This window comes from Glycine max, chromosome 7 (assembly GCF_000004515.6).
Source record: "Glycine max cultivar Williams 82 chromosome 7, Glycine_max_v4.0, whole genome shotgun sequence".
Classification (NCBI taxonomy): Eukaryota; Viridiplantae; Streptophyta; class Magnoliopsida; order Fabales; family Fabaceae; genus Glycine; species Glycine max.
Genome location: NC_038243.2, coordinates 8,427,582 through 8,529,573, shown reverse-complemented (window position 1 = coordinate 8,529,573; position 101,992 = coordinate 8,427,582). Strand labels below are relative to the sequence as shown.

At 30.5% G+C, this 101,992-nt stretch overlaps 8 protein-coding genes and 1 pseudogene across 9 annotated transcripts; 5 read left to right on the top strand and 4 right to left on the bottom strand.

Moving 5' to 3' along the window:
* Positions 1-1,764: 1,764 nt before the first annotated feature.
* LOC100804227 (transcription factor MYB62) lies at positions 1,765-3,218 on the bottom strand. The gene is made up of 3 exons (XM_003528903.4): positions 3,036-3,218; positions 2,765-2,894; positions 1,765-2,606 (listed from the first exon to the last, which is right to left on the bottom strand). The coding sequence occupies exons 1-3, from the start codon at positions 3,196-3,198 to the stop codon at positions 1,964-1,966; spliced, it is 936 nt and encodes a 311-aa protein (XP_003528951.2). The 5' UTR covers positions 3,199-3,218; the 3' UTR covers positions 1,765-1,963.
* A 12,005-nt stretch (positions 3,219-15,223) lies between these two features.
* On the top strand, positions 15,224-17,114 carry LOC100803700 (transcription factor BEE 1). Its single transcript, XM_003528902.5, has 6 exons — positions 15,224-15,683; positions 15,791-15,910; positions 16,096-16,161; positions 16,252-16,320; positions 16,447-16,524; positions 16,812-17,114. The coding sequence occupies exons 1-6, from the start codon at positions 15,291-15,293 to the stop codon at positions 16,902-16,904; spliced, it is 819 nt and encodes a 272-aa protein (XP_003528950.1). The 5' UTR covers positions 15,224-15,290; the 3' UTR covers positions 16,905-17,114.
* A 15,945-nt stretch (positions 17,115-33,059) lies between these two features.
* On the top strand, positions 33,060-40,405 carry LOC100803163 (uncharacterized). The gene is made up of 10 exons (XM_003528901.4): positions 33,060-33,368; positions 34,020-34,290; positions 34,481-34,715; positions 35,195-35,364; positions 37,362-37,504; positions 37,649-37,826; positions 37,915-38,494; positions 38,832-38,944; positions 39,479-39,722; positions 40,052-40,405. The coding sequence occupies exons 2-10, from the start codon at positions 34,100-34,102 to the stop codon at positions 40,277-40,279; spliced, it is 2,082 nt and encodes a 693-aa protein (XP_003528949.1). The 5' UTR covers positions 33,060-33,368; positions 34,020-34,099; the 3' UTR covers positions 40,280-40,405.
* A 2,668-nt stretch (positions 40,406-43,073) lies between these two features.
* On the bottom strand, positions 43,074-44,007 carry LOC100789768 (VQ motif-containing protein 20). Its single transcript, XM_006583348.3, has one exon. The coding sequence runs from the start codon at positions 44,005-44,007 to the stop codon at positions 43,264-43,266; it is 744 nt and encodes a 247-aa protein (XP_006583411.1). The 3' UTR covers positions 43,074-43,263.
* Positions 44,008-51,026: 7,019 nt separating this feature from the next.
* LOC100789237 (synaptotagmin-4) lies at positions 51,027-58,769 on the top strand. The gene is made up of 14 exons (XM_003529969.5): positions 51,027-51,599; positions 52,226-52,300; positions 52,381-52,488; positions 52,699-52,731; positions 52,853-52,942; positions 53,509-53,634; positions 53,942-54,085; positions 54,700-55,113; positions 55,285-55,419; positions 56,242-56,463; positions 56,578-56,847; positions 57,042-57,179; positions 57,692-57,994; positions 58,200-58,769. The coding sequence occupies exons 1-14, from the start codon at positions 51,405-51,407 to the stop codon at positions 58,425-58,427; spliced, it is 2,481 nt and encodes an 826-aa protein (XP_003530017.1). The 5' UTR covers positions 51,027-51,404; the 3' UTR covers positions 58,428-58,769.
* A 1,042-nt stretch (positions 58,770-59,811) lies between these two features.
* On the top strand, positions 59,812-66,254 carry LOC100788177 (CRM-domain containing factor CFM3, chloroplastic/mitochondrial). The gene is made up of 10 exons (XM_041016949.1): positions 59,812-60,695; positions 61,476-61,929; positions 62,011-62,141; positions 62,752-63,096; positions 63,565-63,721; positions 63,799-64,091; positions 64,181-64,240; positions 64,956-65,042; positions 65,378-65,546; positions 65,801-66,254. The coding sequence occupies exons 1-9, from the start codon at positions 59,952-59,954 to the stop codon at positions 65,480-65,482; spliced, it is 2,376 nt and encodes a 791-aa protein (XP_040872883.1). The 5' UTR covers positions 59,812-59,951; the 3' UTR covers positions 65,483-65,546; positions 65,801-66,254.
* A 1,318-nt stretch (positions 66,255-67,572) lies between these two features.
* On the bottom strand, positions 67,573-71,526 carry LOC100787647 (caffeoylshikimate esterase-like; annotated as a pseudogene).
* Positions 71,527-76,312: 4,786 nt separating this feature from the next.
* Positions 76,313-79,490, bottom strand: LOC100787111 (NAC domain-containing protein 92). Its single transcript, XM_006583347.4, has 3 exons — positions 78,828-79,490; positions 77,798-78,063; positions 76,313-77,275 (listed from the first exon to the last, which is right to left on the bottom strand). The coding sequence occupies exons 1-3, from the start codon at positions 78,979-78,981 to the stop codon at positions 76,721-76,723; spliced, it is 975 nt and encodes a 324-aa protein (XP_006583410.1). The 5' UTR covers positions 78,982-79,490; the 3' UTR covers positions 76,313-76,720.
* Positions 79,491-85,036: 5,546 nt separating this feature from the next.
* Positions 85,037-88,870, top strand: LOC100786564 (uncharacterized). 2 transcript variants are annotated; one of them, XM_006583346.4, is made up of 6 exons: positions 85,037-85,396; positions 85,490-85,926; positions 86,026-86,376; positions 86,999-87,376; positions 87,835-88,052; positions 88,213-88,870. In XM_006583346.4, exons 1-6 carry the CDS (start codon positions 85,251-85,253, stop codon positions 88,456-88,458), a joined length of 1,776 nt encoding a protein of 591 aa, XP_006583409.1. In that variant the 5' UTR covers positions 85,037-85,250; the 3' UTR covers positions 88,459-88,870. The 2 variants fall into 2 exon arrangements, with proteins under 2 accessions (XP_006583409.1, XP_003530012.1); XM_003529964.5 differs by having other exon boundaries at positions 85,045-85,396; positions 86,023-86,376.
* The last annotated feature ends 13,122 nt before the right edge of the window (positions 88,871-101,992 follow it).

Here is a 101,992-nt window from a genome sequence, read left to right as displayed (position 1 = left end):
TACGGAACAGATTTACTTGGTTTGCTTAAAGCATAGATTTCACGAGACAGACTTTAAACTGATCGGACTGACCCATATACTCATCCTTAATAACGATCTTATCCGACTAGAATTGTCTTCACTAAAAGACACATGTGATTTAAACAAAACAAAAAACAATTGGAAGAAGAGTTTTGCTGCCATAATGTTCTTAACCACCTCAAATAAAATTATCTCCACTGGAAAATATATGTCATCTAAAAAAATTAAGAAAAAGGTTGAATAAGAGAAAATAGAAGAAAAACGTGAGAAAATGTCTCCCGAATATTGCTGTTTTTTTAACACTTATTTAGGAAACAATATTTTAAACTTAAGAGATTTTTAATAAGAAATTGATTGTTTTGTTGTGCAAATTGTTTTAGAAAATAATTTTTAAAATCCAAAAGTGAAAAAAGAGCCCGTGAGTATTTGACTAAGATAAAGAATTGATTTTTTCTTCCAAAATTATGGTGTTACCGTGAAATTTGTGAAGCAATAATTTATTGTTGTGATTTTATTGAGGTAAGACATTTTTTTTTTATCGCATTGTCACCTCAAACATGTACTTAAACAAAAACATGTACTTAAACAATCCTCCGCATTTTTAGGCAAATTTCTCAAACTAGGTTACTTTTAAAAACTAATTTCCAAAAGGGGGTTGTTTTGAAACTTTTTCCAGGGGGGTCTGTTTTTGAAGGGGACTCGCCAGTGGGGTTGGCGAGTTAGACACGTGGCAGCGCCTGGTGGACTCGCCAGTGGAGTTGGCGAGTTGCTGTCCACGTGGCGGGTCCCGCCACTCGTACTGACGAAATGCTTTTTACGAAAAAAAATTTTTAAACTTCAAACGCGTATAACTTTTGATATGAATGTCCGTTTGAGGCCCATAATATGTCCCTTTTCCCTTGGCATATTATGGGCATTTTGACATATTATGGGCCTCAAACGGACATTCCTATCAAAAGTTATACGCGTTTGAAGTTAAAATTATTTTTTTTCGTAAAAAGCATTTCGTCAGTACGAGTGGCGGGACCCGCCACGTGGACAGCAACTCGCCAACTCCACTGGCGAGTCCACCAGGTGCTGCCACGTGTCCAACTCGCCAACCCCACTGGCGAGTCCCCTTCAAAAACAGACCCCCCCTGTAAAAAGTTTCAAAACAGTCCCTTTTTGGGAATTAGTTTCTAAAAGTAACCTAGTTTGAGAAATTTGCCGCATTTTTAATTTTTTTTTTCAAACACACTGTAAGTCTCTTTCTCTCTCATCCTAAACTAATTGATCTGAGAAGAAGAAATGAATCTTTTAATTTTAGAGGATTTAAGCTAAAATTGACAAACAACTTTTATTTTAAAGTTTAACTTTAAAATAATTTTCAAGCCATATAAAATCAAGGCCAAACATAAGACAATTTTTTTTCAATTTTGCTATCATGAACTTTTATTGCCCTCCCAGTTCCAACTGTTGTCCTAGAATCAAATTCAGGTTTTGGCTGTTCAAAATCAGAAAGTCTACATTTTTATGAAATTTATTAAATCTTTGTTAGTGTTATGGTTTTATTTACACGCAATTTTCCAAATTTTATATTATGGGCTTGTGAATATTAACTCCCTCTCAAGTCTCAACTATACAACTCATTATGTAAATGCACTCACGACTCACCGCATATGTACATTTACACGACAAACTATAAATATTTTGGTATATCAATTGGAATTACTTATTTTATCTTTTCAATACTTAAAAAAGTAAAATCCGAGAAAGACACATGTCCAAATGTCCTATAAATTATAAAACAACTACTCTTTAGTCTTTACATTTATATTTATAGCTAAGCTATTGAATAATCGATTATCTAATGACAAGCACTACATATTATAAAAGAGATAGTGAGTGGTTCTAAAAAGATACTCTAGAATCTAAATGATAATCTTTGTATGTTCCTAAATTGTCATAATTCATCCATGCTCCATGTGCTACTTGCAAATTCCTTGTTTAGCCTATTGGTTTCTAATGTTTGGCAATCAAACACTGGGAGTTCCAGATTCCCAGCAACCATTGTGGTTGTCAGGTTCAAGGCATCCCTGTCATAGGAATTGTTATCTATGCTATAGCCATCATATAAACACATGCCAAAGTCACAGTTATCTAAGGCCTGAAATTGACTAGTAGTGTATCCAAAAGGCTGACTCATATTTGGGATATTTGCTGATTCTGAAGAGGAAATGCATGAACTATTGTGGTGTTCAGAGTCTGAGTTCTGCTCATGCTGATTCAAATGATTGAGATCTCCATGGCAAGTGATTTGTATTGTTGGTGTTGTCCCAATCCCAAATGATGAATAATGAGGAACAGTAACACCATCAAAAGGTAAAGGAATTGCTTGGTCTTGGATTGACATGGCCGAAGGAGATGATTCTTGTGATTTATGAAGACATCTTGTCATCTGTAGACCCTTGACAAATTCTACAAATCCTGCTCTTCTGTGATCCTCAAATTTCGCATATATTGCTTGTTTCTGAATCCTTGTTCTCCAATAGTTCTTGATTTCATTGTCTGTTCTGCCTGGCAGCTGTTGCGCAATTTTTGACCACCTACATCAATCACAAAAGAGGAAATAAGAATTCAAAGAAAGGATATTATGCTAGAATTGACTAGCATATTGATAGTGGCCAGTTTTGCTTCTTTCTTAAGAATCAAAAGATGCTGAATAAGCATAGTTTCACAAAACTAGTAATTATGTGATATGCACCTGTTGCCCCACTTTGAGTGTAGTTCAAAAATCAAAAGCTGCTCTTCCGAGGTTAAATTTCCTCTCTTAACATTTGGCTTTAGATAATTGAGCCATCTCAATCTGCAACTCTTACCTGTTCTCCTTAGTCCTTGAGATAATTTAGCCATCACAAAAATTAAAGCAAATAATCAGAATTGGCATAAAAAAATGTTTTGAAAAATATAAAATAACAAATATTGTATCAGCAACAAGAAAATTTTATTTTCTTTTTTAGTTTTTCTTGGATTACCTGAACGTATAGCAAGCAAATTCCATCTCCCTTCACCATGATTGGCAATGTAATGGGTGAGAAGATAATCCTCTTCAACACTCCATGGCCCTCTTCTAAGTTCATAATCATCTTCACTTGAACAGATTATGCTCTTGGAAGGAGTAGACATGGCTAGTCTCATTGATCAAAACTCAAAACACCATGAAGGGACTTGTAATGAGTATGCAAGTTAGCCTACACAAGATATATAAGTACACATGATTTGAATCTCATATACAGTGCAACATATTTTGGGGGGATTTTGTCAATGTGAACAATATGAACTTTGTTGCTTTTTCTAAAGACAGAAAAAGCCTATCACTGCTGTTATAAATTCCATTTTACGGCTTCCATTTACTTTTCATGGTCTCTGCCCCGTGAAACATTAAAAGTTGGATAGGTTCGTTGCACAGAATCACCTTATTCCTAGAAGAATAACAAAAATACAGCTTACTAATATATAGTCATTGGTTACATTATTCGATAACAGGAGACAGGTTATATAAGTTGATAGCTGGAACCTGACTGTTATTTATTTCAAAGAACAAATTCACTTGAGTTGTACTCCATATTCGTCTCTCAATATTTTATTCAGTTAATATCACATTCTTGCGAATAAAAATTATTGAAATTTTTTAGAATTTTGTATGCTGTGAACGACCTTGCATTACCAAGAACCTGAATTGTAGGTTGTTATATGTGATTTGTTAATTAATATCCCGTTATTCATTTAAAAGACTTTTTTTCCCTTACAAATATCTTTTTGTATTTTTAGAGAAAATCCTTTGGGATAGGTCAAGTACTTTAAGTGGTCCACGCCACCCAACCACCATTAATTCATGTGAAAGACTTTCCTCAAGTGTGTTAACGGTTTTAGCAAAAAAGATGAACAAAGTAGAAAATAAGTTAAAACATCAAATTAAAAAATATATAAAGATTAAACTGAAACTTGAAATAAATATAAAAGACAAAAGATCTAATTTGATCACTGTAAATTGTAAGTTTAGTAAACAGCATTAAAACATCGAAGACGTAACTAATTAAAAACAGTCGTACTTATAAAGGGTAAATTGAAATTGATGGTGCATGTTGACATGGGTTCGATTTTATGATAGTGGGTATGAAAAAACTTTGTTAGAAGATGTAAAATTTATGTCGGTGATGGAGGGTTAGTTTTATAATTTTCGATAATGAACATATCATATTTCTAAAAAAATAAATAAAATATCATTTAAAAAAAGGTTAATTAAAATATTAATATTATTTATACAGTTTAAAAGTATATTTAAGCTAATATTTTATTACTAAAAAGTCTTATTTCTCATAAAAAATAATTTTGTAAAATGCACACTAATTTTTATATCTTCAAAGTCTATTTCCTGAAAATACATGTTTGAATTTCTGAAGATTTTGTTACAGCACGAAATACAAGGCAAAAACAACGAAACTGATATTTCTTAGAAACGAAGATTGGACACTAACAAAATAACTACAATCCAAACACACTCAAAATAATTCTCTTTAATATGGATATTTTACTAATTTATCAACGATGCATAAAATCAATGAATTTATTTAGACAAAAAAAAAATCAACGAATTTATGTCATAATATTCTTTTCACGGTTACCCCGTGCCTTGGATAGAAACATAACATAGCATAGATACTCCCAAATCAAAACGTGCAGTTATTGTTGTTGCTGCTGTATTGTGGGCCGGCATTGAAACACTGCTACGAATCTTACAAGTTACAACTCAGCCACATTGTTTTTTCTTGGTTGTCAATTGTCCCATGATGTCTGCTTTGGTATAAGAATAGATTCAATGTGGTTCTCCTTTGTCCAAATTTAAATTTTCCATTATTGGGTTCTGGATGAAAACTCAGTAACAAGAATAAACACTAGGAACAGTAAGCTATATAATATTTTTCTCTGCTATGTCTGACTTCTAATGAAGATGTTTAATTTTCTTCCAAATCTAGGGATGATATTAAACTTGAACAACCTAGAAGGTGAAATAAATGGTGGCTGCTTAATCTCGTTTTCTCAATCAACTTGGTTGAAGAATCAATAGAAGAAAATGTGAAATAACTTAATATTAAATTAGATTTTGTTCTGGAGTTCAATGTGGTAGGTGTACCTTTTTCAATAATTAAAATGAAAATTTCTTATGTATGTTGGGTAAAAAATAAGAAAAAACAAATCTTCTCTATAAATAATTAATTGCCAAGTCTTCTATAATAACTTGATTCCATTGTAATCAAAATTTAAAATTTAATCTCAAATTCCCAATACTCAATTGTTCTCTTGAATATGTGATTGAGATGAATCTTGGCGTGGGATAGAACCTTGGAGGATAGAGCACAAAAGACACAGCATGCTAGCAAAGAGCAAACCTACAAAATAACATTTTCGTTTTGTCAATGTATAAATCTCTAGAATGTTAAAAGTTTCAATTAGATAGCTCATAGATATGGATGTTGAAAACGTGACATCAGATTAGACAGGTTGAGTGACAAATTAAGTTGTACAAGTACTTACATAAAATGCACTCCACATAAAGTATGGGAAAAAATAAATTAATTGGACCCTTGATATAAAAAATGGCCTATATATGTTTGATGGTGCCCCAATAGCATTAAGAAGTAACTGTTGTTGTAAGATGTAGTAACTAGTTTGCACCCATTTCCTGTATAAGATGTAAAATTTAAAACCCCAGCCCATTATCCTTTTTGGCTCAAGTTAATTCCTAATTAATTGATAGTAACCGTTTGTTTGTTTTTTCTTCTTTTCAAATTGTCTTGCAATAATGCAATTGTAATGTTGTTGATGGTGACATGAAGCAAACATGTAATTAGCACAGTAGAATTGCCAAGTAAGCAGGCATGATCCATTACATAAGAAGTTTGTTCGCAAAAGTAAGACCAAGAAGCAGAGGCCATATAATATATTGAGAGTGATTCAGATTGAGAACCAGGAATTTGACATTGTGGTCACAAAGATAATAATAAAAATGATGATTATTATGATTATGATGATATGATTAAATCGTGATCATTTTATCAAGTGTGATGATAATTACAGAGACTAATGTGACGTCATTAATGACCAACAAAATGCCTTTGGGGTTAAAATTGATCAGCTGTGGTAACAGATAGGCTTTGAAGAAAAACTGTTCCAGATTGAGCTTTTAATTTTCTAAAGATTTGTTCAAGATTTTAAACTTTTTGTGTGCTTGTAGGCACTGTAACCATTTTGTAAGGGGCCGTGTTGTGAGAAAGCAACAAACTTAGAAAAGGAAATAAAAGTCATCACAACTCATCATTCATACTTTATTGATTTAATGAAAATGGTGCACTAATATTTTAAGTTAACATACATCTAAAGTTTTATAATATTAAATCAAATATGAAAAAAATTATGTAAAATTAATTTTAAATTAATTCTCTAACGTGAAATTAAATACTATTTAAAGTCTGACTTTCCTACTTTTTCAGTTATACATTTTCTACGTCAAAAATCTTATACATGCTTAATATTTTTTCTTCTTCTCTCATTTGGATGTGCATTTCTCATGAAAAAAATATTTTTCAATCATTTCTATGTATTATTATTATTATTTTGTATATTTGATCTTAAATTTTTTTTTCCTTTCAATCTATCTCCTTTTATTTCTATTTTTGAATTTAATATCAATAATTTTTAAAAATAAATTATCAATAATTAAAAATAATTTGATATCACAATGTAATTTTTTTCCCAATAACACAATGTAAATTATTCATTATAAATATAAAATATAACTTATATTTTCAAACATATTTATTTATTATGAATTTTAAGTTTTTTACTGGATGAATTTTTAGGGTTTAGATACGATTATATATTAAAAAATATTTATTTATTATAAATATTAATTATTTAAAATTTAGCATTTACCTTATATGCATGCATTCATAGTTTGTAACTTACGATAACAACATTTAAAAAAGTTAAGAATAACTTATAGATTTCTGCAACCTCTTAATCTTTGAATTTTCGCTCTACCTAATCTTCTTTGTATTGGTTAACTTATGGACTATATCTCTTTTTTTTTCAATATTTTATTTAATTTTAATAATAGAAGACCCTGATTTGTTGACTCTGAAAATATCAGCATGTATTATGGGCCAAAACTATTTTTTTTGTTACTATTTTTTCAATTCGGATTGTATTTGGGTTTAAAATTTCGTATTATAATTGAGTATAATTTTTTATATATTATTAGTAAAAAAATTAAATTATCATTTAATTATAAATTATTATCAACGTAATTCTTAAGATAATTTTATAAAAATCAAAAAATTTATTATACGTGTCAATTTATATATCATTCAATCATAGTGTAAAAATCAGGTATACTATTTACTCTTCATGATTCCCCTTTTATATATTATTCTAGTGTATACTTCTTGTTAATTCAAGGAAAATAATTATGATCATGTGGAAATTAGCACATCTAATCTAAAAATTGTTAACAGTGTCATTGCTAATTTCATTATCTTTAAAATTCTAAACTAGTTCATTTTCTTTATATGTCCCTGCAATTTTTACTCCAAAAATAATATGTGTTTGTGCCGAATAAAAGTGAATGCTAATAATAATACATGGCTGTTTTTAATTTGGTTCTAAAGTCAAATAATTTGTTTATTGAATCAAACTAATTTGAAGCTATACCATTTATAGTACCAAGCATAACTAGGATTGGATGAATTTTTTTTATAGTTAAAACAAGTTGTATTCCTAACTCTTTAAGTCTTATCCATGTATTTTTTTTTTACTTTGTTTTACGAATTTAATTATATTTTTATGAATAATATTTTTGAAAATATTATCATTGAGAATATTTCTCATCAAAGATGTCTGATAAATATTTGTCATTCCTCAAAATATTTTAAAAAATAAATTTTAAAAAATATTAAATAACTAAATAAATAAGATAAAATAAGAGGAAAGTGAAAAGTTATATTTTAAAAAATAACATCTATTTCCATTAGGATACAAGATCCTCATCTTTTTACCCGAGAATAACTAAAAAGGTGCAGAAAAATGTGTAATATATATTCCTAAAAATGAGTTATGTCTTGAAATAAATTTTCAAAACTTTGAAACAAATTAAACATGAAATGTTACATTCTCATGTTAATCATGAACTAAACTAAAACTGGTATTGCAAAAATTTAAAGGCTGACCGGCCGTGATGGATATAAGACCCAATTGGTAAGGTATAATTTCTTTATTAATCTGATATACGAAGCAAAAGCGTGTTGTGTACTATACATTGCTTGCACTCTAGATGGCCTAAGGATGACTGACTTCGCACACATAATATATACATGATGTGTAGAGAACTTGAACGCAGGAATTATGCCACATATACTTCAAATTAAAAGTTTAAATAATAATTAGATGCTTCAAAAATGAATAATTAACTTGGTGTGTAAACAGTAGTATTATAAAGGATATTGTATCAATCAATCACCTCATATAAGCCACTCCAAGGATTCAATGAACCCTCTCTCCAATATACTAATACTATATATTAAAATCAATGATATCGTTCAACCACAATCAAATTAATGTAGTAATGGACTGTTGAGAGATTGAGCTTTCTTTCTTTTCCATGTATAGTTGATTTCATACGCACCCACTTATACAATTTTTCTCCTTGAAAATGTTTCCTTCCAGGGCCATTAGATGTGAAGGATGCATTTAGACATAATTTAAGTAAGTGGGCATCATATCAATTATCAAATCATCTTTTGGGCCAAAAAAAGTAGACCATATTTTGTCACTTAATCTATCATCTTTCCGAGGTTGTTCAATATATGATTGCATAAATATTTTAAGGAAAATTTAACAATATGGAATTAATGTTGAATCCTGTGGACATGTTAGGTTGAAGATATCATATTTGGACTACATTGAGCTGATTGCAACTGAGCCACGTAATATAGCCTATGTGTAGTGATATGTGGTGGCACTGTTTATGGCTTCATATGATGTGAGTGGGGTTACAAATTTTAAAAAACTGTAATTTGTTCTTTTCTTTTAAAAGAAAACAGTCCACTTCCTCATTGTACGGGAGAAGACACCTTTATGGTACATTATTTTGGGATCCAAATTTATATTCATCTTCATTAATATCATCTGTTTGTCATATAAACATGTAATAAAACCTAATTACAGATGTGGACTCTTACTGGAAAAGTGTGATAAAAGATATGTTAGCAATCTGGAACTTGATGTATGCCTTATATATACTTATGATCTATTTTGGTCTAATTCAGGTGCCAAACTTCGGAAGTTTTGTTCTAGGAAATTAATTAAGTCTATATGCCTAAGTTTGTGGTTTTTTTGTGTGTGTGTGCGTGTGTGAGTTTGTGTGAAATAATTAATCCAACGCCATTGGAATCTAACTAATTAAAACATTATTTGGCGTTCTTTAAAGAAAAATAAAATGGAATGAAAAAGAAAAAAAAAATATTTACTTTTGGTTTATAACTTTAAACTTGAGTTAATTTTATTTACGTGATTTGGAAAATTGTATATTCAGAAATTATATTTACATGTACTAAAGGTATTTTGCTTAGGCTCAAAAACTAATCTCTTTTAATTGTTTTAAGTAATTTTAGAAGACCAGTAAAATAAAATAGTAATTATAGAAGATAACTTCCAATGAAAATTGAAAAAGATAACTTTCACGTTTAGTGCCCAAAACAAAATTCAGATGGTGTTTGATTTTGTCAGATTAGAACCAAAGTCATGTTATTGTCAAGTTTAACTTTGTCCTTTCTTTATTTTATTTGTATTAATTAATTTAGTTTTTATTTTCAGTATAATCAGTTAACTCTAAGTAAAATTTTCAGAAAATTAATTTCTCAAAATTATCTGACATATGGATGTCCCTCTCTTTGTCTCACTTTTTCTTTTTTTACTGTATTTAACTCTTTATCACGATTAAGCCACGTTGAAGTTAGTTATTAGAATTTAGGTAAATAATTACTTAATTATGTTACTAAAAGTTATTGAAATTAGTTACTAAGAGTTACTAAAAGTTAGTTATTCTCTATATTTATATAAATAAATCACCTTTGTAATACTTTGATAAATGAATTTAAAAACTATCATTCATTTCTTTCATTTTTGATATGATATTAGAAGTTTTTGCTTCCGTACTTCTTTCTTCTTATTAAATTTATTTCTTTTTTTATCTCATGATGATGGCGGTCATTGATGATTCTAATCCCTTCATTCTCAAAGAGTATTTTTTTTAAGCCGGACTCGGTGCTGCTGCTATCGACATTCCTTCACCATGATGTCCAGAGGGGAGCTCAGATTGTCCGAGATGCTTACATGATAGGCAGCCATGACCCATTAAAGTGTCAGTTTTGAATCAAATTCACGTTTTAAGCGTAGAAGTTTGTATTGATAGCTCTTGATTTTCAAGTGATCAATACACATGTTTTGAGTTTTACTAAACATACTATCTAATATTTTTCTTGTAGTTTTTTTATCATGATAATCACAGATATATATATAAAAAAAGTATTTAATCTGTGATTTTGAAATTAAAACACGGCTAGAATTGTAGAACTTGCTGAAAAGTTTAATCAATCAAGTCCAAGTAGATTTTTCTTAAAATTAACTTCACAAATATTGATAGATAGGCACCCCTCTCTTTCTCTCACATTTTTCCAGTATTTAACTCTGCTAACTTTTAAAAATATATAATATTAGTGGTTATCAGAAATGTTACCTTAAAAAATTGAAGGCAAGATAAAGAAGGATGTTTGAAAACAAGTGCACGAGAGTACATTTTAGCTCCCCAAATGAAAAAAAGTCAAAACAATTACAGTTATGTTAGGTAAATCCGGCCTATAGCTACCTATTGTAGCCATATCCATAGGCTAGGAATTCTTTATATGGCATTCTCTTTCAGCGTAACTAGTTTGGCTGCACACCTTTCATTTATACTAAGGCTTAAATGCAAATGCATGGGCAACCTTCACCATTGCACGTTTATAATATGGAAGATATTTTCCCATTGGGGGAGTGTGACATGACAACCAAAAACCCCTTCTAGTCCATAAGGTCTTACAAACTTAGTTTTTTTTTTTCAAACTAAGTATGTAGTTTTTGCAAAAGGGTAATAATGTGTTTACTACTATAGGAAACGTTGTTGTCCCAAAGTTAACTAACTCTAATTTGTCTTTGTGTGCGAGCCGTCAATGCTACAATTGCAAATGATCAAAGCATGTCCCTTTTTGGCAAGGCTACAATTGGATGTGTATATAGGGGCAACTCCTACTTTTCAGTGCCCATATGCTTTCTTTAGGTTGTGAGACCAAAGAATGTAACCTTAATGAGAATTGAATGAACTGCCGCAAGCCAAACATACACCCCACATGTCAGAAGGCTGTTTCAAAGTTTGGTTCATTCATTTCTCAAATATCAGTTCAAATCAAAGTGGGAGCAAACATAGGACAATGAGTTGTATCGCGTAAAAGTGTAGGAGTTGGAAAGTTAAACAACTTACGGAGAATTATTTGTTTGGATTCATAAATAGGATTTATTTTATTATTTTTTAAAATTTAACTCATTTTAATAAGCTTTTAAGATTAAATTTATGAATAAATTCTCAGATATAAAATTGATCTAGTGATTAAGGATGAAGAAAAGGAAAAAAAATCATGAATTTAATTTTTTTTATTGATAAAAATTAATAATATTATTAATTAATATTTGTTGATAAAAAAAATTATGAATAAGTTCTCATATGATAAATTTTTATAGAAAAATATTTAATTATGTGTCTATGTATTTTAGCATTAAAATGGAGTCCAAGCATCTATATGAAAAAGAGTTATATATGTTCAATGTAATGTGTGTTAACTTCAATGATACAAAAGAACTTACAAATTTTCATTCAAAAGCTACCAAATATTAATCCACACACTCCAAATGATGTTTCGTGAAGAAAATTATTTTATTGCATGATTATGTAAACACAAAAACTTCAAAATAAAAGTATATATAATTTTGATCGGACTTGGATCTTCTCCATCGAGCTTTTCTCTTTATTCTTTCTATCTCTGATCTGTACTTCTTTCCATTTCTCTATCATCTTATTTTATTTCTTTATTCTTTTTTTTTCCTGCACACAAGTGGCACCGGAGCCAAAGATCTATTTTGATTTTTCAGGTTAATTTATTTTTTATTTAACTTTTGTTCAATAAAACAAAAAAATAGCCTTGGTACGTATATCAATTTGTATGATAATTCTTTCGTACTAAATAGCAATTATCTTGGGTGAAAGAAAATTTCTCTTCTTTATTTCAGCATCGAAATTCATGTTAGGGTGGTTGATATATTGACCAACACAGTCTCTTAATGTGACTTGCTCACTAAGAAAGCTATATTTTCGTCCTTTTCTTGCGCATTCAACATGTTCACTAAATGGCTCTATACTCTCAATTACGTAAACACTTTTAATGGGGTGGAGCAATAAGGTTCATGGTACTGAATATAAAGCACCATGCTTATGTGGCCTCAAGTATGGACAAGCCAGAAGAACAACAACTTGCACAAAAGATCGCACTCTAAAATGACAGTTTGTGTACACAGTTTACATCACAACACCATATGGAAAATTCTAGTTCATCAAAGGGTAATGCTTGTAATGGGGCACAAAACAAAGTGACAATCTTTCCAGGGTGAAGAAAATAATTATATAAAAAATTTATTTCTAATCACTATATTTTTGTGAAGAAAATAATAAAAACCAAAAAGTAATCTAGCCTAATGTATTATTAAGTTCAATAAAATATTCAAAAAAATTATAACAACACACTTTTTTATACACTCTTAGTTACTCTTATAAGGTGAAATTTACAAGTCTCACAACTCACCTTACTCCTAAATTAGTAAGAGGCATATAAATCAATAAAACAAGAAGGAATTGAAAAAGAGAGTGAAAAATATATTACAGTAATATATAATAGTCTCAAAGTAATCAATCACACGCACAAATGGCAACAATGATCTCATTCGGATACTACTGTTTTATCCACAATTTTATGGCTGCAATTCTCGTACGCTTACGAATACTGCGGTAGTGAGTAGTAACGTACGTAACAAAATCAATTTGATCGGTACAATTTTTTTGAATGAAACTGTTTTTGTATTGAGAATTAGACGCATTTGCGAGAAAATAACAAAACCTTGACTATATCGATTTATATTACTTTGTAACAAGAAGTACAAGTATTCTTAATAAATAGAATTGTTTCTTTGGTATAATTAAATATTTTAAGATATTTTTGTTAAATAACACACATTATTTTTATTTTTAAATTAATTATGTATTTATTTTTTATAATTTAGTTGTTTCTATCAACATGCTTAGAATTTACTTGAATTTAATCATACAAATATTTTTATAATTTTATATATTTTCCCATATATTTTTTTTTTAATTCTGTATCTTAAATAATTTAAAAACATTAGTGAACAAATAAGCCCTTATTGATCAAATGTTGTATAAACTAGCAAATACAATTAGGCATATGGATTAAATGGTGAGGGATTATATTTCCCAGTTGCTTCGCTTTAGTATATTAAATTTTAAATTTTAAATGTTTTATTTTGATATTTTATGTTTTCAAAATGTATGATTTTATCCTTTTATCAATTTTTCACTAGAAATATTAGTGTTTGTTAGTGTTTTAAATTTTAAAATAGTTAAGTTAACATAGTGACAACTAAAGATCGTTGCTATCTTTTTTATTTAAAAATTAAAAATCACTAAGTGAAGAAAATATAGATTTGAAACCACAAATAACAACCTTCGGTTTCATATTATTATTATTCAATTTAATCATGATAATGATTTCATTCACTAATTATTCTCAATCACAACGGATAAGGGTCTCTTCTCCTTCTGCCCCTTTGTCTCTTGTCGCTGACCCAAAAAGACCGTTGTCGTATCGTCACTTTTGTCCTTGTTGCAACTTCCCTCCGTGATCCTAATTTTTGTCTCACCTAAAGATAACAATTGTCTTATCATCGATGTTGACAACGATGCATTGATGAAGGTGGTTCTAGTGAGATTATGTGTTGACATTGTTCAATCTGTGTGGTGTTGTATTTTTTACCTTTTCAGGTCTCAAAGTAGTTGGAGGAGATGATAATTTTTTTTAGTTGTTTATTTTTTTAAAAATAAAATTAGCTTAGTAACTATTTTTAGTAGTTACTATGTAAATTTAATTATTTTAAAAGGCTTAATGTCACTTTTGGTTTATTATGTTTTTTAGTTGTTTGTTTTGATACATTAAGTTTTAAAAGTTACATTATAGTCTTTTATATTTTCAAAATATATCATTTTGTTCCTTTTAAAATTTAAAAGTTAACAAAACACTAACATTTCTAATGAAAAATTTAAAAAATGACCAAAACAATGCATTTCAAAAACCTAAAGGGTCATAATAATTTTTTTAAAACTTAATGTATCAAAGTGAAATAACTGGAAAACATAATGAACCAAAAATAATATTAAACCAATATTTAAAACTACAACTTTTTGTTGTTTATAATAATTTTATCTAATTTGAGAAGGATTGCTTCTATCTCATGATCCTTGTGGTCTTGGAATAAGAAACTTGTGAATCAATATTCATGCACCATGAGGTAAGGTGTTCATGGAAATGGTTAAAGTTACTTCCCATTATGTTCTAAAGTCTGAATATTAAAAGATAAACAAGAAAAGAAGATGCAAGTATGGTGCTCACATACAATAAGGAATTGGAGAAAGGTCATATATTTTGGAGATTTTCCATCAAGGCCATGCTTCCGCACTAAACAAGTGCACTTTTCCAATTCCCACTAGCTAGAGCTAAAAATTGAATGATACCACAACACAAATTAAAAAAGTCTAAAAGCTCCCAAACTAGGCGTGCTTTTTCTCACAAAACATGGGCCCTTATTGATATTGGACATTTTTCCCTGTGCAAGGGGCCAACTAAGGGAACAAAAACTACAGAAGCTTGAGGTGCCACGTGGCCACCTCAGAATGGTCCTATTCACCAATGTAGCCATAATTCCACAGTATAAATAGAACAAGTGTAACCCACATTATCCAAATACCATAGTTAAAACACCTCATAAACACAACTCAAATTCTCTCATTTTAAAATCACATGGCTGAATTCACAGAAAATATGCAATTGCAAAGCAATATTAGACCCTCCCAGTTTCCATTCTTAGAGATTGATCCAAGCATGGAACTCCTAAACCAGTTCTTAGGGATGAACCAACATGTCCTAGAAAACTCAAACTTGATTCCTATGCACAACTTGGTGCCTTTCTCCTGTGACACCTTTTTGGGCCCTCAAGAGCCTGAGTGTCCAGGAAACTTGGAAGAAAATTTCCCTGCCCATGTCAACCACAATGCACTTCCTATTTCCCTCCCCATTTTCCAAGCAGAAAATGAGATCCATGAAGGTAAAAAGAGGAAATCAATGGATCTTCCTGAGACAAGTTCAGCTAACTCAACTCCTGCAGTTTCTGAAAGTGGAAGCAAGATCAAACATGTAAATTCCTTCTACTATTTTTTTCTCCAATTATTTTTGGCCATGCACCATGTTCTGTATCATGCAAGACACAAATTGATTTTTTATTTTTCTGTGAATAATTTCAGAGTTCTGGAAGAGGGAAGAGAGTAAAAAGCAATGTAACAGAAGAGGAGAAAGCAAAGGAAGTGGTTCATGTCAGAGCCAGAAGAGGTCAAGCTACTGATAGTCACAGTTTAGCAGAAAGGGTGTGTGTATATATTTTTCCTAACTCACCTTTCTTCAAGCCAAGATTGTTAAATATCCTACACAAACATAAAAGATAAAACAATAAGATATGAATATACTCAATCACTTTGGTTATTTTTCTTGTCTCTTTGATTGTGATGAACGTGGACTAATACATATTTGTATGTCGTTTATTGTTGATCAGGTTAGAAGAGGGAAAATCAATGAGAAATTAAGGTGCTTACAGAACATTGTTCCAGGATGTTACAAGGTAGAGACATGTTTCCTTAATCTCCAATTTGTCTAAGTCTAACTTCATGGAACCAAATTCTTATATTTTGATTTTCATTAATGGTTGCAGACCATGGGTATGGCAGTAATGTTGGATGAAATCATAAACTATGTGCAGTCCTTGCAGCATCAAGTAGAGGTAAGGGATCAGAAGTCAAAAAGAAGAGAAGAAGATAGTGCTTATTTTTTGTCAGGAAAAGATACTTTTTTAAGTTTTAGCATAGCCTTGTTAATATTAATACCAATTCACGTCTGGCTTTTGCAGTTCCTTTCTTTGAAGCTTACTGCAGCAAGTACCTTTTATGACTTCAATTCCGAGACAGATGCTTTGGAAACAATGCAGGTACCTACTTCTAAAAAAATTCATGGTCTTATTTAATGTAAAAAAAAAAAAAAAAGAGTTATATGTTGGTTTCTCATTTTGTGTGGTATTTAATTAATAAGGCATGAAAACCTCTCAATTCATATACTACTATATGCTAATTATTGTGATGGATAAGAATAAATATAAGAGGTGGTGAATAACTGAATATGAAATATGCTAGATAGTAGACAAGGGTATGAGTAATTACCATTTGAAGATCAAATTCAAAGAAGCTTATATTAATTTATTTAGTTGATTTGTGGCAGAGAGCAAGGGCATCCGAGGCAAAAGAGCTAGGAAAGTATAAGAAAGAAGGGTATGGAGGAGTTTCTTTCTTCCAACCAGCATGGCCCCTTTGACTTCAGTTTTGGATGTTTTAACTCAGCAGCTATACAAGACATGAGATCACACTTCATCTGCTCTTTTACTTTAATTTTTCAAAGTTTAAAAGATCAATTTGTTTCCACTATGTGCTACCAGCACATGCAAGTGGACATTCTTGCTTGTACAATCCTTCAGACGTGTAGAAATGAAATGGAAGTTAATAAAAAAAAGGCTATATTTCATTTTTATTTTTTTTGGAATGGTTTGGTTGGTTGCAGTACTTGAAGATTTGACAATTTATGGCCAAATACACAGACACCAATACTAAGCATAAAGGAAAAATAAATAAAAAGAAAAAAAACGTATGATGTATTTCTGTCTACGACCGAAGCATGTGCACTCTAGGCTAGATAGTAGTTATTAATTAATCAAACAATAATTGGAATTAATTGCCACTGTGCATGTAAAATCTTGAACCTAAAAACTATTTGTTTGATGTGTTTGGAATATAATATTAGCCACCATGTGTTGTAGCAATAATGTATTATTCAGCAAGAATTATATAGTATGGTTATTCATTCAAGATCAATCGTGCTGGATACATTTATACTTCAAAGTTTAAAAGTTCATGGGAGTACAAAGATTCTTTCATTTTCCACATGGAAAAGGCGCATATCTTTTTATGATTTTGGGAATAAAATTGTTCTCGAATTTTATTAATTCTGATTATTAATTTTCAGTATAGACATTCTAAAAGTTATTGAATTTGATGAAAACATTTACCCCTCTATTCACTTTCTCCATTTCCTTTAACAATGAAACTTGGGTTATTATGGTGGCAAAAACAATGATTTTGCTTACATCGAAGGCAACAACCCATCCCAAGACTTTAATTTCAAATTTCAGCATTTGAATCCAAAGTATTAGTTTCTTTTCAATTGCCATAGATGTCTATCTCTGTAACTTGTCAATCTGAACTTTGAGATATGAATTTGGCTGGTTATTCGTATATGTCTCTCTTTTTGGTGGTTGAGAATAAAAATCTTATTTAAATAAATCCCACATAACTAATTCCAAATCTTGCTAAAATTCTTGGCAAATATTTTACTTGCAAAAACTACTGTGGAAAACTATTCATGTGATTCCGTTTGTTCTACCAAGTTCCACAAATGGACCCAGATTGAATTGTTGCGATCATGAATCAACTAGGAGCTCCATGTCTCGTAGGACCTACGGCAACAACAATATTATTAACAAGTATTTCTTTTTTGTTGCAAAATCAACGGTGTTTTTCTTTTTAATTTGTTTTAAGGAGGTGTCTCTATTCACTTGAGGTATGTCGACTAATCCCTACATTAGGCTTTTGATAAGATGAACCTGGCTACAAGGTCTTGTTAATGAAATTGGAACCATTAAACTAAGGGATGGTGGACCCCTATTAGGGCAAACAACAAAAAGGTCTTATCTAGTTATGTGAAGTTGATTAAATGAATCGCACAAAACCATTTGACTCAGCCAAAGACTATCTTGAAGACAAATGATCTATCATGAGTTTTTTTATTTTATTTTTGGTAAATATGTAAGTTTTTCCTGCAATATAATTGATTAGTTTTTGTGAAATTTTTCCTTTCAATTAATATTTTTCTTTTTTCATCATAAAACTTGAACGCTATATTTTATTTAACAAATGTGAATTTAATTCTACTCGAACTAGCATAATATTGGTATTAATCATGAGATTTGTCTTAACAATTTCCTGCAATATCTTTCTTGGTCTCTCTTTTGGTTGACCCATGTTAATTAAGAGGCAGGAGTATTTCATAGAAGCTTGAATATCATCTGATATCATTTGGATTTTATGCAATTTGTTGATTATGATATAAAAAGGAAGGAAAATAGTAATTTTCACTTGATGTTTTATGCTCACATAAAAGTATTGTCAATTGAGCCAGAGGTCATGGTTTGTCAACAAGTAGTTTAAAAATCTTGTTTGTCGGTAAAACAAAGGAATTGCTTATCGGGCGTGAGTGCAACAGATTGTAGTAACATGACAAAGCACAAGGCAAATCCAAGGGGAGCAGTGTCCATGGAACCCACTTAAACCAATGAATTCATAAAATCTTGTGGATGTTGCCAATTCATTAAGTGAATGATTGAAGAGAGAAAATACTAATGAGATTATAGCACCTTTGTTGTTATTGTTTAATGAAAGGGGAAGGAGGGGTTAGATGCATTGCATCCATGAAATTGGTAGAAGATGAGGACAGCTTGAATGGGCCAGAGCATGCTCAAAAGAGGATGGGCAATGTGGGTTCTCCAATTTCAGGAAAATGATAAGAGCTTGTGAACCTTTTAAAGCCACTTTTGCTTCTTCACTCCAACTCAATCTTCCTTATTTGACCCACTTTTGACCACGGTGTTTCCTTGTCTCTTAGAGCTAGCATGCATGAATAAGGAGGAAGAATATGGACTTGAAGGGTCTTAAAGTTAAGTTGATGCTTGATAGATTGGTATATGTATTCCCAATATGGATTGAGATATGGATTGAGATTTGGGGACACATGTTCGGAGGTAGTAGTTGGGGAGAAGCCTAGTAATCAATTAACTTGGGAATGTTGATTACTTTATATATGTGCATCAACTAGCCTGAGATTATTTTAATTTAATTAGTGATCTCAAATTCGATATTCGAGTATGTAAGTGTGTTTAATATTTGAAGAGGAAATTTTATCACTCTAACAAACTTTACTAGCCTGAAAAAGTATTTCGTGGAAGATATATAAGATTTCTTATCTAATAATAAAAATTTGAACAAGTTCAAGGACTCAAGCACAAGTGTTGTGGATCAACAATTAACGTGAAATTATTTAAATTTAATTAGTGATTTCAAACTCAATATTTAAGTATATTTAAGGATGTAAGTGAGTTTAATATTTAAAGAAAAATTTTTATTGCTCATAATATACTTTACCCAATAGAATTAGTATTTGTGGAAGATATATGAGATCTCTTACCTAATAATAAAAACTTGGAAGTTCAAAGACTCAAGCACACAGGTACCTAGCTCACAAGTCACTGTCAAGTTTCTAAACTGAAAGTGGAAGTTGTTAGCTGGTCAGGTATACCATAACCCCACCAATTTTGCCAAAATGGAAGCAAAACCATCCGTATCTGTTTGTATGGTCTTGCAATTAACATTCAAAACAAACTTCACTCTAAATTGCAACAAACACCCTCACCCCATTTTTTGTTGTTATCTTCTTAAAACCAACATGTTCACCTCCCATCACTGTTGACTTGGCAAGATAGGCTTTAGACCAAAATTAAGACGGCTGTCTCTTCATACTTATCCGGATTCTGCATTTGTAATCTGCCATTCAGTTCCTGTTAGTATTTACTTCACATCAGCCCCCATTTACACAGTCCTTTTGCACACCTAGACTTTTGGTATATACATTATTCCTCGGGTCAAACAATAAGTTAGAACAGAATTAATTAATATCAAGTGGTCATCGAGGAATATAATTAATGAATCTTTACCCACATGATTTGTTTAATTACTTATTACTTGCGGACCTAACAAACATTAACATCACACTTAAATTTATCCTTTGAAGATTTTTCCTGATCTTTTTAATAAAAATGAAGATGAAACCATGACTCCACTTAACATGAAGGATAACGGAAGATAAAAGTTAGCAAGGTGTTGAGTTATAAGTTTAAGGTAAAGTCTCACATCGAATAAAAATAAAAAAGTTGAGAGTTTCGTAAGTAGAAGACCCATAAACTTGAGCCTTAAGATGTTGGGTTAAAATGTAGTGTAAAATTATCTTATGTGATGACTCGTGGTCCACTTATGTTTAATAAGGTTATCGATAAATTAATTTATGCATATCAAATTACATAAAAAAATATATTTAAATTTATTTTTAATAACTTATCATCTTATAAAGTAGGACAATAATTTTATATTATAAAAGAATAACAAAGATAGGGTGATTTTGCTTATATTGCTTAAAATCAAATTTTTATTAAACTAATATTGTTTTAAATCAATTTTTTCTTTCATTTCAAAAGAGTAGAATTAAACTAAATTAAATTATATTGTTTAAAATCATTTTTATAATATTTAATTTTTATTAATAATTTTATTTTTTTTAAAAATAAAAATATTTTTCTTCTTTAATTTTGATTTTTTTATGAACTTTTGTTTAGTAACCACATATTTTTAATTAAAATAAAATATATATTAATTCATTAAATTAAATAGTTTAGCATTAAACAAAGTTAAAAAAAAAATAGAATTACAAGTTTCATAATAACTGAAAATTAGAGTATCTCCAATGTGAATTTCTTAAGTAAGTTTCCTAAGTTATTTTTTGTGGTCCCATCATACTTTTTGTGATCTCGAGAGTCTTTGTTCTCGTAAGAAATTCATATACAATTTTACTCTAATGATCATAAATTTTAGGAAACTTCAAGAAACTCACACTTTTATATTTTTTTCCCACTTAATTATGGTGTTGTTATGTGTTAGGTAAATATTATTTTGTATTGCAAAGAAAAAGTTTCTTCCAAAAGATACAAATCTTATTTTTTAAGAAACTCTCCTTATCACGAAGATATGCTCCAATAGGAAAAAAATGGTAATAAACAATTTTTCACTTAAAGAAACCCTTAAAAAAAACACCTGGGAAATGCTCTAAATATGTCATTTAGTGTTTATAAGAATTTTAAAATAGGTCAATGATTTTTAAATTGAATAAAAGGATAAAAAAAGCAATTCCTAATAAAGGAGTAAGAATAAAATTGAGAAGAAAGAAAAGCTAGTAACTTTCTTATGAAAATAAGCTACTTGATGTAGTTTATGAAAAGTAAACTACTAAAATAAGCTTGAGTTGCTTATAAGATGGTCAAAAGAGTTTAAAACTCTTCAAAAGCCTTAGTAAACAAACATAATATAGTTTATTAAAGTAACTTATAAATTTTTTTTTATAAATTATATATTACATATTTATTAACATTTAAAAAAGATAAAAATATAAAATAATTAACCTAATCCTATAATCATTATAAATATGAGTCTAGTTTTTATAACATATAATCGTAACAATATTGTGAGTCATTTCTCACTTATATGATCAATATGAAGAGGAAAAAGAAAACATGATCAAACATTTTTCCATTTTTTAATTAGTATTTATTCTTTAATTTTAATATCATTATAAGTTGTTTTTATTCATCAATAATGTTTATTATATGTTTTTATGTTTGCACAAAAGATTGTTCTCTTCATATTTGCATCATATTTACGAATAGGCATGACAAGTGTACCTGTCCCCATGGGGACTGATCCCGGACCTGTCCCGACTTTGACGAGAAAAAACTGAGTTGATTAGGATCAATGTCGAGTTCAGATTTTTTTCGATTGAGAAAGTCGAGTTCGGGGATGGGGTCAAATATGTTGGTCTCTGCCCCTAATTTTAATGGATTAATGTTTTTTTTATGTATGAAATTAGTCTTTTTCTTATATTGTGTACAATTCTTACTTAATTTCATGTTGAGCTCAAAATATAAATGAGGGCCAACAATTTTTACTTAATTTGTAGCTAAGCACTTGAAATTTCAATCTTGATAAATAAGGTGTCATGATCACTATTTCTTTAAACTATCCAAAAATAAATAAGATAAAAAAAATTTGTCTTGTTTTCTCCATTTTTCATGAATAAAAAAACAAGATAGTTTGATAATTGTTATGCATACTTAATTTGTACATTTAAATCACATAGAAACTATCTAAGTTATTTTCTTTTAATGCTTCTTTTGATCTAAAATGATAGGAATTTAGGTTTTTTTTATGATTTTTTATCCGAAGAATGCTAAAGTTAGTGAATTCATAGTGTTTTGGTTCTATTTTTTTTGTAAAGTTTGACACAACAAAAGGTCTGGAAGATGTTGAAGAATTAGAGCAGCACGCTCATTGCACCAGTGCACGCTTAGTGCGAGAAGCCAAACTGAACCAGTTGTATCATCCATGTGCACCAAGCACGCATTTGGATGCTTAGTGCATGGTCACTTAAGCCAGTTGAACTTTGCATATGTGCCTAACGCGCACATGCAGACTTAGTGCACAATCATTTTTGAAAATCATGATTGTGCAGCCTTTTGGAGAGTACAAAAGGAGGGCACTGTGTTTTACAGTAAGGCACAAAGAGAAAAAGAATACCACTCATTTGGAGCTCTTCTTCTTTCATTTTCTTCCATTTTCTTTGTTTCATCTTCAACTTTTTAGCCTCTCATGATTATGGTAGACTAAATTACCTCTTGTTGGGTGCTTGACAACCAAACACTCTTAATGTAATGACATTTACTATCCCTTTAATGTTATTTTAATATTATTGCTTCCTTTCTAAGTTTATTGTCTTGTTTATGGTTTGATCACTCATTTGCATGTATGTTACAGAGTTTTAATCATTGGAAAATGTTTGCACCCTAAGAACTTGAAGGAGCTTCTAGGCAATCAATGTCTAGGGATAAAATGGTGTTATTTAGCCTTGTTTATGCATCTTTATTCTTTACGCAAATTATTTGGTGTAGCTTTTAAGGGATTATGAGTGAAATTAGGTAATTTAGACTCTTTCACATGAGAAATCATGGTTAGGGTAGTTTAGCTGACGAATGTAATAGTTGAAATAAAGTTAAATGGTAAAAAAAATATCTAACATCTGCATCAAACGATAATTTACACCTCCAAGCGTTTGTTTTGTTGTCTTTTGCATGTCCTCTGCCTTGTTATCCTTTATTTTGGTTGAACTTTATAATTCCTCATTATCACTTGACAAATATTTAGTTTAATCATTTATTCACTTAAAATTAGATATATACAAACTCCGAGTACAATTAAAGTCTATGTAGACTCAACACTCTATCTTACCATTTTAATACTACATGGATGGATTGATACACTTGTCAAGGAGTTAATATGGGACGAGGCGGAGAAACCCAATCCTCAAGCAGGGGCGGGGATGGTCTAATTTTTGGACCTCTGAGAATCGAGGGCAAGGGCAGGTGCAGAAAGGATTTCGGGAGTTGGAGGGCACAGAGACTAAGCTCGTCCCCACCCCACCCTGTTGCCTTGCCTATTTATGAAGTTAAACATGTTTGCATGACATCATAGGATATGAACTATGTATGTATGTATGTATAATCTTAACTCACAACATTCTTCCGGAGTTTATATAAAAAATACAATCTCTCAATTGAATTGGGAAAAGTTATAACCAACCATATAATGTTAATTTTAATCAATAGCTATAATTAGTATTGAACTTGAAAACAATTTTATTTTTTGTTTTAATGTCATTAAATAATATCTAAAATAGTCTGTAAAAAATAATATTAATATAATTAATTATTTATATCTAATTAAGTCAATCATTGTTCTATAAAAATGTCAATGATTATGTATTTATATTATAATTAATTTTTTTACTGATAAATTTGATTAGATCATATCAACAATCTGTAAAATTTAAGTATCTACCAATGATTTACATTATTTTTAATTATTATTCTTCTTGAAATATATTTTAATAATGAAATTAAAAATAAACTATATATAAGGAGTGTTTGCTTCACATAATTATTTTGGATTTCAAGGAATCATATTTCTAAGAATATTATAGCCATGAATGTTACTCCTTAGCATATATAAAAAGTGTGTTTGGTTAACTTTTAACATTTCTAGAAATACATTTAAAGTTTTTAAATAAAAAATAAAAAAATGAAAATTATGACAAAGTTAAAAAATAACTTCTCACATTTCCATAGGAATGTAATTTTCCCACCTCATTAGCGTACAAGGATGGAATCATGAAAAAAATGTGTTGGTGGGGGAATTTAATTGCTAAATTTCTTTTTTTATCATTAATTGTGATTTATTAATGATACATACTCATTTTTTATGAAAGTAAATGCATTTATTGGATTATTAATAAAATAAGGTATGCTTATTGACTAAAAAATTATTTTAAAAAAACAAAAGTCACTTAAACCATTTAATGTTATGAATAATTTTGAAATAAAATTAATTTTTTATATTATTAATTAAAATTAACTAATTTAACTATTTTTTATTGATTTTGATGAATTAAGTATTTTTTTATTTTTATATATAGTACGAGAGATAGTATATGATAAGCAAAATCAACAATGACCGTTTCTATTATTAATAAATTTTAAATTAGTCAAAGAAATATCATATGTCCTACAAGGCAAATATAACTTTTTTCTTTTATGCGAAGACAATACATAAAACAATGAAGCATTTATTTTGGTATGTAATTCAAATTATATTTTTTTTATAACGTAATTCAATTATATTTATTAGTTTGGGTCATTAATTATATTACGTGAGTGTTGATTATATGGCTTAATTGCCCTCATTTTGTTCTATAATTTTTATTTATTTTAGTTTTTCTATGAATCATGAATGATAAATGACATAGGCGAACGAATGCATTGATCTAGGATTCAACTAGTTCACTAGCCTGCGTTGGCGCAGATAAGCTAAAAAATAAAAATTACAATAAAAGTGTGAACTATATAATTATAATATTATTATTTCTTAAATTTAAAAGTAAATGAATAAGGTAAAAAATAATATAAGCTAAAAAATAAATAATCAGTACATACAAATTAAATTTGATGATGATGCAAAAGAAAAACATATATTATATACCAAAACAAAAACAACAAAGTCATATTATTAAAAACTAAATCCCTGCACTCCGTGTCCAAACATACAATTATCTAGTCATGCTCTATCCGGTTCTAAGGATTCAAAATATTTTCCAATGCTAAAAATCCTAACTTTACACGCAAATGGATGATCAGTCCACAAGCATGCAATAATTAAATGCAAATATAAGCAATGAACACATCAAAGCAACATTAAATAGATAGTAAAGAGTTTTTACATTAAGGCTCAGCAGAAATCCCCAACAAAAGCTTTAGCCTTCCATGGCAAGTTATCACCTTTTAGCCACAATAGGGGTTTTTGGAAGCAAATTTCAGATTACACAGTGGTGGGGATGTCTCCTCTACCTCTAGGAACCTAGAAATCACTCTAAAACCTAGAATCCTCTTGAAAGCTGAGGTTTTTGGTGCTCCCTTGCCCTGTTGTGTCTCTCACGTATATCTCTATTCTTCCAAAAGCTAAAAAGACTCCTCCTTTTTTATGCCAACTTCGGCTTTTAAGGGCTTTCTGTCCTCGAAGGCTCGCTAAGCGCGAGTTAATGATTTTTGGCTGAGCAAGTCAGGCGCGCTAGGCGCCAGAAGAGACAAATGACTCGCTGGACGAGCTAATGACGCGTTGAGCGCGTGCATGCGTGGCAGATTCTCTTCGAGATTCTCCTAACTCGCTATGCAAGTTGATGTCTCGTTTAGAGGTTGTTGCTTGCTAAGCGCATATACTACGCTTAGCGAGACACCAGCTATTGCAACCTTCTTATTCTTCATCTTTTCACCTGAAACTGAAGTTGAAAACACATTAATTCACAATGAAGGGAATATCTACTGCATAAAAATTAAACTAAACATAAAAATATGTACAAACCTACAAAAAGAACTATAAATTGGAGGAAAGACATAAATTTCATAATGTTTTTCAATACAAAAGTTAGTCGTAAATGACGACTAACAATGAGCCTAACTCTCTTCAGACTTTGTTCTTGATCCCTCAACAAACTTGTTCTAAAAAAGTTGCACTAAGCCTACAGTGCAAAATGAACTAGATCACTGCACTCTATTCCTAGACATACAGATTTCTAGCTTGCTCTATCAAGTTCTAAGATTTTAAAGCATTTTCCAATACTAAAAAGCCTAACTACACATACAAATGGGTGATCAAGCTACAAGCATGTAAAATAAGCATAGATAGAAGCAATGAACACAGAGAAATAACATTTAAATAGATAATGAGAATATTACATCAAGATTGTTCAATAGAACTCCCCAACAAAGAGACTGAGCCTTCCATTACAAGCAAAGCTTCAAAACTACGAGAAAGAAACTATTTTTGGTGAAAGAAATTGGAAGAAGATGATGGAGGATGTCTCCTCCAACATCTAAAACCTAACTCTCTCTGTTTTCCTGAACTAAGCTCTCTTTGTTGCTCAAAAACTTGTCTCTCTTTTGAAACTCCGCCAACCTCAGTATTTTAAAGGCTCTTGGACTTTTTAGCTTTCGAAGGCTCACTTAGCGAGCATATCTCACTAAGCGAGAGTTAGTGAATTTTCGCTTAGCGAGAGTGGGTGCGCTGAGCGCAAGAAGAGACAACGTCCTCGCTGGGAGGGTTGGCTGCGCGCTGGGCGTGTATATCTTTGACTTATCCTCTTCTAGGGTTTCCCATCCGCTAAGCAAGCCGGATGCCTCGCTAAGCGGATGCATCTCGCTGAGCAGATCTACCTCGCTGAGCGAGTCATCAGCTGCTTTAACCTTCTCTTCGTTGGCCTGAAACTAAATTGGATTCAGCATTAAGTCACAAAAATGGAGTTTCTACCCTATAAAATCACACAATAAAGTAAAATATGTGCAATTCTACAAAAAGAACCATAAATTGGAGGTAAAGTGCTATTTCCTTGCAATTTTTCAATACCAAACTAATTTATGAATAACAACTAACATACCCATCATAAATCCACTCATTTGGCTACCAATAACTTGCTTATAGTAGCCACAATGACGCACACACACTCCTACAACAAAAATGATTCTTTATAAAAATGAATTACGATATTTCAAACCCAACGAATATATCAAATATTATCTCAAACCTTTTTCAATTGGCTAAGTTCATCAAAGCATTTCACTTGGGTATTATGCAGAAATCGATCTGCAAGAGAATACACTGAAGATCCCAAAATTTGACTGCCTATTTGGGTACACAGAACCGTTGTTAGTTGTGTCGGATCAATTATGAAATAAGTAAACATATGTATTGATAAATAAATTTAAAATATTCAAAACTAAATCACAACATAGATGGAAGTATCATGAATGAAGTGGCGAACCGATCCTTGAATTCCATAATTTCTTTCATGTCAGTATTCACAAAAATTTGAGAACCATACATTAAATTCTGGATTGCTATTGGATAAGTTCCTATAGAAAACGAAAAAAGTTTATATTAGTTCAAAATGAAATGTATATTTAGAATATGCACTTACAATGAAACAACCTCTTGGTTCTTTGATTTTAGCCAGACTGAGCAAAAACACCACAAGACCAAAAACATGTTTATCAAAACAATCCTTAAACTCCAAAGCCAGTGACTCCCACAAAGTAGAACTCATGATACTTCCATTGTGTCACATTAAAAATGAATTATTCATGCAACTAACATTTAAAACTGACTCAGGTTTCTATTTTGGTAAATAATAATGAATACCATCCATCTTTCATTGTAAATACAACTTTCTTTGGCTTTCCATGCAGATTCCACTGTCCAATCTCAACAACCTCACCAATAACATCTTCAAAAAAACCCATCATTAGAGAAAATAATGATACTAACATGTAAAGTTGTTCAATAAGCACATATTCAAAAATTGTACCTATTAAAAAGTTAATGTTGGCTGAGCCACTTAAAATGTCATCAAACATTATGAAGTTGTACATTATTTTAGGTATTTCTGGTATTTCGTGAGGTGTGAGTTTAGTTGCATTTACAAAATTTATTTTAAAGTCATGGTGTGTTGCTTTATAATGATCACTATTCTTTTCTACTTCAAAATTCTGAATAACATAAGTGTAACCAACATCAAAAGTTACATTATCGAGTTGAACATCAACATTCCTCATTTGTGCTAGAATTTGATTATCCTAGACAATCAACATGGGAAGTGATAGTTTTAAAAAGATTTGGTATAAACAACTATCAACAACCAATCCATACAACATATCCAATAAAAATAAGTTAACCTAACCTCCTTGTCAACTAAAATTAGCTCAACAATAGATTTAGGCGATCTTGTTATAGTCCACATGTTTATCACTCGAACAACCATCTTCCAAGTTTTCTTTTGGTCATCTATTTCAACTATGAAGTTCAACCTACGAAACAATGCTACACAAATACACAAATTACAGTTATTCCAAACAGAACCACTACACATGCCAGCTATTATCAATACAATCACCATAACTTAAAGGAACTGCTTGAAATCCATACTAGTTGCCATTAAACATTCAACACCAACTGAAAAAATTCCAAATATCCAAAACATGATTATCAAAAAGACATTAAACATCCATTAGTCTAAGTGAGTCCATATACAAAGCGATACACACTTACGAAGCAGGGTGAGTTTGTTAATCTGACACTTGTAGAAGCTTCCTGTAGCATAAAACAAAAATGCAGAATATAACAAATGTTAATGCATATAGAATCTCGATAATATAGTAAACACGCAGAAACTAAAAAAATAAGGCTCTTTATAGTACATAGAACAACATTATTCTATCTTCAAAACAGAACATGACCCTTACCAATTGACGTTAGGTTGTTGAATAACCACAGTTCAACAACCTTTGTACAACGGATAATCAAACTGCAAGATCCCGTTTAGGTTGCCAAGAATCCAACTGGAATCGAGAAATTAGATCGAAAAAAAACTAATGGGAAGCTAGGCACAAATGTTGAAACGGAAACACAACAACTGATATCTGGTTGGGATTTTTGCTATGAAGTGCATAATGAAGATAGTCGGCTCAGGTCACCTCGTAGCTCTGGAAGCTAGTGAGAATAAAGCTATGAGTTTTGAAATTGGAATTTGAAATAAACTGCAAAATGAAGGAACGAAGCAGATGAGGAAGCTCAGCGCTGGTAGATGCAGTTGAGGCTCAACGATGTGACCTCCCAGGTCTACAACCTAGCATCAATAAGTTATCATTATTGGACCAAAATGTCAATCATTTTCTATTGTATCAAAATATCAATGATTTTTTGTTGAACATAAATATCAATATGTTTCTATTAGACTAATTTATTAGACCCCAAATATTCATTAGTAAACAAATATACTAATATGATTATATAAAATATTCAAAAAATCAACACAAAATTGAAATATGATACAATATTAAACATTAAATAAAATACTTCTTCAAATAAAATTTCAATTAACGTCATCAAACATTTTTCTTTGGGTATTTTGTATTATTGTAAATTTTGAAATAAATTAAATAATATATGCACAAATATTAAAACTAAATATCTAAAAAAACTCACTCTTTTTATAATAAAGTAATATATATATATATATATATATATATATATATATATATATATATATATTCCAAATGAAAGTATAACATATTTAAGATGAAATAAATTTATAAAGTAATTATATATTAAATTTATTTTTAAATTTTGCAATTTTTTAACTATCATTTTAGTTTACACTAAAATAAATGAGTATGTTTACATTCTAAATGATAATAAAGGTAAATTAGTTAAAACTATTTGCTTTTTTTCTATTTTTTGAGGCAATTTTTTTATGTACAGATATATCTTCTTCCTTAAAAAATAACCTTGCATTCCTCATTAAAATATAGTCATAATTAAGGTTATTCATTTCTTCCCAAGTTTGTTGAGTTAGTTCCAGAATTCAAGCTGAGATACACCTTTTGACACTACTACAAATATATGATTTTGAGTTGGTTGTAGATGATATTTTACGACGGTTTTGAACTGTCATAAAAAGCAGTGTCATAATAAAGCATCACATTTATAACGACGGTTTTGAAACTGTCTTAGAAAGTAGAGGTTTCTAAGATAGTTATTGAATGATCGTCTTAGAATGATTCCTTTTTTAAGATAGTTTTAAGCATTCACTCGTTGTAGTCTTATTGACTTTCTAAGACGGTTATTCAGGAACCGTCATAGAATGTTTTACTATCTAACACAATCATCTAAGAACCATTATAGAATGGCATGTAATAACTAATATTATACAATCCAGTAGCACGTACAATATGATTTTACTCTCAATTCTTAACAGACAAATGCAATATATATAAACGATATTATGAAAGAAGCCCTCTGACACTATACCAATAACTTGGCTGCCAAAAATGTAACACGAGGCTCCCTAGTTGCTTCAATAAATTCCTTATGGGTATCAAAAGGCACTATACCAATTACTAATCAACACATTATGAAAGAAGCCCCCTGCCCTCTATTGAAATAAACATTGATGATTAGCAGTTCAACATTACTTCTTTACAACTATATCACTAACTTTGACACCGTCGTAGCTAAAGAAATCAGAAATTGCCCTGGTACCATATTGAATTGCAGCAACAGTCCCTATATAACAGAGAGAAAAATATTATCATAGAGAAAGACATCATCTCAGCATCTCTTTTACAGGTCCATAATAGCAAGTGGGCAAAAATAGAAGAACATATAAAGCTATTGCATCTCCTCTCTCCAAATCTACAAAACAACATTCATAGTGTGATTTTTTCCTTCAACAAATCCATAATTAGGAAACATTTTAAGATTTGAAGTAGATTTTTTTCCTTACAATTTCCATTAATTTTGGTTTTGATCCTTATATAATAATTTTGTTTCAGTTTCCATGTTTTCACTCAATTTTCTAAGAAAGATTGCTTGTTATACATATCAAGGCAATGGTCCTTGAGAGACCAAAATCTTAATAGTACTATGAAACTATAAGGACCAATATCCAAGGAAAAGAATTACAAGGATTTTTTCAAGTCAGGCAATAATAAGGATTAAAACTCAAATGAGTCAAATAGGGACCAAAATTTATTTTGCACCATGTTTAAATACACACACCAAGAAAAAGGTCTTGTACATTAAGATGGCAATGCCCTTAGAACCATGTAAATCAGAGATAGAAAATTAAAACTAGAAGTTAACCAGTGTTGAAGTTAAGAGGCATTAATAGCAACGATAGCCATTTTGGTATTAATATACTCTAAAATCATATGTCGCATAAATTAACTTAGTCACAAACGAATAACTTAGTCACATACTCTAAAATCATATATTGGCATTTGAGAGAGAGAGATGGTGAATTTAGTTAGCGGAGGCGTCAAAATGAAATGAAATGGAAAATGATTTGAAAACTATGTTTTTTATGTTACGGGGTTGCCGTGCTTTGCAAAATTGACCATTTACTTGAGTAAACCAGTTTTTTTCTTTAATTTAATTTTCTCGAAAGCTTTGAATCAAGGCTAAACTCATAAGTTACCGGTAAAAAAGCACTAAATAGCCATTTTGATACCTAAATATATTAGTCGTTGCTGACAAATTCATCCTTCAAAGATTAAAATTGAAAAATTGGGGAAAGTTTACCATAAAATTATATTTTACCCATAAATGAAACAAAATTTGGGATCTAACAAATTATTCTAATAGAAAATACTGATATTTAGGTCTAATAAAAAAATTATTGGCATTTACATGTAATAAAAAATTATTGACATTTTGGTTCAATAATAATAATTTACTAATATTTTTGTCCAAAAAAAAGTTAGTGACATTTTCGTTCAAGAAAAAGTTATTGACATTTATGTTCAATAATGATAACTTATTGACATTTTCGTCTAATCTATTCAACATGTCTACACTAGTCATCAATTTTGTGATAAATTTGTTCTTCTTTTTCATGTAGACTATTTTATTAATAGTCACATACAAAAGTTAATGATTGAATGAATTTGTCATAATTTTTATACTTTTGAGGATTAAATTTTGAATTTTAATTTTTTAGAGACGAATTTATCAAAATTTATACATTCAAAAATAAAAATATTATTTATCCTAAAGTTTAATACAAAATTTTTAAATGAAACAAAAACAAAAGTTGAAAAGGTATGAAAACCAGCAAAAAGTGAAAGTTCCATTTCTATATACACAATTAATATAAAAAATTTGTATTGTTAACTAATTTGTCCACTAACTGAAAATTAAAATAGGTATAAATTTTAATTTAATTAATGAAAAAGTTAACAATATAAAATTATACTGTCAATGCTTAGATTATTTTCTAAAAAATAAAGCATAATTTAAAAATGGAATATCTACAAAATTTTGTTTTTCAAAAACAGATAAAAAAAAAATAAAGAAGAGAAAAAGAGATTTCCCTGCACCTGCCAGCTCCTGATTGTGTCCCAACACAGGGTAATGACTCGAATACTTCCACTTTGAGAAAGCGAAACCTCTCTCTTTCTTCCTTCATGCTTATCCATCATCATCACTGAACATTCTTTTTCTTTCATGAACCTCAATCCAACTATGCTTCCTTACATTATCTTACATCTTTCTAATCCAAGTTATCCATTTGTTCGTCTGTGTCGTGGAAGTGGGTTGGTTCATAATTCCTTCGCTCTCTGAGATCGTTTAGAATCTCGTAATTTGAAGCTACCACCATTTGCCAAAGTTGAGATTTTTACGCACTTAAGAGGTAGGTCACTTGGGTTTTGTTCGGTGCTGTTTGTTGGGGTCATCTGTGATTCAGCGATTGTCTAATTCATTCCTTTTTATGAATTTGGGATCATGGTGATCGTTGATGGGTTTTTGCAAGTGGAATTGTAATTGTGTGTTTTTGTGTGTATGCTTTTAGAGATTGAAATAGTTAAACACTCTTTTTGTTGCGCACCCTCTTGGGTTTATTTGTCCTCAATTTGCATGTTTGCTTTGTGGGTTAATGGCACATTGTCACTGGTGCTTAGATCTTAGAATTTGCAGGATTATGAAAAGTTTCATAATTCAACTTATGTTCTTCAACTTTTATAAAAAAAAAAAAAAAGCTCTCTCGTTCTACTTCTCCAAAAGCTGAGATGTATAAATTAATTTTATCTGATGGAAGAAGTTTAGTTCATTTTTCTTCTTCTTCCATAAGTGCTTATTAACAAGTTTATTTACCATTGTAAGAATTGTTTTTAGCTTATTAGTTATATGTCTGATCACTCGGTTCCAACTGTAATACCTATATGTCATGCAGATGGGAGTGGATAGGTTGAGCCTTTTTGGTTGGTACCTGGTAATTTGATTTTATAGTTTTGAGGATTCAATTTGGTGTGACTGACTTTTTTGGGAACCTTTTATGTTTCAGTAAATGCAAGAACTTTAAGAAAGATTAGGTACTGGGTATCTTGTATTCCAACTCAATAAGATAGTGGGGAGGAAAGAGATATGGCCGTCGCTAGCAAAACCAGAAATATGCTTGAAGGTCTGGTAAAAGAAGGATCATTGAAATGGTTGCTTGGCAAGAAGAGTTACTTTGGTGAAGAATTTGAAGAGATGGAAAATTCTCCTTCTGCTGGGAAGAACTTTATACGAGAGCTCTCTCCTGTTGCAAACCTAGTTGTTCGTAGATGCTCAAAGTAAGTGCATTTCTGTGCATCTTAGCTTGTTTTCTTGGAAATTATTGCTTCATAATCAGTTTTCAATTTTCAGTCTTGTTGGATTTAGTTTGAGTATTTGGTATATTGGACCTTGCACTCCTTTTTGTTTGACACAATGGGTCATACTTTTGATTGGAAATTCAACTGTAATATAAAACAAATAATGCAGAATCCTTAGGACCTCTTCAAGTGATCTTCTGGAGAGCTTCAATCAAGAGGCTTCTGATTCTATGAAGCATCCATCACGATATGCGAGGAACTTTTTGGAATATTGTTGTTTCAAGGCACTTTTCCTGACAACACAAATGACTGGTCATCTCTTTGATAAAACATTCCGGCGTTTGACATATGACATGATGTTAGCTTGGGAGGCCCCGGCTGCTGACAGCCAACCTTTAACTAATGTATGATTTTCAGAGTACAATGAGATTTTCTTGGAGTAATGTGTCGAGATTGGTTTTTATCAGGAAATGGTTTTGAAATCATATATAGAATCTTGCCTTACTGAATACCTTTTTGTTGTTGGGATTGGTGGGCATTATACAATAAAATGTGGAAAATGGTTGATAAATAGCTAGAACTAGAATATCCTTAAATTAATAACATATTTCTGATTTTCTGTGTATGTTAATTATTTCTCTTTATATTTATGGATGAAAACAAATTATACTCAAAATTTATTCTTTCCTACTTTCTGAACTTGATATGTTGTTAGTTTCCATTGTTATGTGCATATCAAATAAATATAAATAACTATCAACTGTATGTCCTCCTAATGATCTATATTCTTGTGTCTTATATAATACTATATTATAGGTTTGTTTGTGGTGTCTTTAGTACTCCAATCTTTCTGAGTATTGATGGGCTTCAATTTTTCTAAAAGGTCGATGAGGACATATCTGTTGGTTTAGAAGCTTTCTGCCGAATAGCTCCTTCAATTCCTATCATTGCCAATGTCATCATTAGTGAAAATCTTTTTGAGGTGCTGAGTTCATCAACTGGTGGTCGCCTTCAGTTCCCCATCTATGACAAGTACCTCACTGGCCTGGAAAGGTATCAACCTTTACCTTGAAATACATTGTAACTTTCCCCTTTGTCTGGTATTGATTTGACTTCCAAGTTTTTTTATGCAAGCCACCTTTCCTTCATTTTGTGTATGTTTATGTATATATGTTTAATTGTTTATTTTTTCCTCCTATCCTTTCTTCATTTTTTGGGGGCAGGGCATAGAACATATTTGTAGGAGTGGCTGAACGTATATCTCTTTCACTGTTGATTTGTACTTTAAAAGGAAACTGACTGGATATACATAATACATCTGCTTAGATTGATTACTCACCCTTCACCTAGTTTTATAGAATTCCTACTTGGGTAGTGTTTCACCTACTGTTTTTTGGGCTTCTTTTCTCCTTCAAAGTAGAAGCTCCTCTAATGAGCTTCTACTGAAGCTCTGTTTTCTGGGCTTTTGTTCATTTTAAAAGCTACTTTTATTTTCCAGAGCTTCACTGTAATGGTGCTTGGTTTGACTTCTCCTTTTAAGGAGGAGAGAAGCACAAAAAAAGTTGGGTCAGATGCTACCCTGGCTGGAAAAAAGATGAAGACATTTAAGTTTTAGAATCCAGACGTAATTGTAACTTTTAGCACATATAGTTTAACATTTTTTTTACTGTAATATTTTTATGATATAATTTAATGGAATCCCTCCCATCTATTTTCTGTAATGGCTATCCTATGAATATAGAAGAGAATGAAACTGTGGGAGGGGCTTACAAGGATATAGATGGTACTGCTCTGCATATACCTGTTGAAAATTTAAGGGCATGGAAAGGGAAAGAGAGCTAGAGAGGGAACAATATGAAATATAATTCAGTACTAGAGCTTTGTATAGTTATGTTCGAACAATGGCATAACACTGCAATTATACCCTCCACTTTGTGTGCACTACAAGTAACTACATGCAATTAACCAAGAAGACTTTTCAAATCAAATAATAATAACATATGTTAATTAGCATATTTTTAGGAGGGCATCTTCTGCTTGTGTATTTTATTTCTTTGTTATTAGTATACATATATTTCTTTAATAGCATGGATAGCATTGAAAAAAATCCATTACGAGCTTTTAGTTCTACTTAAAATTCAGTAGCAATTTTTCAAAAGTAGTTTGAGAAATTTACGGAACCCTTAGAATTAATGTTTGTGCCAAGCCCAAGAGTACTCAGAGATGATAGAGCCAGAGAGTAGTTAGTAGTTAGAATAGTTGTTGGTTAGAGGCAGGGACTGTTTTGCCATCATTTGAGATCTGAACTTTTGTTCTGCTGTAGAAAGGGGAAATCCTTAGAAGGAGAATTTTCTCCATAGGTTCTTTGTTTATATAGAATCTGTGTGTGTCTTGGATGACCACACAGAGCCTTTATTTATAATGAGCAAATAGGATCAGTATTGATTACATAGGATCAATCTAGTGATAAGAGTAATAAGAAACAAATCCCTAATTGCTATCTAATAATAAATAAGAGAATATTATGTAATCTAACAGTTTATAATACAACAGAGTACCAAAACATTCTTTTTCGCTTTCTCTGTTTTTCCCATCTCTCTCTCTCGCTATGAAAACTCAACTCATTTCTGGGTTCCTTTAACAATTGGAAAAGGGGATGGTATTGTTTAGACATAAAACTGTCAAACTTAATTTTTTGAGCAAGCCCTTCTCCCTGTATTAATGAATGAGCGCCCTATTAAGTTTGTACTGAAAAATTTAGGTTAGTGTATGCACATAAATGTGATGGCTATTCTGCCAGACAGGCTTGTGGACTGAAGTCCAGGTTCATTGCTTCTAATCACACACCAAAATGATTGAACATTTTCAGTTTAGATTTTAGTTTGTACTTTATGTTGTTAACTTCCAAGGTGGAATATCTGTATATCTGCTTCAGTGTCTGATTCCAAAGTCTGTAATTTTGTTGTATTATTTAGTATGTGATCAGTGGTATGCACTTTTTTTAAAAAAAATTGCGTAAACTATTTAATATTTTTTTAAAATTTTCACAGGGCTGTAAGAAAAATGAAGAGCAATTCAGAGTCGTCTCTCCTGGTGGCTGTAAGATCCTCTAAAGGTGAGAAGATTCTCGAGGTTGATGGAACAGTGACAACACAGCCAGTCCTTGAGCATGTAGGAATATCCACATGGCCTGGTAAGTGTGCGAAAAAGATACATTTATCTGCCATCTTTCTCAAGCATATGTTCCCGTGAAGTTATTATATATACTTGGTGATTAAGTAGAAGTATGCATTGTTTACCCTTAACTTTTGCAGCACTTCTTTGTGGCATGATGCAGGAAGGCTAATCTTGACAGATCATGCACTTCATTTTGAAGCACTTCGCGTTGTATCATATGACAAACCAAAAAGATATGAGTTATCAGAAGATCTTAAACAAGTTGTTAAACCTGAGTTGACTGGACCATGGGGTACTCGACTTTTTGACAAGGCAGTCTTCTATAGCTCATCATCCTTGTAAGTAATTTCACAATTATTTTTTAGATAATAGATAACTGCTGAAAATTTATCTTGCCATCAACTTTCAAAAGTACTTTTCTTGTAGATCAGAACCAGTTGTACTAGAGTTTCCAGAACTGAAAGGTCATGCTCGTCGTGATTATTGGCTAGCTATCATCCAAGAGATTCTATATGTTCACAAATTCATAAGCAAGTATAAACTTAAAGGGGTTGCACGGGATGAAGCGCTTTGGAAGGCTGTTTTAGGAATTTTGCGTTTACAAGCCATTCAAGATATTAGTTCCACGATTCCTATACAGAATGATGCTCTTCTCATGTTTAATTTATGTGATCAGCTTCCAGGCGGAGACTTGATATTAGAAACCCTTGCAAATATGCCTAACTTAAGAGAGTCAGATCATGAGAATGATTTCAAGGGTGGAAGTGGAATGTATTCTATCTCAGCTTTGGACATGGTTTCTAACTTGGGATTTGTATTTGGAGCAAGTTCAAACAACTCAAATGAGAGTAGGATTGCTGTGGGTGAAATATCTGTTGGAGAAATGACTGAATTGGAAAGAGCAGTTAAAGAATCTAAGAACAATCATAAAAAGGTCATATCTGCACAAGCGACAGTTGATGGTGTTAAAGTTGATGGTATCGACACCAATCTGGCTGTCATGAAGGTACTATTTTAGTATCCTCTTTAACCTTTAGTTAAACTGTTATACTTTTAATGGTGAATATGAAATTAAAGGCTATTGCATTTTAGTTGTAATTTGTGAAGGTACATTGGATTGTGGATCCTACTTACTCTTCACAGGAAAATCGATAAACATGCAAGCCTGAATAGATCATGTAGTGTGAATTTTATGCAGTGTAGAACTTCTCTCTTTTCCTAAAATGATGTAATAATAATGGAATGAAGCCTAATCGTATAATAATCAATTTTAGAATTGTTAACCTGGTTTCCAAGAATTATCCTACTTTGACTCTGATACTTGTCATTTCATCTACTTTCAGGAGTTACTTTTTCCTCTAAATGAACTTGGGAAGTCTCTTCAGTCCTTGGCATATTGGGATGATCCACGGAAGTCTTTAGTGTTTTGTTTGTTTTTCAGTTACATCATCTACAGGTAAAACATTTTGAGATCAATTAGTATTCAGTTTACCTGTTTTTTATTGAGATGCAGGAGAGAAGCGAGGTAATTTTTTATGGAAATTTATGAAATTGTTATAGAAATTAGAGAAGTAATTGAGGGGGGAAATTCTGGATGATTTGATATGGATACTATTTTAATAATAAAAGTTGTTGGTATCTCTTTATTGTCTAGTCAGTGTTTTGTATATGTTTTCATATGATGCAATTTTAGGTTTTTCTTGTTAATATATGAAAATCCAAATATTTTATGCGAGAAAAAAAAAATACTGAAGACTTCAGAATTTGTTGGATTTGAGAAAACGTCTTCCTTTGCTTTGTTTACGTTTACAATTTCAACAATGTTGCTTTGTTTTCTTCTAGTTTCATATTTTTCAAAATATTGTACAAGAAATGATAAAAACAGAAATTGTTTTCTTCAAACAAAATACACCCTTTAGTTCTCATTTTCAACATTCTTTTTGGTGCTTGTTATGATGATAGACTTCCCTTCTTTTGATAACTATTGCAGGGGTTGGCTTGGCTATGCAGTAGCGCTGGTGCTCTTGTTACTTGCAGTTTTTATGATAATTACTCGATGTTTTAGCCAAGGTAGGTCAGTTCCTGAAGTTAAAGTAATTGCCCCACCACCGTTGAATACAATGGAACAGCTTTTGGCTGTTCAGAATGCTGTCTCTCAAGCTGAACAGCTCATCCAGGATGGTAACGTAATTCTGCTCAAGTTCCGTGGCTTGTTGCTGTCCATTTTCCCTCAGGTGCTCTCTCATTCTTTCCCCTTTGCTGATATTTTAGCTTTGAGTAAATAATACATGCACTGTTTACACTGTCACCAAATTATAAATTGTCCTCTGACAAGTTTGTTGATTTTATAATAACTACCTTAAAAGTCATATCTCTAATTGGTTGATAGGGTAAAAACTTTTACATTGATAGTGTATGCCTATTAAATTCTTCACAACTTTTGTCTGGACAGAAGCATGTATGTACTTATTAAAATATTATTTTGAGAATTTTATTCAATATTCATTGCAAACTTGAGTGTCACACTCACATTATTAATTGGTTCCATTTATATGATAATCAGGCCACGGAGAAGTTAGCCTTTGGTCTTCTATCAACAGCCTTGATTTTGGCTTTCTTGCCTACTAAATACATAATTCTGCTACTCTTCTTGGAGATATTTACAAGATATTCACCTCCAAGAAAAGCTAGCACTGAGAGATTGACGAGGAGATTAAAGGAATGGTGGTTCAGCATACCAGCAGCTCCTGTTACACTTGAAAGAGATAAAGAGGAAAAGAAAAGAAAATAGTATTGATGCATGGTGTAATCTGTTGTGCATATGTTTTTGTTTAATGCTGTTTTGGTCTTGTACATAGAGATGTTAAAGGTGTAAAACTCATCCGGGGAAGCAAAATAATAAATATTTATTAGAAAATGAAATTACACTCTTACCAAAATCTCGTATAACAACATACTGGTTTTTCAATATATATGGACGTGAACTGAAAAAGGATCTATATTCAGTTACAATCATGTGTTGGGACAAGTAGGGGTGGATAAGCGGGCCGGTCCGTCCGCATTGGCAGTAGGCCGGGCCAGTCCGTCCCGCTTTTTACACGGATCAAATAAATTGGTTCATTCCCGCGAGTCAAACAGGCCGATCCGCGAGCCTAGTTTTAAAAGAATTTCAATTTTAATAAAAATACAATACAATCAAATTAAATTTAATACAGATGTAAATAAAATCTCAATAATTAGTCAATTACATCAATAAAATAAATAATGTCTTAACAAAAGAAAATTCCAACAATAAATCTAAAATATGAAATTTAAACATCTCTACCAACAAATGATTTCATATTTGAAGTAGCTTGAGCTTTCTCCATCTCCACATTTAAGAGTACAACACTGAATTAGTCCTAACAAAAATAGGATAAAAATAAATTCTAGAGAGGAGAGATGTACTTTGTGTGGTGGCGCTGTGTCGCTATTGGTGTGTGGCATGACTAGTCGCATTTTGTTTTTCTTGTAAGGGAAAGAGTCGTATATGTGAGTTATTTTTTATAATAAAAATATATTGAAATATTTTTAAAAATATTTATTTAACAATTATTTTTAGCTTAAATGATAAAAATTGATATTTTTATTATTTATGGTTTGCAGATATAGAAAGGATAAATTAAAAGAAAAAAAAATCGAAAAAATATCAAAAAAGAAGATTTTTAACATGTTATCACTTATCCTTCTTTATCTTAATCTTTTATTTTTGTTATCTTTTATTTTTCTCATTTTATCCTTTTTTATCTTTATCATCTTTTAATTTAAATCTTATATTTTTATCTTTAAATCTTTATCTTATCTAATATATTTCTTTATTTGTTATTTTAAAAGAAAAGTTTAAAGTGAAAAAGAGAAAATCAAATCTAATATAATTGGATCAGGGTCACACAAATCAAACCTAATGCGGGTTGCGGACAACCCGCGGATCCCGCGGACCAACCGTTTAAAAAAATTGGTTTGTAACTCGTGCGAACCGCGAACCCCACGAGCCAGTACATGAATCTGGGCCCGTTTACCCATCCCTACAACCAAGTATAACATGCTATTGTCTCACATGTTATTATTAATATTAGATAACATCTAAAAACATAAATTAAATGAAAAATGTTTTAAATTGTAAAAATATGCATAATTAATTAATTCGACAAAATTTAAGATATATATTTTAAAATATTAAAAATAACATGTATTATTTTAAAATAAATAATAATGACTTGTTGAAAGTATAATTTAATATAGAGAGCGGCATGATATTCATACATCTCAACTTCTTACTACTCATTTCTATTCTATTTTTTCTCTCTATTTCTTTCTACAATTTTTTTATCATATCACACTATCACTCCTCTATTTCTTTTGCCTTTCCACACCCAAGATGGGGTGGACATTTATAATTTTTTAAACGTACATGACCAAATTTTCACCTTGCCTAAAACAAAGTGATACAGCTCGGGCTAAAGTTCAGATTCACAAACTTTGATCCTCCCAAAATAATGCAATTTATCGTCTAGGGACTAAAAAAAATATTGCCTGTCATCTATCATTCTCCTGAAAATCTGCACTTAAAGATCTAAAAGATAAAGTTTGATCTTTTAGTTTTTATCTTTAATCTTTAATCCCTGAACGAACTATTCAAGTTTGTAATTCGAACTTTAATTATCTTTTAATTCGTTCCTAAAGAAAGATCGCCAAATCTGTTGCTAACTGCACATTAATCTGTTAAAGATATAACAGATTTATGTGTCCAGTATTTTCGGGCCGGATGTCCTGGACATCGTATCCGACATCGTGGATCCTGCAGCTTCAATTCTTCATTTGACATTTTATCTTGCCTTGTGCATTGTGCAGCCCAATCTGATTCCTTGACGTAATGTTGGCCATCATGTGCAGCAACTCCAGCTTTCCTTCATTGTCTAAGTGCTTATGTTTTAACAAAATTTTAGCCAATCTTTTAAAACTCAGTAAAGCTAAGCACTAACAATCTCCCCCTTTGGCAAATTTTGTCTAAAACATCGTATCCGAACTCATCAACTCATCAAGTTTACCTACTTTGTTCATGCTGTCTTGTCATTTGTGTGACTTTTCCAAAAGTAATGTTTGTTTATGTTTTAAAAATTGAACAAAACAAACAAACAAATGTTCAGAAAATAGACTGTTGGGACAAGCCATTTTTTATTGCTGCCATTGTCTTATGCGTTTTGTTTCATTATAATCCTGAGTTGTCAAATATCATGCCATTTTACTTCGAATTCAAGCAAAAAAAATGGAGGAAAAAAATGTGATTCGTTCTTATTATAATTGATCACCACATGGATTATGCTTTTAAAAAAATTATAATATATAGTATCGCTTGAAAACTTTTGCAGCTTCATGATTAACATCATGTTTTTCCTAAACTATACATGTAGGTAGATAAAAACAAAGATGATTCACAAAGCATGCGGAAATTCTGAGAAGCTAACAAAGAAAGAAAGGATCATGTATATATAATGACAAACAAACATATAAGTTAGAAAGCTATATATTTCTTTATTATTCTGAATTACAAATCTATGAAACTATGTATCAAAGTAATAAATGGAATAATTCCTTTTTTCTACAAAAACAAAAACTTTAATTAATTCCTCAAAAAGGAATCCCCATAAAAAAAAATATTGAAGTTCTATCCTGGAAAACTAGAACTTTTATTGGCACTAATAAAATTTCAAACAAGAAAAAAAGCTTCAAAGATAGTCAATGCTCACGGAACTCTTTCATCCCTTCCAATGTCACAGATGATGGAATAGAGTTCCTCATGTTATGAGAGAAAAACAAAGAATCCGTGTAATTCAAGAATGGCTGACTCGAACACGCAAACTCCGCCGAGCTCGGTGCCAACACCGGCAAATTTGTCACGTAAGGGTTCAACCTAGGCTCTAGCATTGATGGCTCCCCCATCATGAAACAAGAGTTAACTTGGTTTTCTCCCACGCTACTACAATAATTTTCTTCGGTTGTTATGACCGATGATGTCTCGTTGTCCTCATTTTTTCGACCACTTTCTTTGTCTCCCACGGCCACCGCAACGTCACCCCCAAATTTCTGGTTTGAGGGTTGTTGCGGCGTTGGGTTGCCACCGTCCTCATCCTCCTTTTCATCTGAGCGAGAGAGGCCGGTGAGCTTTTGCACCAATGACATGAAATCTTTAGGCTGAGTATGAATGACCTTTGGAGAATGTGTGTAGATAATTACCGGGTGGCATTGTTGTTGTTGTGGTGGCGTTTGTTTGTATAATGACATTGGCATTGCCTGTGTCATGGCACTATTAACAAGGGATGATGATGATGTTGATGACGATGATGGTGATGTAGATGATGATTTTTTTATTAAATGTGATTCCTTGTTGATTCTCAAAGATGGTGATAGCAACCCATTAATGTTGTTGTTATTGGTGGTGGAGGTAGTTTGTTTCTTTGCATGGAATTGTGAGGGACTCATGGCTTTGGTTTTGATTTTTGAAGAAAGGTAACAATCACCCACAACACAAAGAAACGAAAGGTGAGGTTATGGAATTAGTTATCATATTAGTTTGCTTTAAATGGATTTGAGGCCAAAAAAAATACTAAAAAAGTTTGGAACAAATGGAAGTAAAATGAAGATTATGGTTTAGATTATTAAGGTTTTGTGTTGAGATGGTTAGGGCAAAGATATATAGGGTTTGGGTTTTGCATGGTGCATGCAGATTTTGTTAAAAGTGAGTGTGATGACCAATAAAATTATGACACGTAGACAATGTAAGAATTGGGAAAGGGCAATTTGGGAATTCCGATAATGTGGAGGCCGTGTTGAGGTGTCGGAAGGAGCGGAATGGCGCGAATCAATTGAGGGGGTATGGGCCCCACGCGTCACTCTGAGCGGTACTTAATGCTGTCGAGGTGTGGCTGCGCATTCGGAGGAAAATGTTAAGCTTGTTCTTCCACAAAACACAAAAATATCGAGAATGGCGTTTATTAGAAAGAAAATAAAACATGTTTATGAAAAAGATGAAACAATAGAGTTTTGCTTCAATTAATCCATTTCATTCAAATACTAATAGTGCTAGTAGGAAAATATTTATGATATATCATATATATATGTATATGTATATTTTGAAACAATCTTACTCATAGTAACTTAGTTCAAGATTTATTCAGCAAACAAAAAAGCTTTGTTCAAGATTAAATTTATGATTATATAATTTATTCTTTCGCATCACATTATCGTTTACTTACCGTGTTAAGCCAACTCTTTTAAAGTATACACCTTGAAATGTTTTATTAAACCGTTTTTCAATGTTAAAAAAGAGGAACGAATTAAAGAGAAAGGGTTTTAGCTTTGGCCCATGAGTCTTACGAGATTATATAACACTTCGTTTGGTATAGTTGAAATTTGAAAAGTTGAGGAAGGAATAATGACGGAATATTTATGCATGTTCTTCCATCTATTATTTCATATTGTATGTTTTTAGATGATGATTTTGTTTGTATCATTGACACTTAAGGAAAAAGAAAGTGTTAATATTTTTCTTCAAAAGTATATATTACGGTCATAAAAGACAAATAATGTGAAGCGGAAAGAGTATGTGTCATTTATCCAAACTCCAAGTCCTATAACTTTTTGCATAAAGTTGATTATGATATTGTGCAACTTTTAGTATGACACAAATATGGAATGAAAGAGAGATTCATTTATGAAAGATGCTTGTTTTGCTTTTCTGGCCAGTTTGGTTTAGATAATTTAATTTTTAGATAAATAATTATTTAATTTATTAAAAAAATGTAGTTTGGTTTGAATCATAATGTCAAATCCAATCTTCTTGTAGGTGGTTTAAATTTTGGATTAACTATATTTGATTTTTCACATGTTTTTTTTTTAAAGAATGCAAATGTTATATTGGAAAAATATCCAAGTCCCACATCGGCTGCCTCAATACTTGGAGTGCAGCTTATATACCTGTTGGACAACTTCACTTAATACCAATTGGTTTTAAGATGAAATTTAACATGGTATCAGAACAGGCTCTGGACCTCGCATTAGCTTCCGCTGCGACAAGCACCCATCATTTGTGGTTCACGCACCAAGCTAAATAAGTGTTGGTTCACGCACCAAGCTAAATAAGTGCTGGGCGTGAAGGGGGTGTATTGAGAAAATACCCAAGTCTCAATCCTTGGAGTGCAGCTTATATACCACAAATCTAATGGATAGCCTATTTTGCGACCTCCATTTATTTCACCTACCTAGGTCAATATAATGTTGATATAATGATGTGTTTTCACATAACATGGAGATATACTTCACAAATTGAAAAACAAATGTGAAGTGAGAGAAGTGGCTCGTGTTGAAAAATAAATCACAATTAATTGTCCATCAACCTCTCTTTGAGCTTGACCATAAAATTGATACCACAATTACATGTACTACGAGTCTACAACCGTGGAATTACGCTCCATAAAAAAGTTAACGAAATGTTCAAACGAAATTTTGGCATTCTAGAAGCATGTTCTAGATAAACAAGAAGCATATTCTAGTTGCCTAAAAAAAGCATATTCTAGTTGCCTAAAAAAAGCATATTCTAGATAAACATTAAAAACAATTATTAGTTTTATTTTTGCTTTAAAGTAATTTACTTTCTCTAATTTTAATTGAAGAAAATGCCGTAGTTTAAGTTGTTTTTATTTATTAAATCTATAATCTCAATTCGGCATCTTGTTATTTGATTAGAGCAATTAATGACAATAGTTATCCGTTTGTAAGAATGAATCCTGTTAATTAAAATAATGATTAATATTTTTTTCTTAATCTTCAGTTCATCAGAAAAAATTATAACTTCTATGGGTTCTACCAAAAATTATAACTTCTTTATTCAATTAATGACAATATTTTTTTCTTAAACCTGACCAATAATAACCTCCATTAAAGATTGAAGTTGTGTATTTAAACCTGAATAATTTAACTTTAATTTCATTATATTAATTACTTGTATTTAATAATTTAATTAATAATAATAGTTTTTTAAGGAATAATATTAGTTAATGATACAAAATTTTATCAAGGATAATATTTGGTTAAAAAAATCAAGGATAATATTATATCAACTACTCTATTTTCTCTTTTGGCTACCAAATTAAATAGATTTGAATCGAATTTGTGTTTAAAGAAAATCATTGCTATGATAGACAAATAAGAACATATATTTGAATAAATTATCTTTTTAGTTTCTAAAATTTTTAATTTTTTTTATTTTTTGTCTCTAAATATTTTATTTTTATTTTTAATTCCTTAATTTTATTTTTATTTTTACTTTTAGTCCTTAACCCTTTTTTTCATTCATACTTTTAGTCACTTTTAAGTACTAAAAATAAGAACGAAAAAAAGTTAAAGGAATAAAAATAAATTTAAAAAAAATCAAGAATTAAGGCATAAATTCTAAAAAATTAAGGATTAAAAAAATAATAAACTTTATATATTACTATTTTAACAACCAAAAGAGGTATCGAAGTAATATAAGAAAATAATATTTTTTAAATAAATATATTAAAATTGAAGATTTTGATTGAAAATTGTTTTTTATTCAGCAAGACTAAGAGTGTGGAAATGAAATAAAAAGAAAAAAGAAAAAGAAAGCTAGTAAAAAAAGTTGGTCTAGACTCTGGTGGGTAATTCAACAACATTTTTTATGTTGTATACAGTAGTACTTACAAGTACTGAATCATTAGGATGTGCCTATCAATGAAGAAACGCCGCGTTGAAGAGGGGAAAATAACAAAGGAGTTTAATTTGAATATGTTTGAATTGGATTATTCCGTATTGAAATAATTTATAATTAAAAATTTATTAAATAAATATTTTTTTCTTTTAAAAAAGAAAAATCAACGCACATTCTAACCGATACTGTGCTGTGGTAGTCGTTTATGGATTGCCTGCAGCTATGCTGCCTCTGCAGCAGTGATATTGACCATTAGATTTAAATATAATGGTTATTAAAAATAAGAATATAAAAAAATATATTATATATTTAATGATAAAACGCTAATAGGCTGCTGTTGGTGCGTAGGACGATAGTACTCCTTGGACTTGGTATCCGATCCTTTTAAATAAATCTAGATAAATTCTGATACTAACAACAAATTTAAACTTAACTCGATCTTAAAAGTTAGTTCTGGTTATTCTTGTCTTATAAATTCTATTTTAAAACTATTTCTAGTTAATGTCAAACTTAAATTTTTTCTAATTCATTCAATATAAACCATCAATTAATTCATGGGTAATTTTGGAGTACTCTTCAATATAAATCATTTTAAAACGTTATTTTAGTTTGACGAGTACTCTTGAGAAAATTTGTTACTATGCATAACATGTGGGTGTTTTTTTAATGTATTATTATTAATGATTAATATTTTTTATTTATTATCTCAGTTTCTAACCTTAATACACAACAAACCGTAATTAAAAACTAAACTAAAATTGTTTTGAAGTAAAAATATCCATATAATGAGTAAATAACATATATTTTAATTTATAATAGTTTCCATTATATTGTAAAAATAATATTTATATAAAACCACAAATTATAAATATTTTAAAGCATCAAATTTACGATCAATTTAAGTATTTTTTTTTTTGAAGAGGATCAATTTAAGTTATGTTTGTAATCAAACTCAATAAATGGGTTAATTATTTAATATATTAACCATTGTCTTTATTAATTTAAGAATCTAAAAATGATAATTTTATATTATTATTTATTAAATCATAAAGATTAAAGTAACAAATATATTGGTCAAGATAAGTAGGTGAATTTTAAAATAAATTTTTGTTTTCAAATTGAATAGTACTTTCTATGTCTGTGGCTTCGAGCCCATTAGTTTTGACCAACTTGCACGCGTCTACACGACGTGCATGTGGGTCCCATGATACTTCCAGGTTTCGTCTAATTAATCACAGCCGTTGAATGTCCCAACTGAGTTTGAACCGCCGGCTGATCATCAATCTGTCTTCCATAATTGTGCCCGGGTCCCATCCACCTATTATATGTATTTTTATTTATTCATTTTACGATCTTAATTAATGAGTTAAAAATAAAAAGAAATCAATAACAGAAAGTGTTATAGAGTGTTTGGTTCGGGGTCGTGTCCCACAAGATTCATATCCAATTCTCACGTTAAAGAAGAAATTACTCTCTGTAATTTCAGATGATTAGGTATTTGATCCATATTCTTAAAGGTTGAACACTAATCCAAACACACTATTAGAAGTAAAGTATAAAAAAGTATTACTAACATTTCTAATATTATATAATTAAGTATTAAATAATAATAAAATTAGGTGTAATAAATTAAAACTGATTATCATAATACAATGTTTACATTTAATAATGGTAATTTAAATTTATACTCCATGTATCTACACTAATATTATAAATTAAAATGTACAAATAAGATTACTCATTTGGTTGACCTAGGTTTGATTCATCATTTTACACAAAAAAAAAATGTATACAAATAAGACTCTCATTTTTTTCACTCTCTCAAATTAATGGTGAGATTGAGATAAATGAGCAAGACTTAGGTTAGATCAATTGTTGTAAAAAAAAAAAAATACAAATAAGATTCTCACGTTTCTCACACTCTCAAATCTTAATTAGACATTCTCAATATTCTCTCTTTATCTTTAAATATATTAAAAAAATTCTTTAAATAATCTCAAATTACTTTCCTTATATATTTTTAATGTGAATTTAATCTTTTTAAACACATTCATTTTCCTCTCTTTTTTTTATTATAAAAAAACCCACATATTTCTTTCAACCATTTAACACGTGGATAACTTAGTGTGAAGTTATTTTAACTTAATCTATGATGGTTGAGCTAGTATGTAGTAGTTACATATTAAATATTACACACTCTGAAATAAATTTTTTATTATCCATCATAATCTTATTTCATTCAAACAATATTATTTTTTATAGAGGTTCAATTTTTTTTGCAACACATCTCATAGAATTTACCTTTGCTGTGAAACATACATTTTAAATCTATTTTCTTTCGTCTTTATTTTTAAATTAAAATAGTTCAAAATAATCTTATATCACAAATTAAATTATTCATTATTTTTCGGTCTAGACCATATGCATTTTTTATTGGAGGTAATCATATTCAAACATTCAAACCATCTAGGATCATTATGGGAAAAAAGTTTTTCTCTAAGAATTTAACACAACTACATGCTTAGGACTAAAATTCAAGATCTTTGGATAAACCGAAACAATCGCATGTTAGTTGATTCACGTCGTTTGGTAGTATTTAAATTTTTTATTATAAATTCAAAATATAATTTATATAATAAAAAATTATTTATTATAATTTTTAACTATAGTGTAGTGAACCATTAAAAAATAATAGTAAAAATTATTATAATGTCAAAGTAAAATTACCACTTTATAACTGATAGTAAGAAATCTTCCGTACAGGCGCCACACAGACATAAATGGTATGCCGTATAATAGAGGCTAAGTTGCCATCATCCTGTTCCTGTCTCCCCGTTACTATCGCATCTCATCACTCATCAGATTATCGCAGTTAACTTCGCTGCCACATAGTATCTCATCTCTGATTTTTATGATGTTCACTTGTTCCGTTTCTTTTTGTTTTTTTTCCCACTTATCTGAAAAACAACATCATGAATAACTATTTGTTAAATAAAGTTAAACTTAACATGCACCTGCACCTGCTCTTCGCCAGCATGCGTTACAATGGCGTTAAATTTTATAAATTCTAACGTTCAAATTAACGAAATTTAAGGTTCCATTTAAGGAACTTAGTAGTTGGAGGATTGAATTTGATGCATGAACGGTGATTGGTGCAATGCAAGTGGTAAGTTATGAAGTAGGGCTATTTCATTTTCTTACAATGGCCCCCAATAAAGGATGTAATGGGTACCATACGCGTTAGGTACATTTTATATATTCATCAAAATTATTTCTCTAAAAAACAGCTGGAAATGATTTTTGTATGACTAGTAAAATTAGGTTCAACTTAGATTAAATTTTGTGTTTCTGATAGATTATTTTGTCATTTTCTCCTTTTTCGTGTTTATTTTTTCTATTTAATTAAACCCATTCATTCTTATTAAACATGAAATGAGTTTTTCTTACTTATTTTAATTATAAATGTTTCTATAATAACATATAAATATATTATTACATCCTTTGTTTATAATATCTAGAAATTTTCTTAGCATATATACCTATCTTTAATTTTTGTGAAACAATGAAGTATTTTATTTTGTACACATGTTTATGCCAATCATTGATACCGCACCAGAATTCATGCATAGCTCCAAATTAAACAGCTTATTATCCTTAGATTAGTTAGAGGCAAAATGATGTGACGCTGAAAAATAGTAATTTTAATGAAAAAATGTTGAAAATGGGACCCACGTAGCTTTTGGAACAGGAAGCATTACAAAGGTGGTGGCTGAAGGACAGAACTGTGGCACTATAGATTTGTTTCAGCGTCTACCTTTCCAAATTGTGATTACTTTCAGTTCTATCCAACACAAACGTCTTTTAATGCAACAAAGTGTTTGTTTTTTATTCCCTTCAGCTGACTTTTCCTCTTGTCAGTTTCTTCCAAGTTCTAACAACCCTTCAAGATTTGTTAACTCCCAAACATTTCTTTGGTTTATGTTTCTATCCCATCTCACGAGGTTTGAGTTTGACCTTGGTCTTGTAACAGCCATGGATAGGAAACGTTGACACTTGTGGAAATTGAGAGAACCGAAGTGCAAGATCACACAAATTTGAATACCAAAAAGTTCCCTTTTTTGTGTTTTTGGTACTGGCAAAGAGCAAAGCAATGAGCTTGAAGAAAAGGGCACTTTCCATTAACATTGAAGAGGCTGCTGTGGACTTCTTCAACCACCTCTTGCAGGAGAAGCCTAGGATTCCAGTCTTTATTCCTTTGATTCTGATTGCTTGGGCAATTGAGAGATGGGTCTTCTCTGCCTCCACTTGGGTTCCTCTTGCACTTGCTGTGTGGACTACTATACAGGTTCTCACTCCTCACTTTCATTCATTCATTACTATATTGTCTTTATTATGCTTTTTGCCCCTACTATGTTTCCACAAAAGTTATTTTGTTATGGATCATCTTGCCTGGTCAATTTGATTTCAAGTTAAAATGCATTTATTATTTTTTGTTCTTGTTGAATTGGGATAATTTCATAATTCATCCTTACTTGGGAGATGTGTGAGTTTTTTTTTTTTTTTTGTTGAATAAAAGTTGTAGAAGGGAGAGACACCCCTAATACTACCGGATAGTCCGCCAATGCCAGCAGAAGCCTACCCATAGGATTATTGCACAGGCAATGCATAAACTCATTTATATTACTTGGGAGATGTTTTCACAACAATCTATAAATATCTTACACTCTTCATTTATATTCATTATGAAATTATAATAATGTTTCCATATCTTCAATTTTTAAAAATTGCTGTATTTTGTACATGTATCTGTCACAGTTATCAGTTACTTTCTAAAAAATATGTTTAGTTAACTTCAAATTCTGTGCAAGGAAATCTCCCTGATTTGTCATCTATGAGTTATGAGTTATTGGCTACTTTTTGGTAGTGTACAATACTAGTAGTTAATGTTAGATGTTGCTCTTTCATTTTCAGTACGGTAGATACCAACGCAAACTGCTTGTGGAGGATTTGGATAAGAAATGGAAGCGAATCATACTGAACGTTTCGGTACCTTTTCCCTTACCTTTCCTCCCTTTGACATTTCCAGTGTGACTTTTGAAGTTAACTTCAAGTTTCTGTTCATTTAGCCCATCACACCATTGGAGCACTGTGAGTGGCTGAATAAGTTGTTGACAGAAGTCTGGTCCAACTATTTTAATCCCAAGTTTTCAATAAGGATATCTGCTATAGTTGAGGTGAAATTTCACTACCTTTTCTCATTTACTACACATTGATTAGTTTTTCATCCTTATTCAAGAGTCAATACTGAAAATGTTGTTAAAGAGCTTCTACTTATTATGGTTTCACTACACACACATATATACAAACTTGTTATTCTCTCTTCGGACATGCATTTTATACTTTGATATATGGACTAATTTAATTTCTTTCTTTTGTGTCTCTAGAAACGTTTAAAGCTCCGGAAACCAAGGCTCCTAGTAAGTAACCCACATTTTATTCTATGAAAGAATTTTAATTAGTTTACCAAAACAGCTTGAACACTTTATAGACTACGAATATTTGGTAGATGTGTACTGAACTAGAGCAATTCTTTTGTAGGAAAGAGTTGAACTGCAGGAGTTTTCGCTAGGATCATGCCCCCCTAGCTTGGCTCTGCAAGGGATGCGGTGGTCAACTATTGGTGATCAGGTTTTAGTTTTCTTTGCTTTCAAATCCTTCAGCTTTTTTATATATTTAATCTTCCAATAATTTTTACACTTTTCAAGTGATATTGGTAGGGAGAGAAAAAAATGTGGGGGAGGGGGAGCAGGGGTAGCATTACTAATCTGTTTTTGTGAGTAATGTGAGAAACATATTCTATTCCAAATCTGTTTTTTTTTCCCCTTCATGTTATTTTACACCACCACTACAATCACTAGGAGCTGGTACTTCTGCTGCTTTTGTTGCCCTCTCCTCTTCTACTACCACTACTTTTGTGATCTATAGGAGCAAGTGGCCACTAAAGCTTTACTTACAAATTAAACATTCAAAAGATCATAATTAATGAATCTATGAACCTTTTGTACAGCCTCACCAAATGCTACCTAAATGATTATATTTGATTTTCCTACTTCTATTACCATTGCTTCTAAGGTAGTTTGCTTCTTCGCCCTTCAATTTTCTTTAGGTCTATTACTCTATGCTGTTTCCTTTAAATATTGATATATTACTAGATATTCATGATTTTGATCAAGCATTCTCTTGGCCTTTTACAGAGATTTCTGCAACTGGGTTTTGATTGGGATACAAATGAAATGAGCATTTTGTTGCTTGCTAAGCTTGCAAAGCCATTGATTGGAACTGCTCGAATTGTGATTAACAGTCTTCATATCAAGGGTGATGTATGTGAAGCAATGTCATTTGCATTTTTGCTTCTCTAATGCAAACAAAAGCTATGCAAACTGAAGTAAAGGACATTATACAATTTTGATTTGATTTTTGAACCATGTAATTAACATTTGTTGCTTTGAGAATTATCTACTTTGATTTCCAGCTTATCGTAACTTTTCTTTGAAGTTTCCATTAGACTTTTTCGTCTTTAATGCTTAGGCTTGGCCACTGATTTTCCTGCATTACTAAGAAACTGGTTTAGTCCTTTTTCTTTTTTCTTTTTTATTAATCTAATCATCATTCATATTCATTTTGCAGCTTCTTGCCTCACCAATTCTAGATGGAAAAGCACTCCTGTATTCTTTTGTATCAACTCCTGAGGTGAGAATAGGAGTTGCCTTTGGAAGCGGTGGAAGCCAATCACTTCCTGCCACTGAATGGCCTGGTGTTTCTTCTTGGCTGGTGTGTTTCCACTAAGTTTAATATTATGCTTGTAGAAAAGTAACAAAGTTGTGTTTGTGTGTTGAATTCGCTAAACTAAGTTATATTTATGGTGCTGTTGTATAAAGTTACTCACACTTTTGGTTCAGCTGCAACTTTAAGAACTCAATTTGCCCTGCAGATATTGAAGCCAATTCTATGTGTCAATGGATTTCAATCTGATGCTTAGTTCATGGAGATTTGTTTCCAGATGTGTATAGGTTTAATATAAGGACTATTTATATAATTCCTCTCTGTTGCTAGCCAATGAAAACTCTATGAAAGAACAGATTTTTGAAGCAGGAAGTTTTTTTTTTAATTTTCAGTGAGAAATGGTAATATAAATCATTCTGCGTCTCTGTCAATTAAAGAGAAATTCAAACCAAGAAACATTTGAAAACTAATAATATTGAAATATCTTCATCTGTCAAGAACAGTTTTTTTTTATTTTTTTATATTAAAGTATCAGTTAGATGTTTGTTATCATATGCTCATTGTCTTGATAAATTCTGTGACATTTTCTTCTTCTAACTATCTATGTTTTGCACAGCAGCTTATTATGTATTATGCTGATCTAAAGTTTACATTTTATGCAGGAAAAACTTTTTACTGACACCTTGGCTAAAACCATGGTAGAACCTCGGCGTCGTTGTTTCACTTTGCCAGCTGTTGATTTAAGGAAAAAAGCAGTTGGAGGCATTATATATATTAGAGTGATTTCAGCAAATAAACTTTCTAGGAGTTGCTTTAAGACATCTAGGAGGCAACCAAATGGTACATCCAATGGTTGTTCAGAGGATAATTTTGATGATAAGGATCTACAAACATTTGTAGAGGTAGAAATTGAGGAATTAACAAGGAGAACAGATGTCAGACTGGGTTCAACCCCCAGATGGGATGCACCATTTAATATGGTTTTACACGATAATGCAGGAACTCTACGTTTCAATCTTCACGAGAGTAGTCCCAACAACGTGAGATGTGACTACCTAGCAAGTTGTGAAATCAAGGTACTGTCTTTGATCAATGTTCTCCTTTTTGATCTAGCAACTGGAGAATATCAGTTACCTATAAGTGTTATATTTGTTCAGACAGGAATTCTTTCTCCAGCTTTTATTTCTTTGCAACAGTTACTTCTTTGTCTTTTATACTGATAAATTAATGTTTATGTCTTTGTGCAGTTGAGGCATGTTGAAGATGATTCAACAATTATGTGGGCAATAGGACCTGATTCTGGAGTCATAGCAAAGCAAGCACAGTTTTGCGGAGAAGAAATTGAAATGGTTGTCCCATTTGAGGGGTCCAACTCAGGAGAGGTACAATGTTTTTTTTATAGTGTAATAATCAGTTCCTCCTCCTACCCCTATTGGAGTCGAGTTAGACCCAAACCCAAATCTAAATCTAAAATAGTATCAAAGTCTATATAGCCTATCTCTGTGCATCACCTATCCTGGTAGGTATTACCTATTCTAGCAGGCATCTGCAGAGGGGGGCGTCAAAAAGTCCCACATCCCCTTCCTCAATTCCTGGGGTGCAACTTATAGAGTTGTTGGACAATTTTACTTAATGCCAATTGGTTTTCAGATGAAATCTAACAGCTTATGAAAATATAATACAAACACTTGGTTATCTTACGACATCATAATTTGCTTTTCAACAAAGCTAACGGGGTTATTCTTTCCTATTCTTAACATATATCCTGATTAAATAAAGAAGCAGGAATCTGAATATAATTGTTTATTCAATACCTTTTCTTTATGTATGTCAAAGGAACTTGATTGTACTATCAATCATGTTGGTTGATTTGTGAAGCTGAAACATTGTATGGTATTAATAATTTAAAATGGAGAGTTTCATATTGGTAGTCTTTCTGGTGTAATGCTTGTAACTGGCACCAGCATTCTACTATCATCTACGGCTTGAGTTTATTGTATCAAATTGTTCTTTGATCTTTCTAAATTAAATGGCCTTTTTAATGCACCATATTCTTACAAAAGCATAGTCTTGTATTCTTCTCTCCTGTCTCGTTTTTAATCTTAGAGAGCTCAGATCTGAATGCCCTTTGGTCACACTCTGTATGAAAATAAAATTGGGATTGAATCAGAGATTTTACTTATTTAACCTCAACATTTTTTCAGTTGAAGGTGAGCATTGTAGTAAAAGAGTGGCAATATTCTGATGGTTCACATAGTTTGAATAGTCTCCGGAGTAGCAGCTCTCAGCAGTCAATTAATGGATCACCAAATTTTCAGTTAAGAACTGGAAGGAAAATTAATGTAACTGTTGTGGAAGGAAAGGATCTTGCTGCAAAAGACAAATCTGGAAAATTTGACCCTTACATCAAATTGCAGTATGGAAAGGTGAGTGGCACTGCATGTCTGTGAGACACTGACAATTCTTTCATTACTTGAATAACTGAGGTTGTAGGTTAATGGTTAGGCTTTAGCTAATTTTGTTATTAACAATTTTTTCAGGTTGTCCAGAAAACAAGGACTGTTCATACTCCAAATCCTGCCTGGAATCAGACGTTTGAATTCGATGAGATTGGTGGTGGGGAATACTTAAAAATAAAAGGTTTTTCTGAAGAAATTTTCGGAGATGAAAACATTGGTAGTGCACATGTGAATTTGGAAGGACTGGTTGAGGGCTCAGTCAGGGACGTATGGATCCCTCTTGAAAGAGTGCGTTCAGGAGAATTAAGACTTCAAATATCAATTAGAGCGGATGATCAAGAAGGATCGAGGGTGTGTTTTTTCACTTGGAAATTAGTGATTCTTTCAACCATTTAGTTACAAGATGAATAAAGGATGCAAAAGGCTAAACATATTAAATTGCATATTACCACTTCAATTAGTAATTCTTTCAGCCATTTACTCGGTTTTTTTTTTCACTGCCTGGATATTCATTCTAACATGCTTTACTCCTTTGAAATGAGCAGGGTTCAGGTTTGGGCTTAGGAAATGGTTGGATTGAACTTGTTCTGATAGAGGGAAGGGGTCTAGTTGCTGCCGATGTCAGAGGCACAAGTGATCCATTTGTGAGGGTACACTACGGAAATTTTAAGAAAAAGACAAAGGTTGGAATACTTCATTCTTGCTTTCTTTTTCATGAAATTGAATGCCAAGATTTAAAATGTTATATTTACTACATTATACATATAAAAGGGGTGGAGAGAAATCAAGAAGACATTGGAGGAAATTATTAAGAGGAATCTTGTGGTGAATAATATTCATGAGAATTTGGTTTTTATCCGAGTCAAATGATGTGTGTAATTTATGTAACCCATCTCAACTAGTGTTGTCATTGTACTACATACATAATGTAGTGAATGATTACAAAGTGCTGATATAACTAATTACGATTTGGCTTTTCTCATTCCTCTCTTTATCCTTTGGGATTTGTCAATGTTCTTAAACTTATATATTTTACTACATTTTCTAAAGGGAAATCTCTAAACTTTCATTCATATGTTATACTCTTGATTTTTCTCACAATTACACATTTCCCCAGCATTTCCTTACCTTTTTTTACTTCATCCTTACAAGTTACAGAACTCAAAATACATACTAGCTGTGACATTGTCTGTAGGTCATATACAAAACTCTTAACCCTCAGTGGAACCAGACCTTAGAGTTCCCTGATGATGGAAGTCAACTAATGCTTTATGTCAAGGACCACAATGCATTACTACCCACATCAAGTATAGGTGAATGTGTTGTAGAATATCAAAGGTTGCCTCCCAACCAGACCGCTGACAAGTGGATACCTCTCCAAGGGGTGAAAAGGGGTGAAATTCACATCCAAATTACTAGAAAAGTTCCAGAGATGCAGAAGAGGCAAAGTCTAGACTCTGAACCTTCCTTGAGTAAACTACACCAAATTCCTAACCAGGTGAGATCTTCTTCATACATCATGACTGAAAAATGAAACAAAAAAAATAAAGAAGCTTTTGTTACATATACTAATTCAGCTCAAAGGATGAATTCTTAATTGTCTTAAAAGCAATGCACATACCTTTCTTTTGTGAAGTTATCATTATTATGGTTTTCAATTTATGCTATTATTCTAACACATTGTGCAAATTGGACCTTATCAGATAAAACAGATGATGATCAAGTTCAGGTCCTTCATAGAGGATGGAAATCTTGAAGGACTCTCTGCAACATTGAGTGAGCTAGAAACTCTAGAGGATACACAAGAAGGGTATATAGTTCAGCTGGAGACTGAGCAAATGCTTCTTCTCAGCAAAATAAAGGAACTTGGCCAAGAGATCATTAATTCTTCTCCTTCCCTGAGCAGGAGATCTTATTCAATTGGAAACTGATCTGGCATCAGCTTAGTATTTACAATTTAATGTTTTCCCATGCTAAATATTGCTTATGGGAATCATCAAGGACAGATTTTGTACATGTTTCACAAACTAGATAGTCTTCTTATACCACCACATATATTTGTACATGGTTCTTTGATCATTTTTTTTTGTTCTAGTAAGTTCATTGCTGGGTAGGGGATGCATAATAAATGGAAGTGGCTACTGTATTCACACTTGCCCAGGAATGAGGAAACTAGGTTATATGATTGGATTTTTTTTATAATTTCAATAGGAAAAAGAATTAATTCCTATTATATTGTGGTTGAAAGGAATGATATCTTTTGCAAAGATGAATTTACTCTTGTCTCTGCTTTCCATTTATTTTACATACTTTTCTCTTGTAAATTAGGTTTGTTTTGTTTTTCATTCTTAAAATGCTTTAAATAATGAAAAAGATTAAAATAACTTAAAACATAAAATTTGTAATCCTAAATTAATTCTTATTTTAACATAATTAAGAGAGAAATGAAAATTTCAAGGATTGATTTGTGTTCAATAATAAATAACATTTAAATTACAACTTTAATAATTTTCTTTTGTTATCGTGATATTAGTGTGAAAATCAGACATTTTTTCATGAATAAGATTTGAACTTTAAATTCAATTATACTCAAGTTAATCATTTTAATAATTTTGTCATCTAGATATATTATATTTTTTAATATAGCTAATGAATGATAATATATTTATACGAAAAAGTCACAGACAATTTTTTTTTTTGTTATTTAAGTCACAAATAAGGTTTTGATCAATCACTTCATTAAAAAGGATTATAGATTTTTATAATATTTATTTTAAAAACTATATAAAATGAGTTTTAGTTAGTTAATAAAACAAAATCTTTATATTACTACATGAAAATTAATATATTTTTTAAAATTTATAATTGTTCTAGACTGGTATTCTTACCAGAAAATACTTATACACCATAAAAAAGGGAATGTCTTCACTCTTTTCCTTTAATCATTCTTTTTACAGGAAGGATGTTCACTTATTTCAGAACCTTAATTTGCTAATTCACAGCATTACTTAAGTCCTATTTGCTTTATCATTGAAAAATGATTCTGACACCTTTTAACAAGAAATACACATTTTAATATAAATTCATTCATCATTAAAAAATAATTGGAACACAATTTTCAATTAGGTTTAGTAATTTAAAATTAATTTCATCTAATTTTAAAATGAAGGATTTCTAACAAATTTGAATAGATTCAAAATTCTCAGTGGAACAACAACAACAAAAAAAATAAAAGATCATGAAAGCCTAAAAATGCAGAAAAATCTACGAGAAAGAAAGAAAATACCATAATTTCCATTTTTTTGGAAAAAAAACCAAAATATCTTATCATCTTTCTCCTTTGCACTCTAGCTGCCTCACTTGGCCTCACTCTGCAACTGGTTCTTATCTCTCATCATCCTGTAAAGAAAATGCATCATCATCACTAGCACAGTAACACTACCCTCAAACCAACAATGGCGTTCCCCAACACTTGCAAGCTCTCAGAATTGTCTTTCAAATCATCATTCTCATCACTGAACCATCCTCATCCTCCTCGCTCTTTCCGCAAATTCCCACTTCGCACTCTCACCTTCGCTTCTCTCCCAACCCCTAAACCCAATCCCTCCGCCCCCTGGCTCACCAAATCCCCCTCCCCCAAAAGGGCCACCGAACCCCTCACCGCCGGCGACCCAATTCCCGACAAAAAACCGCATAACCCCGTCGAGAGAATCGTCCTCCGGTTACGCAACCTCGGTCTGCCCTCCGAAGAAGAAGAACAAGAAGAAGAGGAAGAAATTCCGGCGAATAATCCGGCTCCGGTGACCGGAGAGGAGAGGCTGGGGGAGCTTCTCCGGCGGGAGTGGGTGCGCCCGGACGCCGTGTTGGTGGGCGAGGACGATGGGGAGGAAGAGATGATCCTGCCGTGGGAGAGGGAGGAGGAGAAGGAGGTGGTGGTGGTGGTGAGTGAAGAGGGGTTGTTGAAGAAGAGGAGGGTTAGGGCTCCTAGTTTGGCTGATTTGACCCTTGAGGATGAACTGTTGCGGAGGTTGAGGAGAGAGGGGATGCGTGTGAGGGAGAGGGTGAGTGTCCCCAAGGCCGGACTCACTCAGGAGGTGATGGAGAAGATTCATAAGAGGTGGAGGAAGGAGGAGTTGGTGAGGCTCAAGTTTCATGAGGAACTTGCCAAGGACATGAGGAAGGCTCATGAGATTGTTGAGGTTCAGTTCTTGCCCCTTTTTCATAATAAACACTTAGCATTATCATAAGCACATAACATAGGACCACATACGACAATTACTAGTTTGAAAATGATCCATGGACACTCAAGTGTCAATCTACACCCATAGAGAGAACAAGAGAGAAATGTAGACATGGTAAGTGATATATAGCGTGTTTGGTTTTACATCCCAATGTAGTTTTTCATGTTTACTAAGAAACTAGTAGTTATGGCTTACACATCTTAGAGGCGATTTCTTGCTTCTCAATGGGTTTCCAAACGAACATATAATGTGACAAGAAAAGAGAGATAGAGAAAAATGCTGGATGTTAATTGAGTGTTTGCATTGTTGGGGTGTCAACAAATATTACTCTTACTAGTTAGTTCACTTCATTGTGGTTCTTGTCTTAGGCCCTTTTTGGAGAAACTTCTCAATAAAAAGCAAAATGTAAATGGAACTTTTTCCTTAAGTTAAAATCAACTTATGCATATCTGCTTTTGCATAAGTGAGAGCTTTTTACAAAGTTGAAATGCATAAGTTGATTTTAACTTATGAGAGAAGTTTGATCCATTTTCTTCACTTGTAAGTGCTTGTGGGGAAGTTTCTCCAATTAGGGTCTTGGTAGTTGTGAGTTGCATTTGAAATGTGCATTTGTTTGTCATCCTTGACAGTCAAGTTAGTATGCTGTTACTTGCTGTGTGATTCTGTGTATGTTGAATGGTGATGTTGACTTTGTGTTGTGTTTGAGGAACATGTTGACTGATTGGCTGTAGTGTGCAGCGTCGAACTGGAGGATTGGTTACGTGGAGGTCAGGCAGTGTTATGATGGTGTATCGCGGTATTGATTACCAAGGGCCTGACTCGCAGAAGGAAGTTAATGAGAAGAAAGGTGATGGCTTTTTCGTGCCAGATGTCTCAAAAAGGGAAGACAGTAGTACTGCAACCTCAACCTCTGAGAAGAGTGAGGTGGTTGTGAGGGAGCGAGAACATCCAGAGAATATGTCAGAGGCAGAAGCAGAGTACAATGCCCTCCTTGATGGTTTAGGTCCTCGGTTTGTTGGATGGTGGGGTACAGGGATTCTTCCTGTTGATGCTGATTTGCTTCCCCGGACAGTTCCAGGTTACAAAACACCTTTTAGGCTTCTTCCTACTGGGATGCGTTCTCGGCTAACAAATGCAGAGATGACCAATTTAAGGAAGCTTGCAAAATCACTTCCTTGTCATTTTGCCTTAGGTAAGATTCATCCACTTCCATATTCTATTAAATTTGTTTTCCTTTGTACTTATATGTAAATCTTTTCTGAATTTTATGAAGGGAGAAATAGAAATCACCAAGGTCTGGCATGTGCTATTCTTAAGCTTTGGGAGAAAAGTTTAGTTGCAAAGATTGCTGTCAAACGTGGGATCCAGAACACAAACAATGAACTGATGGCTGAGGAGCTGAAGGTTTGGTTATTTGTAATTTGGCAATTATTTGTTTGTGCATTCATGCTTGTATCGAATCTAATGCATTGCATTCCATAGAAGTCCTGACTGTTCAAGTAAAAATACACGATTGGATGTAAATCTTATATTAAGTTTTTTGGATCTAATCTATTTGTCCTTTGAAGCAGCTGGCTATGCTTTTATTCAGTAAGAGTCACCAACCAGAATTATAATTTGTTTTTGCATTTATCTTTGTGCAAACCAGTTGGTTTTCTTTTTCCTTTAATTTTATCAGCTAGCAAATAAGTGTAGCTACTAGCTAGGAATAATTAAAAGGATACTATATACTCACAATTAAAATGCCTTCTACATTTTTGCTCAAAACATCATTCACCACTAGAGTTTTATTTTATCTTTTAGTGTTATCACAAAACGAATCTGTTATATTGAAGATATTAACACATTCTCTGGGATGAATGTACATAATGTGGCTAAATCTTTATTTTCTTTTTTTCTTTTTTCTCCAAGGTCATTTTATTGCTAAGAGATGATAAGCTAAGAATAGAGCACAAGCTACTAGTTCTGTCAATTTGAATTTCAGAAAATTAATTTTTTTCCTGTTATGGTACAGATGTTAACTGGAGGGACCTTGCTGCTAAGGAATAAATATTTCATTGTTATATACCGTGGGAAAGACTTTGTTCCAACAAGTGTGGCTGCAGTTTTAGCTGAAAGAGAGGAATTGACAAAACAGGTACAGGATGTTGAAGACAAGGTGCGGTGCAGAGCAGTTGATGCAATTCCATTGGGGCAAGGTGAAGCAACGGCACAGGCTGGGACTTTAGCAGAGTTCTATGAGGCCCAGGCTCGATGGGGAAGGGAAATATCTCCTGAAGAACGTGAGAAGATGGTGGAAGAAGCTGCCAAAACCAAGACTGCTAAGCTTGTCAGACAAATTGAACATAAAATATTTATAGTAAGTATCTATATATTTTTTATAAAGATGTTATATGCATGAGAGTTGAGATAATACTTAGTTTATAATTTATATCACCAGAAAGTCGGACTAGGTTTATAGTGCATTAGTGGATATAATAAAACTTATTAGCATTGTTATATTAGTCCCCAGATTGGAATTATTGATTGATTAGAATATAAATCCTGCCTGTGTTTTTTCTCCTTAATTTTTGCTGATGTATGTTTGTTTGTCTGCTTGCAGCAGGCTGTAATTTATTTCTGCAATATATGCATAATTGCATATGGAATTCACCATAATTAGCTGTAACTTATTTCTACTATGTATGTGGTTTTGCTAAGGGCAATGGTTAGCAAAACTGATATATATATATATATAGTTTTTTATTGTTTTTATTTTTATTTTTATGGTTGTCTTAACAACATTGGACTTTCTTTATTCATATATACCATTCTAATGTCTGAATAGGCCCAGACTAAAAAGCTTAGAGCAGAAAAGCTCTTAGCCAAAATAGAAGCATCTATGGTTCCAGCTGGTCCTGATTATGATCAGGAAACAATCACAGATGAAGAACGTGTTATGTTTCGTAAAGTTGGTTTAAGAATGAAGCCATACTTACCACTTGGTGAGAAATTTTCAACTGTACAAAAGTTGCTCTATTCTAGCAATGCAAAGCTGACGCCTTTCTATGATAATCTCCAGGTATACGTGGTGTTTTTGATGGTGTTGTCGAGAATATGCATTTGCATTGGAAACACCGAGAACTAGTAAAATTGATGACAAAACAAAAGACTGTTGCTTTTGTTGAAGACACAGCAAGGTTACTTGAATATGAGAGTGGGGGAATACTGGTGGCAATAGAGAAAGTTTCCAAAGAATTTGCTCTTATTTACTATCGTGGAAAGAATTATAAACGTCCAATTACTCTTAGGCCTAGGAACCTGCTAACAAAGGGAAAGGCATTAAAGCGTCATGTAGCCATGCAACGTCATGAGGTTCTTTTTTTTTTATGTGACAATTACTGATATTTATTCCTGACTTTTATATCTATGATGTTACATTTGGTCTTGTGTGAATTGTGCAGGCTCTGAGTCAGCATATTACTGAATTGGAAAAAACTATAGAACAAATGAAAAAAGAACTTGTAAGTATGGACTTATCATAATTTTAGATATATTTTGATGTAGAGGAGAGGTCACTCCTAAGCAGTTAAATGACTTGATTGGTCACAGTCTGAATAAATTGTTACTTCATTTGAAGACACAGCACCCCCCCCCCCCCCCCCCCCCCCCCCAAACCCTCCCAAGATTATCCTGATTTTGCATATTTTATTTTTTTGGGTTATAGAATCTTCAATCAATATTTAACCCATCTGCCTTCTGTGCCTAGACTGACATTATGTTATGGGGTTTGCTTTAGTTATTTAACTTAAACATGTAAGATTGATCATTTTATGAAGTCATCCAGTGGCTCCCAAATGGGGCTTGGCCCCTCCCACTCACCAAAAAGAAAATGACTCGAATTCATTTAGAATGGTCTACATCTGAAAATCTTATATCCTTAGTCCTGCTTTGTCCCAATGCATTTATATGTTTCTAGAATTTCAATTTGCTCATTTATATGTGAAGTTGCCTGCCTATTAACAGGTCAGAATTGTGATTTATGTGCACGTTTGGTTTAAAGCTAGGTAGAATTGATTTTGATAGAATTAATTTAGAACAGATGAATGCGATTGAGATGTGTACCAAAATTAATCTGAACCACATATTTATGTTAGAACGTATTTTTCAATGGAAAATGTGAGAATTGATTTTCTAACTTTATCAGCTAGTCTGACATAGTTTTTTAAATATAACCAGGGTATGACTCAAGATTCGGATGTTGAAGATGGGGGGAGCATAGAGGAAGATGACCATAACCAAATAGACATCTCAGAATTGGCCCTAGTAAGATACTCCTAGTCTCTGTTAATTGACTTTATTCTCTTCTGCTTTATTTTGGTTAGGCTATCAAAAAGTTTTTGCCAATTTAATACTATTTCTAAATGGTAGCTATGGCATTTATAATTTCCTTGTACTTGTATTTGAGTTTCCCATGTAAAAGTCAAGTGTTAAGTTTTGGAATTTAATAAGAAATGATTAATATGGAATATGATACTGCTTAGAATATTTACTTATAAGCTGAGAGAGAGTGAGGAGGAGAAAGATTGATAGAAATAAATAAGAACAAAAGTAATTTTTAGTTACAACAACAATTAACTTGTCCAGTTGTTAATTTGCAGAGTGAGGATGAAGATTCCGATGGTTTTGATAATGAGGACAACAGTGATTGGGATGATGACGAGGACTCTGAGTTTTCAGAATTCATAAATGATGAGCATCCTTGAAGGCAGGTTGACATATTTGCATTGATGTTTCCTGGATCACATTTTCCATTGACTGCGCTAGAAGGTATTAGTTTTTGCTCTTGATCATGTAGCTCATACTGTTTGCATTTGCAACATATTTCATTTTAGGAAAGCATAATCTAGTCAGTTATGCAATTCTGATGCCATACCTTAGCTCTGTGATTATTGCATTGTCAATGCTAAAAGTAGTTTAATGGGCTGGTTGTAGTACTCAATATTTGTTCAACGGATGAGACATTTTTTTATCCCTTTATATGGATTAATTGTATTAAATGCAGTAATTTTCTCTACATGTAGGACAATCAAGAAGATGCAGGCTAAAATCAACTTGTGTGGTTCTTCCTCTATTTGCACATTCTTTAGAGCTGAAAATATGGAGTTCCATTTATTCAAACTTGTAGAAAGATGTGCCTAGATATCATTTGTGGTCCTGCAGCAGCAAAAATCCATCGTCCATTATCTACTTGCCTCAGGTGTTTTCATCATCTTTTAGGATGCTGGCTGACTTTTGAGCAGCATGGACAATTTCTGCTGTATACTGGATGCCCCCTCCAATTGTATTTGACCCGATTATTGTAAATCCTTCATTACATTGTAATAGGCTGTATGGTAAAGGATAATTCCTTTCTTGTATGATGTCATGCCTTTCTGAGATTTTATTTTATTGATATTCAATGCCATGGAGTAGACAATAAATGTACCATCCTGATGTAATGGTATAAGAGGCACAATTTTGGTTATAGCTTCCAAACTGGCTCTGCTGTCCATATTTGCGTTCCATGTTTACTTGTCTTTTGGTTAACATTGATATCATGTAAAAGGTAATCAAGAGAGAAATTTAATTTAGTGGTAAAACATTGAATGTGAAAAGAAGGTACGGAGGAGTTTGGCAAATAGCATCGTTCCCGCCACGATAGATAATAAACCTACTTCCCAGGCTGTTTAATTGTAATTTGAATGAAGTAATTTCTAAATGTAATTTGATTGCACATGCAAAACAGGCATTTATTATATTGATGTATGTACCAGAAAGAAAAGTATATGTTCCAATTTGCCAAATTATATTTCAATCTAAAGTTGAAAATGTTGCACGTGTCAACAAAGGACAAAATATATAATAGTATCATACGTGTTCCAATTTTGATTTTAAGTACTTGAGTTTCGTCCCTAAACAAAAGCTTACTGCAATGTTACTGTGATAGTTATAGATGAGTACTAACGAAGAATCATCATCACCAGAAATAGAACCAACAAATACATGCAAAGTGGGCAGTTTTGATTTCTCTTCATGTTGAAGACCTTTGATCCCATTTAAAGCGTAAGCTGAGTCAAGCCTTAGGTTATCCTTGCATTCATCTCAATTTTGGAACAAACTGGCATCTTACTATATTTTTGCCAAGGCTAGATTGAGCATGATCAATATTTGATATGCCTAGAGCTAAATACATTCTTAACTATACTATTTTCCCCCAAATTTTTCGCTTTGGTATGTTTGCTTTAACTTGTTTTTATGCAAAGGTTTTTTTTATAGCTTTTTGAAAAAAAAGCAGTTATTTTCTCCATCCCCTCCCCCCCCCCGAAAAAAAAAAAACTTGCAAACATTGAATTAAATTATTATCATACCACTTCATCTTTCATCTCCTTTCTACTTCATTTTTTTTTCTACATCTTCACTTCTCTTCACATTATTTATTACTATCCTCCTCTTTTATGTTTTCTTTCTACTTTATACAGTAGGGCGTAAATTCATCATTTTCCTGATCGAAATAAGTAGAAAGCAGTGTTGAGTGAAAGTGATCAGCCTCAATGAATGGTAGTGTATGTTTGGATCGGATAAGCGTTTGTTACATACATTCACAGAAAAATTCATGTAGGAAACGTAGAAGTAACTCCTTATTACTGTAGAACATACGTGCGTTAGGTGGCAATGGCATTATGACGTGAAATCAAACACTCAGGTAGTCATTGTGAACATAAATTAACTGGACTGAAAGAAGAGAAACCAACTTTTGTGGAAGCTTCTACTTGAAAAAGAAAAAAAATACAAGCAACCAAACACCTGTAAATTAAAATTGCTATTCAAGCATTGAACATTAAAGTAGAAATTTGATTGTTTTATCTAACTCCATTTACCATACGAAATTCCCCTAATAAAGCATGAACACATAAACTGAAGTTAATGTCTACTTTTGTGGCGATCCAATATACCAAGGTGCTTAATATTTGTTTTTTCTGCTGCTATGCTCGTCAAGCCAAGATATGATATCACCAAGCACGTGAAATATAGTTTCATCAGGTTCACCCTCAAGTAGAGTATGGAAAGCATCCTTATAGAGGCAGAGTTTCTTGTCCTTAACTTTAGCTTTCTCATACAAAGCCTTACTAGCTGATGGATCAGTAATTATATCAGCCTCTCCATTCATGATCAACAACGGCAGAGAAACCTAGCAATTAAAATTCTTCAGTGGATTTCATTGACACAGAGAAAGTTCCACCAGAAACATGTGCAATAGTTCAATGAAGTTGTTACCATAAAAGAAACATGTGCAATAGCTCAAGAAAATAACAAGACTTGGTACCATAATTTTTTTTCTTCACAATTATGCATTAACTTTGTTTTATACGTGCAATCACCAGAATATCAAGAGAACTAAGACCAACTTGATATATGCTGATTGCTGTTGTTTTGTTTCTTTGGTTTTAAGGAAGTTGGTTGTTTGTTTTTTAAAGAATTCTTTTCTTTTTTTGGTGCAATTCATTTCTGACTTCTTATTCAGCATTTCATATATATATAATTTATCTTCATATTAAGGAAGCAAGAGAATTAGATAGTACTAGAAACCAAGTCAATGGGAAAATATCATTTACTTCTTCCAGACGCTGTTCTAGCTCCTGTGTGGCTTTCAGCAGTTCCAATGCAGTTCCCAGTCTTGGTTTATCCTTGTAGAGTAACACATTATAGGGTGCCTGGAGCAAATCACTCGGAAAAATCATTAATAGAAGAGAAAACAAACATGGATTACTTCCTCTGTTTAACTTTAATATAATTCAAGCATGATGCGGTACACCCACCAGTTTTCTCTTGTTCACATCTCTAAATATATTATCTTTAACCTCTTCCTTTTGTGGAACTAACTTAGTTTTGGGAAGAACTTTGGCTACTCCAATTAGCATCTGCTTCACCAACCAATGTGGAATCATATCCTCCGCAAGCTATTCAAGAAAACTGGTTTAGTGTACACACATATGGATTAAGCAATAAAAAAATTATAGTTGTAGTTTAAATTCAAGGAGATACACCTTGCACAAAGGTGCAATAAGAGCAGCACCATTCCATGCAGCAGGTTGTTTGAAGTGAATATTCAAAGCAATGGCTCCACCCATTGATTCACCCAACAAGAAGCTTGGTACATCTTGATACTTCTTTTGTTCTATCATTCAAAAAGCGCTAGAGTTATTCACACATAACTCAAACAGTGAAAAATGCAAGGCCAAGCACAATTTAGTTCAGGAACAAAATTTAAATACAATTTCTTAGGTGTTTCTGGTACTATTCTCCGGTTAGAATTAGAGTTTCAGAGGTAAAACTCCAATTCTAAGTGGAGAACACTAAAACATTAAAAGTCAATATACATTACCAAAGTACAATTCTAATTCTGATTGGATGACAACACTAAAAGCATCTATGAAATTGTATCTAATTTTTATCATTTGTTCAAGAAGAAAGCTTCTCGCAAATATGTAAGAAAATCCAAGACACAATGATACTATAAAGAGTGATCTGAAATCAAGGAAAATTAGATCTTACCTTTAATTTTTAAGAAATGCTCAATGGCATCATTCACTAGACTTTCCAGGGTAGTCCAATGCAAATACTGCATATCCAGATGATGCTAATTTCCTTGCAACTCCTAATAGAAAATACAAAGATAAAATGACATCTTAATTGGTATCTGTCTTATTTCTTGCATAAACAAATAAAACGAATTTCTCATTTAACATAGATATTTTCATGCCTTCAAAGTAAAATGTGCAAGTGTCTGCGTAACCATGACAGTAACAAATGATTGCTTTCAAAGGAGAACTTTCTGGAAGCCAACTTTTAGAGAATATTTTTAATCCTCTGGAGTTCACTTCATAAACCTGTACACAAATACTGTTAGCTAGAGAATGCATAAAAAGAATGTAACTAATGAGTAATTACTAATAACACGTGAAATTTTATTTTATTTTTTATAATAATCACATTAAAATTAAAACTTATGACCTCATGCTTATTACTCAAATCTTTACCACTAGGCCGATCCGATCCTAATAGGTCTAATCATGCATGAGCTAAGTGCTTAATATATCTATCACACTTTTTTGTTTAGAAAATTCATTTTCATCTCCCAGTTATTATTATTATTATTATTATTATTATTATTATTATTATTATTATTATTATAACCACTAACTTAAAAGAAAGTCACTATAATTATCACCAAATTTATTCTTTACTCTCTAAGTTTTTATATATATATATATATATATATATATTATATCTTATATCTGATCTCATTCAATTTAAACTTAATTTTGATGACTCTAATTACATCATGTATTGCAGTTACTTTTGGCTTTAAACATTTTCTAGGGATCAAATTATATAATGTGTTTGTGTATATATGTGTAAATTGATTCCTGAAAGACATTTAAAGTCAAAGATGACTACTGTAATTAGAGTCATCAAGATTAAATTTAAATTAAATGAGACCAAATATAAGAATGAGAGGCATTTACTTCTTTCATCTTCACCCCATTTGATGGTAACTGTCGAAGCTTTCAAAACAAAGATGAGCTACAATCTTCTCTATTTTAACATTTTATTATATGAAAAAAAAATGAGCACCAAATAGTTAAAGTAAGGGAATTTGATTTTTACATCTAGGAAGACAGTCAAATCAATACAGAAGATATTAATCTAGGAAGACAGTCAAATCAATACAGAAGATACTAATATAGATATTTGCTTGGGCATACTCTCCTACATAAACTATTCTATATATAAGTATTTATAAATTAAATGAAATAAAATAAAGTGAATTGAGTTTTTTCTATATATAAGCTAAAATTAATTTTAACTAATATTATTGATTGAATCAGATAACATTTTAAAAATAGCTTATGAAAGAAAAAAATAGAAGTAGAAAAAATTAGTTTAATAAATATGCATTTTCAATGTTTACACTAGCAATTAATTAATCACAAATCATTTTTTTGTATATTTTTAAAATAATTATTAAAAAATTAATAAAACTTATCATACGTGGTAATTTTTTATTGATTCACCGTGTAAAAAATCTATACTGTAAGTATATATATTATGTATTTTTAAAAATTAAAATCAAGATTATAATTTTTTAAAAACATGTACTTGATTTATATTCTAAGAAACAAACCAAACAAAGAACCCCTTATAACTAATACTGCCTTGTAGTTCAACCGTAGTTCAATGTCTTTTGGAGCGCAAGATAAAAAAAAATAAAGTGTTCTTATTGTTCACGTCTCGTGTAACTAGACAAGGTCACAAATTCTTTTTTCTTTTTTTTTTTCGTTCCATGAGGATCAAACGGATGAGCAGAATATGTTAGAAATATATTCACTCAATATGTAGGTTTGAAGTAGATTATTAGTGTCACGTACAATGTGATCAAATTAATGCATGTCCAAAAATTTGATCCTTGTGTCCCTCATATATAGTTCTAATTAAACATAAAAGACAGGTTTAAGTATAAGCACACAAGTTTGTGTATTATTTCATATTTCAAGTCCAAAAACCTTTTCCATCATGATTTAACATGTGATTAACAGATCAGAATTAAGATACACTAATTACATACCCGAAACAAGCAATGATCAATGGTAAGTTGAATATCCTTAAAAGCCTCACGAGCACGCCGTCTAGCGGGTGCCTCATCCAAGTTGGACAGAAAAATCGTTTGCAACTCAATTCTATAAATATGACCAACCACAAAATTCATTTGCCTAGTTAGATCTATAATGTTATGCCATCTATTTCTAAAAATCCAAGGAATCAAAAAAGTATTGTTGAAAGCTTGAACAACTAAAAAAAGAATCACATTCAAGCCACAAATTCAATCTAATTAATTTGTTGTCAAATCATTAAACAAATTGTTTTAGCGTTTGAAATCATTACCTTGTGCGTTAACATTAGGCATAAGAATCATTAGGATACTTAACTTATTTGTCAAATGTATGAAAAATACATCATATATAACATAAATGTGTGGAAAGTAATAATAACAGGAAATCTAACTTAAAATTTAATATTGTGTATGAATTGATGTAAATTTTTTTTTATTACTAATTGAGTTTGATTTGTATGAATAAAAAAATGTGTTGGAAGTAAGAAAACACATATTTACTATTGCTAAATAATTATAATATTATAAAATCAAGCAAACGATAGCCTATACTTTTTAATACTAAATATATTAATTATAATTTTCAGTATTAAATAATTTCTTCTTTTATGATTTTTTTATTGTTAGCTTTCAATACTTTAGTAAGTGAAATAAAATATTATTATTTGACACAATAAAAAATTATATTTAAAAATTTCTTATTAGAATAAGGGTCTTGTTAGGACATTGATTAAGAACTTAAAAAAGAAAATATTTTATTATAAATCATAAGAGAATACATTTAAAAATTATAATATAACGTATTTTTACACATTTTAATAAAATATTTTTTCTTTGAATTTCTTAGGTACTATTAATATTTGTCTTAGAATAAAAGAAATGAATTTTAAGCATCATTAAATTGTACTTGAATAATGAAAAAAGTTTACTGACCATGTAAGTGTAAAACTTTTTATGTTATTAATCAATCAAAAATAATTGTTGATTTTAAAATAATTATAATAAAAATTAACAAACTTTTCATATATAACAAACTATGATCGATTGATTTACACTCTCATGATATAGTAACACACTCCTTTAAATTTTTTGCCTAGAAATCACTCCCTTAAACTCCTTAATTAACAATTTTTTATTTATTTTTAATTCTAGGTAAAAGCCCAATTGATCCATTGTTTTAGTAGCTAAGGAGTGTTTGTAATACACTCTTTAATACTTAACACACATTTTCAAATTAGTAGCTAAGGAGTTTAGCTCAAATTAGTTAAATTTATTAAAAAATTATAAAATTACAAAAAAAAATTAAATAAAAAGTAAAAACTCATGATTTTTAATAAATTTTAACTAGTTAATATTATAGAAAGTGTGTTGCTGACAATTTTTTCAAGTTGAGGAGTATATATATATATATATATATATATATATAATTTCAAGTACTTTTATTTTAATTTGTTTTAAAGTTCTATTGGAATTATTTATGTATATACCTTTTAAATGTAACTACATATTAAATTAAATACACTATCTCAAGAGTGATTAAATCTCTAAATATACTTTTTTCTTGAATAATAACACATATTTTTAGTTCTTACAAAAAATTAAAATTAATTATATATTTTCTATAAAAAAATTTAAAGTTTCCAAAAAACAAACATTATTTAAAATATGAATTTTAAAGTAATTATTTAAAAAAAATGACATTTTGCAACTATATCACAATTAATAATACATTACAGTATAAAAACCTTTACATTTTTAGTATATTTTAATTAAATTCATATTTTACACGATATAAAATATTTTTATCTTAATTATTTATTAAATCTATATTTTACTTTAGTTTAAAATTAACAATACACTTGCTATTTCCGTGTAAAATCCAAATCTCTGCAGCTCATTAAATTGCTCCAAAAAACATAGGTCCATATGGCTCTTGACCAAATATCGTACCAGATATGTTTGAAAATTGAAAACATGGACAAGGACTAGCCAACCGTATGTATTGTTTTCACTTGGCCATTTGAAAACTCACCCCTATATTTTTTCGTACCCTAAACTAAGGGACTTAGGGCTTACAAATTATAGAAAAAAATGGAATTTAACTAAGAATAAAAATATAAACAATTAAAATTATGTTAATATAAAGTATAAAATAATTTGAAAAAATCAATCATTGATATAAATTATGATTATAATTCTTTATTCTATCTTTTCAAGATGCACCCATTAATATAGATGACCCAAAATCCAAATCCCCGGTTCCAAAAGTCCTAAAGTGGAAACAAGCTCACTTATTATATATAGTCACTCCTAGACAACATTTTTCTTTCATATGAACAGTTTGAAATCTGCCACTTGCTGATTTTGATCTAACCATGCATGTGCTCCCATCCCATAATCAATTACTATAATTTCCTTGTTCAGTTCTAAGAAACATATCTCCATTTTCCATCCCATTAATTCTCAAATGTGTGGTATTGATATAAAACTACTCTTTCATTGTATTCTGACCACTACCATGTTTTCTTCAATTTGACTGAACCCACCTGCATTGTTAATAAATGTCCATAACTTCCTAGCTAAGAATTATATATTTCTAGTAATGATTCATTTAATATGTTAATCATTTTAACTGGTGAATTTTTTTTATATTTATTTCTTTTTTATGTAAATAAAATAAATTTAGCTACTTATATTTTTAGATTCATTTAGAAAATTAAAATTGGTTAGCCATCTTTAGATTGTCAACAAGATTAACCATTCTTGATCAATTTCATATAACAATGTCTTTGGTTATAAATAAGGTTTTTCTCATTAAATTTGACGTAACTTTTCAAATTTGGTTCTCAATTGTACACAGACTTGGTTTGTAATATAACTTTTTTTAACAAAGTTGTGAAGACTAAATACGGCTTATACATTGTCTTATTTTATTTTTTTATTACAGCTTGTAATATATGAAATTTCATGCATAAGACACAACATATATAATTGTGTTTGGTTCATTTTCTTTTGCTGTTTTTCTACATAAAAGTAAATGTTTTTTAATCAGGTATTATAAAAATGTTTTTTTTTTTCGGAAATTGATTCTTAAAGAAACAATTTTTAATAACTTTTCGAATAACCATAACTTATATTTATGAAAATTTCATAACTATGGACCATGACTTTATCTAATAAGTTGTTGTGGTCTTTAGTCTTCACTTATGATTAGGGATGAAAATGAACCAAGTCATTTGTCAAGAGTCTTTGATTCAATCTATTTAAGGCTGGACTCAGTTTAACTTGTTTATTATAAAGGTCAAACTCAAACTTTATAAAAAAGTTTTTTTAGATAAAAAGACCAAAGTTAAACTATAAAAAAAAACTTGTTAAGCTTGACAAGTCGGCTTGTTTAAGTTTATTATTATTATTATTATTATTATTATTATTTATACTATTTTTATGACATTGTGAATGACAGACTGAAGTGACATAAAGTGCTTAGAAAGTTCACTTGTATGTGAAAAATTTTCAAAAAGAAAAAGATTAAGTTAAAAGGATAATGCAACCAGATTAATACTTACAAAGAAGAGAATGTTTTGTAAAGATATTTTTAAACAATTTGAATATTTTTATTTGACTATATTAGTATAAATCATCTCTAATCCATATATTTTTTAATATTATGCTTTTTTCATTTCCTTTTGATATACTTTGTGTTTTAACTACTTGAATTCAATATGATTTTGTTTATCAGTTATTTTTGGATTTGTACATTACTTATACGAAATTTTATAAGTTTCTTTTTTTAGTTAATATTTCATTAGGTTTTAAAACAATTAATTGGTCAAAAACGTCTTTAAGCAGACTTTTAAATAGGCTCGTAGGCCAAGCCATTTCATGTAAGTAGAGCTGAGCCTTTTAAAAAAATCTATAATAGGTAATAAGCCAAGCTCAAACCTTGCGTATTCAACTCAAGCCGAGCTCAAACCTAATAAAGTTTGGTTTGACTCATTTCCACCCCGACTTCTATCATTTTATATATAAAAAAATATTAAATTGTTATTATCAGAGAACAAGTTCTACATTAATTAGTGGGTTAGAAATAAATTAAGAAATAGATGAGAGAAAAGTGTCAATATATTTTTAATAAATACAGTAGGTTATTTAAACTAAGCCCGCTAATATACTCTCTCACTCTTGGACAAAGATCTACTCACAAATTTTAATGTATCAAAGTTCATATTTAAGGAAAATCCTAAAGCCCAAACAAAAAGGTATGGAAAAATATATATTGACAAAATTAATTGACATGCTAAAAGAGAAAGAGAGAAAAGAAAGAAAAGTACAAGTATAATAGGTGATATAATTTGATAGAAAGAGAAACATAAAGAAAAAAAAAAATTATCATTAGGTGTTTAAAATTTGTAAGTGTAAAAAAACAACACTCAAAACATATCGAGAAAAAATAGAATGGCCCAAAAGAGAAAAAGTTAAGTGCAAAAAGAAAAGAAAGAAAAGTGACCTAGTAAAAAAACCTAAACCTCTAAAACAAGTAAAAAAACCAAAAACTTGAGAAAAAACAAAAAGGATACAAGCCATAATAATGGTTAATGAAAGTAAGGCCTTTGGTCTCTGAGGTCTAAACTTGAAATACAGACTCAAGTTGAAGATTGAAAAATGTTACAACTAAGCTAATTAAGAGCCAAATCAATTGAATTTGAGGGAGAGTGGTATACTATGAATCCAAAGTCACAATATTTTTTTCGACCAATATAGGTCACGCGTACTAAATCTATTAATACACTCTCAGTTTTGGATAGGGTGTCTCAACACATGTACAAATTTTAATATATATAGTTTTTCATACATATGATAATAATGATATGATCGATTTGGATACGGGCATGCATGGATCTAAATATTATATGATCCATGCATATCCTTTGTTTTCATATACTGGGATAGTCATCACTTGTCATCATGATTACATCCATGCATAACTGCATGCTGAATGAGGGGTTGGATACAAAGCAAAGAGATTGGGCAAGATATACAAATTATTCCTTTGAATTTACTTAATACTAGAACATGAAACTTGGAACGAACCTAATGATTGCACATCAAAGGACTTTCAACAGTAATTTAAAAGCTGCCTATTTTAACACCTACTTACAATAATATCTGAAGAGCAATGTTTACAACATCAGCAATTGTGTTAAGTTTGGAAATGGTACCATTTTATTTATGGGAGCTGGAGGGTTGTTGATGTAATTACACAATGCCTAGCTTCATGTTCTAAACAGATTCACCAAATGGAGTCCAAGTTGAATGGTTGCTCCAGCTGTTGCTGCTGTGGCATACATTCTAAAACTTTAGAAGAAGAGGCAGTGAGATTTGAACTTAGGTCAGTTCCAACATGGGACACTCCTTGAGGCACATATGATGCTATTAAATGATCTGTTGCTGCTTCTCTTTGTTGATAACTCCTGAGTTGCAATGCCTTGAGAAGCAAAGAATTTACAGAAATACTTGGATTTAACAACCCAGAAGGCCATGGGAGTGATGGAAGAGTGGGAACCTGAATTACCTCACTTGCAACTGGCCAATTCATGGCCAAGTTCATATTTGTGTTAACACTATTAATAAGATCAGCATTGAAGCAGGTTTGTCCTGAAATGTTGTTAGTGAGTCCACCTGATGAATTTGCAATGTTATTTATTAGATTAGGAAGCTCAACATCACCAAATTCATTGACCATTGAGGCTGTGTCACATGGGGACTCTGGTTGTGAGGAGGGTGTTTGCTGTGGTCTTTTCACTTGCAAGCTCTTCTGGAAAACCCTGCAAACCACCCATTCGTCCTACAGAAGCAAACATTCATCCAAAAATGTTAATTCTCAAACTATACATGAAACATGTGATGTACCCATAAGCATATGCATGCATATACTAGATAAATTCTTGAAAATGAACCCAAGTTAAGTGTATTACATATGCTAATAAATATTGATAAGTTAAGTATTTACATATGGTTAGTTAATAATTATTGAATAAGTATTAGAATTAGAATAAGTATTAGAATTAGAATAAATAATAGTATATGCATTTGTAGTGTAAATATGTTTTATTGTTATTCAATTACAAAAAGTATTATATGTATAATAAGTTTATTAATTTTTATAATTAATAATTATTTTAAAATTCATGTGGAAGATGATTTTCAACTTGTGGACAATATAAAAAATTTATATCAACAGTGCAAGTTCATCAAACTCTTAAAATTATATAAAATATTAATGTTGTTAATTAAGAGAATAATGTGAGTATGTATTTAACTTAAAATATTTGTCAAATGTGATGCATGCATTAATATATATACTAACCTTCGAAGGTCCAAAGTGATGCTTGTTTTCTAGTCTATATTCGTGCATGACCCAATTGCTTTTCTCGCCCCTTGGAGCTCTACCCCTATAAAAGACTAGGGTTTTCTTCATTCCAACCAAAACCCCAGCACGAAAAATTTCCTTGTCTTTCCCTGTGGTTTTCCAGTACCCTGATTCAGTGGCTCGGTTTGTTCGAAGTCCCGTTGGATACTTTCGATCTCTTAAGCTAAAAAAGTACCACTCTTTCTTTCCCATTGATGCCTTACCTGTTAAATCATCACAGAAATTAACGCGCCAATTAATGATCCTTATTTAATTATTTTTTGTCCACCGTATAAAAGATGACATGCCAATGAATTTGTACTCAACTACATACTATTCAAATTAATAGACCGAAAAATAAAGTTGAAATAGCATATATATATTCACTAGGATATTATATATTATCATATGCATGAGTTGTAAACCACACACCACACGCAGAAGTAGAATGGGTCAAACTTCTATATATGTATATTACGAAAAGCGGAATCAAAAGAAAAAAAGTCATTTTTGATTAATATTTGCTTGGTTGATGAAACTGAAAGGGCATGTTAAATGATCCATCGCAGACTCCAGAGACCAGAATGAATATAAAGTTTTATATATGTATGATCAGTTGAGGAACTTAGCTTCTAGGGGGAAAAATGAAAAATTATTATGAAGAGATAGAATTATATAATCTTAACTCTTAATGGATGAACTTAATTTCCTTCCATTGTGTTGTTTTCCTTTTAATTCAGAATCTGTCTACATAAATATTTTTCAAAAATAAGTTACAATCCTTCCGAAAGAATCAATATGCATGCCAAAAGGTTGTGCCTATATAAAGAACATAAGCCCTTGCAAATTAGTAGTCATGCAACCATGACAACAAATTAAGAACCAAAGTTTTGTATATAGCTAGATTTTTTAAGGAGAGCTAGATGAACAGTAATAAAGTATATTTATAAGAGGAGAAATAGTGTTGAAGAAAGTGCTCTCAAACTACCTGGGAGGTCCCAAGGTTCACACTTGTTGAGATCAACAACTGCTATAGCTTTGGATGTGAAGCTAGAATCAGAAACCTTCCTTGTAAGATAACATGTGATGAGCTCTTCATCTGTAGGGTGGAACCTAAATCCGGGAGGCAGATTTTCCTCCATCAGATTGATGAAACCAACCAGCAGATTTTGATACCCCCTTGAATTGAAGAAGTTTAGTTTACCAAAAACTGAAGAGGGAGCACCACAAATATATGAGAAGTACCAATGAGTTGTCCTCAAAGTAAGCTCAATACATCACCAATAAGAGCTTTTAAAGGCCTCTTTACTTTATGGTTTTATAACTCACCCTTCAACAAGAAGCATTTCATAGATAGTCTTCTTCATGTTTTTGTTAAATATACAGCTAACCCTTTGACAAACATGGTATCATATCCTAATTAAACTTTTTTTTTCCTTTTTAAATATTACTATTAAGCTTCAGCTATAAAGGGTATAGATTTCCCAAATTGTTGCTTGGATTTACTTATATTTACTGAACAAACCAAGAATTAAGTTGCGACCTTGACTCTATCAATGTGGTGTGTTATGTGTCATATTCAATATGTAATGTGAAAAGATCGATGTTATAATTTTGCGAAATTTAATTATTAGGAAAATACTTGTTGATATATATGATGTTGTTTGTGCACGAGGGGGTTGATCGAGTCTCTGTTACACCATATTTGAGATATATTAATTTCCATATTTTTCTATGATCCTATCCAACCACCTTCACCCATTTCTACCCACCGGAAAAACCTTTCACGCTAGTGATCCAATATGGGAACATGGACTTATCATAGCCATATTCTCTTTAATTAATTTTTAATTATTGACACTTGTATGTTGTCCACACTCACACCGTCACACCGTTACATATATGATCTTAATTTTAATTTAACTGATCAGATATTTGCCAAGGCTGTTTAGTTTTCGTAATATATATACTTTAGTGAAGCAAAATTACCAATATATAGATTACTTGTAGCAAATTCATATATAATACATGTATGAATTATATGCTTAACCAAATTTTAAATAACAATTTATATAAGATCAAAATCATGCATATCCATATTAGTTAAGGGAAGCATGCATACAGAAATCCCAATTAAAAAGAGAGAATGTAAAATCTAGCAGAAAGACTATGTACAATGTCGGCATTACCTTTTTTTGTGCGTGTGGTGGCTAATATTACCGAGTGGTTAAAATCGTCACCAACCCGCAAGATTATGTATACATCTTAAGATAAGCCTTTTCTGTTTGACCTTAACTTCATGTGTTAATATTTAATTATAGCGTCCCCTAAATGTCAATCCTAATAACAAGAATTTTGTGAATTCTACGTAATGGACACTAGGGTTTCTAGAAGCACACTCTCATGTATCCATACCCTTCTCTCTCTAACAATAATAGCCTTTTTAATTTGGCAATTGGGAACTGAAATATATAGCACAAAGTCAAAAAAAACAAAGATCAAATTATGGGTTGTTCTATTTGGCACGTGTTTCCTTCGGGTAGCTCAAGCTGAAATTACTCAGAAATTCTACATCTGTCCTTTCGTCTCATTGCATTTCCCAAATCCCTTGTTTCTTTCCGACCTAAATGTTGAACAAGAGTTCTAATCTCTGTGTCTGTTCAACTTGAAGATTAAACTATAATAAAATCTTTCTCCCCTCAATAAGTGTACTTTTTATTCACCTGAAAAATCCATCAAACGTGTTAAGAGACTTCATATTCATTGATGAAAAACCTATTAATTCCAAAAGAAATTGTGCCATTAACATCTAAGTTATAGTTATAATTATAATTTTCATTACACTTTTTTGCCACATAATTACATTTTGGTTTGTGTGCGGTTTGTGATTCAATTCCTATCTCTTTGTTACTATATAAACCTTTCGTACTCTCTTTAGCTTCTCAAATTATATGATCGATAGTCGGTAATTACGTACATCAAGAACATCTATTACTCAAAATAATGAAAAACTTTCACATAAATATGTTATGCATTGAGAACACTTTAGTACCACATTAATTAAGATGAACGGCATACACTTTGTGTTCATTCATCTAAAACTATTTCAAAATAATAATATAACTTATCTAGCGTATTTGACAAAAGATAATTTAAAAATTAACAAAAATAAATAAATAAATTAAAGCACGTTTACAGCACTCATCAAGTCTATATCTAATTACATTAATTAATTACAGGTACGTATCTTCAATGTTCTTTATTACTTATTTGTTGTTTCAGATAATTGTCATTTCCTCTTTTAACTTATGTCAGCATACAGATATAATAAATATAAACAACAACAGCAAAATGTTCCCGTTCTAAGAATGATGATGATGGCATACATTGAATATGTTTGATATGATATTTCATTTAATTTTTAGTTTTATTTATTTATTAAAAAATTATTTGAGTGTTTGGTAAATAAATTCTTTTTCATAGTTTCTTTAATTATGTTTGATAAAACTAACTGAAAAATTAGTTGGAAGTTAAAAGTTATGTTCCACAAAATATTTTAGTTAATTTTTAATTTTTTTTTAGTTGAAAAGTTTGTTTGGTTGTTCAGTAAACAAATTATTTTAATAACTTCTAATATTTTTGTAGAAGATTACTTGAAATAACATGTTGTAAAACACTGACTTATAACTTCTAGCTTTATATATTTTCTTCTATTTTCATTCTCAATACATTTATTTAATTTTCTTATTATCTTTTTTAAATAAACCATAATTTTATTATTTTTTGTCATTTTATACTTTTCAGCTACTTCTAATAATTAATTTTACCAAACATAATCAATGTAAGAATATAAAAATTATCTTTCTTAAAAAAAAGAATATAAAAATTATAACAAAATATATATATATATATATATATATATATATATAATAACTATATATGACTTATATAATTGTTAACCATGCATGTATTATTCTTCTTGAAATAAGTTTGATCTTCACATGCAACATAACTCAGTTGTTAACGTTTCATTTAACTAAACCATTATCACATGTGATCTCACAAAGTGTCACTTGGTGTCATACTTAAGCCACAATTTTAATTCAATTGTGACTATAATTAGAAAAACCATTATTTGGCCACTTGAATAATCGTTGTTAAATAGTTCCTTATATTTTTAACAGCGATTTTAAATTTTTGGCAATGGTTTTTCTTTGTTATTATAGGTAAAAAAAAGTTTAATGTTTATAGACTGATAATATAAAATAGTTTTATATTATCATTTAATCATGAATTATCATTTGAATTACTTCAAAATAATTATTTCAAAAGTTAAAAGATTTATCATACACAATGACTTTTGATTGGATGATTGTGTAAAAAAATTTAGACTTAAAGCATAATTCTTTCTCTCTGAAAGAAAATGTTCTAATGGGAGTAAAATGGAACAAATAAACTATGCTGGGCCTGGGTATTGTTTATCACTTTCTTGAGTCTGGTTGGCCATGACCCGCCCGATTTAAGATTTAACTTTTTGGTTGGCCACTTTCTCCTACAAACAATGACAGGCAATGGACTAAAGATAAGGAAACAATGGTAGCTGCGGCCTTGGTTCTTCATGCCAAATATATGTAACATGATTCAATTAATGAACCACCTTAATTATAGGCACTACCAAATGGGATACCAAGTTAAGGATTATGATTAATGAAATGCAATTAAACACTATCTGATAGTTAACACCAAAAAGATGAAAATTAAACAGCTGTATAGTAAACATGGATAGAAAACAAATAAAATTGTCAACTACCATATCGTATGTAGCTGTGAGGCTTTCACTCCTGTGTTGATTAACTTCGTCTGCTTCTCTCACTAATGATCTAAAATGATCAATTGTTTTTCTCTTATGTGCATGATTTTCTTTCCCTCTGTCCCTTTCTACACAGTTTTAATTCCTAATGATTGGAACAGTGTGTTGACGCTAAAGAGGTTTGGACAAATACACGAGTGACCCCTGACTTTTCATTGTAAAAGTAACAAACAAAGTTGTGATGAACAACTAATAATAAGTCTGCAAAACTCCATAAAGATTAAAAAAAATAAAAAAATAATAATAATAATGTGAGGACAACATCTACACTGAAATCTGCAATCTTAGGAGCCAAGTTCAAGACAAGGATCAATTAAGGGGGTTGCTAAAAGCTAAAAGCATTTGCAATTGACACAGACGACATCATCTTTTTAAAAAGGCTTTTCATTATTCCTTCGGTAGGTAAAGAATACACTCAAAGCCTCCATTAAGCAGAGAAAAATCTTTCCCTATATTTGAGGGCAGAGGCAAAACCTTTAATACTACATTTTAATTTGGTAGACAAAAACTTTAATATATTTTAATTTGGGGGAAATAACATTTAATACATTTATACAAGCGTGCTGAATATACAATGATAATTTGATTATAAACTATGTTATGTATTCAACTTTTTTCTTCTTCTGAAAAATATCATATCATTCTTTCTATAAAGTGAAGTTCATACCTGTCAACCTTAGTGTATGGTTTGGTTTTGGTCTCTTCTTTTTTGCATTTGTTTCTGTACGTGATTTCACATATGTTCATATAGGGAAAAATAAAAGGACCAGGTTACAAACTTGGTTCTGTGTGTTATATACACACTAAAAAACAAGAGTTACAAGCTTTTGATGAAAAGCATACTAGAAATGATTCTCTTGTTTTTTTTTTTTCTTTTCCTGGCAATAAAAAAACTATGCAACTAACCAATTCTTAGACAAGGTTTAAAAAAACAATGAAAAAGCTTGCACAAGTAAATCAACGAACTAAAATCTCATTTAGGTTATTTAATTATGAAGGAACATGCGTGAGACATGAAATGATAATACACTTAAATTTGAATGATCATATTTGAAAAATAGAATTTTACAAACTATTCATGTGAAATTAGTGGTTAAAGAATTTGTTTTGGACTGAAATATTAGGCCTGCTCTAAACTTACTTGTTAGGCCCAAATTTACAAAGCAAACATGGGATTTTGCTAGGTGCATCACGAATATTACTTGTGCATCCAGTATTAAAATAAAATTTTAAAAATATTTTTAAGTGTTTTTTATTTTTTACAAATTATATAATTCATATAATTCATACGAATTATGTGATTCGTATGAATCATATAAATTACGTAATTTGTATGAATCATACGGATTACGTAATCTGTATAAGTTAATCCGTATAAGTAATACGGATTATGTGATCTGTAAGTATTTTTTAAAAAAAATTTAATAAATTAACTTTTTTAATAGTAAATATTTTTTATTTATAAAAAATATATAAATTAAATAATTCGTATGAGTTATATCAAAATTAATTATCACAAAATTTATTATTTAAATTTATATGCGCACTAAATATATATTAAAAATTTTAGTATTATATATAACAACATTATTTATTTTATAAGTTAATTGGTCTATATAGCAACTCCTGCTTGGGCCATAAAAAAAACTTACGGATTAGACTCATACGAATCAAAATCACCTTTCGTCTAGCATTGCATTTTTTTTTTTATTCCTAGAAATTGATTTACAACAAAATTCAACTAATACACTTACACAACTAATACTAACCTAACAACAAAGAAGTTACAATACAGAATACAAGATAGACTTTCACTCTAGTCGTTATTCCCTTCACCTCTTATAATCACTGGCTTAAGCGTTGTTGACTTGTTGTAGATGACCACATCAGAACTTGTCTTGAAGGATGCCTCTAGGGCTCCACCAAAAAGTTCAACCTATTCCAACAAATATTCAACTCTCCTTGACCAGTGTAGAACAAAAAAAAAAAATGTTATAAAATATAACATATAGTGTTATCAATATACTCTTACATTTATAAATAATTTTTTTGCCATTCATTGATTCTTAAATCATTGTCTTGCGATCATGAAAAGCAAAACCATTTTAAAAAAATAAAGAAATCATCAAACATTTCTCTGGCAATTGAAATTTCATTACTAAATGCTCAAATTTATTTATACATAGGAATGTCCTTCAATATCCTGAGTATATATAAAAAGCAAAATCCCAAGTCCCAATATATCTACATCTAGAAGGCCTACAGATCTTATTGTAAGAGAGAAGCCACAATTGTCCAATCTTATAAACTGAGTTCTACAAGTACGTGACAGATTTGCCCTTGTGATTGCATCTTACAATAGGAACATGATGAGGGTAAAACTAAAAACCATTGGGGAATATACTAGAGACTGTCAGTAATTTTGGGGTATGTTGACAGAGAGGGATAGATGTTAATATGTTACGAAAGCAACCAAGTCCACTTTTTTTTTAGGAGTTGCTTTGCTTTGTGGAGTAGTGCTTTGGCGCAACCACAAAGAAAATGCCATGTTCCAAAGAAGAAGCTCTTGTTAGACTCTTTTACAATGCCTCTAGCTCCTTCCACCTTCTCTTCCTCTTCCTCTTCTCCTCTTCGGTTCTCCTTATCAAGTTCATAAACTTCATTGGCAGCTTCAACATATTCCAAAGGTCTTATGCTACTCTTCTTCCATCTTTTATCTCCCTCACACTCACTTGCCTCCAGCATCTATCTAACTCAACTTTTCTTTTTGCATGTTGCAGAGATCACTATGAATATGTGTCTTCTGAGTATGATGAAGAAGAAGAAGAAGCAGAAGAAGAAATTCAAGAAAGCTTCTCTTATGTCCATGATTCTATTGAGTCAGATCATCTAGTAGCAGACATCATTTGTGGTGGAGAGACCCTTTTGTTTGTGCACAACAACAAGCCTCAGAGGATTCTTTCTTCTTCTGAAGAATTCTCAAGCCCCCGGGATAGCCTTATAGAAGACTCAGAAGAAAACTGTTCAACGGAATCTTTGTCTTTTCACAAGTCACCTTTGGTTTCAGACTTTGAAAATGAACAAGATGCAGAAGAATTTCCAGCAGAAGATGCTGATTCTGTTCCAAATTCTGTCCCAGCTGAAAGCAGGCCCACATCGTCCATCACCCTGAACCTCTACAAAAGTGACTTAGTAGGCAGTGACAACAACTATGACGGTATATATTTCACATCACATCATACCAAAGTTTGTTACATTATTCACATGCAACATTTACATATACTCCAATTCTTGCTGATTCTATTTTGTGCAGAAGATCATGTTGAAATTGGAGTTATTGAAAATAAGAAGGTGCAAGAGGAAAGCCTCGCACGAGATGAGAGATTCTTTGCCTATGCTCCTACCCAATTGGAGGCTAAGAAGCTCATTGTTGAGGAAAAAGATTATGAAGAAATATATGGTGACTCATGCACTGTTGGGTCCACATCTAAGAGCTCCTCTGAGTGGAGGAGTTCCATTAATTGCAGGGATTCTGGAACTGAAGACCCTTTTTCTTCTTCGTCAAGAAGAAGTTGTCCCAAGTGGGAATCATATACAGTTTTCCAAAAATATGATGAAGAGATGTCATTCCTAGACAGGATTAGCGCACAGAAACTTCACGAAACTGGTAACACAACACAATCAAGTTTCCCATTTTTTTTGTCCATTATTCACTCTTAAAATAACTTCATTACTAATAAAAATATACCTTATATTAACAAATAATTCTTTTAGTATAAGAATTATGATACTTAGACAGAGATGCTGCAAACACCCAATTGACATATCTGATTTCTTTCTTTTTATGACGTTATTCGTCACTGATCAGAGAGTAATGATACTTCATTGACATTCTTTATTTTTCTCAATTCCTTTTTTTTATCAAGTCATATCACCCATGCACTCATCTTTCTTTTATATTTATCTTTCTCTAGATGTCTTATTGATGTCCATAAATTATATTTTTTAATCATATCAATTATTTATCTTTTTTCTGTCTCTTTTTCCAAGTGTTTACCAAAAGGGTGTCTACCGAACTTTTTTTTCTCCTAATATAATGCATGTACTGCTAGATGCACAATATTTATATTAATAATTTGATCTACATTAATTAAATAAAGGTTAAATTGGTGGAATGTCATCTTAATGCCTAACTTTTTTCATTGCGATCTTTTTTTAGTGATTACAAGTGTAAATTATAGCTGAGGATTGATTTTACTAATTTCATGTGATTAACAACTCAACTTCAGAGTCTTTAAGGTCTATCAAGGTATCTCCGAGGTCAATTTCAGATCGTATTGTGTTCAAGTTTTCAAGTATGAATAAAAAACCAGGTGACATGCGTCACAACCCATATCATGATCTAGAGGCTGCATACGTTGCACAAACATGCTTAACATGGGAAGCCCTCAATTGGAACTACAAGAATTTTCAATCAAAAAGAGATTCACGAGGCCATGATGTTGATGTGGGTTGTCCAGCCACCATTGCACAGAGATTCCAACAATTTCAAGTGTTGTTGCAAAGATACGTTGAGAATGAACCTTATGAGCATGGTAGAAGACCTGAGATCTATGCTAGAGTGAGGCATTTGGCTCCAAAATTACTCCTCGTACCAGAATATCGAGGTAGATATATAATTACTACTTTCTACTTTTTCTTAATTACCCTTTTTGTTATTTTTCTAATGTTTTATTCAACTAAATTATTTTCAAGATAAATAAAAATTTGCGTTTAAGTTTCATGTTTAGATAGGTTTACTAATATTTTATTTTTTGCTACAATTATTATAAATATTTATTATAAATTTTTCAACAACGTTACAATTATGAAAGTTATATATCATATATATTCTGCAAGTTAAAATATTTCTAATAAATATTTATAGTGCATGTATTTTTATTATAAATATTTATAATAATTGTAACGTTATTTTGTAGCAAAAAATAATTGTAAGGTTATTGAAAAAATTATAATAAATATAGGATCTAGTGTAAAGTAAAACTATATTTTATTTATCACTAGGGTATAGCATTTGTCATGCATGATTAACTAATTAAGATTTCCTTTTGTGTGTACTATATAGAATCGGATGATGATCAGAGGGACGATAATGGCATTCACTCAAAAATATCATCAGCATCATTTCTTGTGATAATGGAAGATGGGATCAGAACGTTCATGAGTTTTCTGAAGGCTGATAAAGAGAAACCATGTCAGATTCTGGCAGCTTGCTTTAGGAGAAACCGAAAACCCTTGGTTGATCCAACACTCCTCCGCCTTATCAAGAAAGTTAATCAAAAGGCAATTATTCCATTCCCAATTTTTAATTATTCTTAAACTAATAATTTTCTTAAGTGCCTTCCAGATCATTACTAATTAATTTCCTATTTAATTTATATATATTTATATCCTATAGTTTATCCTTACATGTACATTTTTGTCTCCACTGATGTACGTGCAGAAGAAGATGAAAGTGAAAGATCTTCGGCGTTCCCGCAAATGCTTGAGGAAGAGAAAGTTGAAGGGAGAAGAAGAGATGGAGATTTTGATGGCACTCATAGACCTCAAAGTGGTGTCAAGGGTTTTGAGAATGAGTGAGTTAAGTGAGGAACAGTTGCATTGGTGTGAAGAGAAGATGAGCAAAGTGAGGGTAATGGATGGAAAACTACAAAGAGATTCCACTCCACTTTTTTTCCCAGCACATTGACCCACAGAAAAGATTTATATATATTTCTCGGTGTCTGGATCATGAATGTGCATGGCTGCACCAAAAGGAATATCCACATAACACAAACTTTTGTTTTGTAAATATGGTTAAAGAAAATGAGGGGGACCCTGCAAATCAAAGTGAAACATGTGGGGTGGCATGGATTTTGGAGCCTGAAATGAGAGGAAAGTTGGGTAAAGATGAATGCTAGGTCATTTGATGAATATTGAAAGTGAAAGACCAAAGACAAAGCAAGGAATGAAGATAGAGACAAGGATAGCTTTAGTTTGCTTTAGCTTTTTAACTACTTAGGGTTTATCTATAAGGGTTTTAAGCTGAAATCAAAAGAAAGAATGAACAAGATTGAAGCACATGTAGTTGAATAAAAGTAGTCTTGCTCTCTTGGGAAAAATATTATGTATATCACACGATTAAGGAACGGTAGACTTAGTGATTTTTTTTTCAAAATAATATTGCAGAAAGTACCCCACTTAGTTTTGTGAAAGAGGGGGAAAAATAAAGGAATAAATCAACCATCAAAGTAGCACCAGGACCAGGACTTCTTTCTAGGGATATGTAATATTATTTCTTACTTTAAAAAAATGAGTCACAGGAATTATCATTTCTTGTGGGTTACTATTTATTTATTCTACTTTGGTAATTGGGAGGTTAATTGCAAAAATCTTCTACTTTATAGTAAAAAGTGATATTGTCTCATTCGAGTAGCATCTGAGTTTAATTTTTAATAAAAAATAATTATAAATTAATTTTTATTTATTTTTTATCGAATTCTGAATTAATTTTTTTTCTCATGGATCGTAGGATTAAGAAAAAAAAATTATTTGTATCATAATATAAAAATATTTTATATGTATTAATTAGCTAGTTGTCTTATTAAATTTCTTTTTTTCATGTACAACCTTATATTTTAAATTTCATACGTTTTAATTTTTAATCTTATCTCACGCCATCTTAGTCAAGTAAGTAATAACTCTAACACGTCGTTAAATACTTTCATAAAAAAAGTTGTTAAATACTATTTTATATAATTTTTCACGTTTTCTATAGTATTACGTTATTCTTCTTACTTTAAATGACTCAGTTAACGTTTACTCAAACCTAATAATTGTAAATAGTTTCTTAAATGAAATCATATATAAGTTATTCATTCAACACTTTGATATTTCATTATTCTTCTCTATTTTAAAACACGAGAGCATCAACAGCTCTTTGCAGCATTTAATACACTTTTTCAACGATTTCTAGCTATATAGTTACTATTCAAGTTACACCAATACTGTGGTTTTTGAAGAGCAACCTTCAATTCAAATGCTCTTAGACTGTATTTGAATTTACGCTCCGTTCTGTTAATAAACAGCATACAAGTGAGAGCCCAGTTCATGTTGCAGGTGCCTTGGAAAGTGGAATTGTTGTAAAACACTAAAACAAACTACCGTTACATTTCTTTTAAATTTTTGTCTTCCCTATTACATCATTTATTATAAATATATATATATATATAATATTTTTTCTTATATTTCTTAACGTGGATTCCCTGCAACTAGAAAAGTAAAGCTGAATCTTGTCCCTTTATTTTATTTTCCAAACCATGCAAAATTAATGAAATATAAGTGTAAAAATGCTCTTGGATTATGACTGTAAAAATGCATAGAACTTGGATGCAGCCGATTTAAGTTCTCTCTTTCCCCCCCATAGTGTATTATGTATACACCAAAGTATGTACTAAAACCATCTTTATACACGAGAAAAAAAATTATGCGTGTGAAAAAGTTTTATACTATTATTTAATTATAAATTATCATATTTATATTAAATTTATTAACTTTTATAATAATTACCTTAAAAGTTTTATTTGTAATTGAATGATAGTATTAAATTATCTTACATCATGATCAAGGTTATCAAACTCGAGAATTTATATAAACTTGTAAAAGTTTCATAAATTCAACTTTTATAGATTTGTAAAAATTCACTTTATAATAAAATAATAATAAAATATCTATAAATAATATATCAAATAAACATTTCAATAATACAATAAAATAGTAAATCATGAATTTTACAATACTTAAATAATCAGATTTAATAATGTATCACTACTAGATAATAATCTTGTGAAGGTGATAGTAGTAGTAGAATATTCTCATTGAAGCTTTAATGTTGTTGGGGAACAAAGCTTACTTGTTGTTACAGGTTAGGGTTCTTCGATTCATGAATAACACATCAAATGGAGGTATATTTAACCCTAAACACAAAAAGCAATCCAAAATAACATATTTTGATCTAATCTTGTTTTTAACTTGCCAACTTATTGACTTGGTGATAAACTTGAGAGTTTATTGAGTTTGCACCTTATCAAAATTTACTAAAAAGAGAATTTGACACAAATCAACTCATAGAAAATAAATAGACTTGAAAACCCATAAAAGTTAACAATAATAACTTTGATCATGGACATTAAATTCTATAATTAATTATCATTCGTTTTCTTTTTCATCCCATTTCTATTATATAATTTATCTTTCTCTTCATTCTCCATTACATCATTAATTATATATATCACTTTCCCAATTTCCCTCTCTTTTTTATTTTTTCCTCTCAATCTCTTTCTTCTTCTTACCATGCACTCAAAAAATAGTATTTAACTTCAATATTTTCCTTCTCATACGGGCATATACCCTCTCAATAAATTTACGACTTCAATTACCAGTCCATAAGAGTGATCAGACATATGGGCTTTAGGATACATCATGAGGAATACGATTTTTCGGTGGGTTGGTGCCGTCGTGTTTAATGCATTGGAATGCATAAATAACAATTAGGCTTTTACTTCCTGCACCTTCCAAATTTCATAGTTTCCCAACCTCTCATGGTCTCAGATTTTTCCATATGGTAATCTAACCCGAAACGAAACTCCCAATTTCATCTCCTCAGTCCTCAAATTAGGTTTTCTAATCAAACTTTAAAATGATTTGTGTTTAATTTTGTTTTCTAGCTTTATAGATTGAGTAAGTACGACTGAGTCAAAGAAACTCAATGAAATTATTGATTCATATCTATATATTAATTAGACTATCAAAGCATGTTTGACTCTCCCAATTTGATTTTTTGGACACAATCTAAAATCCACTTGCTTCTTTCTAAAAGTAATTATGGACTTCAAACAACATTTAATTATATGACGGAATCTAATAGACTTATATTCAACTAATTTGATCGTCACAAAATATATTCCATGCACCTTCGTTCCATCCAATTAGCTATTTGACTGTCAACTATTGAGAAGAAGGAAAAAAAACTTAAAGAATGTGCCTTCCAAAAAAAAACTTAAAGAATGTCATTTTAGTCAAGATATTAGATTTAGACGCAGGATATTTTAGTTAAAAAAAAACTCGCATGACAAACTTAAAGAATAAATAATAGGAAGGAAGGTACGTAGAGACATATGGAAAGGTTGCATGCAAGGTTGTGAGAATCGCTTTTATGTAAACTCATTTACTCAATTTAAAAAGATATATTAATATTCCTATATATAAAATCATAACTAAATATTTTAATCCTAAAATAAATCAAAATAACAAACTTTAACAATAATTCATCTAAGATACTCTTAATAATCATCATATTATGAGATGTGTCTTAGATATTCTAACTGACCTTATATCTATCGCTTAAGAATGGTTATACTTGTTGGAGTTGGATCATACCTTACTACAATGGCTATTTGTAATTCTGCAGTTGAATGCAGAATAATACACACTCAGGAGATGAATGCAGAGGGAGAGGGAAGTGAATGTTTGTACATATACTCGTATTCTATTATTAGTCTGAGACTCTAAGTAATACTTATCCACAATAATACTTATTGTTGTTTAACAAAAATGCAATACTTGGTAAACCATTAATGGACATGAACATGATTATCCATTCGGAAAATCAGAAAAAACACAAACAAATAAACACAATTGCACACATTTGGATTTGACAATTGAAGCAAGATTTGAAAACACACAAGACTTGAAATGATGTTGCATTTCTCCAAACAAGGAAACAACATAAACATAAACGCAAAGAGAAGAACAATGAGGTCGAGTGTCATCAGATTGGCCACGTCAAGGTAAGCAAAAGAGTCAGACTACAAATTTAACAAGAACCTAAAAATTTAACAATGAAATAGAACTTCAAACAGAGAATAGGAAAAGAAGAAAACATGTTGCAAAGGATGAAAAGGGAAAACATAACACAAAAGAGAATAACAGTTAGTGACTCTGTCTAACTCCCTTCAACGTCATCGCGACCACGAACTTCACCATCGCTGCGGCCACCATGCACTCACACGATCGCAGTCTTGTAGAAGAAACACACACTCAACGTCTTGACCACTCGCACTTCCACTTTGCATTGTCGCCACGACCACCACGCACGAGCACGGAGCACCTTGCCTTCGCTTTTGTAGTCGCACTGTAATGATGGAGTGACGGAATAGCCGAGATGGAGTGAGGAAGAAAGAAAAATACAAACCCTCAAACAATAAGCACTATAGCACAGGTACAAAGGGAGGAGGAAGAAAGAAAAATGAAACAAACGAAATAGCGTCATTTCATTTTTTCGCAAACCTGCAAACTCGGTGCAAACTCGCGAGTCTATGTTATCCCGCTCGAGTCTACACAAACTCGCTTGAGTCTACTCGAATTGTACGATTCTATGATTTAAAACGTAATTTTGACAACCATGGTTACATGTCATAAATAATTAAGAAAAAGTTCATTTGTACTACAAATTTAAATATTTTTTCATAACAACGAGAAAAAAAAGTATCAAATATATAAAATGATTGATATGATAAAGTGATAAAATGGAAAAAAAATATCATAAACAAAATATAATATGAACAATATAACTTATAAATTGACTTAAACTTTTATTATTTTATAAATTTTATTATTTAACTTTTATTATTTTTTAAATTTTATCATTTAAGTTTGTTTTGTTACTAACATAGTTATAAAATATGCAAAATTAAAAGTTTAGGTAGTAAAATTCGTAAAAAAAAAACAAACTTGAGTAGTAAATTTCATAAAATAATGAGAATTAGGTGATAAAATATGTAATTAAATCTTAAAAGTTAAAAGCCAGTGATAATGAAGCATGAGAAAATTGTTGGACATTGTTATATGAAAGCAACAAATCAACTTGTCCCTACCAATTGAATCAGTAGGAATAAAAAGCAACCGAAAACCGAAAAAAAAAAAAAAAGAGGGGAAAGCCGGTGCGATCCCCACTTCTACGCATCCTCATTTGCGTATCACATGCCATTGCCAGCATTGAAAGTGCTATTTGTCAGTTCCACTTTTCAAATGGAATATATAAGGCCCATTTTTGGCTTTGGATTCCTTTTTCTTTTCACCTTTTATTGATCACGTTATAAATATATATAATTAGAGTACTTTCATCGTGGAGGTTTGAGAAGTATTTTGGCTTCTTTATCCTTACTTCAAATATTATCAATATATGCATCCCTTATTAATTTCTTTCTTTGGCTCATTATCATGTTCATTCATGTGCTGATTAGAAAAGGTGGAGTGCAGTGATTTGACTTGTTCTTGAGGTAGAAACATGACCTTGAATCACATACCTAACATTGTGGACTCATTTCCCAGCGAATACAAGTTTGGTGTATGCAGTTATATATCTTATGTACCATCACAATGGTTGTATATTGGGCAGTCAATTTTGTTTCCATATGAAATCAAATAATGAGTGTGCTTCTTCTCATGCTACTTTTTCCATGCATGGTTCACTGCTCCCTCTAGTTTATCCTTTAAAAAACAAAGTCAAGATTTCCAATCGACAAAACAATTTTTTTAATTAATCAACAAAAGGGATTTTAAAACCTGCAACTGATCACTCTCTTTAATATGAAAAGTACCAAAATTTGACGAAAAGATGAAAAGTAAGGATAGGTTATAGTACTATCACTAATTTTCTTAGAAAGAAAAGGATTATAATCAAAATATTCATGGAAAAATTGAATAAAAAAACTATATTTGTATATAAAAAAATATCACAAAAGAAATTCCACACTCATTTCCTATGTGCTATACTGCTATCTGATTGTCAATCGCTGAGAAAAATTCTTAATGTCATATTAGTCAATATATTAGATTTAGACGCATGACATTTTAGTCAAGAAAAAATTCGCATGGTAAACTTAAAGAATAAATATAGGAACGAAGGTGCGTATAAATGTAAAGAAAGGTTGCACGTAATTAAAAAAGATTAAGAAAAAAAATTGCACTAAAAAAAATAAAGATTTTCCATCGACAAAAGAATTATAAAACATACAACTAATCGATCTTCATTGAGAAATATTAACAATACACTATTATTTTGAATATATTATTTATCATCCGTTGAAACTAATTGAGAATTACAAATTTTTGGTCGTGTCTCACTTTTCATTTAACCCTAATTTTATCATTTTTAATAAATTTTAACAAACTATAAAATATATATCTAAAAATATGTTAAAGAATATATTTACTAACACTTCTCATCTTTTTAATATTAAAGATACTATAATTTGACGAAAAGATAAAAAAAAGTAAAATAAATTTTAGTATTATCATAATATATAGTTATAAAACTCATTTAGGCTTCTTTACCAAATTGGGGTATATTTTTTAGACATTTTTCATTTGGAGCGATTTCAAATTATTATCAAAAATTTAGATAAGTCGTCAATTTTAAGTTAGAAATCATAACATCGGTTACGATTTATTATTATTTTTAATTGAAGTCATAAAATTTTTTTAATTTATGACTTTAAAGTCATTTTTTTTTATTTTATGACTTTAAAGTTATAAGTTTAAAATTTATTTCTTTTTTTTATATATTTTACTAAAGTCCTAACTTGTTTTTTTCAATTTTTTTATTTACTTGTATTTTATTTTCTTTTGTTTTCAATTTTTTAAAAAATTGTAAATGATTTTATTTATTTAATCATTAAACAAATATTTTTAATTTTATTTATTAATAGTTTTATTTAATATCTTGTATCTACTTTTTATATGGTTTTAAAAATATGTTATATTTTTATAATATTTTTTATTTAAAATTTAGATAATTTTTTAATAATGTTATTGAATTTGATTTATTTTTTAAATAAAAAAAACTAACATAATATTATTTAATATATATTTTAAAATTTAAGTATTTAAAATAAATAAAAAATATTCAAAAAAATATATTAAATAACATTATTTTAGTCTTTTATTTCATTTAAAAAAATCAAATTCAATAACATTTTTAAAAAATTATCTAAATATTAAATATAAAAAATATATTAAATAAAATAATATTCAAAAAATATAAAAGATATTTTAAAAAATATAACAAATTAAATATATTTATTTAACAATTAAATAAATAAAATTATTTGCCATTTTTAAAAAAAATGAAATCAAAAGAAAATAAAATACAAGTAAATGAAAAACCGAAAAAAAAAACTAGCTTCAACTTTAAAGTCGTTCAATATTTATTAAAAAAAGAATTAAACTTACAAGTAAAATAAAAAAAAAATATGATTTTGAAGTTGTAAAAAAAATTAAATTGAAGTAAAATTTTTATAATTTCAATTAAAAATAATAATAAATTATAACATATGTTAGGACTTTTAACTTAACGACTCATCTCATTTTTGGCAATAATTTAAAATTTACCCTCAAATGAAAAAATGGGTAAAAAATATACCACATTTGGTAAAAAAAAAATCCCATTTAGCCATCCTCATGTGTCACCATTTTGTGTTGTATGTACCCGCTGTCTTTTTTTTTATTTATATACTTTTTTCATCTTTACCCTCTATCTTTTTATTCTCTGTTTCTCATTTTCTCTTTCTTACCAAGCTATTGATCACTAGCCGCTGCCTAGTTTTTTTTTATATATATAGAAGGACTATAATTAAAAGATTCAAGGAAAATTTGACTGAAAAACTATATTTGTATAAAATTAGGATAAGTTGCAGTTTACTCCCCTAATTTTATCCCTTAACTTTTTTTTTTATCATTTTACTACATTGCTTTAGGTCAAAGATAATAAATAATTATTCCATCAAAATTGGCATCGATTGCTTCTTTTATGTCATTAAATTTTTTTATCACTTAACTATACCCTCTACTTTAGATCAAAGTATAATTGTTAATTTTTTTTGTTAATGTTAATGTTGGTTATATGTGTGAATCTTTTTTTTTTTTTGTAGGCATTATATATGCAAATCTTGATTTTTTTTTTCTACAAGAAATTGTCGTAATGGAGCTAACTTATTTTGCATATGAAAATTATATGCTTAGCCATGATGTGTAAGGTTAATATATTTTTTTTGTAAAATTATAGATGACTCTATAATTTTAATGGTTTCAAAAGGAAATCTGATATAGGAAAATGCTTATATTCTTCATTATTTATCTATTCGTCCTACTTCGGCAATAATTGACTTATATGATCTGTTGGAAAAAATAATAATCATGATAGCATATTTAAGGAACAAATATATACTGCGCTATATATTCTTGAACAGTCTGTAATGCAAATCGTTACGTCTTCCACGCAAAGGAAGCACTAGTAGTTGTTTGAAGGAACTTTATTAAAGTAAGTTTATTGTTATTTTTCATTAAATAAATTAACAGTGCATTCTCTTGAAGCAAATTATACTAACATTTATGACAAATTCATATATCAGACTTGGAAATTTGTCAGCATGCATTGTGAAAGCCCAACTAGACACACGAAAAACGTAGAAATTGGTTCCTGTAGCTTTTACCTCAACGTACGTAGATCAAATATTTGTAATTATGCAACTAATTATTATGTAGTTCATACATGCAATATCGTCTTTCATGGTATGTATATCTTCTTGTGTCTAGCCCCGGCCCTGCTTGTTAAGGTAATCATTGTTTTGCTGTGAAAAAAAAATGCAATATCCTCCTTCATGGTACATTTTCTTATATTATTATCAATAAAATGTTACAAATAACTTTCATTGAAGAATTCAAATGTGTTGAGAACTATTTTAATTAGAAAAGATAATTGGATTTGGATTAGTAAGAACTTGCAAAATTACTCACGATAAATTATAGAGTATTTATCTACCAAAGAAGTTTAAGCTGGTACCTGAAAATTACATGCAAAAATGTGTAGGCACATGCATGGGTCCAGGTACTATATTACTCACCTCACTTTATCCCCAGACTCATAATAAATGTTTCGGGTTCCATTAAGCCTGCTTAGACACATGGAAATTAAGAAAGCAAACATATTAGCTCCATGTTACCAATCCTAATTATCAACTATTTGATCATCACCATAACCTAACACCCCTCATATGTCTCAACAAGAACCTTTCTCATGAACACAATCTATTAACAACAAACACGAAATTTAATTATCTCAGTAGAACACCTCTCATGCATCGATAAAAAAAGAAACACACACACACAAAGACTCAACAAGGAACCACATAAGTAAGTCTATCAAGCCTGAAAAATCTAACTAGAGCTTGACTTGCAAAGGATCATTTCAGATTCCTAAATCTGTCATAAATATTCTTCACTTAGATTGGTATATTCAAGATTCAACAATAAATATATTAGTATTATAACATTTTAATTTTATTAGTTTAATTATTAAAAAAATAAAATGTAAAATGTATTTTAGTACTTTGTAAATATAAGTTTATTTGGTTTTGATCTTTAAAAAAATATTTATTTTGATGTTAATCAACAAGTTTTAAAATAAATTTTATCATTGTTTAACAATGAAATCATAATACAATATATGTATACTTAATGATTTCACGTTACATATGAGTTATCACTTTAAAATATTTGTTAACATGACATTTTAAATGCATAACATGTCATTAATAAATAATATTGATAAAGACTATAATTAAAAAAATTACGAAGATCAAAATTGCTGAAAGAAATAAAAAATAACTTATATTTATAATAAATAAAAACACATTTAAGCGTTATCTTAATCAAAATACAGATAATTAATGCTTGCGGGTAAATCAGATCTTAATTGATTGACAACATCTAGATTTTTTTTTTGGAATAATATACGAGTGCATCGATCATGTCTTAACTGATTTTCTGAACTAAGCAAGGATGCTACCTTTTGCTTTTAATTTTTGCGACCATGGTCCATGGTGGCCTTGGTTTTGCAGATAAGATATTCTTGTGCATTTTGTTTTCTTATGTTTGAGCAATTAGTTGGTGTGCCCATACTACTAGATCGATTATTCAGAGGCCGTATATGGCTATATATTTTAGAAGATTACGTTACATGTTGAATTGAATAATCTTATTTTTACAATATATTCTCATAATATCTTTTATAAAAAAATAAAAGAAAATAAAATGAATAATATAATATAGATATATAAAAATAAATAATAAATTATGTTCGTGTTTGTGTGTTCACATACATTTATTGAATAAATGACTACTGATATATATATTCTCTAATATCTGGTATTTGTCTGGTTCCTTTTGTTCAGTACATGAGACATGATATATTGCTTACTACTAGTATTTATTTAGTGTATATATAGGTGGTTGTGTCTTCCCCACACAACTTCATAATTAGATTGAGAGTACACCAAGTTTATATTCTTTCTCTATTCAAGGTTCTTTTACGTTAAAAAAAATATATTTATTTTGAGAAAAATCAAACCTTACCTTATCTGTTTCTTTTCTTTGCTGCTATTTTGTCTTTCTGAAGCGTAAAAACATTAAAAAAAATAAAATAATAAACTTACCTTTTACATTTTATGCGGGGACGGTTCTTATTTAACTAAAGCTCCCTTAATTGAACTAAAAGTAAATGTTTTCATGTTTAAATTTTACATGATCTTGTTATTCGAAGAAGTTGCATACTAATATTTATTTATGTCCTCTTAATTAATATCAAATATGCAATAAAAATAAGGCTTTGTCAAAATTTATGAATATTTATTTACAGAGAAAAACAATTACACTTCAACATAATTAAGGACATCATATCCTAAATCTTTATATTCTTAAAAATTACATGAATCCAAAATTATGATAATAACATAATTGAGATTTCTAATTACAATAGATTCGTTAAATACAAAGTGAAACTTACATAACTTTATATATTTCAATTGATAGTAGAAAGTATGTTTCAGCATTTCTTATTGTTTAATAATTTATTTATTTATAAATTCTAATTTTTGCTGATGACATTTGGTTACATAAAAATGTTTGTGAGCACCTTTCTAGTTAGTTTGTAGTCTTCACCCCAAAAGTGCTAGTTGCGATCGATTTGTTGATTAGGGGTTAGATGACTCATTGGCTGATGATGATCGATGATGGACTTGGTCAGCAGGTGTGGCGTCAGGTTTAGGGAAGCAAATTATACATGAAAGTGCTCCATGATTCAGTTTATTAGAGTCGACAATCAAAATAATTAAGATATTTTAATTTAATGTAGTTAATGGTATATCATGTAGCAAATACAAAATAAAACAATGCAGGATCCCAATATAGTGATCTGTTTGTTTTATATATTGTCTAGCTACGATATAAAAATTACACATAGATTGGGGATAAATAAAAAACTTGTTTTATGATGTGATGAATTGAATATTCGGTATTAACAAGTTAATTAATTATGAAGCATACATCTAATCATTAACGGTCTTGAAACTTGAAAATATCATACACGATTAATTTAATAACTAAAATTTAATTTAACAGCAATCCAACTATTATTTTATACTTTTAGAGAGGGGAACTATAAAAAAAATAAAAAATAAAAAATAAAAAGAATTGAAATTTGAAAACTTCAATTGTGTATTTATAAATTTTTTATGGAAATTATTGAAATAAATAAAAACTTAAATGGTTTTTATTTATTTTAAAATTAAAAGAATGAAATAAATATATTGGCTAATCTTTTAAGTAAACTAACTATTATTGAACATCTCAACCTGTTCTAAAAAAATCTCAACCTTGAATTATTTGTAATAATAATAATATATAGAAACTTTAATGTCAATTTTTCAACATATTTTTACATGACAGAGTTTAATTACACGCAAATTAAGGCACAAGTATATTTTTTAATAATGTTAAATTGTCACAAAATGGAAATGTCACTCGAGAGATTTTTTTATAAGCCTAAATTCCGTTGTACGCTACATTAATGTTTCCAAAATTAACATGAAGAAAATATAGTATATATATATATATATATATATATATATATATAAAATAATGTGGATATTTTTCTTCTTCTAACATAATTTATTTCATATTTAATAAATCAAAATTCAAATCTTAAAACATTTGATTAAAGAACACAAGTTATTACTATTTATACTAATCATTGTGGATTAATTTTTTTTATTATAAATACTTATAATATGAAAATAATTATTAATAATTTCATATTATTAACAAAGACATGTGAAATTTAGTTGAGAAAAACTATTAGTGTATTGTTTGGGGTCCATAAAATTGACATAACACTAAAATATGTACGTCAATTCTTCTAGTTAACCCTCATACTAGAGCACACATGTAGCTCTCTCAATAGTTGGGTTATTGTGCTGACACAATATTAACAAATAACAAATATTTATATATTTGAATCTTAATGATAATATTGTTATTTCTTTTTTATCAAGTTGTAGGTATTTACTCATCTACTAGAAATGAATTATTTATAAGCAAACCATTATCTATAAGTGATAAATTATTTACTAGTTATTATCTACAAGTTATAATTTATTTACTAGTTATTACCTACAAGTTAGGAATTATCGAATAGTTATTTAATCATTCCTACAATTAAGAACTCAAAACTCCTATCATACGTTATAAATACCTGTTTCTATCTCACCCTTTTCATTCCATTCTCAACTCACTCATGTAATTGAGTGTTAGAGTATTTTGTTTTGCAAGTTTCCCCTCATGTTCTCTTAATAAAAAATACCTATAATTTGACTTATAAAATCGTGAAACTCATCCAAGCTATGTCTACCTTGACATAAATCAACTCTAGATTTTGATTAGTACAATTGCAAAATATTTTCAATTTCAAATTGTGTTATTCAAGTGGTTTGTTAGTAAAGAAATTGTGAAATAGTAAAATTGATGATGCGTTCTAAATGAATTTTTTTGACATGCTGCTTAAAGGGATTCTAGTTTGGTATTACTTGAATTAACAATATGATTGTTTCTATTTTCAAATGTTGATAAACTTTAAGGATAATTCTCTGTAGCATAGATTCCGAAAGCAAAATTTATTTTCAATTTCATTAAAATAATTTCTTATACTTTTTTTTTATTAAGAATAAATATATAAAAGTTAGATTTACGGTTGAATCAGATTCTCATGTTGCTATTGATCTTCTTTGTAAAGGTTGTACCAATTATCAACCTTGTTCCACTCTTGTTGATAGATTCTATGAGATTGTTTA

Bases quoted from the DNA above. Each gene is read 5' to 3' on its own strand.
- LOC100804227 (XM_003528903.4), bottom strand. From the start codon at position 3,198: ATGAGACTAGCCATGTCTACTCCTTCCAAGAGCATAATCTGTTCAAGT. The intron at 2,895-3,035 runs GTAATCCAAGAA...AATTATCTCAAG, and splicing joins TTTGCTTGCTATACGTTCAG to GACTAAGGAGAACAGGTAAG. The intron at 2,607-2,764 runs GTGCATATCACA...TGATTGATGTAG, and splicing joins CACTCAAAGTGGGGCAACAG to GTGGTCAAAAATTGCGCAAC.
- LOC100803700 (XM_003528902.5), top strand. From the start codon at position 15,291: ATGGCTGAATTCACAGAAAATATGCAATTGCAAAGCAATATTAGACCC. The intron at 15,684-15,790 runs GTAAATTCCTTC...GAATAATTTCAG, and splicing joins GTGGAAGCAAGATCAAACAT to AGTTCTGGAAGAGGGAAGAG. The intron at 15,911-16,095 runs GTGTGTGTATAT...ATTGTTGATCAG, and splicing joins GTCACAGTTTAGCAGAAAGG to GTTAGAAGAGGGAAAATCAA.
- LOC100803163 (XM_003528901.4), top strand. From the start codon at position 34,100: ATGGCCGTCGCTAGCAAAACCAGAAATATGCTTGAAGGTCTGGTAAAA. The intron at 37,505-37,648 runs GTAAGTGTGCGA...GGCATGATGCAG, and splicing joins AGGAATATCCACATGGCCTG to GAAGGCTAATCTTGACAGAT. The intron at 39,723-40,051 runs GTGCTCTCTCAT...TATGATAATCAG, and splicing joins TGCTGTCCATTTTCCCTCAG to GCCACGGAGAAGTTAGCCTT.
- LOC100789768 (XM_006583348.3), bottom strand. From the start codon at position 44,007: ATGAGTCCCTCACAATTCCATGCAAAGAAACAAACTACCTCCACCACC.
- LOC100789237 (XM_003529969.5), top strand. From the start codon at position 51,405: ATGAGCTTGAAGAAAAGGGCACTTTCCATTAACATTGAAGAGGCTGCT. The intron at 52,732-52,852 runs GTAAGTAACCCA...ATTCTTTTGTAG, and splicing joins TCCGGAAACCAAGGCTCCTA to GAAAGAGTTGAACTGCAGGA. The intron at 57,995-58,199 runs GTGAGATCTTCT...GGACCTTATCAG, and splicing joins TACACCAAATTCCTAACCAG to ATAAAACAGATGATGATCAA.
- LOC100788177 (XM_041016949.1), top strand. From the start codon at position 59,952: ATGGCGTTCCCCAACACTTGCAAGCTCTCAGAATTGTCTTTCAAATCA. The intron at 63,097-63,564 runs GTAAGTATCTAT...ATGTCTGAATAG, and splicing joins TTGAACATAAAATATTTATA to GCCCAGACTAAAAAGCTTAG. The intron at 63,722-63,798 runs GTGAGAAATTTT...GATAATCTCCAG, and splicing joins GAAGCCATACTTACCACTTG to GTATACGTGGTGTTTTTGAT.
- LOC100787111 (XM_006583347.4), bottom strand. From the start codon at position 78,981: ATGGAGGAAAATCTGCCTCCCGGATTTAGGTTCCACCCTACAGATGAA. The intron at 78,064-78,827 runs GTAGTTTGAGAG...ATGATTTAACAG, and splicing joins TGAACCTTGGGACCTCCCAG to GTAAGGCATCAATGGGAAAG. The intron at 77,276-77,797 runs GTTAGTATATAT...TTGCTTCTGTAG, and splicing joins ATCACTTTGGACCTTCGAAG to GACGAATGGGTGGTTTGCAG.
- LOC100786564 (XM_003529964.5), top strand. From the start codon at position 85,251: ATGCCATGTTCCAAAGAAGAAGCTCTTGTTAGACTCTTTTACAATGCC. The intron at 86,377-86,998 runs GTAACACAACAC...ACTCAACTTCAG, and splicing joins ACAGAAACTTCACGAAACTG to AGTCTTTAAGGTCTATCAAG. The intron at 87,377-87,834 runs GTAGATATATAA...TGTACTATATAG, and splicing joins CCTCGTACCAGAATATCGAG to AATCGGATGATGATCAGAGG.